The 144179-nt window shown below is 41.2% G+C and overlaps 1 protein-coding gene across 1 annotated transcript; it reads right to left on the bottom strand.

Annotated features, from left to right (window-relative positions):
- Positions 1-48684: 48684 nt before the first annotated feature.
- On the bottom strand, positions 48685-120169 carry LOC127526358 (trace amine-associated receptor 13c-like). The gene is made up of 2 exons (XM_051921742.1): positions 119448-120169; positions 48685-49219 (listed from the first exon to the last, which is right to left on the bottom strand). Exons 1-2 carry the CDS (start codon positions 120051-120053, stop codon positions 48746-48748), a joined length of 1080 nt encoding a protein of 359 aa, XP_051777702.1. The 5' UTR covers positions 120054-120169; the 3' UTR covers positions 48685-48745.
- Positions 120170-144179: the final 24010 nt, after the last annotated feature.

Raw genomic sequence — 144179 nt, 5'->3', positions numbered from 1 at the left:
GGGTGTGAGGTGCCTGGAGTTGTATTGGGTAAATAATATCTCTTTATTTGGAACACATGCATTTCACGAGTGTTCTGTGTCTACAACGATCTGTGTAAATATAGGATGACAGGAAATGATAGGCAAGAAATGTTGAACACATAACTAAAACAGAAAGCTTTTTCATGTTCTACTAATAACTGGCCAAATGCTGATGCGAAGTGTATAAAGTGTAAAGAGTGAAGTCCAAATATCAAATAAACACTTTCACAAAAGACACAAATATAACAAAACAAGTGTGTTTTTTTTCTAGAATTTAACCAAAGTAAAAGAATTTGGGATAGGGTACGACAACGCAGCAAAATATATACGCAGACCTTCCTGTGTTTGATCGACATGGGTCTGCTGACAAAGTACATGTGCAATGTCACTCCTTATTTAGGTAAAGATCCCAGTCGTCCCACTGGAGAAAGACTTTCCAAGTCTGTGTTCATAAAGCTTCTGGAGCTGTTTCTGGACAAAGGCAGAACCTTAACAACAGTTGTGTAAAGTATGACAGGAGGTTTCACCTGCAGCTAACGTCACTTCAATACACGTGTACGTTATATATATTCGTAAAGTAGGCCTGCTAATTTTTGTGATTAATGTGGCCTGTTTAACGCATTAAAAAAACATTGTTGCATCCTAGGCCAGCAATGAGGCAATTACATCAGGCAATGCTTTAGTCAGGACAGCAATTTCATGAAATTATTTTTATTATTAATATATATTTTTTTCACATTAAGAAACAATATTACAAAAAGTTAAGTGTGAACCTAAAGAATTGCACACGCATCCAGTACCGTATTTATATACTAAATATAAACTAATATATACTATTTTTATATTAAATAAAATTTATTTAAAAGTGTGCAATTACACATTTCACATGCCAGTATGTGCTACTGGTGTTCATTTCTTGATTTAAACCTACCGACATACTGGAGGTGCAGGAGAGTGGGATGAAGTGGAGTTTATGGCAGTCCTGGAGCAATACTAAAAACGATGCTCTTTTATTCATGTATTGTTTCTGCAAGAAGGCTCCTGTCAATCTTGGAGAATCCACTGCATTCACTGAACAGGATCATCTCCAGACAGAGGGGCAGCTTCAGAGGCAGACTGCTGTCACCATCCTGCTCCACTGACAGACAGAGGAGAACCCACACGATGTGACTCTTCAATTCCACCCCAGGGGGGTAAACCATAACATTATACAAAGTTATAGACCGTTACACCTGCATCTTTAATTTAATATTGTTTCTTTATCAGTATGTTGCTGCTGGAGTATGTGAATTTCCCCTTGGGATTAATAAAGTATCTATCTATCTATCTATCTATCTATCTATCTATCTATCTATCTATCTATCTATCTATCTATCTATCTATCTATCTATCTATCTATCTATCTATCTATCTATCTAATTTATATTATATCACATATGTGCAAAATGCATTTTCTTTGAGTGGCTCTAAATAAGTCAAAGTCATTAGTGCTTCTGTATTTAACTCACCAATCAGCCTTACAGTGCTGACTGCCCTAATATGACAAAATTCTACGAAACAGAAGTGTAACGATTATTCCTACTCATCATATTAAAAGGCTACTGATATTGTCTAAGACTGCTTTTACTACATATTAAAGGGGCTTGAGGACCTTAGAACAATTGAAGGGATTGTCTATGGATCATTCATGGAGGCTGCACGAGCAAGGGGCCTTGTCAACAATGATTGGTTTTAGAAGAGGTCCTTGGAATAACAACAACATTTATTTCTAGAGCACATTTTCATACAAATAAGGTAGCTCAAAGTGCTTTACATAACGAAGAAAGAGAAAAAGACAAAAATAATAAGAACAAATAATTAGGAAACATGAATTAACATAGAGTCAAAATAAGGTCCGATGGCCAGGGAGGACAGAAATACAAAAAAACACTCCAGACGGCTGGAGCAAAAAACAAAATCTGCAGGGGTTCCAGGCCACGAGACCACCCAGTCCCCTATAGGTAGTTTCCTGACATACATGATCTCAATCAGTCTTTGGAAGATTCTTTAGTCTGTGGGATGAGCCACAGCTGCTTAAAACTTGTTCAGATTAATAAAAAAAATAAACATCCATCCATCCATTTTCCAACCCGCTGAATCCGAATACAGGGTCACGGGGGTTTGCTGGAGCCAAATAAAAATAAAATTATAAAAAATGCTAATCTTTACAAGAACCATTAATTTACACCAGCTGTTACAGACTCAAATCAAATGTACGTTTTTCTCTATAATCGTAATAATAATAGCTGCTCACTAATCAAAAATGTAAATACTGTAAGGACCCAGAATCGAAGCCACAGCCTGTTGATTATGACACCGCGTTGTGCCCTAACCCAATTTCTTTTTCTTCATTTATATTCTTGGATAAAAGTGCAATTGTTTTGTTAAACGTGTACATTTTCTGAAAGTGTTTATTTGATATTTGGACTTCAGTCTTTATACACTTCAAGTCAACATTTTGTCATTAGTACTATACAGTAGAGTCTCGCTTATCCAACATAAATGGGCCAGCAGAACGTCAGATAAGCAAAAATGTCGGATAATGGGAGGTGTTAAGAAAAAGCCTATTAAATGTCAAACTATGTTATAATTTTACACATTACAAACCTAATACAGTGGAACTTCGGTTCACGAACGTCTCTGAACACGTACAAATCGGGTTATGACCAAAAAGTTCGCCAAATGTTTGCATCTGTTCATGACCACACACTAGGTATACGAACAAGCCAGTATCCCTTTCGGATTGTGTGCGCCAATGATTTCACCACATGTTCAGTCTCTCCCTGTGCAGCAAGAGAGAGAGAGCGCGAGAGAGAGACACAGACAGACACACACACACACGCGAGAGAGACACAGGCACACACACATGTGCGCAAGAGAGAGAGAGACACACACATGCTGCGAGACAGATACACACGCACACACGCCAGAGAGGGCTGGTCACATAATCCACTGTAATCATGTTTTACAACAAAACAACAGAAATATTTAACTGAAAGAATGAATTTAGCAACAAAAAATAGACTACGCTCACGCTCGTAACTTGCAGTTCTTGTTGCCAATTGATGCATCTTTTTTGTTTTGCGGTGGGACATCGGATAATACAGAATGTTGGATAAGTGAAGGTCGGATAAGCGAGACTCTACTGTAACATGAAAAAAGTTTCTGTTTTAGTTATGTGTTCAATGTTTCTTGCCTCGCATTTCCTGTCATCCTACATTTACAAAGATCATTGTTGACACGGACCACATGTGAAATGTAAGTATTCCAAATAACGAAATATTATTTACTCTCTACAATAACAGACGCGTCACACTCAGAAAAACAGACTTGAGCTGCATTAGGTGTGGTGATGGGATAGCAGGCTGCTTGTGCTGATCGACACATTTACAAAAGAGAAGACGCTGATGAGGAGGTGAGAGGGAATTTAAGGTGACCAGGGATTACAAGTTTTTTTGTAGGCTACAGGGATTCTAGAGTTAAACTGTTTGCCTTCATTTGTGTCTTTGATACACCAATTAAGTCAGAAGAATTGTTTGTGAAATACAGGAGAATGTTGTGTGAGATGGTTGCACGGCACTATATACTTGTGTGTAAACTGACACAAAGAGAACTCTAATGCACCATGGAAAATGATGCAGAGATTGCAACCTCCATGCTACATGGGCTGTCACGGGATATAGAAATCCTGAGGACTATTATGATGCAGTTCATGAACTCGACTGAGCGATGGTATTGGTGATGACTGTGAATACTCTTCAGTGGGATGCACATCACCTTTCTTTTTCTCTCCGATGTCAAGTTCTGCTCTGGGGTTTCTGCAGCTGTCGTTGATCTTCCTCACTTTTCAGCCCTGTAGTTTCTCTCAGCCTTTTATTCTAATTATTTATGCTTAGAATAATACTACATAAGTACACATTTATTCCTTTTGATAGTCACATCACAAATTGTTCAGGCTTTCTTTGTCTTTCATTTGTCAAATGGCTGCTGGGTTGTTGTAGAGCACAATGGCTCTTGCTGCTTCATACGCAGAAAGCGTTCAGTTGCCTTGGTAAGACATTTAAAAACAAGACAGCATAATTCAGAGGTGTGTGTTTTTTCATGTGTATTGATATTTATATCTTTGAAATGAATGTTTTAGTGAGGATTTGAACACAAGTGTCTTTCAGTGATCATTAATAAAGACCTGATGCTTGATAGCCGTGTGTTTAGATAAACCTCAGGGTGTTGATTTCAAACACATGAAAGTTCTTTATGTCAAGTCATGTCACTAATCCCAAACAATGCTGTGACTTTCACTTAGATCCTAAATTTGATTCAGCACATCGTATTTCCTGATTGTGATGTCTGTTCAGGTGAAATGCCATTATATAAATACACACAGCTGGACTCATGTTGTGTTAAATTCCTTGACTTTGCTCTCTGGTGTCAGTTCTCCTCTCAGGTTTCTCCAGTTTGCACTGAGCTTTATTTTATTGAATCCCTTGACGTCTCTTCCTTTCCCCTAACCACAGGCTGACAAGCTGCAGTTTACACAATCCATTCCACTGATGAACTTGTTGAAAGTGTTCCCAGAATTCCCTTTATTGGCCGAGTGCACTGAAGTGGATGAGGAATTTGTCTTTATAGTGATGTTGCAACAATCAAGGAGAGAACAACACATAAAAAGATCAAATATGACAGAGTATATTCCACTGGTACTGTTGGTTACTATTATATCTGTTTGAATCTCGTTCTGGCCAACTACTCCAATAGTTATTATTGAAGTTAGAATTCTACTGTCTATTGTCGTGTCTGGAGTGATCGTGTTCATAAGTACAGTTCTCCTTCCCATCCTTTGATTCATAACAGAATTTATTCCATTTCGAGTCTCCCTCCACTCCTCTATTATTCTCCTCTTCCTGATATTCCTCTATGTTCTCCTTTGTTGTGTGTTGATTATAATATTGTTTCATACCGATATTGTAATTGTGGGTGTAATAACCCTCACCTTTAGTGTTTCTTTGTCCCCTTTCACTTGATTGTTGTTCTTGACCCTCCATAATGTCTCTGTCCATCATATTTCTTGTCATAGTCCCTCTTGGACTGGGTCCCAACATATTGATTTTAAATGGAACAGATAGACTCAATTAATACCTTATTTCATGCCCTTTGATTCACAAAATTCCCAATTCACCAAAAAAACAACATTAACAAATTTTCGTTTCTTTGTAAAAATATTTTTTATATATAAATTTATATATACAAGAAAAAAGTCTTATAATATTTACAGTAGTTTTTACAAGTATATGTGTATACAGTAGTTTTATTTACAGTAAATTTTGTTCATCTATAATACAGAAAAAATAATGTATTCTTTTTATTACTTTTTTTAAAAGGACAGGTCACCACTTGTTTAGCCCTTTGTGGTAATTCAGTTAAATCAGTCAGTTCGTGTTAAGTCTCTTCTAGGTTCCTGAATTGTTTCCTGTTGGATTCTGTCCTCTCTTTTTTCTCGTTTGTCAATAACTACTGAATCCATATCTGATTTCTCTATAAGATTCTCTTTGTCTAATTTCCATGGTAACTTACTTTGTTTTAACCCCTTACCTATTTGTCTCTTTCCCTGTATTACTGTTTCCTTTCCTGTCTCTTTCTCTTCGTGAAGTTTAGTCTGAAATATTATTTGTTGTGTCTTTTCCAAAGCTATTTTCCCTAGGTCTTTGGTTTGTACTCTTCTTAGGTTTTGCATAAGGGTCTCCTGTTCCTTACGACTAAGTTTGTTTTCTAAACCCTCAAATATAGTCTCAGTCTCAAATCACATTTGTTCATTTTGTTTGTCTTTTCTAATTTTTTCTTCAATGTCGTGTAAGTCCTTGTTTAAGTTAAGCATCCAGTTTTCATACTCTGAATCATAAAATCTCATTTTATACCATATAGTGCCAGTATGCCAACATTCCTGCCTATCTGTGTCCTTTCATAATTCCCACCATTTCCTGTTGGGTCTCCACCAGCTTCTCTGTATAGTGTTCGCCAAGATCTGGATGGTCGTAGCTTGCCAGTTACGCCCATTTGCTGTCAAAAGCTCTGTCACCTTATCATCCGCAAATGCCGGATGTATAAAATCTATCAATTGCATAGTCTGATCTCTTATTGCTCTCGGGACCTCCTTTTGAACCGCATCCACCGCAATATTAAGGTGGCGTTTCATTTGCGCCCACCTGAAAAACATCTTTGCCTTCTGTGAAAAGGTCAAACCTGGATCTGCTCTCTCTATTCTATTAGAAATACTTTGGCCATATACAAATCCTCTAGGTTTTTCGTATTTTTTACGATAGTAACTGTCTTCCGCAGACCTCAATTCCACTGTTCTATATCTGGCACTTATTCCCCTCTTCCCTTCCCTTCTAATCCTGTCTCTTCTTTCTCTCATCCTCCATCTATCTTGGTCTGAATAATTATAGTAGGTTCCCTCATAACCTGGTCAAACTTGTTCAAATGTTTGATTAGCACTCACTCTATTCCCATAGTTCCTTCCTCTAAATCTATAGTGCTCTCTCCTATTCCACCGATAACGTTGATCGCTATTATATCTATGCAGATCTCCTTCTGGCCAATTACTCCAATAGTTATTCAAATCTGAGTTGTATTGTCTATTGTCATGCCTAGAATGGTCTTGACCATAAGTACAATTGTCTCTACCATCTCTTAATTCATAATAGAATCTATTCCATTCTGCGTCTCTCTCCATTCCCCTAATGTCCTCCTCCTCCCGACATTCTTCTAAGTTCTCCGCTGTTGTGTGTTGGTCACAGTATTGTTCCATGTCTATGTTGTAATTGTGGGTGTAATGACCCTTACCTTTTGTGTTCATTTGTCCCCTTTCCCACGATTGTTGGTCCTGACCCTCCATACTGTCTCTGTCCATTATGTTTCTTGTCCTGGTCCCTTTTCGAACAGGTCATGCCATAGTAATTTCAAACAGAATATATAAATACAATTAATATCTTACTTTAACCTCTTTAATAGAAAAGTTCCCAATTCCAATAAAACACCAAACAACTTGTATAGTTTTCTATAAAGAATTATATATACAAAAGGATTTTGAATTTACAGTAGTTTCTATGAAGACTAATATACACTAGTCTTATTTACAATAACCACATTGATATTCAGTATGTTTACACAAAAAAAATTCTTTCTAAATTTTCTTTTCTTATTAATTTTAATAGATAGATAGATAGATAGATAGATAGATAGATAGATAGATAGATAGATAGATAGATAGATAGATAGATAGATAGATAGATACTTTATTAATCCCAAGGGGAAATTCACATACTCCAGCAGCAGCATACTGATAAAGAACAACATTAAAGAGTGATAACAATGCAGGTATAACTTTGTATAATGTTAACGTTTACCCCCCCTAGTGGAATTGAAAAGTCGCATAGTGTGGTGGAGGAATGATCTCCTCAGTCTGTCAGTGGAGCAGGATGGTGACAGCAGTCTGTCGCTGAAGCTGCTGCTCTGTCTGGAGATGATCCTGTTCAGTGGATGCAGTGGATTCTCCATGATTGACAGGAGTCTGCTCAGCGCCCGTCGCTCTGCCACGGATGTTCAACTGTCCAGCTCCATGCCTACAATAGAGCCTGCCTTCCTCAGCAGTTTGTCCAGGTGTGAGGCGTCTTTCTTCTTTATGCTGCCTCCCCAGCACTGCGTAGAAGAGGGCGCTCGTCTGATAGAACATCTGCAGCATCTTATTACAGATGTTGAAGGATGTCAGTCTTCTAAGGAAGTATAGTCGGCTCTGTCCTTTCTTACACAGAGCATCAGTATTGGCAGTCCAGTCTAATTTATCATTCAGCTGCACTCCCAGGTATTTATAGGTCTGTACCATCTGCACACAGTCACCTCTGATGATCACGGGGTCCATGAGGGGTCAGGGCCTCCTAAAATCCACCACCAGCTCCTTGATTTTGATGGTGTTCAGGTGTAGGTGGTTTGAGTCGCACCATTTAACAAATTCATTGATTAGGTCCCTATACTCCTCCTCCTGCCCACTCCTGATGCAGCCCACGATAGCAGTGTCGTCAGCGAACTTTTGCACGTGGCAGGACTCCAAGATTGTATTGGAAGTCCGATGGCTGAACAGGACTGGAGAAAGTACAGTCCCCTGCGCTGCTCCTGTGTTGCTTACCACAATGTCAGACGTGCAGTTCCCAAGACACACATACTGAGGTCTGTCTGTAAAATAGTCCACGATCCATGCCACCAGGTATGAATCTACTCCCATCTCTGTCAGCTTGTCCCTAAGGAGCAGAGGTTGGATGGTGTTGAAGGTGCTAGAGAAGTCCAGAAACATTATTCTTACAGCACCACTGCCTCTGTCCAAGTGGGAGAGGGATCGGTGTAGCATATAGATGATGGCATCCTCCACTCCCACCTTCTCCTGGTATGCGAACTGCAGAGGGTCGAGGGCGTGTTGGACCTGTGGCCTAAGGTGGTGTAGCAGCAGCCTCTCCATGGTCTTCATCACATGTGACGTCAGAGCGACAGGCCAGAAGTCATTCAGCTCACTAGGACGTGATACCTTTGGGACTGGGGTGATACAAGATGTTTTCCAAAGCCTCTAGTCTCTCCCCTGTTCCAGGCTCAGGTTGAAGATGCGCTGTAGAGGACTCCCCAGCTCCACTGCACAGGCCTTCAGCGATCGTGGTGATACTCTTTCTGGACCCACTGCTTTGCTGGCACGAAGTCTCCTCAGCTCTCTGCTCACCTGCACTGCTATAATTGTGGGTGGGGATGTCTCTCCTATGCTGGTATCACCAGAAGGATGGGTGGAGGGTGTAGTACTCTAAGGTGAGAGTGGGTTAGGATGGTCAAACCTGTTAAAGAAGTTGTTCATTTGGTTTGCTCCCTTCACGTCTCTCTCGATGGTGCTACCCCGCTTCGAGCTGCAGCCAGTGATGATCTTCATCCCATCCCACACTTACTTCATGCAGTTATTCTGCAACTTCTGCTCCAGCTTTCTCCTGTACTGCTCCTTCGCCGCCCTGAGCTGGACTCTGAGTTCCTTCTGCACGCGCTTGAGCTCATGCTGATCACCGCCTTTAAAAGCCCTTTTCTTCTGGTTCAAAAGGCCCTTGATGTCACTTGTAATCCATGGTTTGTTGTTGGCATAGCAGCGTACAGTTCTTACTGGAACTACAATGTCCATACAGAAGTTGATGTAGTCAGTAGTGCAGTCAACAACCTCCTCAATGTTCTCACTATGTGACCCCTGCAGGATATTCCAGTCCGTAGTTCCAGTCTCTTAGAGCCTGCTCTGCCTCAGTGGACCACTTCCTGAATGAGCGTGTGGTTGTAGGTAGGACCCTCACTCTTGGTGTGTAGTGAGGCTGAAGCAGAACCAGGTTATGATCTGCTTTCCCAAGCGCAGGCAGTGGGGTGGCGATGTATGCGTCTTTAACGTTTGTATACAGTAAGTCAATAGTCTTATTTCCCCGGGTGTTACAGTCAACATACTGGGAGAAGGCAGGTAATGTTTTGTCCAGTGTCACATGGTTAAAGTCTCCAGCGATTAGCACAAGCGCCTCAGGGTGCTATGTTTGTAACTTAGCAACAGCAGAATGGATGATGTCACTCGCTATCTCCACGTCTCCCAAAGATAAATTTGGAAATAAATTTTAATGTTTTCCACACAATCAGACAAGAAGATTAGTACAGATAATCAATAAAAGTACACTTCTCTGACTTTTTCAAAATAAATGTTTTACATAGTCTAAATTCACATTTAAATTAATTCTCGTGTCTATGGTCAATATGGTCTTTATAATGTAATACAAATCCAATCTTATAAGCACCGTTAATGGACTCCCAAATAAGCAAATAAATTCTATTAATTTTATCTTTTCAAAAGAAATATTAAACGGGGTAAACTATCCCAAGGATTTCTATGTTCAAATCTAGTGTCTGTTCCCTCAAAGTCACAAATAAAAGAAATGAAAAGCGTCCGGTCTTCCTGTTTATATTGTTGCATACCAGGGCTGCCTCTTAAATAAAATTAGAAAAGGAAAGAGTAAGAAAAACAAAATAAAACAAAAAAATACTAAGACACACCAGACATTTCGGTATTTTAGCCTTCTTCAGTGGTGCTTTTTGAAAACCAGAACGTTATGAAAGAGACAAGAGACTACCGCAGTACACCGGCAACAGAAACTAAAAGAATAAAGAAGAAGTCTCAATTATTGTCCTGGTCCTAAACAAGAAAACAAATGGCGTCGGAGGACCTGGCCAGGTTAGGCTTTACGACTTTGAGAGTGGACGTCTCGGCACCCCTCACAAGCCTGTAAGGAGTAATGACACTCTCCACCCTCCGTGAATTGTGAACGCCTTATCAAGGTTTATATGTTGCTCAAATAGAACTTTTAATGTTCATATAAAAAAGGTCTTATCTGTTTATAAGTTTTTTGGCTCCTTCGCTCGATGCGACCGCTCCCCACTGTGTCTAAAGTGAAAGACGAAGTCTCTTTCGTTGTATTTTGTGTTCACCAATCCCTGTTTCTCTTTTCTCCTCCAATTAGGTTCCACTACGTCATCTCGGCTTCGACTTCTCCTTCAGCCAGACTTCACCGTGCTCTCGGCTGGATCCTCCATCTTGGATAGCTAAGTGCATCTTTTTCATGTCTCCTTCCTTCTTTCACCTTTTTACTTTCAATTCTTTTTCCAGGTTTCACAGGTAAAATTATTTTGCTCAATACCATTTTATTTTTCCAAAATCATTATCAAGTTATCACACATCCAATAATTCTATATTAATACATGCCATCAGCTGTTTTAGTACAAAATTGTTTACACTCAGTAAAATATATTCTAATAATTTTCTTTTTATAGGTTCCTGCAGGAGACATAGGAAACAAGTTAGAATCAAGAATCCCATAATAAAAACAAACAAAAAGTCATTTTAGCGTTAATAATCAATTTTGTCAAGGACTGTAGCTTGACCCTCCTAAAAAAAAATTTTTCAAGTCCCCAGAAACTTTCTATATTTGAAAACAATTCATATTCCTCTTAAGATCTTTTATATTCCCATATTTCAAAAATGGCGTACTGTCTCTTTAAATGGAGACCTCGAACTTTGATCAATCCCTGCACAAAAACCACAAAGTATTTTAACAATCATTTTTCGCTAATTAATCCCTTTACAGATATATATTATTGTAATCCCCAGGGCCCCTTCATCCAACCCCAGGAACATAGAAAGCACTAGGGGGTCCCTTTCCCCATATAAGTCAATGGACTTTTTGTCTTTTTCTGTTATTTAGTGTTTATCAGACTTTCTACTTTTATTTTTGCATATTAAAATGTCTTTTATTATTGATTTTGACTTTACTCTTACTTTTGTCCCCTCTGTTTTCTCCCTTAGGGTCCTTTATCCAGTCCAGTTCAATTTTAAGTCTATTTGAATATCCTCAGGTCAAACCCCCTAAAGTGTTAATAACCGCTTACCCTTTCCATTATTTACGTAAGTAATCTCTTCAGACTATTTAATTACCTCCAAAGGACCTTCCCTTAGTGTTATGGTATCTTAGGGTTATTTCCTTTCATATCAGATTCCTTCTTCCCAAGATTCCCCTCCACTTTGGGTTCAGATCCCCCTTAGTGTTACTATTCGATTTCTCGATATGTAGTCTTAGAGGGTTCTCTTTAGAGTCAGAGTTCTTCCATATCTGCCATTTTAGTCTCAGGGTTCCCCTTGTAGGTTATCTTTCTAAACTATGATCTCTTAATATTAGGCCGATCTTCTGCACCTCCCATTTGATTAGATTGCCTTTAAGTTCAGGGATGAAGCAGGATTAGTTCCTATGTGGAATAGAGTTCTCACTAAGATTTGGGTTATTACAATCATCACCCTTTTAACATCAGGGACTTATGTTATTGACCTTAAGTTCAGGGGTGTAGTCAGGCTTAGGGTAGGGGATGCCAGCGGAACTGGCATGCACGGGTTCACTGGCTCCAGTATCTTTCACATTTATACATAATTAACTAATTGCCCCAATGTACACATATATACAAACATTTTTAATTAGATTAGGCCTGGACCCTTAAATCATTTCTCATTCAAACCATCCGGATAAAAAGTGCCGAAGGCCTGGATCCATTCCAATTCCTTCCTCAGTCTACGGTTTTTGTGCCAATAACTCTCAGTCTCCAAAATAATAATAATAATTCATTACATTTATATAGCGCTTTTCTCAGTACTCAAAACGCTATCCACACAGGGAGAAACCGGGAAGCGAACCCACAATCTTCCAAAGGGAAACACAGGGGATTATGGGAGATTGACTAAAGTGTAAGTACAGTTTTGTTGGTTTCTGTTGATTCTCAGTTAGCCTTAAGTGCTGTACGTAACTTGGCCTTAGCCGTATTTTTTGCCTCACCTATAAATATCAGGCCACAGGACTCACATTGAATCGCATAAATGCAATTCGTAGTGGTTAAGGATAATGTCTGGAATATAGGTAGTTCCCTCAAGGTTTTCGGATTTTTCATTATTTTTTTATCCCTATAGGGAATGTACCAGGCCACCTTATTTATTTTAAAGCTTTGCACAGGAAGCTCTAACAATAAGATCCTTTAAAGTCTTGTTTCTACGATAGGCAGCCACAATTCTAAATTTTTCCAGATCCTCATCCAATGCCTGTGCCACCTGAAAGTTATTTTTCACCACAGGAATGACCTCCTGCGCTTGTCTAGAACACGTAAACACCATGGGAATCATATTTGGGACCTGTTCCATTTCCTGCATTTCCTCTTCCATCTGTACCTCCCTCACGTCTCTCTTAACTTCCTCCATCCATCCTTCATATCTATCCTCCAACTCATGTCAACATGTTTCCTGTCTCTCCATAAATTCCTCCAACCTCTCACACGTCCCTCTCCTAGTTAAATCTTCTATCAATTTCTGCCTCCATTGCTCTTCCATCCACACCCTATCCACTTCCCAGAATGTCATTTTAATATTCCATTTGTTATCCCTAGTTGATTTTAAGTAATGGCCCCAATTGCATTGCACAAATCTATATGGATCATTCCACTCATCCTCAATGATACACCACCTAAGGGAAGAACCAACGTTGGATGGGGTGGGGATACAATCAACCTTCAAAATATGAGAGATGGGACCTACCAGGGGTACCAATATTTGTCCTCAGACATTAGCACCCGATTTGTGATCTTAAGATCAGGGCCCCTCCCATAGACTTTAAGGGTAGGGTTGGTTGTGGGGCAAGTTGGTCTAAACCTCCAGTCTTGTGCATCACACAGAGTTCGACAAACCTCATAGGGGTTGGGATTAACATCAGGGATTTGGGAAGTTAACTTAACATCAGGGCCCCAATATATGAGCTTACTACTTAATAGCTGATCCACTACCTTAACTTCAGGGCCCCTTTTCTGGGGAGCAGTACATTCCCTTATTAACACTCAAACTAAGATTTAAGGAAGACATCTGTGATTTGATGAAGTCATTAGAGAATTAGGAACTGAAATGAACAAATAAAGGTAATACTTCAAAGAACAGCATTGTGCACAATTCTATAGAAACAGCGGAACTTAAACCTTTAATAAAGGAATTACATTTGGATGAGAACTCTCTTCCTGTCACTACTGTTTAAAATCCATCCATCCATCCATCCATTTTCCAACCCGCTGAATCTGAACACAGGGTCATGGGGGTCTGCTGGAGCCAATCCCAGCCAACACAGGGCACAAGGCAGGGACTGTTTAAAATATTTTTTATAATTGTTAAAAAGTTTGTCTTATTGTTAAAAGCACCCTTGACTGATTTTGAATCATCTTTATAATCCTCGCGCTATTCCGTCTAATAGGGTTGCTGCAGTGAAATATTTTGTACAATCTGAGCACACAATACACATGTAGACATTTTTTCTGTATTTCATTAACACAGTACAAGTTGTCTCTTTAGCAGTTTTTAAAGAATTAAAGTGAATTCCTTGTAAAAATACTCCACACTTTCAGATGTCCCCTCAAATGACAAGTGCCTGTGTTTACATATCATCAGTCAGGGCAGGAAGAAGTGGGTTCAGGTTGCTGGGAACTTGACGTGACATTATTCAGGATACAATGGTCAATGACTGCTTCTGCAGATGGAGGACGAGAAAAAGCATTAGGCAATAGCTCCAACCCCTGGTTGGGAGTGTAATTACATTTATATGAGCCTTGAAGTTGTCTTCTAAGCACATGTGTGTGACATGGCCCACCCAGCCCAGACCAATTGGGTCAGGAAGCCCAAACCGTGAGGCCATATCTCTGAGAAAGCACATCAGCATTGACATGGAGGGAACTGTGGCGATCTAGGACTTTGAATTTAAATGACTGAAGGTCCAAGAAACATCGAGTGACATGTTGGTTTGAATATTTGTCCAGTGCCATCCACTATAAAGTTGCATGGTCGATGACTAGAGTGAATTCATGGCCGTGCAGGTAGTACCTCATCTGAAGAATAGCTCACTTAATCACCAATACTTCCCTTTCCATAGCCGCATACCTGGTTTCAAGGTCCAATAGTTTCTGGCTCAGCAACACAATGGGATGTTCTACACAAACGACACTCTTGCTCAACACGACACTGACCTGTGTCCAAAATGTCAGCTTGGACAATAAAAGGTAGATAAAAATCCAATAATACAGGTGCAGGTGTAAGGGTCTGTTTCCATTTTTTCACCCCAAACCACTATATTAGGAGCCCTCTTCTTTGTCAGGTCAATCAAGAGCATAGCCCTCTCAGACAATGAGGTACAAACCCACCTTGAGAAGCATTTACTTGTGCATCTTATTAAGCCGTTCGACTTGACCATCAGGCTGAGAATGGTACACTGAAGTCTTAAGGTGCCTGATTTGGAGCAATTTGGCAACCTCCCTGAACATCTCTGAGGAAAGCAGTGTCCCTTGGTCCGTTTGGACCTCCTTTGGGATATGCGTGATGACCCCTACTAGTGCCCATGTGATACTTCTGGACTTGTCTTATTTTAAGGGGATAGCCTCTGGATAACATATAGCATAATCCAATTTATGTTCTCAGGCCAAGAGAATCTACTATGTCCACCCTGATACTTTCAGAAGTTCATTTATCTATCGGAGGAATGGAACAAGAGGAGCATGGTCTTTTCTAGGAATCTGTCACAGCTGATATGCCAGACACAAAACACAAACAAGTCGGATCTCCTCATTAATTCCCTGACAGTAAAATCAAAATTTTATCCTTTTGAGTGTTTTGTCAGTTCCATGATGGCCACCCAAGATGTTTGTGTGTGCTAATTCACAAACCTGCCGCCAGTAAGATTTTGGTACCAGCAACAACGACCTCAACTCACCCTCATGTTCTGACAAATGACATAATAAATCATTTTAAAATACAAAGTAGGGTTCTGGTGGCATGGAGTGGGTCGTACACTGTCAGTTAACTTAAGTAAATCGTCATTCCACTGTTCTCTTTGAAAACACGCTGATGTTTGTGGAAATTGACATTGAAGTTCTCAGAACAAATCAGGCATGACCTCCCTGGGTGGAGTTATTGCCGACGTCGGTTCGCTCGTGACCTCGATAGCAAGTACATGATATAAAACATAATAAAATCACATTACAATGTGTCATGTTTGTCTTTTTTATTTTGTGCTCTCCTTGTGTGTTGCATCAATACATCAAAAAAAATGACTCGTCCACATTAGTGCATCTGGACAATAAATAGAATTCTGGGAAGGCAGACACTTTAACAACTTCATCAGTGTAATGGATTGTGTAACCTGCAACTCGTCAGTCTGTGGTTAGGGGAAAGGAAGAGACGTCAAGGGAATAAATAAAATAAAACTCAGTGCAAAAAGGAGAAACCTGAGACGAGAACTGACACCAGAGAGCAAAGTCAAGGAATTTAACACAAAATGACTTCAGCTGTGTGTTTATATAATGGCATTTCACCTGAACAGACATCACAATCAGGAAATACGATGAGCTGAATCAAATTTAGGATCTGAGTGGACAGTCACAGCATTGTCTGGGATTAGTGACACGACTTGACACAAAGAACTTTCACGTGTTTGAAATCAACAAGCTGAGGTTTATCTAAACACACGGATATCGAGTGTCAGGTCTTTGTTAATAATCACTTAAGGACACTTGTGTTCAAATCCTCACTAAAGCATTCATTACAAAGAAATAAAATATCAAAACACATGAATGAGCGCACACCTCTGTATTGTGTCGTTAGATTTGTAAAAGTCTTACCAAGATAACTGAACACTTTCTGAGCCATTGTGCTCTACAACAACCAGCAGCCATTTGACAAATGAAAGAGAAAGAAAGAAAGCCTGAACAATTTGTGATGTGACTATCAAAAGGAATAAATGTGGTGACAGGCAGACAATTACTGACATACAAATGTGATTTCTTTATTAAAGGTTTAAGTTTCTCTGTTTTTCTAGAATTGAGCACAATGCTGTTCTCTGAAGTATTAATTGTGTTCTGTATGAGGTGAGCAGCTGCGGCTAATGAGACTTCACAAATATTAACAAACGTCAGTCTAAAGCAGCAAATCCTACGTTTAATTGTGGACATCAAACCTCATTTGACCTTCTCAGTCGTCCATTTCAGTTCCTCACAGTCACCTCAGTGTCATTTAGTGAGCCAGCAGTGTGAGGAGTGAAGGCCGACTGCTCCGTCTGCACTCGTCTGTCATCTGCTGCCTTAGTGAGGAGGAGTGCGGATTAAAGTGCAGGAATAGGAAACATTAACTTCACAATAAAATGAAGTGTTTAGTTTGACACAAAAGTAAAACAATAAAGGAACATTTCATAGAATTTGACTCTTAAATAAATCTCCACCATCTGACCAAAGCTGAACAGAATGTCAGCCGTCGTCTGAGCTCAGCTGTGGAGTTTTTAGTTGTGAAATCTGAACGTCGGTGTAAATTATAACTCCAGATGTTAAAAGATTTTTATATTTCTAGATATTAGATAAAATTCAGCACATTACTTAATTTATGATAAGATAAATAATTCTCTCCCAAAATAATGGAAATATCAATAATCATTTTACAATGAAGAAATTAAAAATTATTTATAGGAATTGCCAGGAGTCTCCTACATCTACAGTGCTGTTTATTACATATTCAGATAAGAAGAATAAGATTTATGACAATAGTTGTGGTGAAATAAACAATAATCATAAACAGTGTACACTTTACACCAATAGAGTACAATTGTAACAAAAACAATACAGCGAATATGAAATGATTGTATTGTTAAGAAATATGTCCAAGTATTGCACTGCTAATAAGAAAAATTAGCAAAGGAATAATGTACAAATACTATTAAACATCTAAGCTCAGAAAATTAATTTTTTATTTTCTTTAACATTTACAGTAAATTGAGCACTGAAGAAGCTGGACTAAATATTTTACAACTCAGAATAATTTTCAGTGCTTTTCTGAACCAGGAATACATAAAAGCATAAAGAATTGGATTAACTGCATAATTCACTTCACTGACCAACACAAACACATTCCTGATGATAAGTGTGATCATGTTACTACTATCAGTAAAAAAATTGTACACTAAAATAGGCAGCCAACAGATAATAAAAGCCCCCACGACTATTCCTAATGTTTTTGCGGCTTTTCTTTCAGACGGTTTTGATATTTTTCTGTCACTCACCTCCTCAGTTTGCCTCTTTTCTATCATACAGTTGATGGCTCTTGAATGGCTTCTTGCAACTACAAATATTCTGATATAAAAACCAATCATCAGTGAATAAGGAATAAAAAAAGTTATGAGTAAAATAAAAATGACCATTTCATAAGAAGTGAATACTGCACAAGCACCTTCACATAACTTTACATCAATATAACTCAAACTTAAACCTATGACTGTAATGAAAAGTGCAAACAGCCACACTACAGCAATGCTGATCTTTACAACAGTTAAAGTTATTTTTGAGCTGTAAAAGAAAGGATGGCAGACAGCAATGTAGCGATCAATGGATATTAAAGCAACATTATATACAAGTACAGTATTCAGAATATTTACAATTGCCTGATAGAAATAACAATAAATAACTCCAAAGTACCAGCAAGTTTCAATCAGGAGAACCAGAGTAAAGGGCATCACAAAGACACCTGATAAGAAATCGGCCGCTGCGAGTGAAAGGATCAGAAGATTAGTCGACGTGTGCAGCTGAACAAAATGAGAAATAGAAATGATGACAAGAAGATTTCCAAAGACTGTCGATAAAAGCAAAAGACATGAGAAAGTGTAATAAAGTCCATAAACTTCAGTTTCAAAAATCAGTTTATAACAAGATGCATTACTGTGAGGATAACAACGGCCAAGTTTCATTCCATTCCACTCCATGTGTGTCCCCTGACTGAGCCGTCCTGCCTGCACACTGAGATGTTTATACACTGAGGCCCTGCGACTGCCATATTCTCTCTGCTGACGTAATTCACATGAGGCGTCTCTCTGCTGTGTGTGCTTCACAAATTCTCTCAGGATGTTTGTTTGTTCATTTCAGTTCTTACTCATTAATGAGTTCATCAAATCTCAGATGTCTTCATTATATTTGTTTGTCAGGAGCCGCTCAGGGCTGCGGTGGTCTCTCCTCACAGCTCCACAGTGGTCCAGCTGCTGGCTCTCTGCAGTTTCCTTCTTCTCCCTCTGTCTGCTGTTTTTGTTTTTTTGTTCTCAGTCACTTTGACTTTCTTTCCTCATCACAGCGAGCAGCACATTAAATCAGCAGGTTTAGATGAGCTGAGGTTGTGCCCAGTGGTGGTCTGACACTCCATGCTGTCCTGTGCTGCTCAGAGCCCCTCTGAAGCCTGTGAGCTGAACATGCATGGAGTGTGCTGGATCACCCTGTGCTCATGAACATTAGAACATTAGAATATTAGATCACTCTAGACAAGAACAGGCCATTCAGCCCAACAAAGCTCGCCAGTACTGTCCACTTATTTCTTCCAAGAAAACATCAAGTCAAGTTTTGAAAGACCCTAACGTCTTACTGTCTACCACACTACTTGGTCGCTTATTCCAAGTTTCTATCGTTCTTTGTGTAAAGAAAAACTTCCTAATGTTTGTGCGAAATTTACCCTTAACAAGTTTCCAACTGTGTCCCCGTGTTCTTGATGAATTCATTTTAAAATAACAGTCTCGATCCACTGCACTATTTCCCTTCATAATTTTAAACACTTCAAACATGTCACCTCTTAATCTTCTTTTGCTTAAACTGTAAAGGTTCAGCTCTTTTAATCTTTCCTCATAACTCAACCCCTGTAGCCCTGGAATCAGCCTAGTTGCTCTTCTCTGGACCTTTTCTAGTTCTGCTATGTCCTTTTTGCAGCCTGGAGACCAAAACTGCACACAGTACTCAAGATGAGGCCTCACCAGTGTGTTTTAAAGCTTGAGGAGAACCTCCTGTGACTTGTACTCCACACATCAAGGCGCTGTATAACCTGACATTCTGTTAGCCTTCTTAATGGCTTCTGAACACTGTCGGGAAGTCAATAGCTTAGAGTCCACTACGACTCGTAAATCCTTCTCATAAGGTGTACTCTCGATTTTCTGATCGCCCATTGTGTATTGAAACCTCACATTTGTGGACGAAGGTTCGAGGTAAACAGCAGGCAGACAGCAGATGTAGAGTAAAAAGCAATTTCTTTATTCTTGGTGGCAGAGAGACCACTCCAGCCCTGTCAGCTAGTGTCACTGACAGTCACCAGCAACAGCCCAATCTTGGGGGGGTGAGTTTCCTTTTTATAACAGAATCTTACAGAGATAGCTTATGATGAGACAAGGTTACACAATTCTTTGGGGGGATTCAGTAATATGCCCAAAAATTACAACACATTTGTTCAAGGAGAAGTGAAAAAGCCTGTTGCTGTTGATTTTACAATCCTAGATGTTTGTTAAGATGAACAGTTTCCTGAGTACAGACTAAAAGGTCAGCAGTTTGACAGAAATGTTGCAAGTCTGCCCTTTTAGTTTTGCGTACACACTTTATTAATTAGATTTACATATAAAAATTAACAATTAATCCATAACTTATTAATACAAACTAGTAATATACTGTTAAATGATTATACAGTTAATGGTTTCCCTTTTTTAAAAATCTTAATGCATTCATATGGTTAACACAAAGAATTCTTATACTTGCAAATATATATATATATATATATATATATATATATATATATATATATATATATATATATATATATATATATATATATATATATACATTTTCATAGCATAAGCTGGGTTGCATAATAATATATTTTCCATCCACCCAAATGCACACAGATAATAATCATCAAGGCATTTTGAACTTGTTTATCTATGTACAAAAATTTCATTACACTAAGGCATAATCACGAAATCTTCTTCTCCTCCCTTGGACTAGGTCAAAAAGTTCTCAGCCCAAGATTCTTTGTTCAACTATTATTTAATATATTGATTAAAATTTTTATTATTTCCCATTCCCCCCTTTTTGAACAAAGAATAGTTCAAACAAAACAATCTTGATCGAGAGTGGACTGAGAAGAGGATTGGGGCTGGGAGAGAAGATGCATGCGTTCTGTGTGGAGGAAATAAGCTTTAGTTACTGAGGCAGTGAAAAACTTTTGGATAAAATAACGGATTAACAGAATAAGACATCAGCAAATCAAAAGAATAACAGTTAAAGCAACTAAAAGGGAAACAAAACTGGATTTAAACCATTGGCCCCAAGAGCCAAAAGTGGATATAAACCAGTCATCAAGAGGGGTATCGATGCCTGAGTTTTCAGCCAATTTTAGGGAGAGAGCGGTCAGACCAGCCAGGGCACGGGTGATGGAGCCATCAGGGGCAGTGTTATTTGGAATGTACATACAGCAAGCATCATCGAACATGGCACAAACACCACCTTTTTCGGCTAGAAGCATATCTAGCGCTAGGCGATTTTGCCAGGTCATAAGGGAGGTTTTATCTACTTGCTCATGTATTCCTTCAACAGCTTCTTTAGTAAAATTCAGAAAACGCTGTTGATTGTAATATAAATAATTTATCCAATCCATATTTTTATTGACAGTGATTAAGGGAAAAAGAGATTCAATACCATCAGCTACTTGATCTCTTGCTTTAAATTTGTTAGGGACACCTCTAGGTACGCCTATTGAGTCAATATACACGCCTGGACCATGTAATGAGAAATTTGCAACGGATGCTAAGGGTCTACGAACACGATGTGGATGGGGAAAGGATGGAGGTTGTTGGCCTTGAAGGGGAAGGAGACGGAAGGGCATGACCAATTGTACAAGGGCACAGGTACCAGTCCATGCAGGTAGGAGTATGTCCAGTAATTTAGATCTTTGGCACATCCACCAGACATCCGCACGGGTGGTGGCGTGGGAGGTGAACCATCTAAGGGAAATGTTATTGGGGAGAGAGGTGGAGGCATCGATAGAGACGTTGTAAGTGAAGGAGCACCAGGGGGAGGGAAGGGAGCCAAGGGAAACGGCACTCTTCTTAAAGGAGGCTCAAGTAAAACAGGTGTAATTGCCAATATAGGGACGGAACATAGGGGGAGTCATAGGTTGAATTGGGGGAAAAAGGGTATTCAAGGTATTACATTTGGGATCCGTTGGAGGGAAAGCGGTAGTAAATAGGTAAAGCAAGCAAGGAAAGCCAGTGGGGTCTGAGGGATCAGTTAAGGGAAATTGGGTAGTGGCAAGGTGAGGGCGTGCAGTGGCACATGCATAACAGTTGGATTGGTTTACCTGTCGTGCAGAATAGAGGAGCGCTGCAGCCATCGATTCTGGTCACCGTATCCAGTTTCTATGGAGAATGTAGAGGAAAGGATGGTGATATTTAGAGAAGTAATCAGTTGTGAGGGTAAGTCGTCAGGAGGAGGTGTAGCAGGGATATTTGAGCTAGGAGTGACAAGAGCGGGTTGTGTCCCTGTTACCTGTATAATAAATTTTCCAAGGGGGTCTGTGCCAGAAACATAGGCCCCTAATATATAGGTTCCTTTATCATGATATGAGGGGTCTTTTATAGGGATAATCACAGGGTTACAAGTTACTACCTTACATTCATGAATTGGAGTAAACCCTGATTTAATTATAGAAAACCTTGTTTTTAAATCATGCTCCTGGGCTTCCCACGGATTATACCCCCAGTCCTGGTTTCCAGTGTTTGCAAACACATCGCTCCAGCTTGAACATTCAGACAGGCTGGAGGAGGAATTTAAATCAGATTTATACCTGGGTCGAGTCACACAAACGTATTTTTCAGACCATCTCCATTTGTCTTGTCTGCTGGATCCACAGGGAGCAATGGCACAAAAGTCAATCTGGAATGAGGCAGTCTTCCCTACTTGGAAAGTTAACGTGGGAAAGTCCCCATGTATTTGCTTCAATTGGTGAGTCAGATGGTCACCACCTGTTTGTCATTGTCCCAAAGTCAGATGGATAGAAAAGATTAGGACTAGCAAAGCTATGAGTGCCATTTTTTGCAATGCGACACGTGAATCCAGGCAGGAAGTCCTTCGACTTTAACGGCGTGAGGTGTGGATAGCAGCACTTGGAACGGTCCCATCCAGTGAGGTTGATGCCAGTGCTTCCTTCGGGTGTCTCTGGCCAGTATCCAGGTTCCCAGGGGAATCTGTGACTCCATTGGTGGAGGACTGGTTCGCCAAGCCTGGTTAACCTGCTCGTGGACCTCCTTCAGGGATGCTCGGAGACCTGTAAGACTAGAGAGAAGATCATTGTCCACAGTATGCAGGGTAACATTTCCAATAACCATGCCAACAGGCATGGGACGTCCAGTTAGTATTTCAAACGGCGAAAGTCCCAACTGCCGGTGTGTCCTCCCTCTCAATCCCATTAAGGCCAGGGGTAAAGCGTCAGGCCAGGTTAAATTTGTCTGCTCACAGATTTTTGCCAATTTAGATTTTAGGGCGCCATTGCACCTCTCTACAATACCTCTACTTTAAGGATGGTACTTGCAGTAATGATGTACATTTATCTGGAGCCAAGTGGTCAATTCATTTATTACAGAGTTCACAAAATGAGTACCGTTATCAGTCTGCAATTTCTGTGGTATTCCCCATCTTGGAATGATTTCTTTTACCAAGGCTTTTGCCACAGTTTTGGCGTCTGCGTGTTTGGAAGGGAAAGCTTCCACCCATCGGGAGAACACATCGACAATTACCAAACAGTAACGGTAGCCCTTAGACGGTGTTAATTCAATGAAGTCCATTTGGAGATGTTCGAAAGGACCCATTGAGTTAGGTGTAATGACGGGACTTACCTGGGTACCTTTACCTACATTAAATTTTTGACAGTGCACAGCGTCTGCAGAATTGCTCTGCATACGTGGAGAAACCACGTCTTGAGTCATTGCATCCTTTCCAGCATGATCCAGGCCATGTACAATTTTTGCCATACCTGGGAAAGAAGCCTTTGGGAGAAAAGGTTTGTTATTTTGCTTTTGGGTCCAGACCCCATCAGAGAGGGATCCTTCTTTGGACCATTTTCTCTTTTCTCTGTCCGTGGCTGCACTCTGTAAAGAGATAATTTGATTATCAGGGTCTTTGTCATCTTTCTGTTGGAATAAAGAGACTGCTTATTATAGCCTGTTTAGCAAAGTGATCAGCCAGGTCATTTCCTTTGCTAACCGGATCCTGCTGCCCAGTGTGTGCTTGACATTTCACTATTGCTAGTTTTGATGGTTTGGTTATGGCTTCTAAGAGGGATTCTATTAACTTTTGATGTTGGATGGGCTTGCCAGTACTGGTCTTGAATCCCCTCCATAATGCTCCATGATAATGGCAGACTCCAAAAGCATACCTGGAATCAGTATAGATTGTTATGATTTCTCCTTCTGACAACTGACAAGCTCGGGTGAGAGCTATTAATTCTGCTGCTTGCACGCTTAAACTTGACGAAATTCAGTTTGCTTCCAGCAGGTGGTCACCTTTGACCACTGCATAGCTGGTTGAGGGTGTTCCATTTTCCAATTGTAAGGAACATCCGTCCACATAAATTATCTCCCCTGTTTCTAGTGGAGTTTCCTGCAGGTCTGGTCTGGGTTTTATGACCTTAGTTATTTCGTCATGACAATTGTCTGGCTCCCCTTCTTCTTCAGTTGGAAGAAGAGTGGCTGGATTTAAGGTGGAGCACCTTTCAATGGTGACGTTTGACAGAGTACAGAGTACGTTTTGATAGTGTATTGCCCTAGCAGTAGTGAGATGCGATGTTTTGGCCTGTACTAAAATGGAGTGTACAGCGTGAGGCACCTTTATTGTTAGGGGGTTCATGAGCACTATATCTGTATTGGCTAACACGGCTTCTGTTGTGGCTGCTACTGCTCTGAGACAGGTTAGAAGTCCCGTAGCCACTGGATCCAATTTTTTCGAAAAATAGGCTATTGGCCTGTTTTTCTCCATGGAGCTGAGTTAGTACTGCATTCATATATTCCCCCTTTTCGTCCACAGAGTGAATGGACGAGAATAGTCAGGGAGTCCTAAAGCTGGCGCAGAAACTGGTGCACTTTTTAAATCACATAGAGCCTTCTCAGCCTGCTCATTCCACTGTATGCGACCAAAATGAGGAAGGTCAGCAGTATTAGCTAGAGTTTGTAAAGGCTATGCTCTTTCAGAGAAATTTAAAATCCATTGTCGACAATAACCTAAAATGCCCAGTACAGACATGACCTGTTGTTTTGTGACCGGTCTGGGAAGGTTTTGGATGGTGGTTATGCGTCTTTTGACAGAGCTCTGGTACCACACGTGATGTCATGACCCAAGTACTTCACAGTGGTCTGAACTAACTGCAGTTTTGCTTTAGAGACCTTGTGCCCATTTTCAGCAAGATACTTGAGCAGTGATTCTGTATGTTGTGTGCATGCTTTCTCTGTTTCGCTACAGAGTAATAAATCGTCGACGTACTGTAACAAACCAAGTGTAATCAAGAGTCCCGGTTCGATCCCCACTCACTCCTATATTTGCCATTTTCAGTAGTAAGCTGCTCTTTTTGTTAATATTATACAGTACACACATGCACTTGGTTTGCGTCTGTACTTGTGCTGTTACTTAGAGAGTCAGATCGGGGGAGGGGTGATGTTAGAGCGCCTGAGCTTATTCATTGCTGCAGGAACAACGCACATGTTGATCTTTTTTTCTTTCATTACATGTGCCTTCCCTGTTTATTTATATATCTCTGCCTGTCTGTCTCTCTATTACGCAGTGCTCCGTTTGTCTGTGTGTTATGGATCTTAAAAATAACAGTTATAAGGACAGTTGTTCCTGTTAATTGCAGTCTCAGTTGTTAAAAAATATTTTAAAAGGAGCATCCCACATGAAAATATAACAATCTCATTAACTGACAGTGCATACCAATTTATAAATTTTATGTCCGTTTGAGGTTAAAAAGAAAAAAAAAAGCAACACTTTATCCCCAGTGGGGAATCGAACTCTTGGCTATGAGGCACGGCAAAGCTGCTGTATTCTAAGAAGTAAATCTCAGCGCGCTACGCCACGGAAGCTATCATGTCATTTTTGACGCTTTTGTGAAAGTGTTTATTTGATCTTTGGAACTCGGGCTTTACACATTCTATAGTTTATGCCTACTACATTTTGTAACATTTATTACTAAAATATGAAAAAGTTTCTGTTTTAACAATGTGTTTACACAAATTACTTTAGAAACGGAACACGCATGAAATGCGTGTGTTCCAAATAACAATCTATTATTTCCACTGTAAAACTCCACTTCACTCCCACATAATCAATCAAGTCGTGAGCTGGGAAAAGTTCGCTCACGTTCTGTGTCGGTGGGGGGATGGAATAGCCGGCTGCTGGCAGCTTGTCTTTTATCAGCACATTTAGAGGACAAAGGATGCTGGCGGAGAGGTGTGAACGGATTTTAGAAGCGATTTAAGGTGGGCCGGATCTACGAGTTTTTTCGTAGGCTCTGGTAATTCTAGTGTTAAGGAGAAGGGTGTGTGGGGAGATGTTTAGGGTCCAGGCTGCAAAAGAGGGTTTGAGGTGTGGGGAGATTTGGCACAGGAGCTTAGGAATGGAGCAATAAAATGCTTGTTCTGTCAGTGAGATTGAGACTGACAGTTTAGTCATGAGGTCTCTTCCTAGTAGATTGACAGGACACAGATGATTTAACAGGAAGCAATGAGTTAATGGAGAGCTGTCGGTGCTGAGTTGCACTTGCAGAGGCTTTGAAACTAGTAAAGTGTGTGGTTGTCCTGAAGCAGTGAGAACCTTCACAGTGTCTTTTGAGGCAGGGACCTCCAACAGCGATAAAGTGGAGCGTGTGGCTCCACAAGGAAGACAGTTTCCTTGCCGTTTACTATCAAAGTAAGTAAAGGATCTGTGTCAGCATGACGGGTAAGCAGAGGAAACTGGAAGAAATGGCTGGCGGTCCCTCCTAATTCCTAGGACCAAGGAATGTCATTAGGCTCTGGGCGTGGAGATGTTCGTGTTGGGCACTTGTTTGGGCAGTCGCGTCTGAAATGTCCAAGCTCACCGCAGCAGTGGCAGGCATATGATGCTGGTGTTTGCGCCGAAGGGTTGGGCATCTGAGTGAAGGGATTGTCAGGGTTGGAAGACGGGACCCCCGTCCCCTCCCACACCCACTTCCTCCAAAAGAACTGCCACGTCCACGGCCTTGAAATCCTCTGCCCCTGCTCGTTCCCCCTGTGTAATATTGAAGTTGTGCTGCTAATAGCTTAGTTTGTGTATCAGATTCTTTTTGCTTAGTCTGTTTCTCAGCATGCTCTGCATGGCGTTTCACTTCCTCGAATGCAGCGCTTTCCCAGCCTATGCAGGACGTGCGAACTTTGCTTTGAATGTCACTTCTCAGTCCCGAGACAAAAGGGGGAACGGCAGCGCGAGTTCGATCATCGGCATTGTCTAGGCCTGAATGATTTGCCATTAGGTCTTGTATTCGGTGTGCCCACTCATCAACTGTCTCGTCTTTCTTCTGCTTGGCAACTGATATAAGGGACCAGTCTGTGCCTTTCTTATATTTCTCTGCGATAATATGTCTCAGCGCTTCCCATTGTTGTACACATTGGGCTTCTTGGACCCCACCACGGTTAAGGCTTTGATCCCAAGCCCAAGGTTGTCCATTTCTCATTCCCCGACTCACAGTTGCCCATGTGGTACCTAGTTTTCGTCGCAGCACCTGTGTCCATTCTGCGGCATTGGGTTTATACATATCATCTAGCTGTTGGAGCTGCTCCATGAATTTTAGCCCACCAACTCCCTTAGGGTCGGGCAGTTCAGACACCACATCTTTTAATTCTCGAATATCCCAATTACGGTGAATCATTACAGTAGTGGGGTTATTGGGTCCTGCAGCCTGGGTGGGGTCGTGCTGGGGTTTAGGGACCTTGATTAGGGGGCATGAGAATGTCGAGTCGGGAGGTTTTTGGGGTTTTGGGGAGATAAAGCTGAATCCAGATGTCGGGGCCGGATGAGAAGTCTGACTTCTAGTTCGGTGAGAGATTGGGGATTGATCTGACCACTGATGTCCGGACCTGGAGTCTGGATCATTGTCATCAGGATTTGAGTGAGAGGATGAGTTATTATGATATTTTTCATCAAAGAACCCTGCTCCAGATGGTTCATCAGCTACCTGGGGTGCCTGGGGCGCAGTGGGAACAGGAGGTGGAGGGATAGGTAGGGGTGGAGGCTGGTATGGAGGGGGTGGACAAATAACGGGGTATAGGGGGTCCTTCTTTTCTGTTTTCTTTCTTTTATTCTCGGGCTCGGGCTCTGATTCTATCTCAGTTTTTTGCAAAGGTAACAACATTTCTTCCTTTTCTTTCCGGGTTTTAACTTCGGCAGCGAGCAATTCATTACGCTTTTGTGCTGCCTCCAGGGTTCTATCCTTTATCACTAGTTCCCACCTATCAAACATATCCATTCGGTAAGGACCCTTATTACAGCATCCTTGGGTGTTTCTGCACAAAATTTTTCTTATTTCTTGTATTTCTGAAATATCCCCAGTTCCATCAATTGGCCATCTACCACCGCTTTGTTTATTCCATTTTTTACATGCTTTTTAAAAATCTAACCCGGTTTTCTTTTCTATTAGTTTCCTAGGTGAACCTCCTTTCGGACCCGAGTGGGAACTGGAGTCCGATATGCTTTCCAAAAATAGTCCTTCCAAAAGAGACTTTTGATTTCCCGAGGAAACCTTCTTGACCGTTTTACTATTTTGCTTTCCCATAACTAAATAGCTCTGGACCACAGAAGAATAGATCAGCCCTCGCGACGTTCCGTCTCCAGTCCCTTCCGCTCCCGGATCAGTACTCTTGTGGTTTCGTGGCTTTAGCGGACTGACAATCTGTTCAGCATGGAGTCCGGGACTTTCGACAGGTCAATGCCGATGCCTTCGTCAAGTGCCTCCTAGTTGGTAACCGCTCTTGGTGTCCACCACAGATTAACCCGTAGGAACAGGAATATGACCAGACGTTAGAGACAGAAACTCGCCCTCCCACACAGTGTTTTTCCCAGATACTCAATATATATTCTACTCGTTTTACTCCCTTTCCTCAATTTCTAGGAGTGTGCCACTCACCCCTTTCTATTCCACTTCACGGGGAGTAAGTTACTTAACGTTCTCAGCACCTTACACTGTCCCTGAGGGACCCACGTATTATTCCCTGCTTTCCAGTTTACTATCTGTTAGGTGATACAGTATTTTATTTCTCAATTTTCTTTCCCGTAAAACCGGTCAAATCCCTGAGCTATGTCATTCACTCAATCGGATTCCCTCGGTCTACTCACCAAGAATTTTCTTATCCTGCTAGGGAACTTACAGTTCACTCGACCTTCGTATTCAATTGGAGTAGGCCAGAGACTTCTCACGCAGGATTCGCCCGAGGCAGGCCAGTCCTAACTTTTGCCGGAGCTGGTCCTCCCGATCCAGCCAGAATCGGTCCTCTTACCGGTCTTCTGGACGATCCCGCTCGAGGAGTCACCTGTCCGTCTCCGCCCCACGTTTGGGCGCCAGAAAACTGTGGACGAAGGTTCGAGGTAAACAGCAGGCAGACAGCAGATGTAGGGTAAAAAGCAATTTCTTTATTCTTGGTGGCAGAGAGACCACTCCAGCCCTGTCAGCTAGTGTCACTGACAGTCACCAGCAATAGCCTAATCTTGGGGCGGGTGAGTTTCCTTTTTATAACAGAAATTTTTACATCTTACAGAGATAGCTTATGTTGAGACAAGGTTACACAATTCTTTGGGGGGATTCAGTAATATGCCCAAAAAGTACAACACATTTGTTCAACCACTAAAGGAGAAGTGAAAAAGCCTGTTGCTGTTGATTTTACAATCCTAGATGTTTGTTAAGATGAATAGTTTCCTGAGTACATACTAAAAGGCCAGCAGTTTGATAGAAATGTTGCAAGTTTGTTCTTTCAGCTTTTTTTATGCACACACTTAATACTTTGATATGTAAGTCTTATTAATAATCAATTAATCTTTAGTTCATTAGTTTAAGTAAGTCATATTACTAATCAATGAATCCATAGCCTATTAATACAAACTAGTAATATACTTATATTGTTAAAATGATTATACAGTTAATGGTTTCCCTCTTTTAACAATCTTAATGCATTCATATGGTTAACACAAAGAATTCTTATACTTGCAAATATATATACATATACATTTTCTTAGCATCAGCTGGTTTGCATAATAAAATATTTTCCATCTACAACAAATGCATGCAGATAGTAATCATCAAGGCATTTTAGACTCGTTTATCTAAGTACAAAAATTTCATTGCAGTAAGGCATAGTCACAAAATCTTCTTCCCCTCCCTTGGACTAGGTCAAAAGGTCCTCAGCCCAAGATTCTTTGTTCAACTATTATTTAATATATTGATTAAAATTTTTATTATTCCACAATGGTCCTAGTACCTACCTCCCACTCTAAGTTGCTTGCCCATTGGCAAGGTCCCTACGAAGTTAAGGAGAGGAAAGGACTCGTCGACTATTTGGTGAGTCAACCCAATCGTCAGCCGAGGGAGCGGGTTTATCATGTAAATCTGCTGAAACCGTGGAAGGACAGTAAAAATAATAACTAATTTAATTTAGGGTTAGGTGTTAGGTTAGGTTTAGGTTTATATATTTTTTTATTTGTTTAGAGTGTGGCAAGCTGACACTATATATTTCACCTCCGGATCAATATTTTGAGCCGGGGGTGGTGGCACTCTCCACCCTGTGTACAAACTTGGCACTTAATAATTCTGAGGTAGTATATTTTGTTTACTTTCTACTCACAATAAAGTTTCCGTTCGTTAGATATGACAATCGTTATGCTATACACCCTTCAGCCAGCTTTTACACACACAACAGCTGTAATGGTGTTTCTTCTCCGTTTCAAACTTTATATACACCCTCGCTGTGATATCTCCTCCCCTGTGATTGGCTGAATCATCCAGAACATTGCCTCCGCAGAGAGGATCCTCGTCATGTCGACTTTGTAAAGGAGGCAATCTTGGATAGGTAAGTGTTTATACCTTTGAATATTGCATTTGATGTATACAATTTATTACATTTATTAAATTTTATTAACCAGTTTTATAATATCACCATATTTAAATTGTATCGAATGTTCCTATATCAAAAGAGTTCCCTAAGAAACAAAAAAGAGAGGTTAGTTTTGCAATATGTACACACTATATGCTAATTACAGAAAAAAGTTTTGTTTTATTTTTCGGTTAATTTTTCTTTCAAACTCCAATAATAACCTCCCAATCCATCATTTATATAATATTATCTTGATTTGACTTGAAAATATAGTCTTAAACTTGAGTTGTACTGATTTGATTGGAATTGCGTACTGTCCCTTTAAGAAAAATACTTTTTAACTGTGCACAAAAACCTTAATAGGCAAATGCCAAATTCGTTTTGTAAAAATTCAAGAAGCTTCCCCTACAGCTGGAAATCACAAGGGCCTTTGTTGCCCGTACTTGTAAAATACCCATAATCCTCTGTCTTTCCTGCATTCATTCCTATGGGTTAGTGGAACCAATCATGTGGTCTTGCACCCCAACAAAATTGTGTCCAAGGAAAATTCCTTCAAAATTACCTCGAGTGTTCTTTTGTATCAAAAAATCATAAGGGCCTTCTATGTCCATGTCTGTAACAAAGCTAGAATCCTCCATCTGTGCCTTCACTTAAGTCAAAAGCTTAGGCCCCAAATCCACTCATTAGGTTTAGGTGTGTGGTCTATCCGTTAAGATTAGGCTCCCAAAGTGTTCATTTAAGTTTAGGTAATAAAAATATTGATTAAGATTAGGCTACCAGTATATTGGTTTAGGATTAGGCTTGAAGTGTACTGATTAAGTTTAGTCATCTGGCTCACTGATTAGGTTTTAGGCGTGTGGTGTATAGATTTAAGATTCGGCTCACAGTATACTAACTTAAGTTTAGGCAAAAGAAATATTGATTAAGATTAGGCACCAATTTATAGGCTAAAGATTAGGCTGGAAGTCTCTAGGCCTTAGGTTCAGGGTCTGTCTTTAGGGGATGGATGTAATGCTACATCCCATCAACTCTTATAACAAAGATAGATTAGATGGATGTGTGTTACTTCCACCAGGGCTCGTGTAACCCGTACAAGGACTCCCTTTAAAAAAATTAGGGTCCAAGACAGGCACTCACGAACCCAGTGGATACCATCTATAACAAAATTTTCACCATCTTTGATTAAGAATGCTTTTAGTTTTTATAATCCATTTTGCTTCCCAGTATTTTCTCTGTCCAACTGACCAATCTTTCTTGTGATCTAAGATTCGTATTTTCAGGTTGTTAATCCCAATTTTATGGAAGTGGTTTGTTAAGGCTGTATTTAGCTTATTAGACCTGATATTGGTTAGGTGTTGTAGTAATCTTGCCCTTAGAGAATTTGATGTTTCTCCAATGTAAATCTTAAAACAATGCAAACATATACAGTAATCCCTCCTCCATCACAGGGGTTGCGTTCCAGAACCCCCCCGCGAAAGGTGAAAATCCGCAAAGTAGAAACCATATGTTCATATGGTTTTTTTTATATATTTTAAGCCCTTATAAACTCTCCCACACTATTATAAACATTTCCCGCACAATTATACAGCATAAACTCTTTGTATTCTCTTAGATATTAGGTAAGATTTGTTGAAATTATGTATGTTTACATACAGTAAAACCTAAATATTATTTTAAAGATATTGAGCGTCTCCGATATCACATATGTAACAGCCATTACGACAGACAGGCCACCAGCAATAAATACGTACAATGCAAGAAAAATTGTATACAGTAAAATGTGTGTACAGTGACACTAAACTATGTACATGTAATAAGTACTGTATGTAGATAATTAATTATGGTTCCTCACCAACAATGACATGACGACTTGTCCGATAACGATGAGTTTAATTTTACTGCACAACAAAGGATAGCGTTACAGCTCTTCTAAAGGAGCCTCTTCAGGCGACTGTTTAGCACCGCCGTTGTTCTTCTTCTTCCATCACTGTTCAATCCAAATCCCTAAAGCAGATTCCATCCAGACTACTGCCTTATCACGTCCACTTGCAACTCGTTTTGCGCCCTGGTTAAAGGACACTGTGGCCGTAGATCTTATATGCTTTTCCTCCTTTTTAAATAAAAAGAATCGTGGACTCATTGATGCCGTAATGGTGTCCTGCAGCGGTGTAGCTGTTCCCTTTCTTCAACATATCCAAAACTTTTACCTTTTCTGCAATCATTTGCATGTTCTGTTGGCGCTTGGACACGGCCCCTGAAGCAGTAGCAGGAGCACGTTAATGCTGAATGAGTGAGATGAGACTTCCTGGTTAATGCAGCACTCCGTCGCTGAGCCAATCAGCAGCACACAGGAACTTAACTGCGTGCTCTGATTGGGTAGCTTCTCAGCCATCCGCCAATAGCATCTCTTGTATGAAATCAACAGGGCAAACCAACTGAGGAAGCATGTACCAGAAGTAAAAAGACCCATTGTCTGCAGAAACCCGCGAAGCAGCGAAAAATCCGCGTTATATATTTAGATATGCTTACATATAAAATCCGCGATAGAGTGAAGCCGTGAAAGTCGAAGCATGATATAGCGAGGGATTACTGTAATTATGTAGACACAGATGGTGGTATCTAAAAAGTTATGTGTGATATTGGGTATTAAGAATCTATCATGATGACTTCTAAACCAATTCCTTCTATACCAATATAATAATTTTATTTTGTTCTGTTCTCGTGGTCTGCGATTAATCATTCTGCTATTGATCAGTGTATCTTTTAGATTTTTATTTCTTTTGTATGCCAAGATAATATTGTATTTTAAGAAAGTCTCATTAATTTCCCTTAGTTTTACAAATTCTGCTTTTACTACCCGATTGGCCTGTGTGGTAAGTGTAAAAATGTAAATACTGTAAGGACCCGGAATTGCACCCACAGCCTCTTGATTATGACACAGTGTTGTACCCTAACCCAATTTCTTTTTCTTCTTTTATATACTTGTTTTGTTATACTTGTACCGTTTGTTAAAGTGTTTATTTGATATTTGGACTACGAGTCAGCAGTTCTTACTGCTGCACCACCAAAGTGGTCGTATCAAAGGGGTGTCAATGTCACACCCTAACGCGAGTTCTTTTTCCGCATATTCTTCCATAAAAGTGCCCCTGTTTGTTATACTTGTTATACTTGTTGTACCTTTTGTGAAAGTCTTTATTTGATATTGGGACTTCAGGCTTCACACATTATAAACTTCATGTCTACATTTTGCCAATTATTACTAAAACATGACAAACATTTCTGTTTTAACGATATGTTTCAATAGATTGTTGTAGGGCCAGAAAAACAGACTTGAGCTGCAACAGGTGGGAGGGATGGGATAGCAGGCTGCTTGTGCTGATCGACACATTTACAAAAGAGAAGACGCTGGTGAAGAGGTGAAAGGGAATTTAAGGCGGCCCAGTATTATAACTTTTTTGTAGGCTTTATAGATAGATAGATAGAAGGTTGTGTGAGATGAATACATGACACCATCAAGGATATGCAGATGACTGTGCTTTGTGTGTAAATTGAGTGTTGCTTGACACAGAGAGAACTCTAATGCACCATGGAAAACAATGCAGGGATTGCAACCTCCCTGTAACTCGGACGATCACGGGATATAGAAATCCTGAGGACTATTATGATGCAGTTCATGAACTCAACCGAGCGATGGTATTAGTGATGACTGTGAATACTCGTCAGTGGGATGCACATCACCTTTCCTTTTCTCTCTGATGTCAAGTGCTGCTCTTGGGTTTCTGCAGCTGTCATTAAACTTCCTCACTTTTCAGCCCTGTAGTTTCTCTCAGCCTTTTATTCTTATTATTTATGCTCAGATAAATATTGCATAAGTACATATTTATTCCTTTTGATAGGCAAAACACAAATTGTTCAGGCTTTGTTTCTCTTTCATTTGTCAAATGGCTACTGGCTTGTTGTAGAGCACAATAGCTCCTGCTACTTCATACACAGAAAGTGTTCGGTTATCTTGGTAAGACATTTAAAAATCTAACGACACAACACAGAGGTGTGCACTCATTTGTGTGTTTTGATATTTTATTTCTTTGTCATGAATGTTTTAGTGAGGATTTGAACACAAGTGAATTTAAGTGATCATTAATAAAGACCTAACACTTGATATCCGTGTGTTTAGATAAACCTCAGCTTGTTGATTTCAAACACGTGAAAGTTCTTCATGTCAAGTCGTTTCACTAATCCCAGACAATGCTGTGACTGTCCACTCAGATCCTAAATTTGATTCAGCTCATCGTATTTCCTGGTTGTGATGTCTGTTCAGGTGAAATGCCATTATATAAACACACACAGCTGAAGTCATTTTGTGTTAAATTCCTTGACTTTGCTCTCTGGTGTCAGTTCTCGTCTCAGGTTTCTCCAGTTTGCACTGAGTTTTATTTCATTTATTCCCTTGACATCTCTTCTTTTCCCCTAACCACAGGCTGATGAGTTGCAGGTTACATAATCCGCTCCACTAATGAAGATGTTGGAAGTGTCTCCCTTCCCAGAGTTCTACTTTTCTGCCCTGGTGCACTAATATTGATTATCAATGTGTCTTTGTAGTGTTGATGCAACATGCAAGGAGAGCACAAAAAATAAAAAAGAATCAAATTAGAGATACTCTAACATGATTTTCTTTTGTTTTTTATCATATTCTTTAAATTGTTAAAAGGGTTATAGAATAATTTATTTTTTACCTTATTAATGCTGTATGCTTTAACTGTAAGCGCACTTTCCATGGCGCAGCTCGTCTGCACACAGAAGGAGTACGTGCGGCTGCTACAGGCAGAGCGCCGTTTCACACTGTATGAATATTCATATACATTTACATATGTCATATGCATGTTTTTAGGATTTGATTTGAAATAAGATTAAACAGACATTTCCTTTAATGCAGAGTAACACACGTATGTGTAAATACATTGTATATAAGACTACTGTGTGTTTGCTTTGTGTTTCTGAAATATCACGTGTGGCTTTTGTTAATGAAACACAGGCTTCTCAATGAGTCCAGTTTATTGGTGTCAGCGCATGCTGGGTGTGATGTACTCCACACTAAAACATGTCATGCATCGTCTAACTTGTTACATTTTGTTTTGCCCTTTTACACTGCGTGTTTTATCGTTGAAGGGTTTTTGGGGTGACCTTTCCCAACAACATGAGATATTTTTATTTGCACGCCCAGATTCTTTGTTATGTAGACCCTCACACATGTCCCCCATTTAACTTCATAATGACTTTAGCTGTGTGTATTTATGTAATGGCATTTCACTTGGACAGACCCCACAATCAGGATATACGATGCACTGAATCAAATTTAGAATCTGATTGGAGAGTCACAGCATTGTTTGGGATTTGTGACACGACTTGAGAAAGAACTTAAATGTCAGCATGTTGATTTCAATCACATTATCTAAACACACTGATATAACGTATCCGGTATTTGTGAATGATCACTTAAAAAGATACTTGTGTTTAAATCCTCACTAAAGCATTCCTTATAGATTTGGTCTCGTCCGTTACAGGAGATGGACGTCTGAAGTGGAACTCCGTTCGCAGCGGTGTTAATTTTTCTCTTATTTTTACCACCCCAAGGTATCCTGTCTTTACCCAACTCGAGGAGGTTCTATTACAGTATATGCAAGTGTATATAAATATGAGCGGTAAGAAAGAAATGGAAAAGAAATCCAAAGCTACACCCAAGCTTAGACAGGCATCAAGTCCAAGTCCAACCTCAAGGTGTGGCCTTACAGAGACTGACCTGTGATAGACAGGCGAAAGCACAGATTTCCTAGGACCCCGGGCCACTGCACCATCTCCAGTCGAGAGCGAAAGTGGGAGCAAATGTGCAAGTGATGCAGGTCACGATAGCTTGTCGATTCCAGAAGATCCATTGAAACTGGAAATGGCCTTGCCTTCTGCGTTTTCATCTACTCCTCGTGAGTCGGGAGCATCGGCTGTAACAGGGCTTGTCACTTCACCTGCGGAGCACAAAGGCTGAAATGATCTGTCTGAACTGAAGGTAATGATCACTGCAATGGCCACAGCTCAAGACATAAAGGAGCTCAAGAAAGATATAAAGAAAGAAATAAAGGATATGCTCAAGACAAACGAGAAGACAAGAATCTGTGGCAGGATATTAAAGACCAGGAGAAGCGTGTAAATAATCGCTTTGAGGCAATAGTACAGACTCTTCAAAGGACCTATTCCATAACCGATCATCATTGACAAGGCTCCTCACTCTTACAGCCTCCATGAATGATCCACAGACCACCGCTTTGATTGTTCAAGAGCAATAATACAAAAATGATGTAATAGTTCTTTTCAAAATAATGAAACGGACATTACAAAATGAAACAGAATATTACATATCCATAAATGATGGCAGTACTGTAAATAAATATTCTGTGAAAACATATACTGTATACAGGGACGATATTAACTTTATTAAAATTTTATGTGCAAAGCCATTAACTCAGAAACTCAGTACAGTGGGCAATGAAGTATTTTCTGATATTATAAAGTATAAGTTATTATATTTTACATTTCTAACAACATGTACTGAACTTTTTAAAATGTCACTATGAAAGTTTTTATACTTTTCAAACATTTGGTAATGTACAGTGGTAAGAACTATGAGGCCTTGACCGACAAGGTGAAGACAATTAATGGAGAACCGTTAAGTTATACCCGTGTGAAAATGTCCGCTACGTCAGACTTGCTTTCTCATGTGAACGTGAAACTACGTGAAATGAGGCGGCAGAGCTAATCACAGCCCCAAGATGTGCAGGTGATTCACAAATGAGTGTGTGTGCCAGACGATGGACTGCTTCTCTGCCCAGGGTTGGGTCTGATCAGCCATTTGAAGTGGCTGGGAAAGACTTGTCCTGTCACTCCAATGCAATTGTTATAAGTGACTTGTAAAATGTGACAAATGTCCTGGATTGTTCTGATTGGGACTTGTGCTTTATAACTGGTGCTGAATGCTGTATGGCTGAGGAGAGAAGAAGAGCATTCTGACAGCATTATGGAACCACCTCAGGATGGAGAGACATCACAGGGCACAAATGTCCAAATAACTTCAGCTCTAATTGGGACCAGTACCATTAAATAATAAATACAAATCTTCAACGGACAGAGTACCATTTATTCAAAGGAAAATTGGGTGAAAAACTGAATATTTATTCTTTATAAGTAGAACATTGCAACATTTGACACATTTTGATGAGAACAGGCCATTCAGCCCAAAAACATTGACAGTTCTTTCAACATTATTCCTCCAGAGTAACATCAGGTTGAGTCTTGAAGGTCCCTAAGTCCTATCCTCTAGCACACTGCTTGGAAAATTATACGTAGTGTGACAATAATTTAGAGGTGGCAAGAGTTTAATATTCTGGTTTGCAGTGCATATTGAAAACTGTAAGCATTTGTTTAAGAAATGTCATGAAGAGAGCTACTGAAATGGTTAAGTAAATTAAAGATAAGAATGTGCTAGGAGAAGGTTGATGTAATACACAAAATGTACCAGGAGCTGATTAAGAGATAGATAGATAGATAGATAGATAGATAGATAGATAGATAGATAGATAGATAGATAGATAGATAGATAGATAGATAGATAGATAGATAGATAGATAGATAGATAGATAGATAGATAGATACTTTATTAATCCCAATGGAGATCAGCAGATGTCCTGCAAACAACAAGGGTGGACTGTTGTCACATACACAGGGATTTCAAGGGCAATAGAAAAAGACAGGAGAAGAACAAAAGTGTAGAAGAATAAATGTTTATTTGGGTGTAAGTGAACGAACTGATCAGAGCAAATATATGCGTTAATCAGCACTGTTCTGTAAATTCAGTTCTTTATAAAATAGACCTCTGCCCTGATTTTAGTGACCATTCTGTAACAGACTGCTGTGATTTTTGCTCCCTCTTCAGCATTTACTGTAAAGAAATAAAAGACACAATGAACAAGATTCATCCTGTCTGGTGCCTGGTTCCGGTCTCAAAGAGGTCTAATCAAACTTGTACTAGTAGAGGATAAGTTTCTTTCTTTAATTAATCTTTATTTTTTCCACAGTTTTGGTGTCCAAACTTGAGGTGGTTTGATTCTTGCTGGAGAAAGACACCCGGCAGACTGGTGATCTCAAGTGAAGCGAGGCCGACGAGATAGCTTCATTCAGTAGGACAGCACCCAGCAAACGTTAGGAGGAGCCCGTTGGTATCTGCATGGGACTGAAGACTCTGGAGGATGCGACCGTAGAACCTACTCAGGTAGGAGAAGGCTTGTTCATTTGTTCATTTACACTCTTCCTGTGTTTTAGACGAATCAGCAGACATCTACACACCACATCGTGAACTCCCACTTCCTGTAGTTTGATACCCGATGTCTCATGTGGTACCTTATCAAATGCTTTATGAAGAATGAATAAGTAACATCATTTCAACGGGTCTGATCATATCTTTTTGTTTCTTCCTCAAAGAATTCCAGCATATTAGTAAGACATGACCACCGTCGACTGAACCAATACTGATTTTTCAGTAAAAGTCCTGTTCTTGCAATGTGCTGCTCAAGCTTCTCCTTTGTAATTCCTAGCATGAACTTTCCTACGATGCATGATAAGTTTACTGGCCCATAGTTACTTGGCCAGTTTTTTATACCCTTTCTATATAATAAGATAGTATTTGCAAAGTATCTGCACTGATAGACCGGAAAGAAAAAAGAGTTGCCAGCTGCCTGGAGCACAACTTCAAACAATAGAACATGCCAGTCGCATGCCACCGCTGCTTGGCACAGCCAATCAAAGAACAGGAACTCTATGAGAGCATAGGGATCAGGGCTATAGACTTGGTGGCTGTCTTGTTTTGCACTGGTTCTTTCAAATGGTACATCGCTGGTTGAGCTTCTCAGTACAGGAAGTTAATGTTTGCATCCCCACAGAATCTGTGATGACTTGGGCGGCCGTCTCTGTCACTACCCGATCTGTGGTGCATAGCGAGGAGCACAGCAAGCTTAATCCAGCACAAGGTACAATGAATACATGCAGAACAAGCAAGTCCTTCCATAACATTCTCATTATGGTCACTAATGTACCCCTTGTGGGGTGTAAATCCAGGTGGAGTACCAATCAGGTAGTGACATGTGTGTTTACACCATAAATTATTCATCATGCGTGAAGCAGATCAGTCAGCAGTGTAAAGTGTGAGGTGGAGTCCTCTTAGAGTACTGGCCATGCCATTGGGGGTGACATCTCCATTGGTGAGTTACTGACTGAGGTATTCTGAATGGCAGTGATACACTCCTGGCTCTCATGTTTCCACACAGGACATGACCCAGGTGTCCCACTTTTGTTTGTCACAATGTAACTTTATATGATGACAGCTTGTGTGTTGAGAGCACATCACTGTAGCTCATCAGTATACTGTCGTGTATTAAGACTGGGTGTGTAAACTCAGCTGCGTCAAGTTCACGTTAAAGACTTTGTGAAAACACCACTGGCCTTTCACCGTATCCTTGAGGAAACACAGTCCAATGTGTGGGGTCAGAATAAGTCACAGCTGTCATGGTGGGCTAAACCTAAAAAGAATGAACTGCAGGCATTCACAGCTGTATAAATGACTGTGCCCGCTGGCAGAGATGCTATCCTGAGTGGTGGGCTTTTTGTTATATTGGCCATGTTGTTTGTCATGTGACTGTTCACTGGACCACCCCGATGACTGTGGTCCTCCAAAACTGCATGACATGTTATTACTCCATCAAGGGGTTTGTTCTCAGTGTTGTACCTGATATCCCCTCACAATATTTACAGACATGGCCACCTGTACATCAAACGTAGTACAAGGGGCTGCAGGCTTTCAAAAAGAACGAGCAGAATGGCTGACATCTTCATTTAGGACACACTGTGAAGTATTTTTAAGAGCATTCTTGCCTATTTTAGTAATTATTGTGTTGATTGGACCCTTTATATGTTTAATATTCTTATTTCAAAGCCATTAGAAGAACAGCACTTGAGCATCAGGCTTCAACAGAGACAGAAGTTCTACAACTACATCATCGACTTCAATGAACCTCATTACTTAATACTAGAATTACCGGAGCCTACGTAAAAACTCGTAGATCCGTCCCACCTTAAATCGCTTCGCACCTCTCCATCAGCGTCTTTTGTCCTTTAAATGTGTTGATAAGCAGCAAGCAGTCTTCATGCATTTCATGTGTGTTCCGTGTCTACAACGATCAATGTAAACACATCGTTAAAACAGATATGTTTTTCATGTTTTAGTGATAATTGACAAAATGTAGACATGAAGTTTATAATGTGTGAAGCCTGAAGTCCAAATATCAAAGAAACACTTTTACAAAAGGTACAAATATAACAGAACAAGTGCGCTTTTATTCAAAAATATAACTGCAGAAAAAGAACCCGCATTAGGGTGCGACATTGACACGCATTTACTACGACTGCTTTGGTGGTGCAACAGTATCAACTGTTGACTGGTAATCAAAACTTCACGGGTTCGATCCTGGACGAGTCTGTTTTGAGAAGTGAGCTGCTTTTATTTTTACTATTTTAGAATAAAAATATACATTTGATTTCAGTCTGTAACAGCCGGTGTGAATGTATGATACTTGTAAAGGTTAGCTTTGTTTTTTGTTTTTTTTTTATTCAGTTTTATTCTCTCAGTCGTGTTCACGATCCTACCCTACCCCCCACCTCCCCATCTGACACTGCTGTTTTCACATAAAGACGCGCTATAGCTCTGCACGCAACTTGTGACTTTATGCTGTAGGAAGTAAATAAATCAAGGTAAATAAGTAAATAACACTCGATCTGCCTCTTATATACAAAGTACAGCGACGGCAGATTCCACCTGCAGCTACAGATTCTTCAGTTCACAAGCGACTCTCCACGCTGGTGTTTACATCTGGACGGTGTATGTGCCCTAAAACGACGTCCGACTGTATTCTCATACCAATGCTTGCGAACTGAAGCGTCTGCGTGCACTTTTCATGACATTACACATGTATTTAAAAACTGGAAAGCGGGATATGTGTTTTACAAGAGTTGTGTAAGCACAGGTGTGTTTACAAGGCCACGTGTAACTGGGATAAGGTGAGGAACCTGCGTTATTAAAAATCACGTGTAAGTAATCTGGAGTTCTCAAAGCTCTCCAACGTCAAACTGAGCTAAAAAGAGTTCAACGCCATCATCAGCCACCAGAAACAGAAGCCTGTGATCATTTCTTGTGTTTCTTAAATATATTTAAACAAAGGAACACTTTATGAATGTGTTCTCCTTGGCTGTGTGATTGAGCCCTGCATATCTTAGTACAGACTCCCCTACAGATTCACCTCCCAGCACACTCACTGACTGCATCACTGATCTTAAGCTATGGATGGAAAATAACTTTCTCACACTTAATGTCAATAAAACGGAAGTTTTGCTGGTCGGCCCAAACTCCCAGCTTTCTAAGGCATCCAGCTTCTCTGCTCCTGTTGTCAGATATCTTGGTGTTTTGTTTGATTCCTCTCTTAACTTTGAGCTACACATTAGGTCTCTTTACTAAATTTCATCCTATCATCTCTGTCACATTGCTTGCTTCCGTCCATTCCTGTCCTTTAATGAGGCTCAAACTCTGGTTTATTGTTTCATAAAGTCTCGTATCGATTACTGCAATTCCCTCTTCATCGTCCTCCCTAAATCTACACAGAGGCTACAGTGCACGCAGAACTCAGCAGTCATACAAAGCGTTTTGCTCTCATCCCCCCTGTTCTCTCCCAGCTTCACTGGTTACCAGTGCCATCAAGGATTAAATTCAAGATTCGTCTTCTCACCTTCAAAGCCCTACATAACCTTGCCCTCCTCTACCTCACTCAGCTCCTTACACTCCTTGTCGCTCTCTCAGGTCCTCGAGCAGCAATCTCCTTACTGTCCCACACACCAGACTCTCCACCCTGGGAGGGCAGGCAGCTCCTTCAGTGTTATGGCCCCTCAACTCTGGAACTCTCTTCCTCAGTCTCTCTGAGTTTGCTCCTCTTTCTCTAACTTTAAATCTCAACTGAAAACTTTCCTCTTGTTTTGTCTGTTGTGTAATTTTTTTTTACTGTATGTAAAGTGACCTTGGGTTTGTGAAAGGCACTCTATAAATGCAAATTATTATTTTTATTATAAAGGGCCGTCATACTGGCATGTGTGCTTCTTGTCTTACACTCCCTGCTGCTGGGTAATAATAATAATAATAACTGGGAGGGATGCGTGTGTGCGAAGTAAAGACACTCACAGGCTGACAGAGTGCAGTGGACTTGTGCAGACTACAAAATCCTTAAGTGTTACCCGTTTAACGATTTACAGGGTTACTTAACCAGGTTATTCACTGATAAATCTACCTCTGATAACGAGACATTTACATGGCATTTTAGAGACCAGGGATCTGTGAATAACCGCATTATTGAGGTGCATGGCAACACACTCACGGGCTATAGAAGAAACTTGTATACTGAACATGTGTGAACAGTTTGATAAAGGCCTCCATTTGTTAATTAATTTCGTGGCCTGTGGTTCATTCAGAATAAGAAAGGGTAACACTTGAGTGTAGGTGCAATATTTAGGTAAAAATGAATTTATTACTCATACTAGCTGTGTGTGGTCTTCAGGACAAAAAGCAACTGAATGACTCCCCAGCAGTTTTATTATATTAGTGAAGTTACAGAGGCGTCAGCTAACTGGGCCGGGCAGGTCGTGTCTTATCTGAGATGGATGTGTAGTCGAGTACAGCTGTGGCACAAATTGAGCGGGACAGGCTGGAACCGGTCTCAGGCAAACGTATGGTAGCTCATTGTGTGAATGTACAACATGCATGTAGCACAAAGCTGAGTTTGTCTGCTTGGGTTGAGTGAGAAGTGAGGGGCATGCAAGTGCTGAAAAACATTAAAATTGCAGGCATGCGCCATCTTACAAAGGGCAACTCACACTTGTATAAGCTTCTACATCTTCACACCAATTCCCATGACTGTGGTTGATGCGAGCGGAGTGGACTGCTCCACACACACACACACACACACACGCAGTCTAATACTGTTATGTACCAAGACCTTCATGATGGCTTCTTTTGGTCTAAATAACACTTGTAAAGTGCCAGTAAATTGGCTCTGAGCAGCACTGAGTGCAGGACAGGATGGAGTGTCAGACCACCACTGGGCACATCCTCAGCTCATTTTAAACCACTGATTTAATGTGCTGCCCGCTGTTATGTTCAAAGAATGTTAAACTGTACATAAAAAACAAAGAAACAAACATCGGTTACAGGGAGAAGAAGCAAACTGCAGAGAGCCAGCAGCTGGACCACCGTGGAGCTGTGAGGAGAGACCACTGAAGGGCCTGAGCGGCTCTGGACAAACAAATATAATGAAGACATCTGTGATTTGATGAACTCATTAGAGAATTAGGAACTGAAATGAACAAATAAATGTAATACTTCAAAGAACAGCATTGTGCACAATGCTATAGAAACAGCGGAACTTAAACCTTTAACAAAGGAATTACATTTGGATGAGAACACTCTTCCTGTCATTACTGTTTAAAATATTTTTGATAATTGATAAAAAGTTTTACTTATTGTTTAAAGCACCCTTGACTGATTTTGAATCATCTTTATAATCCTCGTGCTATTCCATCTAATATGGTTGCTGCAGTGAAATATTTTGTACAACCTGAGCACACAATACACATGCAGACATTTTTTCTGTATTTCATTAACACAGTACAAGTTGTCTCTTTAGCAGTTTTTAAAGAATTAAAGTGAATTCCTTGTAAATATAGTCCATACTTTCAGAGGATGTCCCCTCAAATGACAAGTGCCTGTGTTTACATATCATCAGCCAGGGCAGGAAAAAGTGGGTTCAGGTTGCTGGGAACTTGACGTGACATTATTCAGGATACAATGGTCAATCACTGCTTCTGCAGACGAAGGATGAGAAAAAGCATTAGGCAACAGCACCAACCCCTGGTTGGGAGTGTAATTACATTTATATGAGCCTTGAAGGTGTCTCCTAAGCACATGTCTTGTTTGTCAGGTCAGTCAAGGGCATATCCCTCTAGGAAAAATGTGGCACACACCTGCAGTAGTACCCCACAAATGCCAGGAATGCTTGTACTTGCCATTTCGTTTGTGAACAGGGCCAGTTGAGTACAGCATTAACTATGGTACATTGTCGTTGAATTCTACTAACTCCCACCCTATAGTGCAATTATCTGGCCTGAATTGATTCAAAATAATCTTAATGCCACTGTTATATAGTGTGAGGAGCACCCCTCGAACCTGCTGCATGTTATCCACGTCATTTTGGTAGGCAGCACTATAAGAGTTGTGAGCCATAGCTCTCTGTTCACAAGGCACTAGAAGGTGGCCGGTGCCCTCTGCAACTCAAATGGGAGGACTCGATACTGCCATTGACCACTAAGGGTGCTAAATATGTTTGTTTTCCTTGACGAATTCCTTTAAAGAAATTTGTCAATACCTTTCTGTCATGTCAAGGGTGGTCAAATATCATGCTTTTTTTTGAGTTGCTTGAGGAGTTTATGCACTCACAACATCAGATATGCAGGAAACCTGCTGACGTAAGTCATTGCAAAAGTGCTAACTGCAATCGGCCTTTGAGGAAAGTTTTAGTCCCTTGTCCAGTCCTATTGTATTGGTCCCAATCACTCCTAGATTCAGCATTTGTTTTAACCTTAAGTTCCACTTCTGCTCATCTTGCTTCCAGGAGTGTTTACGGCGTTCTCAGACAACTACTCCTTGGTCAGTTATGATGTCATGTTCAAGCAGAGCGGTCCGAGAAGGACTTTCATTAATCGCTTCTCAGATGGACAGGATATCTGCTTTGAACTCTCGTCAATGTTTGGATTGTTTAACCAAATAGCCAACCAGCCCCTTCCTTTCCTTAATTTCACAGCACCCTTGCCAATAATCCAATAATTTGGAATAGGAAGTGGAAGAAGCTTGACCTGATCTCCGAGAGCAAACACTAGGAGCATCTTACCATGGGTATAGATCTGGACTGATTGTGCATGTTCCATATAAGCTCTTAGTATTGGTCTGATTTTACCAAATATATTGCATAATTGTGTGACATATTTGAAGATATTTGTGGAAGGGGTCACCTCACTTTCCATCCATCTTTTAATAGATCCAGTAATCCCTGGGGTTGTTACCCATATAAAAATGCATAAAGTGAAAAAACAATAGAAGCTTGCGGGACTTCCTGGTTTGGAGATAGCAAGAGGGGTAGTAACTGATCCTAGTTAGCAGCCCCCTTCTTTGTCAGGTCAGTCAAGGGCACAGCACTCTCAGACAAATGAGGTGCAAACCCACCTTGAGAAGCATTTGCTTGTGCAGCTTATTAAGCTGTTCGACTAGACCATCAGGCTGAGAATGGTACACTGAAGTCTTAAGGTGCTTGATATGGACCAATTTGGCAACCTCCCTGAATATCTCTGAGGTAAACGGCATCCCTTGGTCTGTTAGGACCTGCTTTGGGATATGCGTGATGACCCCTACCTGTGCCCATGTGATGCTTCTGGACTTGTATTGTTTTAAGGGGATAGCCTCTGGATACCATGTAGCACAATCCAATTGATGTCCTAGGGCGGAGAGAATCTACTATGTCCACCCTGATATGTTCAGAAGTTCATATATCTATCAGAGGAATGGAACAAGAGGAGCATGGTCTTTCCTAAGAATCTGTTGCAGTTGACATGCCAGACACGAAACACAAAAGTGATGGATCTCCTCATTAATTCCCTGACAGTATAATCAAAGTTTTATCCTTTTGAGTGTTTTGTTAGTTCCAAGATTGCCACCCGAGAGGTCTGTGTGTGCTAACTCACAAACCTGCTGCCAGTAAGATTTTGGTACCAGCAATAATGACCTCAACTCACCCTCATGTTCTGACAAATGACAGAATAAATCATTTTAAAATACAAAGTAGGGTTCAGGTGGCATGGAGTGTGTGGTACACTGTCAGTTAACTTAAGTAAATCGTCATTCCACTGTTCTCTTTGAAAAGACGCTGATGTTTGTAGAAATTGACATTGAAGAGCAAATCAGGCCTGACCTCCCTGGGTGGAGTTATTGCCAACGTCGGTTCGCTCGTGGCCTCGATAGCAAGTACATGATATAAAACATAATAAAATCACATTACAATGTGTCATGTTTGTCTTTTTTATTTTGTGATCTCCTTGTGTGTTGCATCAATACATCCAAAAAAAATTACTCGTCCACATCAGTGCATCTGGACAATAAATAGAATTCTGGGAAGGGAGACACTTCAACAACTTCATCAGTGTAATGGATTGTGTAACCTGCAACTCGTCAGCCTGTGGTTAGGGGAAAGGAAGAGAAGTCAAGGGAATAAATAAAATAAAACTCAGTGCAAAAAGGAGAAACCTGAGACGAGAACTGACACCAGAGAGCAAAGTCAAGGAATTTAACACAAAATGACTTCAGCTGTGTGTGTTTATATAATGGCATTTCACCTGAACAGACATCACAATCAGGAAATACGATGAGCTGAATCAAATTTAGGATCTGAGTGGACAGTCACAGCATTGTCTGGGATTAGTGACACGACTTGACACAAAGAACTTTCACGTGTTTGAAATCAACAAGCTGAGGTTTATCTAAACACACAGATATCAAGTGTCAGGTCTTTGTTAATGATCACTTAAGGACACTTGTGTTCAAATCCTCACTAAAACATTCATTACTAAGAAATAAAATATCAAAACACATGAATGAGCGCACACCTCTGTATTGTGCCGTTAGATTTGTAAAAGTCTTACCAAGATAACTGAACACTTTCTGAGCCATTGTGCTCTACAACAACCAGCAGGCATTTGACAAATGAAAGAGAGAGAAAGAAAGCCTGAACAATTAGTGATGTGACTATCAAAAGGAATAAATTTGGTGACAGGCAGACAATTACTGACATACAAATGTAATTTCTTTATTAAAGGTTTAAATTTCTCTGTTTTTCTAGAATTGAGCACAATGCTGTTCTCTGAAGTATTAATTGTGTTCTGTATGAGGTGAGCAGCTGCGGCTAATGAGACTTCACAAATATTAACAAACGTCAGTCTAAAGCAGCAAATCCTACGTTTAACTGTGGACATCAAACCTCATTTGACCTTCTCAGTCGTCCATTTCAGTTCCTCACAGTCACCTCAGTGTCATTTAGTGAGCCAGCAGTGTGAGGAGTGAAGGCCGACTGCTCCGTCTGCACTCGTCTGTCATCTGCTGCCTTAGTGAGGAGGAGTGCGGATTAAAGTGCAGGAATAGGAAACATTAACTTCACAATAAAATGAAGAGTTTAGTTTGACACAAAAGTAAAACAATACAGGAACATTTCATAGAATTTGACTCTTAAATAAATCTCCACCGTCTGACCAAAGCTGAACAGAATGTCAGCCGTCGTCTGAGCTCAGCTGTGGAGTTTTTTAGTTGTGAAATCTGAAAGTCTGTGCAAATTATAACTCCAGATGTTAAAAGATCTTTATAGATAGATAGATAGATAGATAGATAGATAGATAGATAGATAGATAGATAGATAGATAGATAGATAGATAGATAGATAGATAGATAGATAGATAGATAGATAGATAGATAGATAGATAGATAGATAGATAGATAGATGGAAATAGTAATAATCCTTTTAGAATGTAAAAATAAAAAAGTCACCAAGAAACGCTGAAGTATTTATAGGAATTGCCAGGAGACTCCAACATTTTCAGTTCTGTTTATTACATATTCAAATAAGAAGAATACAATTTATGACAATAGTTGTGGTAAAATAAACAATAATCATAAACAGTGTACACTCTACACCAATAGAGTTCAACTGTACAACTGTAACAAAACAATACAGAAAATATGAAATGATTGTGTTGTTAAGAAATATGTCCAAGTATTGCACTGCTAATATGTAAAATGAACAAAGGGATAATGTACAAATAATAATAAACATCTAAGCTCAGAAAATTAAATTTTTTATTTTCTTTAACATTTACAGTAAATTGAGCACTGAAGAAGCTGGACTAAATATTTTACAAGTCAGGATGATTTTCAGTGCTTTTCTGAACCAGGAATACATAAAAGCGTAAAGAATTGGATTAACTGCATAATTCACTTCACTGACCAACACAAAGGCATTCCTGATGATTTGTGTGTTTGAGTTACTACCATCATTAAAAAAATTGTACACATAAAGAGGCAGCCAGCAGATAATAAAAACCCCCACGACTACTCCTAATGTTTTTGCGGCTTTTCTTTCAGACAGTTTTGATATTTTTCTGTCACTCACCTCCATAGTTTGCCTCTTTTCTATCATACAGTTGATGGCTCTTGAGTGGCTTCTTGCAACTACAAATATTCTGATATAAAAAACAATCATCAGTGAATAAGGGATAAAGAAAGTTAAGAGTAAAATGAAAATGATCATTTCATAATAAGTGTATACTCCACAAGCTCCTTCACATGTCTCTACATCAAAATGACTCAAACATAAAGCTATGACTATAATTAAAACTACAAGCAGCCACACTACAGTAATGCTGACCTTTGCGACAGTCAAAGTTATTTTTGAGCTGTAAAAGAAAGGATGGCAGACAGCAATGTAGCGATCAATGGATATTAAAGCAACATTATATACAACTACAGTATTCAGAATATTTACAATTGCCTGATAGAAATAACAATAAATAACTCCAAAGTACCAGCAAGTTTCAATCAAGAGAACCAAAGAAAAGGGCATCACAAAGAAACCTGATAAGAAATCGGCCGCTGCGAGTGAAAGGATCAGAAGATTAGTCGGCGTGTGCAGCTGAACAAAATGAGAAATAGAAATGATGACAAGAAGATTTCCAAAGACTGTCGAGAAAAGCAAAAGACACGGGAAAGTGTAATAAAGTCCATAAACTTCAGTTTCATGAATCAGTGTATAACAAGATGTATTACTGTGAGGATAACAACGTCCAAGTTTCACTTCTTTAAACTCCATGTGTGTCCTTGACTGAGCCGTCCTGCCTGCACACTGAGATGTTTATACACTGAGGCCCTGCGACTGCCATATTCTCTCTGCTGACGTAATTCACATGAGGCGTCTCTCTGCTGTGTTTGCTTCACAAATTCTCTCAGGATGTTTGTTTGTTCATTTCAGTTCTTACTCACTAATGAGTTCATCAAATCTCAGATGTCTTCATTATATTTGTTTGTCAGGAGCCGCTCAGGGCTGCGGTGGTCTCTCCTCACAGCTCCACAGTGGTCCAGCTGCTGGCTCTCCGCAGTTTCCTTCTTCTCCTCTGTCTGCTGTTTTTGTTTTTTTGTTCTCAGTCACTTTGACTTTCTTTCATCATCACAGCGAGCAGCACATTAAATCAGCAGGTTCAGATGAGCTGAGGTTGTGCCCAGTGGTGGTCTGACACTCCATCCTGTCCTGTGCTGCTCAGAGCCCCTCTGACTCCTCCATGGAGTGTGCTGGACCACCCTGTGCTTATGAGAGGTCCTCACACACACACACACACAGTGTACAGTAACAGCTGTGTGTTTTTGTCTTTTCCGGACCCTCACATTAAATCCCAAACAGTATTCCCCCCGTTGCTCTCTGTCAGTCTGACGTTGTGCTGATTGTCTTTGTCTGATTTACTGGACGTCTTTCTTTTCTTAAATCGTCAGACACACAACATGCATTTCTCTGTGGCAATGGCAGGTAAACTCTCAGAATTCCAATGCAGCAGCGCTCACTGATGTGCTGTTTAATTTTGAGGACATTTGCTGTGTAACTGATTTGTAACTTTGTATCAAACAAAACTAAACGACTGCGTTTTGTTGGTTTTGAAGCACGATGAGCACCGCACTGCATGAGTCTGTTAGCCGTTATCACTATAAGGACAATTAAAGTTCTTAATAACGATAGAAATTATGTCAAGATCTGCCCAGAACAATCTTCTATTGTATTTTAATGCTTAGGTTCACTATATTATATTAATATTACAGTTGTATTAAATTCATACTGTATTAGAGTAACAGCAAGTGATGTTTTTACAGAAACTCTGATCGCTGCAGAAATACAACGCTTTTCAAGGTGAGGGCTGTGCTCTCAGGATGAACCATTCCAGGGCGGCCTTGATCTTCAACGAGAAAAGAGAACTCTCCCCGGGGCTCCCGCCAGCTTCTCTGGGATTGTTTGCGTCACCACACTGCATGCCCTACCTCCAGGGGGCGTCCCTCTCCACCATTCCAGATTCGGGGATCTGAACCCAACTCCCTTTTGGTGACGGAGGTCATCGCACCACGTTTTGGAAAGGCGCTTGCCCATCCCTTAGGAACAACTAACCACATGTTCAACAGTTGTTCATATGGAACCCTTCTCCACTAAGGCCTTCAAAGCACTCATTTGAATATTTGCCACTACCACCAAGATCTTTAGCTATGGCGGCTCCACCCGGGCCCTCACCCTAGGCTTTAATGCACACCACGGGAGCCCTCCTACTTGTCGTGGCTTGGCCCTCGCGGCAACCAGTGCTGGCGATGGACTGGTATGGGCCTGACACTCCAGCGCCATCCTTTTTCAGGGTTGGTTGAATCGGCAGGTGAGTTATAACACACTCCTTAGCAGGTTCCGACTTCCATGGCCTGGTGCCCATCTCAAGCAACACATTTTTTGGGAACTGATGAGCATCGGCATCAGGTGTCTTAACCCAGCATTCAATTCATCTGACGGGGCAAGTTCTGCTTACCAAAAGTGGCTCACTAGACACTTGGCATTCCATGCCACAGCTACACTCCAGTGAGCCAGGCTTCTTACCAATTTAAAGTTTAAGAATAGTTTGAGATTGTTTCTGGCCCAAATCCTCTTATCTTTCACTTTACCAGATTAAACTGCATTTGGCGACTGCCAGCTATCCAGAAGGAAACTTCGGAAGAAACCAGGTACTAGATGGTTTGATTAGACTTTCGCCCCTATACCCAGGTTGGACAACCGATTTGCACGTCAGGACAGCATGGATCCCACCCGTTTACCTCTAGGTGGGTTCATGCCCTTTTGAACTCTCTCTTCAAAGTTCTTTTAAACTTTCCCTTACGGTACTTGTTGGTTATGGGTCTCATGCTCGTATTTAGCCTTGTATGGAGTTTTCTACCCACTTCAGACTGCTTTCCCAAACAACCCGACTCTGAGGAGACCTGATCCCGCCAGAAAAGGGCCACCATTGGCCTCACACCACCCATGGGTTTACCCTTGATCAGAAAGGACTTTGGCCCACGCTCGACACCGTGAAGAGTGGTCTCCTGTATGCCATATTTCCCTCGCCTGGGTAGGAGCAGGTGGGGATTCTGCACTGGGCTTTTCCCTCTTCACTCACCATTACTGAGGGGATCCTGGTTAGTTTCTTTTCCTAGTGATATGCTTAAATTCAGTTGCTTATCATGTATGAACTGAGGTCTGAGTCAGACAGTTGGAGGCTGGATCCCCCACTCTGGACATGGTTGGGAAACCACATCGGGACCCATCTCTGTGGCCAGGTGCTGGCCTGCCACAATGGCACTCTCTGGGAGTGTGCAGAGATCATGGGGATGACCAGTCCAATGCCCTTCTCACAGACCAGTTCCCTTCTCTGCCCGGGGAAGAAAGGATAACGTTACAGCACCACAGGTCTGCTTTTATGGGACAGAGGGGCCTGGGTCCTTGTGAATTGCCCAGCCGCACCAACTGCAGGGAGCAGTGTGGCAATTGATCAGAAAGGCAACACTCAGACCCGGGGCCGCAAGGTGTGTTAGAAGTGTTGATGATCAATGTGTCCTGCAATTCACATTAGTTCTCGCAGGTAGCTGCGTTCTTCTCAACGGACGAGCCGAATGCTCTCTGTGTATATCAAAGGCCCAATGAGCAGGAACAAGAAGAATTGAGGTGGGGTGGCACAGGGGCACAGGTGCCCGGAGTTGGCATCCCCCCACATCTGGCAAAGAGGGGAGACACACCGGGTCATTTTTACGGTGTCGCCAAAGCAGACAGGTAGGTGCCTGGTTTAACCCCGCTGGCCAACAAGGGTGTTTAAGGCAACTTTGTGACTGTTCTAGGGAGGACCCCACCCTCCTTCCTCTCACTTGAGAGTCGAAGGGTCAGGTCGGGTGCGGACAGTTGACGAGGAAGGGCACCTGTCAAAGCTGGCATCTGTAATGATCCTTACACAGATTTACCTATGGAAACCTTGTTACAACTTTTACTTCCTCAAGATAGTCTAGTTAGATTGTCTTCTCAGCGCTCAATCTGAAGAATCACTGCAGCTGCTGGCACCAGACTACCCCTCCAATGGATCCTCATGCAAGGATTTAAAATACGTTCATTCCTATTACGGGGCTCAGTGAGGCCTGCATTGTTATTTTTCATCACTACCTCCCCAAGCTGAGAGTAGGTAATTTGCGTGCCTGCTACTTTCCTTGAATGTGGTAGCCATTTCTCAGGCTCCCTCTCCGGAATTGAACCCTTATTTTCCGTTACCCGTGGTCGCCATGGTGGACACAGAAAGTACCATCGACAATTAATAGGGCAGACATTAGAATGAGTTGTCGCCACCACGGTGGGCATGCAATCAGCCCAAGGTTATCTAGAATCACCAAAGCTAGCCAGGCGCAGGGACCCGGTGGGTTTTTGGTGTAATAAATGCACGCATCCTCCCCAGGGTGGGAATCGCCGCTTGTTTGCACGTATTAACTCTAGAATTACAACTGTTATCCAAGTAATGCGGAGCAATCAAAGGACCATAACTGATGTAATGAACCATTCGCAGATTCACTGTCACTTTGCATTTAGACATGCATGGCTTAATCTCTAAGACAAGCAGAATCTGGCAGAATCAACCAGATAGACCTGTAGGCAGTCGGAATGCACCTCCAACGGACAGCGGCTGGGCCGTCACATGTCAGGCTGGGTTCCCTCAAGGCTACTATCATCTGTTGCCAGGAAAGGCAGCGCCCAGGTGCCCCCTAGGGATGGGATGGCATCTGTGTTCTCATCTCCGGGTGCCAGAGAAATTGTGTCTCCGGGGTCCTGGGCTAGAACAAGCAAAAGGGTTTCAGCCAAAACCCTCCCCATGGCACAAGGCCACCGTGGCATAGGATTGCTCGGCTTGTGAGGAGTATCTGCCAGTTGGGGTCTTGCCCTCATGGAGAGGTACGGACAAGGAACAGGTCCCCATCTTAGGCTGGAACCTAAGGGGGGGACCATGGGGCCTAAAGCTTCGGCCTAAGCTGGCTCACCCAAGGTGCTCCCTCGTTGGACACTTTGTGCCCATCAATTTGTCTGTGGGTCGGTCATAGTCTCCCTGACCACCGGCCGTGGGGGATAGTGACCACCACCGTCCCCTGTGAAAATACCATTCTGGCCTGCACACAGAAGAGTGGGGCAGTAGGTGGAGAGGTCCACGAAGTTAGAGAAACAAAAAAAAATGCTAAGTTTCTCCGTGTCAAAACTTAGGGCTAAGTTGAGACCTTCCTCTGCCTCGCTTTCACAAAGGGCCAGGGGGTCATTGTGCTCCACGTCCAGAGATGCTTAACACTAGAATTACCAAAGCCTACGAAAAATCTCGTAACTCTGTCCCACCTTAAATCCATTTGCACCTCTCCGTCAGCATCATTTGTCTTTTAAATGTGTTGATAAGCAGCAAGCAGGCTGCTATCACATCCCCCATCTGCCACACAAAGTTTTCTCAAGCCTGTTTACCTGCGTGTCAGTTACTTACAGACTTGAGCTGAGAAAATTTTGTGCGGCAGTGGAGGGATTTGCTAGCAGGCTGCTTGCTGCTTATCGACACATTTAAAAGACAAAAAGACACTGATGGAGAGTTGCGAAGGGATTTAAGGAGGGACGGAGTTACAAGTTTTGCTTACCGTGGTGGAGGGGTTTGCGTGTCCCAGTGATCCTAGGAGCTCTGTTGTCCGGGGCTTTATGCCCCTGGTAGGGCCACCCAAGGCAAACTGTTCCTAGGTGAGGGATGAGAGAAAGAGCGGTTATACAAACCTCCTATGATGAATAAAAAATTTGGACGGCGTTTTCCCTCGCCCGGACGCGGGTCACCGGGGCCCCCCTCTGGAGCCAGGCCTGGAGGTGGGGCTCGATGGCGAGCGCCTGGTGGCCGGGCTTGCACCCATGGGGCTCGGCCGGGCACAGCCCTAAGAGGCAACGTGGGTCCCCCTTCCCATGGGCTCACCACCTATGGGAGGGGCCAAGGAGGTCGGGTGCAGTGTGAGTTGGGTGGTGGCCGAAGGCAGGGACCTTGGCGGTCCGATCCTCGGCTACAGAAGCTGGCTATTGGGACGTGGAATGTCACCTCTCTGAAGGGGAAGGAGCCTGAGCTTGTGCGTGAGGTTGACAGGTTCCGGCTAGATATAGTCGGGCTCACCTTGACGCACAGCTTGGACTCTGGAACCAATCTCCTTTAGAGGGGCTGGACTCTCTACCACTCTGGAGTTGCCCCGGGGAGAGGTGCAGAGCGGGTGTGGGTATACTTATTGCCCCCCGACTTGGAGCCTGTACATTGGGGTTTACCATGGTGGACGAGAGGGTAGCCTCCCTTCGCCTTCGGGTGGGGGGACGGGTCCTAACTGTAGTTTGTGCGTATGCACCGAACAGCAGTTCGGAGTACTCACCCTTTTTGGAGTCCCTGGAGGGGGTGCTGGAGGGCATACCTTCTGGGGACTCCCTCGTTCTGCTGGGAGACTTCAATGCTCACGTGGGCAATGACAGTGAGACCTGGAAGGGCGTGATTGGGAGGAATGGCCCCCCCCGTTCTGAACCCGAGTGGTGTTTTGTTATTGGACTTCTGTGCTCGTCACGGATTGTCCATAACGAACACCATGTTCATGCATAGGGGTGTTCATATGTGCACTTGGCACCAGGACACCCTAGGCCTCAGTTCGATGATCGACTTTGTGTCGTCGGACTTGCGGCCACATGTTTTGGACACTCGGGTGAAGAGAGGGGCGGAGCTATCAACTGATCACCACCTGGTGGTGAGTTGGCTTCGATGGTGGGGGAGGATGCTGGTCAGGCCTGGTAGGCCTAAACGTGTTGTGAGGGTCTGCTGGGAACGTCTGGCAGAGCCCCCTGTCAGAAGTAGCTTCAACTCCCACCTCCGGCAGAACTTTGACCATGTCCCGAGGGAGGTGGGGGACATTGAGTCCGAATGGGCCATGTTCCGTGTCTCTATTGTTGAGGCGGCTGACCGGAGCTGTGGCCATAAGGTGGTCGGTGCCTGTCATGGCGGAAATCCCCGAACCCGTTGGTGGACACCGGCGGTGAGGGATGCCGTCAAGCTGAAGAAGGAGTCCTACCGGTCCCTTTTGTCCTGTGGGACTCTGGAGGCAGCTAATAGGTACCGGCAGGCCAAGCGGAATGCAGCTTCAGTGGTTGCTGAGGCAAAAACTCGGGCATGGGAGGAGTTTGGGGAGGCCATGGAGAACGACTTTCGGACGGCTTCGAGAGAGATTCTGGTCCACCGTCCGGCGTCTCAGGAGGGGGAAGCAGTGCAGTGTCAACACTGTATATGGTGGGGATGGTGCGCTGCTGACCTCGACTCGGGACGTTGAGGGTCGGTGGTGGGAGTACTTCGAAGACCTCCTCAATCCCAATAACATGCCTTCCAATGAGGAAGCAGAGCCTGGGGACTCGGAGGTGGGCTCCCCCATCTCTGGGACTGAGGTCACCGAGGTGGTCAAAAAAACTCCTTGGTGGCAGGGCCCCGGGGGTGGATGAGATACGCCTGGAGTTCCTAAAGGCTCTGGATGTTGTAGGGCTGTCTTGGTTGACACGTCTCTACAAAATCGCATGGACATCAGGGACAGTGCCTCTGGATTGGCAGACCGGGGTGGTGGTCCCCCTCTTTAAGAAGGGGGACCGGAGGGTGTGTTCCAACTACAGAGGGATCACACTCCTCAGCCTCCCTGGAAAAGTCTATTCGGGGGTTCTGGAGAGGAGGGTCCGTCGGATAGTCGAACCTCGGATTCAGGAGGAACAGTGTGGTTTTCGTCCTGGTCGCGGAACAGTGGACCAGCTCTACACCCTTAGCAGGGTCCTGGAGGGTGCATGGGAGTTCGCCCAACCAGTCTACATGTGTTTTTTGGACTTGGAAAAGGTGTTCGACCGTGTCCCTCGGGGAATCCTGTGGGGGGTGCTCCAGGAGTATGGAGTACTGGACCCCCTGATAAGGGCGGTTCGGTCCCTGTACAACCGGTGTCAGAGCTTGGTCCGCATTGCCGGCAGTAAGTTGAACCCGTTTCCAGTGAGAGTTGGACTCCGCCAGGGCTGCCCATTGTCACCGATTCTGTTCATAACTTTTATGGACAGAATTTATAGGCGCAGCCAGGGTGTTGAGGGGGTCCGGTTTGGTGGGCTCAGGATTGGGTCACTGCTTTTTGCAGATGATGTTGTCCTGTTTGCTTCATCAGGCCGTGATCTTCAGCTCTCTCTGGATCGGTTCACAGCTGAGTGTGAAGCGGCTGGGATGGGAATCAGCACCTCCAAATCCGAGACCATGGTCTTCAGCCGGAAAAGGGTGGAGTGCCCTCTCAGGGTTGGGAGCGAGATCCTGCCTCAAGTGGAGGAGTTCAAGTATCTTGGGGTCTTGTTCACGAGTGAGGGAAGAATGGAGCGTGAGATCGACAGGCGGATTGGTGCGGCGTCCGCAGTGATGTGGGCTCTGCATCAGTCTGTCATGGTGAAAAAGGAGCTGAGCCATAAGGCAAAGCTCTCAATTTACTGGTCGATATTCACCTATGGTCATGAGCTATGGGTAGTGACCGAAAGAACGAGATCACGAATACAAGCGGCTGAAATGAATTTCCTCCGCAGGGTGTCTGGGCTCTCCCTTAAAGATAGGGTGAGAAGCTCAGTCATCCGGGAAGGGCTCAGAGTAGAGCCGCTGCTCCTCCGCATCGAGAGGAGTCAGATGAGGTGGCTCGGGCATCTGATCAGGATGCCTCCTGGACGCCTCCCTGGTGAAGTGTTCTGGGCACGTCCAACCGGGAGGAGGCCCCAGGGAAGACCCAGGACATGCTGGAGCGACTATGTCTCCCAACTGGCCTGGGAACGCCTCGGGATTCTCCCGGAAGAGCTAGAAGAAGTGGCCTGGGAGAGGGAAGTCTGGGCATCTCTGCTCAAGCTGCTGCCCCCGCGACCCGACCTCAGATAAGCGGAAGAGGATGGATGGATGGATGGATGGATAATTATAGTGTTAATGGCAGCCAAACTAGTAATATGCAGGAACATATCAGCTGAGATTGTACCTCTGAGAAGGTTGATGTAGACATGGGGTCATGTAGATATTTTGGTTTTACATGACCCCATTCTTGGTTTTTACATGACCGCATGTCTGTTTTGGTTTTACATGACCCCATGCTCGTTTCTTTTACATGACCAATCACTGAAGCTTCATGTTGTGGGAGCAATGTGCCTGGACTGCGATATGAAAAATTAATGGTTTAACCAATCATTGACTCCTTACGCTGTGTAAGCAAGGAGCCTTGCATGTAAATCAGTTATGAAAGTTATTCTGCATAAATAAGGGCTGCACCTTTTCTGCAGTGAGCATGGCTTCTGCTAATCCAGTAACTGTGGGGATCTCCATTTTTGCAAAGAGATGACAAGCTTCCTCATGCCTGGTTCTTTGAGATGAGTATTTGTTGTTGTTGTTGATCTTATTAGTATTATTTCGTATCCTTTAAACCTTTAAACCCTTGACACCCATGAAACATGCAGAATGACCCTGAATATCACCCATAGCAACAGCATAGCAACTGTGACAACAAAAATGACAACATAGAGGGTCAAACAAAATGTCATTGAAGGAAAATGACAAAAATATGTTCTACTTTTTGAAATTTCACAATAATAAAAATTAATGTTATTTTTGTATTTGTCAATGTCAAAATAAAAGCACATATAGTGAAAAAAGAAATTAGAAAATTCTACAAAGGCGGCACGGTGCCACAGTGGGTAGCACTGCTGCCTCGCAGTTGGGAGACCTGGGGACCTGGGTTCGCTTCCCGGGTCCTCCCTGAGTGGAGTTTGCATGTTCTCCCCATGTCTGTGTGGGTTTCCTCCGGGTGCTCCGGTTTCCTCCCACAGTCCAAAGACATGCTGGTTAGGTGGATTGGCGATTCTCAATTGGCCCTAGTGTGTGCTTGGTGTGTGGGTGTGTTTGTGGGTGTCCTGCGGTGGGTTGGCACCCTGCCTGGGATTGATTCCTGCCTTGCGCCCTGTGTTGGCTGGGATTGGCTCCAGCAGACCCCCGTGACCCTGTGTTCGGATTCAGCGGGTTGGAAAATGGATGGATGGATGGATGGATAAACGATTATTCAGTAACTTAAATGATGTAAAATCTGATTAAATGCCACAAGCCACTGTACTGTGTGTCATAGCGCTTAAGGAGTTGTTACATAAAATAGTGATAAAGAGAATGGAATAGCACTGCATATGTTCATACCAAGTATTTACAGACAGTATGGTTAACAGCTGTGGTGATGTACTTTATGGATTAGGTTAGAAATGTGTCTGTGAGAGTGTGGAAGAGATAAATTAAAAATATTTTATCAATATCAGTCTTTTTACATTTTTTGAGTGCACTTGCTGAAAAATGGCTGCTGTTGCATCATCCAGGTGGATGCTACACATAAGTGGTATTTGAAGTGGCTCTGCACTCACTAAAGCACTTTGATTATTATTATTATTGTTATTCATTTTACCTTCCAAAATGTAAAAAACAAACTTTGTGTTTACAAGCTGCAGTATAAAAACTGGTTTTAAAGATTATCGGTGATCCTTGATGGAGATTTGAACTCGACGTTGTCAGGGTAGAACCTCAAACGCTCCTAACACCATTTCAGATGTGCATTGCTGGTTTGAGGAGATCAGGCCATCTGCTGCAGAAAATGATGCCGCATTCTGTGTACATTTTTAGTGACTGGGCCTGCAAAATCCCAAACTTCTAAAGGGTGCAGATTTGAATTGTCCATTAAATGCTCATCTTCAACCGCAGTTGTATTCTCTAAAACGGTATCAACCACTTGTACCTTTATAAAAAGTAATAAACCATCACGTGCACTGTGGTTTGTACAACACTTTCAGGAAAATACATTCCCTGGCCAAAAAAAAAGTCGCCACCAAAAAAAAAGGTCACACACTCTAATATTTAGTTGGACCGCCTTTAGCTTTGATTATGGCATGCATTCGCTGTGGCATTGTTTCGATAAGCTTCTGCAATGTCACAAGATTTAGTTCCATCCAGTGTTGCATTAACTTTTCACCAAGATCTTGCATGATGGGTAAATCACTTCATCTGCCTCTCTTCTTACCCTGATGCGCCCATCACTCTGGAATAGGGTAAATCTGGACTCATCAGACCATATGACCTTCTTCCATTGCTCCACAGTCCAATCTTTATGCTCCCTAGCAAACTGAAGCCTATTTTTTCAGTTAGCCTCACTGATTAGTGGTTTTCTTACGGCTAAACAGCTGTTCAGTCCCAATCGCTTGAGTTCCCTTCGCATTGTGCGTGTGGAAATGCTCTTACTTTCACTATTAAACATAGACCTGAGTTCTACTGATGTTTTTCTTCGATTTGATTTCACCAAACGTTTGAGTGATCGCCGATCACGATCATTCAGGATTTTTTTCCGGCCACATTTCTTCCTCGAAGACGATGGTTCCCCACTATCCTTCCAGTTTTAAATAATGCGTTGGACAGTTCTTAACCCAATTTTAGTAGTTTCTGCAATCTCCTTAGATGTTTTCTCTGCTTGATGCATGCCAATGATTTGACCCTTCTCAAACAGACTAACATCTTTTCCACGACCACGAGATGTGTCTTTCGACATGGTTGTTTAAGAAATGAGAAGCAACTTATTGCACCAGTTGGGGTTAAATAACTTGTTGCCAGCTGAAAGATAATCGCCCATGCAGTAATTATCCAATAGGAGGCTCGTACCTATTTGCTTAGTTAAATCCAGGTGGCAACTTTTTTTTTGGCCAGGCAGTGTATATATATATATATATTTTTTTTTTTTCATCTTTTGTCACTCAGAAACGGATTACCTCTTTATTAGGGTTAATTTGTTACACACTGTCAAAATGCTAAATACATGCAGCCATTTGTAATCTCAGTGGGTTTGGACACAAGGTCAGAAACTACACTGGAGGGGTGTGGAGCCGATTCTGGCAGCACTGGGCACAAGGAATGAAACCAGTTTGGATGGACCGTGTAGTGGAAAAAACTTTTCTCTATTTTCAAAGAAGTCATTTATGAGTCTGGATGAAAAGGCAGAGCAGTTCTTTTTTTTCCACATAGATATGCACTAATGTCTCAGTCCATGGAGTGAGCAATCAAAAAAAAAATGGTTCCCTTTTATACTTTCCTGTTACCTTATCTAATAATCACGTCATATGACTCTTAATTTGCAGAATTCTATCATTTTAACAGTCGACTTGAGCCACCAGTATCTTAATATGCATGTCGATTCTTCCATTATTCTAAACATCGCTTCGTTAACAGGGTGTCCTACGGGTTTTTCCATTGATCTTACCAGCATTTCCTGTGTTTTCTCGGTAGTTTGTCCTCATTTTTAAAGGGGTGTTCATTACTCATTTACTTTAATTTTAACCTTGGAAATTACATTGATGATTCCTCTTATGATGAGGCAACTCTCAAATGCTTGAGCTTTCAGCCACATTTAATTAACACTAGAATCCCTGAAGCCTACGAAAAAACTTTTAATCCTGGAAAACCTTATATTCCTTTGCTCCTCTCCATTAGCGCCTTTGCATTGCAAATATGTCGATCAGCACAAGCAGCAAGCAGCCTTGCTATCCCATCCTTCCCCTTGACGGAGATGAAGCTCTTCCAGCACAAGTCTGTTTATCTGGGTGTGAGGTGCCTGGAGTTGTGTAGTGTAAATAATATATTGTTATGTGGAATACGTACAAATTTCATTTGTGTTCCATGTTTATAACGATCTGGGTAAATGTAGGATGACAGGAAATGTGAGGCAAGAATTGTTTAACACATAACTAAAACAGAAACTTTTTTCATGTTATACTAATAATTGACAAAATGTAGACATGAAGTGTATAATGTGTGAAGTCTGAGGTCCAAATATCAAATAAGTACTTTAGCAAAAGATACACATATAACAAAACAAGTGCACTTTTATTCAAGAATAAAACCAAAGGAAAAAAAAATCAGGTTAGGGTATGACACTTGGTCAAAAAATATAGTGGTATGACACTACTGCTTGGGTGGTGCAGTAGTAAGAACTGCTGACTCATAATCAAGAGGTTGCTGATTCGATTCGTGGTGCTTCACAGAATTATCCTTTAGAGTAGTGAGCTGCTCTTATTCTTACTACTATAGAATAAAAACATATATTTGATTTGAGTCTGTAACAGCCGCTGTAAATTTATGGTACTTGTACAAGTTGGCGTTTTGTTTCATTATTCACTTTTATTCTCTCAGTCGCATTCACACGCGCCCTGATCTGACAATGCTGTTTTCAAATAAAGACGTGCTATAACAGAGGTGAACTCGGATGAGGACGAGGGTTCTACATCAGAGAAAGAGAACAGAACCCCTCCCCACAAGAAACGTCCACTCACATATAAGAACAACGCAGCTGCACCAGGCGTAAAAGCGAAAGATGGCACGGTTTGGATGCAGCAACAGGTCAGGGGTCATCGTGCCAGTCAGTCTGCCCCACACGTGTCCTTCAACAAAACAGCGCGGACATGGAGGTCACGTCTTAGATGTTCACTTGGTCCACCTCTCTCAAAAAGTACTGCAAATATTATATAATAAACCTCTAAGAAGGAATAAAAGCACATGTTCTATCTAAAGAGACTGAAGTATTTTAAAAAAGTAAAAAATATAATGGCACTTTTTATACAGTAAGTTTTTTATTAAAACAGCTGTCATTTTCTTCATAGATTGTCTCACCAGGTGGCACAGTGGTGTAGTGGTAACGCTGCTGCCTTGTTACATAAAGGCCAAGGTTCACATCCCAGGCCCTCTCCGTGTGGAGTTTGCAGCTTCTCCCCGTGTCTTCATAGGTGTCTTCAGGGTGCTCTGGTTTTGTCCCAAAGATGCGGAGGTTAGATGGACTAGTGATGCTAAACTGGCCATAGTGTGTGTGTGTGTGTGTGTGTGTGTGTGTGTGTGGGTGTGTATGAGTGTTCACCCTGTCCAAGGATTATTCCTGCCTTGTGCCCAATGCTTGCTGGGAATTGAAATCAGCTACCCCGTGACCAGTGACAAAGCCAGAAATGGCAAACTTCCTGGAAACAACTGGGTTGGCAAGTCATAAGACTTTTTAAATTGTAAAATTTTTCGTGGAGTTTCAAGTGCTGTCCCCCTTGATGTTTAGCGAGGCTCGATTCACTGCTGATCGATATAAGCTCCTGGGGGACATGATCAACTTGAAGGTGTGTGGTTCCACTGAGTCACAACTGATTGATGAAGAGAAATCAATTTGAAGTGTTCAGGGGACGTTTGACTTCTGAATGGGGACACCCTCGGTTGGCCACTGCCTGTGACCCTGCTGTGTGTTACCAGGATAAGAGGAAGGATGGATGAATGTTGTTTAGTGAATCTTAGTATAAAGAACAAAAACTGAGCAGTGAACATGGGGGTCTGCTGACCGCCATCACAAACAAGTGGTAAAGAAGGCCAATTCGTTTCTGTCACACAGCAGCCACCCTCTGTCTCCAAAGTGGCCATTAAGCTGCGTACGTTTTGGTCTTTTATCTGAGAGCTCTCAGCCTTCTGAATTTTAGGAGCTGCAGGAGTCTTGCGGAGTTCTGAATTATTATTGTCGTTATTATTGTTCAAGAATTATCTTATGGTGTGTGTGCTGATTAAAACAACAGCTGTCATGTGTGGTCTCTTTTATTATTTTCTTGTCCCTATTTAACAATGTCCTACGTGTCACACATTTCTGCTGCTCACAAATTTCCCTCTGGGATAATAAAAGTCTTCTGCCGTCCTGCTGAGTAAAAGCCACACAAGCAAAGAGAGAACATGGAGATTCAACATCAGCAGTGACTGGAACAAGAACACTAAATCAAAAGGGCAGAAGTGCGGACCACAGCATCATAATACCTCCTGTATAAACACACAAGGGGGTTTGAAATGAGGGGGCAACTCTTAAAGTGGAACAAGTGAAGCATCTGCTGAGCAGAGCAGAAATAAAGGAGCTGAGAGTCCATCAGGAATCATCTTATACTGTTTTTAAAAACACCTAAACAGTCACAGACTCCTGAGTTAACAGAATGGTCAATCAGCCGAGTGGACCGCGTGACCATCTAAGGTCTCTGTGTATAAGGTAATAACAGAGACTCTCATATCCACCCTTACACAATTACTAACAACTGCCAAAGAGACAACTTGAACCACGTTAATGAAATAAAGAAAAATATGTCTGCATGAATAACACAGGTCTACAAAAAAATATTTTTTGTTTGCTACTTGGAACTTCCGACCAGTTCTTTATTAATTTTTTTACACTGATTTCATATGTGAGATCGGAATGAAGCTAGCACGTCAGGTTTTTGAGATACACATCATTGACGTTTTGACACATTTGAATATCAATATTTCAAAGACAATATCTGGAGTTTGGACCAAAATTGTTTTGATGTGTTTATTCTGAAAACAAACCAGAAGACGATACCAGCAGGTTCTCCACAAGCTCAGCATAACTCTCTGCTCTGTGACTGCCAAGAAAATTCTGGACAACCTGCACGAATGCCCATGGTGATGATTCAGTTGGCTTCAGTCTCCTTTTGAATTCATCATCAAGCATCAGTTCACGGATTTCAGGACCAAATAAAACACGTTCCTTAGTTTTGGCTTCACTTTTCTCAAGACCAAACTTATTTCTTAAATGCTGAAACGCATTGATGTTTCTGTCCATTGCCTTGACAACATTTTCAAAGTAATGGTGAATCTAATGAACAAAAAGTCCTGAAATGCAATGTTATGTTAAGGAAACAGTAAAACTGAGTATCTACTGCAGCGTCAAATCTGAGTTGTGTCATTATGCTTAAGAGTCATATAAGGCTTGGTAATCAGTAACAAATATTTTTTCTGCTAATTAAAAATGAATAATTTTTAAATAAAATGAATAATGACAAGGTAAACAACTCACAGCTGTTAGTAGCATGTGGCATCCCTAGTAGAATTACCGGTATTTATCAAAATGGTTGTCCAGTCACACTTGTTGTCCAAGACCTGGAACATCATAACTAAAAAATGGGACGTGCTGCTGATTTGCAGTCAGCAAGTGAAATTTGTTAAAGAACAGGTAGAAGAATCTATCCAGCCATCCATCCATCCATTATCCAACCTGCTGAATCCGAACACAGGGTCGCGGGGGTCTGCTGGAGCAGGTGGAAGAATCCCAGTAGCAAAATGCTTGTTGACCAGTGATATTTGTGCTAAAGTTATACAGAAATACTTTACTGCAGCAACCCTACTAGATGGAATAGCAGTGAGGATTATAAAGGTGATTTTTAACAGAAGTAAGAACTTTTTAACAGTTATTTAAAATATTATTAAACAGTGATGACAAACAGAATGTTCTTCAGAGGCAAATGTAATTCCTTTATTAGAAGTTTAAGTTTTGCTGGTTTTACAGAATTGAGCACAATGCTGCTCTCTGAAGTATTAATTGTGTTCTGTATGAGGTGAGCAGCTGCGGCTAATGAGACTTCACAAATATTAACAAATGTCAGTCTAAAGCAGCAAATCCTACGTTTAATTGTGGACATCAAACCTCATTTGACCTTCTCAGTCGTCCATTTCAGTTCCTCACAGTCACCTCAGTGTCATTTAGTGAGCCAGCAGTGTGAGGAGTGAAGGCCGACTGCTCCGTCTGCACTCGTCTGTCATCTGCTGCCTTAGTGAGGAGGAGTGCGGATTAAAGTGCAGATCATAGCTTAACAATTAAAATTAAAACTAAAATAATAAAGGGACAAGTATTTTGTAAGATTTAATTATTAAACAAATCACTGCTGTGTTGCTGAACAGAATATTTGCCCCCATCTGAGCTCTGTTGTGGAGTTTTTAGTTGTGAAGTCTGAAAGTCTCTAAAAATTGTAATACCAGATTTTAAATAGATGTTTACATTTCCAGATTTTAGGTAAAATTCAGCACATTGCTTAACAATGTATGATGAAATAAATAATTCTGTTCGAAAATAATGGAAAATACAATAATTATTTTACAGTGTAAAAAAAAATCATCAAGTTACCAAGAAACCTTGAAGCGTTTATATGAATATTCAGGAGTCTCCTAAATTTTCAGTTCTGTTTATTACACATTCAAATAAGAAGTCTTATAATAATAATTGTGGTGAAATAAGCAAAATTCATAAACAGTGTACACTCTACACCAATAGAGTACAATTTTAAAAACAGCCTTGAAAACAATACCACAAATATGAAATGATTGTATTGTTAAGAAATATATCCAAGTATTTCACTGCTAATATGAAAAACGAGCAAAGGCATATTGTACAAATAGTTTAAAATATCTAAGCACAGAAAATTGCTTTTACATTTTTTATTTTGTTTAACATTTACAGTAAATTGAGCACTGAAGAAGCAGGACTAAATATTTTAAACGTCAGGATGATTTTCAGTGCTTTTCGGAACCAGCAATAAAGAAAAGCGTAAAGAATTGGATTAACTCCAAAGTTCACTTCACTGACCAACACAAAGGCATTCCTGATGTAATATGTGATTGGGTTACTGCTATCAGTAAAAAAATTGTATATATTGATAGGCAGCCAGCAGATGATAAAAACCCCCACGACTACTCCTAATGTTTTTGCGGCTTTTCTTTCAGACGGTTTTGATATTTTTCTGTCACTCACCTCCATATTTTGCCTCTTTTCTAGCATACAGTTGATGGCTCTTGAATGGCTTCTCGCAACTACAAATATTCTTATATAAAAACCAATCATCAGTGAATAAGGAATAAAAAAACTTATGACTAAAAAGAAAATGATCATTTCATCATAAGTGTATACTGCACAACCTCCGTCACATATCTGTGCTTCAATATCACTAAGACATAAAAGTATGAGTGTAATGAAAAGTGCAAACAGCCACACTCCAGCAATGCTGATCTTTGCAACACTCAAAGTTATTTTTGAGCTGTAAAAGAAAGGATGGCAGACAGCAACGTAGCGATCAATGGATATTAAAACCACATTATATACAACTACTATACTAAGAATATTTGCAAGTGCCTGATACAAATAACAATACAGAACTCCAAAGTACCAGCAAAATTCAATCTGTGTAATCAAAAAAAAGGGCATCACAAACAAACCCATTAAGAAATCGGCCGCTGCGAGTGAAAGGATCAAAAGATTAGTCGGCGTGTGCAGCTGAACAAAATGAGAAATAGAAATGATGACAAGAAGATTTCCAAAGACTGTTGAGAAAATCAAAAGACACGAGAAAGTGTAATAAACTCCATAAACCTTAGTTCCATCAAATATTTTAAGACAAGATGTATTACTGTGAGGAAAGCACAGACTAACTTTCATTCCATTCCACTCCATGTCTGTCCCCTGACTGAGCCGTCCTGCCTGCACACTGAGATGTTTATACACTGAGGCCCTGCGACTGCCATATTCTCTCAGCTGACGTAATTCATATGAGGCGTCTCTCTGCTGTGTGTGCTTCACAAATTCTCTCAGGATGTTTGTTTGTTCATTTCAGTTCTTACTCATTAATGAGTTCATCAAATCTCAGATGTCTTCATTATATTTGTTTGTCAGGAGCCGCTCAGGGCTGTGGTGGTCTCTCCTCACAGCTCCACAGTGGTCCAGCTGCTGGCTCTCTGCAGTTTCCTTCTTCTCCCTCTGTCTGCTGTTTTTGTTTTTTTGTTCTCAGTCACTTTGACTTTCTTTCCTCATTACAGCGAGCAGCACATTAAATCAGCAGGTTCAGATGAGCTGAGGTTGTGCCCAGTGGTGGTCTGACACTCCATCCTGCACCCAGTGCTGCTCAGAGCCCCTCAGACACCTGTGAGCTGACCCTGCATGGAGTGTGCTGGACCACCCTGTGCTCATGAGAGGCCCTCACACACACACACACACACACACACACATACAGTGTACAGTAACAGCTGTGTGTTTTTGTCTTTTCCGGACCCTCACATTAAATTCCAAACAGTATTCCCCACGTTGCTCTCTGTCAGTCTGACGTTGTGCTGATTACTGGATGTCTTTCTCTTCATAAATCATTAGACACACAACATGCATTTCTTGGTGTCAGTGGCTTGTAAAACTGTACAAATTCAAATGCATCAGCGCTGCCCGATATGTTTTGTTATTTAGAAGACATGTGCAGCTTTGTATCAAACAAAACTAAACGACTGCTTCTGCCGGTTTTGAAGCCTGCAGGAGGACCACACTGCCAGAGTCTGTTAGCCATCATCACTATAAGGACAATTAAAGTTTTTAATAAGGGAAGAAATGATGTTTCTCCAAAACAATCTTCTATTATATTGTAATGCTTAGATTCACTATACTACATTTATATTTCAGTTGCGTTAAATCTACAATTTTTTACAGTAACAGCAAGGATGTGTTTTACAGAAAAGCCAAACTGCACAATAAAAAATACAAGAGGACCGCCATCTCCAACATACAAGTTCAGTTTTGATTAAATTAGCAGCAGCTTCTCAATGATAGCAGACGTACGACTTTGAAGGAGTTTGTGTGTGTCATGTTGTTGTCATTCCCCTCCTCATCGACACAGACGGTCCTCACCACACGAGTTAATGCAAACTTCACGTAAGACCCCCCATCTCTCCTTCTGTCAATGAAACACCTTTTCAGTGTCACTAGTCACATTTTTTGTCATTTATCCTCTTAGTGCAATGCATTTTAGAGGACAACAGGTCAGCAGACTCAGTTCTGCACAGAAAGCCCACCCATCGTCGGACACTCGCACGTCTTTACAAGAAATAAAAATGTTAGGTTTGAGTACACAATGGCAGGTCTGAAACTTGAAAGTATTCCTTATGAGAAAGACTTTGGTGTTATAATGAACTCATCGCTGTCAATTTCTGTTAATGGCTCAGAAGTCATTAAGAAGGCTAAGAGAATGTGAGGTTATATAGTGCCATGATGTGTAGAGAAGATTTCCCAACTGTCAGTCCATACGAAATTTTTCCTGTCCACAGTTTCTGTGTGTTCTGTTTATCCACTTGCCATGTTTCTGTCATTCCAACTTATGATGCTTCACAAGCATTTGTAGTAATACAATGCATCACATTTGTCATTCCAACAGATGGTTGAACCAAATGGCATATAACAGAGACATATGAAGTGTCTGTCTGTGTTTCTGTGTATCTGTGTTTCTGTCAGGTTGCTATATCTCTGTTATAAGACATTTAGTATGGCATTCGTAAACGTAGACACACTCCAATTGATGGCACAGCAAATGTTAACACCAAATATGTCAAACGGAGATCTACTGTCAGACGGACAGAAACAGGCATCTGTATCTGAAGAGGAATAAGCATCCATGAGGGAAAGACATCAAATGCATTAACATATGATGAGACAGCGCAAAGCACCCAAAGCTAAAGAAGTCTGGCATAACATAAATCAAGATGTGATGCACCAGGCTAAGGATGATGAATGGCCTGAGGATATGGATGTGCATATTATGTAGGATATCCATTTACACAAAACACTCGAGCAGTAGAAACCCCAGAGGAACATGGGAAGTGAAATCATGAGAATGCCACAGCCATTGCAGCAGTGCGAACCCAGGAAACACCAAAAACAAACCAGAGCCAGACTACAGAGTGATGTTCAGTATTCAAGGGTGCGGAGGCACAGGGTCAAGACAGCCCCAAATCTTACTACAACTCATGAGACTGCCTTAAATTATGATGTAGGGATTGTAGGGGAGCATTATAGCAATAGTTTGGGCACTTAGTGCAAATATTGCGGTTAAAAATGTATTGAGTGTGAGAAGACTAGCAAAGGGATATACAGTAGGTGTTGCAATGAAGGGAGACTTGTCTTATCTCTGGTTCCAGTACAAGAAAGGACAAGGTGCAGATTCTGTGAATTTCATGGAAAACATCTGGTATCAGGTATTGTTCCTTCTTTGAATATTATCCTTCCTCCTGGTAGAGGACCCTATTGTTTCCAGATAAATGATGAGTGTCACCATTAGGCAGGTGTGTTACACCCAGAAAATGATCAGCAGAGGCAACAGGCTCAACTGTATTCACTCAGTCTGGACAAGTGTTGGGTGAAAAATTCAAGGTACCGTACTACATTGATGAATCGGTTAAGTTGATGGATGAGTGAAATTAATCCTTTCACATGAGTGTGTAGAATGATGTTTGAAATCCAACAGGAATGCTCAGAGGAGCAGGTGCTCAACCAAGCATTGTCACAATGGCAATCACACTGGAATAGTGTCCCACGGAGATATAATGCTGCAAGGACAAATGAGGTAGACATCGTGTTTGAGCACCCAGAAGGAGAATCACCTCTGAAGTGTGACCTCCTGATCAGTTCTAGGGTAGATGCAGGGAATACAAATATAGACATCCGGAGGATTAGTTTCCTTGATCCAAACTTGTATGCAAAGGTACATTCACTACTATTTCCATACAGGTATCAGAGTGGGAGAGAAAATCTTAATTTGCATTGTACAAGGGCTCTACTTTGAGTACAATGAAGAACAACTGTGACAAATCCAAGGGTCAGGTTACAGTATTACTGTTAATGGCTGGGAATAAGGGACGATACCATCAACCAGTTTTTGAGTGCGGGGAGGCTGAGCCAACCATAATGTGTTGATTTTTATGTTAGGACTGAAGGAAATTGAGTGAACTATATTGCCAAACCCAAACACAACTGAGGATCGAAATGTACAATGGGTTGATGGATCACATAAATACAACTTTAGGCATATTTACTCACATTTGCTCCAGGGAGGATTTATTTATTTCCTTCAACATTCCACAGAGGCCCAAGGTATATGATGCAAGAATATCAGGACACGATTTAATTGTGTGTAGATAAAGGCCACCTGACATTTTACCTGCAATGATGTGTAATCTACAGTGGCAGGAGATTACAAAAACTGTAGGGCCAGGTCACAGGCCAGAGACAAGGCCCGATATCATTGTAGGAGTGGTTCATCTTAAGCTAAACAAGTGTATCAATGATATCATGCAGAAGCAAATATTAGGATTGTGACAAGAGTACACATCATTGTGTTTCAGAAGAGAGGTCTGCCTCAGACACACATCCTTCTGTTTCTCAGGAGCAAAGATAAGCCACAAGATATGGATGTTATCAACAGGCTGCTATGGTTGGAGCTGCCAGACCTACTCAAGACCCTCATGTCCATGAGATCATAGTTAAAAATAGGATACACAGTCAATGTGGTCATTTGAATATTCATCAGCTCCTTGTATGGTAGAGGGTCAATGCTCAAAGAATTTCCCAAAGGAATAATAGGAAAAGACATCAGCCAATGAGGATGGATAACTGAAAAATAGTCAGTATCAAAGATTTGAGATTGGTTGAAGGAGAGTGAAGAACGAGTGGTTAGTAAATTACAACTTGTATCTGAGTCACAAGTTCAACTGCCATATCAATTTTGAGGTCTGTGCTACAGTAAAGCTATCTATTCAAATATGTATATAAGGAACACAATTGTGTGAATGTTGTCAATAGAGAGGGTACTACTCTTGGACATGATGAAATTAGATGATATATGAACTCTCGGTCTATCAGTGCCACTGAGGAAGTGGGTCAGTTGTTTTGATTTGATGTCCGTGAACATTCGCGTAGCATCGTATTTAGAGAGGGAAACATAGTTTGCACATTGTATAGGGGTAGGGATAGAGATACCACCATAACAGCCTGGTTTAAGATGAACAAGGATATAACTGGAGTGAGGGATTATTTTCACTGGGAATTGCCTGAACGTTACTGGTTGAAGATACGAATCAGAGATGGATAATGATTTCAGATAAAAAAAAATACTGATATTGTCTAAGACTGCTTTAACTACACATTAAAGGGGCTTGAGCACCTTAGAACAATCAAAGTGGTGGTCTATGGATCATTCATGGAGGATGCAAAAGCGAGGGGACTTGTCAACAGTGATTGGTTATTGAACTAATCTGTACTATTTGGGATTCTTCCACAGCTGCTTAAACTCTTTGCCTTCATTTGTGTCTTTACTACACCAATTAACTCAGAAGAATTGTTTGTAAAATATAAAAGAAGTTTGTGTGAGATGGTTGGACATCCATATCAAGGGCAAGCAGATGGCTGTGCTTTGTGTGTAAACTGAGTGCTGCTTGACACAGAGAGAACTCGAATGTACCATGGAAAACGATGCAGGGATTTCTACCTCCCTGTAACATGAGCTGTCATGGGATATACAAATCTTGAGGAGTATTCCCCTCCCCCAATGGTCTCTTCAGGCCAGGTACACAAAACACTAAGGAAGATCAACCCCCATAACGCAGCTGGACCAGACAACATCCCTGAGCAGGCTCTCAAAGCATGTACCAACGAGCTGGCTGATGTTCTCTGCTCCATCTTCAACCTAACCTTAGTCAGTGCATCGTTCCATCCTGCTTTAAGACTACAATCATCGTCCCCCTTGCTAAAAAAAGCCCACCCACCTGCCTTGAATGACTATAGCACTCACTCCAATCATCATGAAGTGTTTTGAGGAGTGGTGCTGGCCCACATTCAGAGCAGAATACCGGACACTCTAGACCCTCTGCAGTATGCCTACCGGCCCAACAGGTCCACCTCTCCCATCTGGAGAACAAAGACTCCTACATCAGGATGCTCTTTGTTGACTACAGCTCCGCCTTTAACATGGTTTTCCCCATAAACTCACCCATAAACTGTCTGCACTTGGGCTGCACCCCACCCTCTGCGACTGGCTCCTAGACTTTCTGACTGGCAGGCCCCAGTCTGTCAGGATTGGTAAAAGGATTTCAGCCACCATTATCACAAACACAGGCACCCCACAGGGATGCGTCCTCAGCCCCATCCTCTACACCCTGCTCACCCACGACTGTGTCACCTCCGACAAAGATAACATCATCCTAAATTTCACAGATGACACCGCAGTGATAGGACGCATCAGTGGTGGTAATGAGGAAGCCTACAGGGGGGAGGTGGACAGTCTGGCTTCATGGTGTGAGGACAACAACCTCACCCTCAACACAGACAAGACAAAGGAGATGATAGTGGACATGAGGAAGGAGAGGAGACCTCACCGGCCACTGTTCATCTGAGGGCTTGAAGTGGAGAGGGTGAGCGGTATTAAATACTTGGGTGTCTACATCAGTGAGGACCTCACTTGGACACGTAACACCACACAGCTGGTCAAGTGGGCTCAACAGCGGCTGTACTTTCTGAGGAAGTTTGGTATCTCAACTAAGATCCTCTGCATCTTTTACATCTACATTGTTGAGAGCATCTTGACCAGCTGCATCACAGTGTTATACGGCAACACAACTGCTATGGACCGCAAACACCTGCAGAGAATGGTAAAGACTGCTGAGAAGATCACCAGGACCCAACTGCCCTCTCTGCAGAGCATCTACAACTGAAGAGTCCGCAGGAGAACTGCCTCAATCCTCAGGGACACCACACACCCCCAACACGAACTGTTCACACTTCTACCCTCAGGCAGGAGGTATAGAGTATGAAATGCAGGACTTCCAGGCTAAAGAACTCTTTCTTTCCCAAGGCCATTAGAATCCTAAACAACTGACTGGAGTTTATAACCATGGTTCACCTCATTCTATCGACCTCACACAACTGTATTTGACTTGTCCATCACACACCTACCTGCACATTACACTTTATACTTCTATTCTGTTTTTATACTTTATGCTGCCTCTGTTACTTATTATCTATCTGCTACTTATTGTTTATGTTTATCTTTATACGTTGGTTTTGTCATTTGGTGTGGACAGCAAAGAAAGAATTTCATTGAATAACGTTCACTAAGACTGCATTGCAGCAGATACATGAGCACAGGATATGTTCAAGTCAGTTAAAGAACTATACTATAGACACATAAATAAATAATAGGCAAGTGAATAGATAGCAAAAAAAAATAGATATAGATAGTAATAAATAGATAACAACTAATTTTAATAAAAGAACAACAGTAGTAACAAGTGCAACTATACTGTATATCAATAAGCTACTACTGTAGGAGGGCAGCACAGAGTTTAAAGTCCGGAGAGCCAAACTGTTGCAGAACCTGGTAGAACTTGTCTGACCAGTGACGTCTTCGTCCATTCCTCTTCTTCTTTTTCTCCTCACGTTCCTTTCAAAATGAGGCATATTTTTCTAAAGTTTCATGCTGTGGTTTCACAACACATGATAGTGGCATGCACCTGATTGGCTGGCTGTCAATATGATGGATGAATTTTGCTCAAACACTTTAATCTATCTTTTCATAGATAATAAAAGTTTTTTGATATTGCCTCATGTCCTTCTTTCCCAGGCTGTAAACCAAATTGTTGTCCCACATGTCCATCCATAAATGAATCAATAGCCTGAGGCATGGCTCAGTCTTCCTTTCCAAGGCTGTAACACAAATTTAGCACTATGGTGTGAACAACTGTTATATATACATCCACCCAAACGCACACCGATAGTACTCATTAAGGCAATTTAGACTTGTTTATCTAAGGACAAAAATATTTGTTGCACTAAGGTGTAGTCACGAAATCTTCTTCCCCTCCCTTTGACTAGGTCAAAAGGCCCTCAGCCCAAGTCTTTTTGTTCAATTACTATTTAAGATATTGATTCAAATTTTTTATCATTCCACAAGAGTATGAAGAAAGATGACCAATTGTTCAAGAGCGCCACTTTTACACACGTGGAAAGTGCAGTAAATGACGATTCCAACTTGACCCTTCCAAAAAAATATAATTGTGCTCTTTAAAGTTTTCACCTTCTAAATTCTACTTGTCTGCAAAAGGTGTCTGTCTGCTCATGTGACTGAAGAAAAAATCCCCTCTGTGTCAAACAGCCAAATGTCTGTAGCATCACGTCCTCCTTCTATGTGTAGATGAGCTGCTCCGTGGAAAGTGTAAGCCATTTTCTAGATACATAAGAAATATAATTGTTTTACTAAGTGATAGTGCATAATCTATGGGAGCTTCCCATAACCCCCATAAGTTGAGTTGAATTGGGATATTCTAGCTATTTCTAAATGCTCTGACTATCATTATTCTCAGTTTTGTGATCAGCCTTGCCATGTGTGAGGTGTAGAGGGCACGTGGTTATAAAGCGTGCCTTTCGTGCCTTTTGTACCTTGTGTGCGTGTTTTGTGTGCCAAGTAACATGTAAGACAAAACACTTAATTGAAAGTGTTGCGTCGTATGTTTAAAGCGTACAGAAGAAGAAGTTAATAACTCTTAAGTACAGAAATAACTAAAGTTTTACAAGAAAAATCTATGTTTAGAGAAGATACATTTTTCCTTTTTTTGCCTTTTATTCTATGTATGTAACTACTTTTTTCTTTACTCTTGTGGGGATTATTTGCTTTGAATTTTCACTAAATATTTTTAAAACGAACTTTTGGACTGAGAGATTTCTTTTGGCACACGTTACACTCTGGTGGCTACAGAAAGAATGCTTTAAATTAAAGTATACAGCAATGATAACATAAAAAAATGAAATTGTTTATTATCCTTAAGGGAGTGTAAAGAACTTCATATACACCGTAATAAAATCATCCCTTTACACTCTGTCATATTTGTTCTTTTTATATTTTGTGCTCTCCTTGTGTGCTGCATGAATTCCACCAAGACAAATTCCTCATCCACATTAGTGCACTCAGCAAATAAAGAGAATTCTCTGAAGGGAGACACTTCAACAACTTCATCCGTGGAGCGGATTGTGTAACCTGCAACTCGTCAGCCTGTGGTTAGGGGAAAAGAAAAGACGTCAAGGCAATAAATTAAATAAACCTCAGTGCAAACTGGAGAAACCTGAGATGAGAACTGACACCAGAGAGCAAAGTCAAGGAATTTAACCGCAAAATGACTTCAGCTGTGTGTGTTTATATAATGGCATTTCACCTGAACAGACATCACAATCAGGAAATACGATGAGCTGAATCAAATTTAGGATCTGAGTGGACATTCACAGCATTGTTTGGGATCAGTGACACGACTTGACACAAAGAACTTTCACGTGTTTGAAATCAACATGCTGAGGTTTATCTAAACACACGGATATCAAGCATCAGGTCTTTGTTAATGATCACTTAAAGACACTTGTGTTCAAATCCTCACTAAAGCTTTCATTTAAAAATAAATAAAATATCAAAACACATGAAGGAGCACATACCTCTGTATTCAGTCATTATATTTTTTAAATATCTTACCAAGATAACTAATCACTTTCTGTTTATGAAGTAGTAGGAGCCATTGTGCTCTACAAGAACTCTGCAGTCATTTGAAAAATGAAAAATAAAGTCTGAACAATCTGTGATTTGACTATAAAAAGGAATAAATGTGAACTTACATAATATTTATCTGAGCATAAATAACAAGAATAAAAGGCTGAGAGAAACTGCAGGGCTAGAAAGTGATGAAGTTCAACACAAGCTACAGAAACCCGAGAGGAGAACTTGACATCAGAGAGAAAATGAAAGTTAAGTGTGACAGTAGTGGTGATGTCTGTAATGGCATTTCAATACAAAACATGTCAGTACATCATAATCAGGAAATAAGATGGACTCAATAAGATTTATTTAAGTCCAAAATTAGAATGTTCAGTCTCTCAATGGAATGCCTCCGAAAAACTTTCAATGAAACTTTTTAAAAAATTTTTTTAATCACAAAATTAATGATATTAGAAATAATATAGTACATCTCCCCAAAACTGATCCTCTTAGACCCCGGTATTCCATTTTAAGCAAATTAAATTCTTTTACCAGGATAGATTTACCTGATTTATATAAAATAATTTCTCAACTTAGACCTTCCACCTGCATCCCTGAACCAATACCAATACGTTTTATCAAAGAAGTATCTGATGTTCTAACTGAGAGTGTTCTTGACATAGTAAACTCATCATTAGATATGGGGGCCTTCCCAGACTGTTTTAAGACCTCTGTTGTTAAACCCCTGCTCAAGAAAAATAATCTCGACTCCTCTGTTTGTAACAATTTTAGACCTACTTCTAACCTGCCTTTATTAAGCAAAATCCTAGAAAAGGCCGTCATTACACTGCTAAATTATCACTTGAATAAATCTGCTATTCTTGATAAGTTTCACTCGGGTTTCAGAACAAATCACAGTACAGAAACTGCACTGCCATTTATCTTTTCTCATCCTCTTAGGTGTGAGTGCCGCATTTCATACCATTGATCACAATATTTTTATAAATCGCCTTAGTCAGTGGGTGGGCATCTATGGCAGTGTCTTAAATTGGTTTGAGTCTTATTTGACAGGTAGAAAATTCTTTGTTAGTTATGGTAATTACACTTCTAAGACACTTTATACTCTTTATATAAAAGGTCCGCTGCTCTTTTTGATCTCCATGCTTCCGTTAGGTCAGATTATCTCGGGGCATAACGTGAGCTACCACAGCTATGCTGATGACACACAGCTGTATTTATCAATAGCGCCTGATGACCCCGACTCTCTTGATTCACTGACACAATGTCTTACTGGTGTTCATGAGTGGATGAGTAGTAATTTTCTCAAACTAAATAAAGAGAAATCAGAAATCTTAGTGATTGACAAAAATGGATATAATGAGGTTATTAGAAATAAACTTGATCCATTAGGCTTAAAAGTCAAGACAGAGGTAAAGAATTTAGGGGTAATTATTGACTCTGACCTAAATTTTAAATCACATGTTAATCAGATTACTAGGACGACATTTTTCCACTTAAGAAATATAACAAAGTTACATCCCTTATAACTTTGCAAGGTGCTGAAAAATTAGTTCACACTTTTGTTTTTAATTGACTCGATTACTGTAAGGCACTCCTCTCAGAACCACCCAAAAAAAAACCATCAATTGATTGCAACAAGTGCAGAATGCAGTGTGTGTGTTTTTTGAATAAACACTTTCGTAAAGATTTCAAAACAGGTAGCTATATAATTGGCCCTTGGCCAAGATTAGATGATTTATATTTATGCATTAAATAAAGCTTAGGTTGTTATTTTAAAAAATCTACACAGTTATTTGTGGCAAGTCATGTCGCAGAAAGCAGCCAGAATGACAAAGTGACAGGGCAAGTTGAAGTTCTCACCTGCTGTTGATGTTCCTTAATGAGCAGAGCTTTACCCATCTATTTTCTGAACCAACTTCTGTATGTCAGTTTTCGGTTTGCTGGTCATGTGGCATCAGAATTAAGGCAGGAGCGCATCGAAGATGGAATGTCTCTGTTGCCTAGTCCAAGAAACACTTGTATGCTCACCTGCTGTCACCCACACTGTCAACTAAACCAACTTGCATGTAACTGACGTCTGTGTTATAACCTAAGGATGTCAAAACAGAGAAAACTTCAAACCCTCCAAGATGCAGCGACAGCACCCAGAGTGCAGGTCCTTAGAGCTGTGAGGTGTCACACAAACTGCTGGGCCATATAACAGTCAGAATGTTTCAGATGAGCCCCAAATAATCTTAACAGTTGATGGAAAACATTTTCCATTTCTAGTGGACACAGGTGCTACAAAATGTGCTTTTAGAGAAGCTAATATAGAAGATGTTCCAGTGTCAGATAAGGCACTCGACTACAGATGCTTCAGACTGTCATGTTGAATGGAGGCCATTGAAAAACAGACATGCCTTCTTACTCTCCACAGGAACACAAATGAATCTGTTAGGAAGAGCCCTGCTTTGTAAATGGGGATGTATTTTAAAATTTACCTTGGATTCATTAGATGTAGGATGATGGTGGCACAGTAGTAGCCTCTGTAGCAGTGACCTCTCTGGACGTGAAATGGTGCTATCTCGTATTATTCTGTCTCTCGGCTCAATCTTCTGCATTAAATGGACATCAGAACAACTGGTGTTCATGTCTTCCATTGCCAGACACTCTTCCTGTACAGAAAGCATCCAAAATTCAGACCAATGGATGATCTGCTGGAGAAGCCACATGACCTCAGACTTTGGTGTCAACTGATAATGATGGCTGAAGAAGGGGCAAGCAGAAGCGGTGTGCAAGGATGCGAAAGCATGGAAAGTAGCTGGGAATCCATGATGGACGAGCCATGTTTTGTGCCAACAGAAATGCTGCTCAGTGGGGTAAGGCTCTTGCCGGCACCATGTGTAACCACAGAATGGTGCAAGAACTCTGTGTTAGTGTCTAGCTACTGCTCAACACTGGTGGAGTTTGTGACTGTTAGATGCAGACCTTTTTATTTACCATGGGAATTTACTAGTGTTTTAGTAGTTGGAGTTTACATTCCCCCCACCACAAACGCTAAGGAAGCACCCTGTGAGCTATACAGCGCTATCGGAGAATTGCAGATTGCTCTCCCAGATGGACTGTTTATTGTTACTGGAGATGTAAACCATGCAACTCTGAAGTCAGTGATCCCAAAATTCTATCAGTATGTGGACTTTGCAACAAGAGGAACGAACGCGCTGGATCTCGTTTACACAAACATTTCTGACACATATCGGGCGGGGGCTATTCCAACCAACACTTTGTTATGCAAATCCCAGTATACAGACCACTTGTCAAGCGATTCTGAGGCAGATGATAACTTGGCCAGCAGAAGACATCGCAGCTCTTCAAGACTGTTTTGAGCACACTGACTAGGACATGTGCAGGGAGGCTGCAACCAGCGGTGACTGCACTAACTTGGAGGAGTACATGGCTTCAGTATCTATCTAAATCAACAAGTGCTTTGATGATGTTACTGTCTCCAAGTTCATCACCACACACCCGTGGATTACTGGAGAGGTGCATGCACTACTTAGGTCCCAGGACTCCGCTTTTAAATGAAGTGATAAGGCGGCCCTGAAAACACCAAACTATCCCAGGCCATCAGAGTAGCAAAGTGCATCCGCACCCAGAGAATCCGCAGAGAATCCTCTGTAATTGGATCCTAGACTTCCTGACTTAGAGACATCAGTCAGTCAGGACTGGAAACAGCATCTCCAGCAAACACCAAACTGAGTACTGGTGCTCCACAGGGCTGTGTGCTTAGTCCACTGCTGTACACTTTACTAACTCAAGACTGTGCAGCAAAGCACAGTTCAAACCACATCATGAAGTTCGCTGACTACATGACTGTGGTGGGCCTCATCAGTAAGAATGACGAGTCAGCATAACTAGAGGAGGTACAGAGGTTAAGGGACTGGTGCAAAGCCAAAAACCTGTCTCTGAACATAGGCAAAACAAAGGAGATTGTTGTTGACTTCATAAGATCTGGAAACAACCAATCTGTACTGTATATGGATGGCTCAGGCGTAGAGATCGTCAAGAGCTTCAAATTCCTTGGTGTTCAACAGGAGGAGAACCTCACTTGGTCCCTCAACACCAGCTCCATAGCCAAGAAAGCCCAGCAGCATCTGTACTTCCTGTGACGGATGAGGAAAGTCCATCTCCCACCACCCATGCTTCCCACCTTCTACAGAGGGACTGTTGAAAGCATCTTATGCAACTGCAGCACTGTCTGGTTTGGGAATTGTGGTACAAATTAATATCTTAATTAAAGAAAAAAACCTGTCCTCTAACAGGACAAATCAGTATTCAGGCAGAAGAAAAGCTTATCCATATGTGTCATGTATTACTCTTCAGCTCATGCTTGAACAGGGAGCATTCTTCTACAGCATAATCAAAATGGTCAAATAATAAAGGTTATATAAGCAAGTGAATTTACATAACAGTGTCAATTAATGCATACATTTACTCGATGGTTCGATGGTTTACATCCATATTGTTCTATTTAAAATAAAAGTCTATTTTGATGTATTCTGGTTCTTCTTATACTCTTTGGGTTGAGTCACCACAATTGAAATGTCTGTATATGTAACAACTGTCCACACTTATTGAATACGGGTCATCTGATCTCTTAGTCATCCTTCAGTACATTTTCTTCATTATATTTTTGCCTTGTTCTTCTCTTGACCTTTATCTAGCTTCTTGATATGCCTGAACAGGTTTCTGATATGTATTAACCTTTTTATACTTCTAAGAGGGATGCTATATTTTAAATATGGAAAGCATATCAAAACACTTTATACTTAATGACTAGGTGACCACTAAGTCTAATTTTTCTTCCACATATTTTCACTGTCATAGACCGCAAGACTCTACAGAGGACAGCTGAGAAGAACATTGGAATTGCGCTTCCCTCCATCATTTACATGAACACTACATGCTGCATCCGCAAAGACACCAACATTTTGGAGGACCCGACGCACCCATGTCAATCCTCCCTTCAGAAGATGTCAGCACTACTCTCATTAATGCAAGCCACTGGCTCACGTCAAGATCACATTAAAAGTGCAAGGGTTGTACCCAAGCTTCTTCTTGATGTTAAAGTCTTCTGCCACCAGCTGGGATCCTTGGTTTGTATCTCGGCTTTCCAATTTCACAAACTGCACACTCACCACTCCATCTCTGTTGTGCTGAATTATTACTTTGTTTTGCTAACTTCTATATTACTTAGGCCCAAAAAGCCATAATAATTATTTGTCCTGTATTGCCACCAATCATTTCTGTCCATATGGCCCTAATTACCCCAGTTCCTAAAAACACTGTTAGCACTATCCAACAAACTTCTTTTCCCTTATACCATGTTCTCCAAATCTTAAAGGTTTGTACTCTACCATGCATCTAATTTAGCACATTTAAAACTTAAAACCCAGTATCATAAAATTGTTGTCCTAATGTTGCTATCTAATCCTAATAAAAAGTTCCTAATACATTAACATTCACATCTGTTCCATCCTTCTGTATCAATAAGAGTTACACAATAAAATTCACATTCTTCATGAAAAACAATAGTCAAATGGTGCATTTTACTTGTGTCCAGAGATTTCTAGTTTAAACTTTCTCTTATATCAATAGATTTAGACATTTTCTCCTTGAGTTTCTCTGTTCCCTAATCACTTGACTAACCCTGACCATTCTTCATAGTTAACGAATTTCCCTTTATGTTAAACTGTATTATTCATTTTGTTATTAAAATCAGTAACCAAGAAAGCTTAAAATTGGACTGACATGTAACTGGTAATGCTGCAAGTGCTAATAATCAAATGTTAAATTTTGATTAGCAGTCTAGATTACATACCAACATTAATCTTTAATTTTTTTTCCCACCCAGTATCAATAGATTCAGATGTACTAGAAACATCTATCTAAAAATATTTACTCTTTACTTTAAGTGCTGACCATGTTATGCTAATCACATTTTCTAAACTTGTTCAATTATACTACTCCAATTGCTACACAGGTTATTAAACAATTTAGATAATAATTGTGCAGTATTTCCATTAATAAAATATTTACAAATATTCAATAAATACATATTCCTTATGAAAAGGAGTTCATTTGCCTTGCAGTGCTTGCAGATAGTTAGTCTTTCCTCCTATACCATCCATAACTCCATGGTTCAAATCTTCCTTTAAAGACATTGCTGCAGGAAAACAGATTAGGTTGTGGTTCCAACTCCTAGGCCAAGATGAATTCAAGTACAGTAATCCCTCGCTATATCGCGCTTCGACTTTCGCGGCTTCACTCTATCGCGGATTTTATATGTAAACATATTTAAATATATATCGCAGATTTTTTGCTGGTTCGCGGATTTCTGCAGACAATGGGTCTTTTAATTTCTGGTACATGCTTCCTCAGTTGGTTTGCCCAGTTGATTTCATACAAGGGACGCTATTGGCAGATGGCTGAGAAGCTACCCAACCAGAGCGTGTATTACGTATTAAATAAAACTCTTCAAATATATTATGAGCAGGGGGGCTGTTCGCACCCCTAGACGATACGGACGCTCCTCTAAAAAATGCTGAAAGACTACCTTTATATTGCTCCCTTCCTTGCAGCTGCTTTGTCCGGCGGTGCTTTGCATACTTAAAATCCAAACAGCCCTATTGATTTTTGTTTGCTCGATCAAGGAGGGATTACTGTACTTGGTCAACAACTGTCATAAAATTGCAAACGAGTGGACAAATTGTAAGACGTATCAAGCACAGTTAAAGTGAGCTCTGGCAAAGAACATAGAACCCTGCACAGTAAAAGTGTGAATCAGGTCTTGGGGTCCAATACCCCAAAAGAAAGGATATCAATATCTGGAAATCTTCATCTAATGAATGAGGCTCTGGTCTGGATGCCATGCAGACTGCCCTCTATGATTCTGGACCCACAGTGATCTTTTGGCATCAATGGTCACCTGCACAGTTGAGTTGTTGGTAGCAGGAACCCATGATCCCTGGGTCTAAACTTTGAGTACGTTGAGTATTGAGTATTGATCGATGGCCTGGTCCATGGCTTGATCCCCTCTGTGGTATGGCTTGTTTCTCCTTAGGAGTCAGATGATTTGTTTGTCTGCAGTATGCAGTGAAACAGAGATTTTGAATATTTCCTGAAAGGCTTTGTAGGCTACTTGGATTTTTTTTATTGGTCATTTTTATTTAAAGTAAATATTTTTGCTGTTTGGAATAATAAGAGCGAAGTAAATTCTTTGCTTAAAACTTGTATTTGTAGTGCTTTAATTTTTTATAAAACAAAAAAAAAATCAAAATACTACTACTACTACTACTACTACTAATAATAATAATCCAACTGAGTTAGCACAGAAGACACAAACACAGCAAAACTGAACTAAATAATTAACGCAATAACATGACCATAACACCAACCTTTGATTGCACTGCTAAAGAGTAATTTTATTTAAATTCAAAATATAAAGTCTTTGAAATAACCTTACATTAATTTTCTTTAAAACTTGGTAAATGTAATTCTCCATTGTTCTATTTATGATTTGACCGATGACACAGCTCACATTCACTCCTGACTCCCTAAAAAGTTCCTCATATTTGTTTAAAGACCCTCAGATTCCTCATATTAACTGGATGGTGAGACTGCAGTCTTGGCATTAGCTGGAAAGAGGAATCACAGTCCATGTATATCAGTGATTATTATGTTTCTGTTGCATGAATTTTTGTGATGATATTAGACTAGTCAGTGTACCTGAGGAACTTAAATTTAAATATTTATGGTTTATGGGGCTGATTTGGCAAGATTACAGTTTTGCTTTCATTGTTAGGAAAGGCTAGCAGTTAGGCTGAGAGATCGAGTGCAGAACCTCTTTGATGAGTAGCGTATAGCAATGTACAACCTGAAATAAATGAGATATGGACTTACCAGCTCAAATCTATGAATGTGATATTTCTCTATTATTGCACCTCGATTGGTGTCACCGCCCCATTCCAACTTTAAGGTGGGGGAAATTGAAACAATGCACTTGTGGAAAAGGTCGTCTTGCAGTATTCCAGTATTTTCTGGGACCACCTCTTTCAACCCACTACTGTTTTGCAGCTACGGTGTACCAATAAGCCTCAGAATATGAAGTTCTCAGATATTTTCTCCTTCCTGCACAAGGGTCCCAGCAAAAGACCATTGGAAGGCTCTGCAATTTGTAGTGTGGGCCATCCCAAATGAGCTCTTCTGCATTAACACGTGACAAGAAGGCAGTTGAGGGCATCACCTCGCATCCCAGAATTCCTCAAGAAAGTTGTGAACATAGTAGCTGTGTTCAGCCTGATATTGTCCTGCTGTAGGGTCTGATGTCATGGAGGTGTGAGCAGAGGGCCTGATAAATGTTGCCTTGCTCTACGGGGAGTAGCATGTAGGCTGTCCCTTAATATCCTGTTACTGACACAGCTATTGTATCTGCTGGCACTTACAGCAGAATTATGGTAGCAGATCTGATGCTCAATGTGTCAGTGCTACTATGGACTGGTCACTCAAGGATAACCAGTTCTTGGATGGTCATCTGTCTTGATGGTCTGCTTTAACCTTCCCTAAAGTGAGGACACAGTGTTTCACCTTAATCCATGGCGTCATTGATCCATAGTGTTATTCCAGCTGCATGCCACTGGCCCCCTCTCTGACTTCTGGTTACATTCAAGACATTCTGTCAAAGTGACTAAGTGAGGCCTTTGTCTGGCTGTGACCTAAAATTTGAATTCAGACCTTTGTAAAGGAGATCTGCTCCAGCAGTGTGCTGTGTGAACCGATGTGAAGTACACCGGCTATACTTTCTCAATGCAGGAAATACTGGATTGTCTTCTCTCCATCGATATACTATAGGAGCAGACGGCATTCACTTGTCAGCATGAGGGGCTGATGGGTAACCTGATGACTTGTGGATGAAAACTCTTTGTGAATTGACGGGTGTGACTACTTCTTGTCAAGTGAACACCCAGATTTGATTTTTAACAACAACAACATTTATTTCTATAGCACATTTATTCAAACAAATTTTGTAGCTCAAAGTGCTTTACCAGATGAAAAAAGAAAAGTTTATATGAAACAAAAATAAGATTAGCAATACTTAGTAACAAAGAGTAAAGTGAGGTCAGACAGCCTGGGGAACAAATAAAACAAACAAACAAACAAACAAACAAAAAAAAAAAAACTCCAGATGTGCCAGAGGAAAAAAAAAATCAAAATCTTCAGGGGTTCTAAGGCCACAAGACCACCCAGCCCCCAGTGGTCATTCTACCTAACATAAATGTGTAATGACCGCCTTTTCTAGAGTTGTACCTGAAAAAACGCAGGTTAGAAACTGGTGTAAAGTTATCAAAAGCAGAGGAGTCGAGATTATTGTTCTTGAGTAGGGGTTAAACAACAGCAGTCTTAAGACAGTCTGGGAAGACCCCCGTGTCTAATGATGAGTTTACTATGTCAAGAATACTACAATTAGCCCATCGGATACTTCTTTGAAAAAACTTGTTGGTATTGGGTCAAGGATACAGATGGAGGGTTCAAGTTGAGGAATTATTCTATATACTGTAGATCAGGTAAACCTATCCTGGTGAAAGAATTTAATTCATTTAAAATGGAATACTGGGATTTAATAGGATCAGTAATGGGGAGATGTACTATGTTGTTTTTAATATCATTAATTTTGTGTTTAAAAAATATAGCAAAAACCTCACAAGTTTCACTGGTAGTGTGTTGGAGGCATTCAATTGAGTAACCCAGGTTTAGCAAACAATCAATAGTAGAGAATAAAACTGTTGGATTACCAGCATTGTTATTAATAATTTTAGAGAAGTAGCACCACCTCTCCAGACGGACAATGTTGTTATATTGCATTATTTTAGCCTTCAGTATTTCATTGTGAACTATCAATTTAGTTTTTCTCCATTAATGCTCATCTCTCCAGCATGTTTTATTTAAATCAGACACTCTTTAAGTCTTCCATGGTGTAACAGTGCTGGAGGATTTTTTACTGTCTTTTCAGGAGTGACTATGCCAGTGGCAGCTCTCACTTTAGCATTAAAATTTTCACCCTTACTATATAAATTATTATCATTACTTTAGTTACCATTACAAATATACTGGTTGTTTAGATTGTTAGCAAACTTTGAAGCTGCAGATGTAACAAAATAGCATTTTTTAACAATACGCTTCTCAGTATTTCCACATTAAATAATATGAATGAATGGTTAGATAAACCGATATCCATGATCTGCCTCAAATCAACTTTTAATCCTTAAGTAATCACTAAATCCAACTTATGACCCCCTTGTGTGTTGGCTGCCTAACATGCTGTCTCTGGTAAAAAGATTGTAGGAGGTTCATGAATTCTTTTGCTTTCGGGTCACACTGTTTATCAATATGAAAATTAAAGTCATCAATAATTTGTAACCCGTCATAGTTAGTTATTATAATTGATACTAAATCTGACAATTCCTCAATGAAAGACGCAATTTTATTTATTATATTATATTTATAAATGGATAAAACTATATTCAGAGAAATTCCTTGAATAACAACGAAAGATACTTAAAAGATGCAAATATACCAAAGACATCTTTACACTTTAAAATTAGGGTTAGGGCGAACCAAATAAGTAAAGTTGTAATTCAGAGGTTCTGATTTAATTAAAACAGCCACACCGTTCACCTACTGTAAGAAAGTCAATTTTCCTATGACTAATAAGATCGTTGATGTGAAAAGTCTTGTTGGTTAATGCTCTAACATTTAATAAGTGCATATTTAACGTCTTGGAAGAATGGTAATTAAATTATTCGTGTTAATGCCTCTTTACATACGTTTTTTTTATTTAATCTATAATCCATAGTTACAGTTTTAATACAGTTCACATCTAGAGGTTATCATATTCTAGCAAGCAATTGTGGAAAGATTTTGGATTAGAATTACATAGTCAGGAGAGACAAATTACCTTCGAGATGTTTTTGGAGAGAATCCGGGTGCTGAATCTATTAGGATGCTGACCATCTCTCCTGAAGAAACATGGCCTCTCCCAGAAGAGATTCCAGTTGTCCACAAACCTGATGTTTTGTCCATCATAGAAGCCTTTCAACCAGGTGTTTAATATCAGCAGATCACTGTAGTATTCATCCGATCTTCTAGCCAGAGGTAATGGACCTGAAATGAAGATTCTCTCACCAAGGGTCCTCTCGTTCGTGGCATTAATAAGTGCTGTGAAACCCTCTTTAAGAACCTCCAACTGTTGGTATCGCACATCGTTTACTCCCACATGTATTACGATGGATCCCTCTGCCCTTTCCTTGTACCTCTCAACGACTGTCGGCTCTCTTCTTGTAATATCTCATACATAAATACCAGGAAAGCAAGAAGCAAAAGATCTTTGTTTAGGGCAAGAACAACTAAGGTTTCGTACAGTTGAATCTCCAATAATAAATACATCAAGCGGGGCTGCCGACAACCTGGGGGAGTGGAGAGGGTTGAAACAGCTCTGGATGGAGATGCTTGCCTGAGCCAATGGAGGTGATCTAGCCTTCTGGCTAGAATAGGCTGATTCCCTCATTGTCATCATCATCGCTTCGAAAGGGCGTGGGAGTTAGCCCTGAAGTGGCAGGATGTGGAGTTGAACTTACTGAATTGGGATGAGCTCTGATGATTTCAGCTGCAGAAGAGGATTCTTTCAGCAGGCGAGCCTTCAGTTCAATCACATGTGTCCGTCTATTAAGGAGTTGCTGAATCTGGTTCTGAAGGGCCTGGAGTTCTTCAGCAATGTGCAGCATCTCACCGTTTGCCATTGTCCACTTCATCTGGCCATTAAACTGCTGATTTAGGGTCTCAAGGGTGAAGACCCCCAGACTGAAGTCCTCTTTTATCTCAGAGCTCTCAGCCTTCTAAATTCTAGTAGCTGCAGGAGTCCTGCGGAGTTTTGAATTATTATTGTGTGCTCCTCGTTATTATTGTTCAAGAATTGTTATTCTGATTTGTAGAAGTCTTATGGTGTGTTTGCTGATTACCACAATGGCTGTCACGTGTGGTCTCTTTTATTATTTTCTTCTCTCTATTTAACAATGTCCTACGTGTCACACATTCCTGCTGCTCACAAATTTCACTCTGGGATAATAAAAGTCTTCTGCCGTCCTGAAGAGTAAAAGCCACACATGCAAAAAGAGAACATGGAAATTCAACACCGGCAGTGACCGGGCGAAGGACCGGAACAAGAACACTAAATCAAAAGGGCAGAAGTGCAGACCACCACATCATAATACCTCCTGAATAAACACACAAGGGGGTCTGAAATGAGGGGGCAACTCTTAAAGTGGAACAAGTAAAGCATCAGCTGAGCAGAGCAGAAATAAAGGAGCTGAGAGTCCGTCAGGAATCATCTTATACAGTGCATACCATAATACCTTAAAACACAATTTATGGGTCATGTTTACTGGTGTACTCATAACTCACATGAACAAATAAATAAAAGCATATTTTCATGAAATGAATCTTTTAGTTAGCATAAAGTATTGTGTTTTTCTCAATTTTTTTAGTAGTTCACATCACCACAGAGGACCATTTTGTCTTCTCAGGTTCACATAAAGGGATGAAGCAGACATGGAGTGGACAATCCACAGCCCAAACCTCCACCAAAGCACTGGGTGCTCGTCCATCACAGGCCACGGGGAGAACACGAGAACTGCAGACATTTATCAGGCTGCTTTGGAACGGAGAGGCCACCGTGAAGGCTCTGCATGGACACATTGAATGGGCAGTCGCTCAGCGCTGGCTTTACGTCTTCATGGATTATTGATGTGTTTTATTGTGTGCCGTGGATTGTTATCTTGTAGGAGTTGAACTTGAACCCTGGTTCAAGGGGCTTATAGCATGTGATGCAGTTGAACTGTTTAAAGGAACTCAGCTTCATGATTTGCTGGGTCTGTGCTGAGTTTCATATTCTGCTGAGCTTATGCTTAAAGGCTGAAGGTGTTATTTTGATATTCGCTATGATAAAGAAAAAATCAAGCTGGTATAAGAAGTAAAAGTCATCTTTAAAGTGTGCTGCTTGCTCTCCTGTTCTGCTCAGGCTAAGTTTGCTGTTGACAGACCCGCCTGAACAGAAGGAAACATAAAGTCACCCAAAGGACTGAGAACGACATGGACGTGCCTGTCATGTGCGGAGTGAACTTTTAAAAACACCTAAACAGTCACAGACTCCTGAGTTAACAGGACGGTCAATCAGCCGAGTGGGCCGCATGACCATCTAAGGTCTCGATGTTTTGTGACGTCCTGTTAGCAACTGGATAAACCAATCAGGGTAAAGGATTTCTGATTATCTAATGAACTCCTTGGCATTGTGATCTAATCAATGAAGAGTATAAACAGAGTGAGACAGGCGCCTCTCCTTTGTAACACTCGCTAATAAGGTGCTTGTGCTCCTACTGAGAGACGGAGATAATAAAGAAGACTGACTGACGCTTTTCTCCTGCCTGCGTTTTATTGACTAAATGGGACAGCCAGTCTGGGGTGCTGATAAATTTCTTAAACAATAAATCACAATAGTTCTTATTATTTACTGATAATGAGAATGTAATAGGGTGGCACGGTGGCAACTGCTGCTTTGCAGTTAGGAGACCTGGGTTCGCCCCCCTCCGTGGAGTTTGCATGTTCTCCCCATGTCTGTGTGGGTTATCTCCAGGTGCTCCAGGTTTCCTCCCACAGTCCAAAGGTGATTCTAAATTGTCCCTAGTGTGTGCTTGGTGTGTGGGTCTGTGTGCCCTGCGGTGGGCTGGCGCCCTGCCCGGGGTTTGTTTCCTGCCTTGTGCCCTGTGTTGGCTGGGATTGGCTCTAGCAGACCCCTGTGACCCTGTAGTGAGGATACAGCAGGTTGGATGATGGATGGATGGATGGATGGATGGATGGATGGATGGATGGATGGATGGATGGATGGAGAATGTAATAAAAGAGAATCTCACATCCACCCTTGTGGAATCACTAAAAACTGCCAAAGAGACAATGTCAACCACATTAATGAAATAAAGAAGAAAATGTCTGCAATAGTGACATGGTGGCGCAGTGGTAGCGCTGCTGCCTCGCAGTTAGGAGACACGGGTTCACTTCCCGGGTCCTCCCTGCATGGAGTTTGCATGTTCTCCCTGTGTCTGCATTGGTTTCCTCCCACAGTCCAAAGACATGCAGGTTAGGTGTATTGGCAATTCTAAATTGGCTCTAGTGTGTGCTTGGTGTTTGTGTGTGTCCTGCGGTGGGTTGGCATCCTGCCCGGGATTGGCTAGGATTGGTTCCAGCAGACCCCTGTGTTTGGATTCAGCGGGTTGGAAAATGGATGGATGGATGTCTGCATGAATAATTTGTGCTAAATTTGTACACAAATACTTTACTGTAGCAACCCTACTAGACAAAGAGCAGTGAGGGTTATAAAGATGGTTTTAAAAAGAAGTAAGAACTTCCATCCATCCATTATCCAACCCGCTATATTCTAACTATAGGGTCACAGGGGTCTGATTGAGCCAATCCCAGGCAATACAGGGCACAAGGCAGGAAACAAACTCCGGGCAGGGCGCCAGCCCACCACAGGGCACACACCAAGCACAATTTACAATAGCCAGTGCACCTAACCTGCATGTCTTTGGACTGTGGGAGGAAACCCATGCAGACACGGGGAGAACATGCAAAGGGTGAACCCGGGTCTCCTAACTGCGAGGCAGCAGCACTACCCGCTACGCCACCATGCAGCCCCAAAATAAGAACTTTTTAACAGTTATTTAAAATATTATTAAACAATGATGGCAGACAGAGAGTTATTCAGATCCAACTGTAATTCCTTTATTAAAGGTTTAAATTTCTCTGTTTTGACAGAATTGAGCACAATGCTGTTCTCTGAAGTATTAATTGTGTTCTGTATGAGGTGAGCAGCTGCGACTAATGAGACTTTACAAATATTAACAAACGTCAGTCTAAAGCAGCAAATCACACGTTTAATTGTGGACATCAAACCTCATTTGACCTTCTCAGTCGTCCATTTCAGTTCCTCACAGTCACCTCAGTGTCATTTAGTGAGCCAGCAGTGTGAGGAGTGAAGGCCGACTGCTCCGTCTGCACTCGTCTGTCATCTGCTGCCTTAGTGAGGAGGAGTGCGGATTAAAGTGCGGATAATAGCTTAACAATTAAAATGAAAACTAAAATAATAAAGGAACAAGTATCTTATAGGATTTGATTCTTAAACAAATCGCCCCCTGCCTGACCAAAGCTGAACAGAATGTCGGCCATCGCCTGAGCTCTGTTGTGGACAAACTGTAACTGCAGATATTAAAAGATATTTACATTTCTACATTTTTGGTAAAATTCAAGACATGACTTAACAGTTTATAAACAGATAATGAGTTCCGGCCCAAAGTAATGCAAAGTACAATAATCATTTTTCTACATAAAATAAATAACATCAGCAAAAACTCTGAACAAATTAAATCAACTGACAGGAGTCTCCTATGTTTAAAATGCTTTTTATTTAAGATTGTAATAATGAGAAGTTTTATGTTTACACTTTACCCAAATACAATACAATGATGGCAAAACCAAACATTAACAGTAATATGGTGAGTATAAACAGATGTTATTGTTAATAAACATGATCAGGAATATTGTACTGCTAATTTGAAAAATGAGGAAAGGCATCATGCACAAAAACATCAAAATAACTAAACACAGAAAATTATTTTTACAATGTTTATTTGAGGTTTTAACATTTACTGTAAATTGACCAGTGAAGAAGCTGGGCTAAATATTTTAAACGTCAGGATAATTTTAAGTGCCTTTTGGAACCAGGAGTAAAAAAAAGCATAAAGAATCGGATTAACTCCAAAGCTGACTTCACTTAGCAACACAAAGACATTGTGCAGGAAACGTATGATATCTTTACTAAAATCAGTTGTCACAGTGAAAATATTAATAGGCAACCAGAAGATAATAAAAGCCCCCACGACTACTCCTAATGTTTTTGCGGCTTTTCTTTCAGACGGTTTTGATATTTTTCTGTCACTCGACTCCACAGTTTGCCTCTTTTCTATCATACAGTTGATGGCTCTTGAATGGCTTCTTGCAACTACAAATATTCTGATATAAAAACCAATCATCAGTGAATAAGGGATAATAGCAGTAATGAATAAACAAAACGTGATTATTTCATAATAAGTGTATACTATACAAGATCCTTCACAGTCCTCTGTTACAATATCACTAAAACCTAAAAGTATGACTGCAATTAAAAGTGCAAACAGCCACATTACAGCAATGCTGATGGTTGCAACAGTCAAAGTTATTTTTGAGCTGTAAAAGAAAGGATGGCAGACAGCAATGTAGCGATCAATGGATATTAAAACAACATTATATACAACAACTACACTAAGGAAATGTGCAAGTCCACAATACAAATAACAATAAAGATGTCCAAAGTACCAGCAAGTCTCAATCAGGGTAACCAGACTAAAGGGCATCACAAAGAAACCTGTTAAGAAATCGGCCGCTGCGAGTGAAAGGATCAGAAGATTAGTCGGCGTGTGCAGCTGAACAAAATGAGAAATAGAAATCATGACAAGAAGATTTCCAAAGACTGTCGAGAAAAACAAAAGACACGAGAAAATATACAAAGGTCCATAAACTTCTGTTTCAAAAATCAGTCTATAACAAGATGCATTACTGTAAGGAAAGCAAAGACCAATTTTGAGTCCATTCAAGTCCATGTCTGTCACTGGAGTGCTGCCATCGTGAGAAGAGCCGTCCTGCCTGCACACTGAGATGTTTATACACTGAGGCCCTGCGACTGCCATATTCTCTCGGCTGACGTAATTCACATGAGGCGTCTCTCTGCTGTGTTTGCTACACAAATTCTCTCAGGATGTTTTTTTGTTCATTTCAGTTGCTACTCACTAATGAGTTCATCAAATCACAGATGACTTCATTATTTTTGTTTGTCAGGAGCCCCTCAGGGCTGCAGTGGTCAGTCCTCACAGCTCCAGACACTTGGATTTGAGCTCTGGTCCAGCTGCTTTATGTCTGCAGTTTGCTTCTTCTCCCTGTATCTGCTGAATTTTTGTCCATGTGCACATAACAGCGAGCAGCATATTAAATCAGTGGGTTAAAATGAGCTGAGGTTGTGCCCAGTGGTGGTCTGACACTCCATCCTGCACCCAGTGCTGCTCAGAACCCCTCTGACACTTGTGAGCTGAACCTGCATGGAGTGTGCTGGAGCACCCTGTGCTTATGAGAGGCCCACACGTTCCAGCAGAATAAACACACACACACACACACATATATAGTGGTCAGGTGAATGATAGACGACAAAGGTCCTGAGATATCTTGGGGTGCCAGCTGGGTTGGCCTGTTAATTTCTGACATGTAAATAAATAAAACAACCAAATGATGACGCAGCTTCCAAACAAAAACAAAAAGAATAGTGTCCTCAGCTCTGCTATTAAAGGGTCTGTGCACTAGCACTCTGTACTCTTTCCTAACCCAGTTCCAAATGAGATGACAGCCTGTTGGACCACCTGGCTTTTGTGGTCTTGGACTGGAAGGTGCAGAGTCAGCCGCACTCTCTGGGCACCTACTCAATGCTGAGTGGGAGAAAAAGAGACAACACCATTAGCCACAGCACCAGCTCTCAGCCCGGTGGGGTGTTGCTTACCTTTGATGAACCAGGAAAGAGGCCTTTGGGCACACATGCATGAGTATACAATATATATATATATATAAATATATATATATATATATATATATATATATATATATATATATAGAAAGAGAGAGAGAGAGATAAATAGTTGTGTGTTTAAGTGGAGTATGAAGCTGTTTGAGCCTAACATGAAATTTCAAACTGTATTCTATACTTTGCTCTCTGTGAGTCAGACATTTGGTTGATTGTTTTTGTCTGGTTTTACTGGGCATTTTTTTTTTTCCATTGTGGCGGGCGGCCATGGCCCTTATCTAGCCAGGGTACCTCTATACTGGAAGGACCGGGGACAGAACATATTCGGAGTATTACCTCCCCTGGAGCAATAGATGGCAGCACATGGGGTTGCAGCAGTGCCTCGGACTCCCACAGGGTTCCTTGACAGATGGAGTTTGGTGTAGCACTGTTGGGTTTTGTAGGTGCTGCCAGGGGGTGCTGCAGATACTGTGGAGCCCTGTGTGGCAGCACTTCCACCACACCCGGGTGCCCTATAAAAGGAATCCTGACAACACTACTCAAGGAGCCAGAGTCAGGAGGATGTGGACGAAGCTTGCCAGAAGGAGTTGAGGCAGAGAGAGGGAAAGGGAGAGAAGAGCAGTGTGCTCAGTGTACTGTGCTTGCTACTATGGGGAGTGAGACAAAACATGTCCCATAACCAAATAAACAAGTGTTGTGCTGGACTTGTGCCTCTGTGTCTGTTCTTGTCTGGTGTTTGGGGAGCTGTACATCCCCAGGTTTCCACAAGTGGCATCCCAGATGGGACTTCCTGGCCATCTGTTGGCAGGAGAACTGCTTTAACTCTTTTAGGGCTAATTTTTTTTTTTTCTTTTCTCCCAGGGCTGAATATTTTTCCAGAAAATAACTTTTTTAAAAAAAGAACACAAAACAATTGTTTAACAAATCAAATCAACAAAAAATATTTATTTCTGACAAATATAACTGTTTTGCAATCTGTATGAGCCTGCATGCTATATAATGTAACATATTATTATTGCACATACTGTACATGCTACAAGGCAAAGTCCTGCAAAGTATGGTATCGCTCAAAGCAGCCAATTGCATGCATTGCCACGTTGCACTGCTTACAATACGTGTTGCACTGGTGCCTCTTTTTGAATTGTCTATTGCTGCACACAACACAGTCAGGCTTATACTTTTTATCCTCATATGTGGCAGGAAAGTGGCGCTCAGTCAGCCTGTCTGGCACTGCTCTTTGTGCTGGCCTTTCTCGCTTTGCAAAAGGCACTCCGACATATTCTTCCAGCAAGCTGTCAACCACCTTCTTGCGGAAATCTGCCGCAGTCATAGTGCTGTCACTGTTTGCCTGCTTGAATAATAGAAATCCGTTTGTGAGTGCAATCTCACACAGGCGATGGTACACAGTGTGGTACCACTTGGTGGACTTATGGCCGTAAGCATATGTCCCCAGCATCTGATCCAGTCGATCTACTCCAGCCATTTTACAATTATACTCTTCAAGCGCAACAGGCTTGTCCAGCTTCCTACCTGCTGGGTTTCCCTTTGAACGAATTTGTTTTTCACATAAATTGTTAGTGTGAACTGTACTAAGGCAAGTGACCCGTTTGACATCATGCCATGCCAATGCCACCAAGTTATCCGCCCGCATGAAAACAGGATTGTCCCCTCTTTTCAACTTCAGCCTGTCTGGCTTCAGCTGTAAAGGCATGTGTCTCCTATTCACCCTGACTGTGCCACAAGCTCCTATTCCCCTGCTCTGTAGCTCCATGAACAACTCTGGAGATGTATAGAAATTGTCCATGTAAACAACATGTCCCAAATGTTCATAGCCCTGAAGCAGCTCCAGCACAACCTGAGTTGTCAAAGGACAGTTCTCTCTCTGAAAAGAATGCTTTCCTGTGTAAGTAATTACTTTCAGGCAGAAGCCAGTGTTTGCTTCTGCCAGTACAAAGTCCTTTATGCCATACTTGGTGGGCTTGTCTGGCATATATTGTCTGAAAAAAAGCCGTCCCTTATATTTTACCATGGATTCATCCACAGACAAATCACGGCCAGGCTGATAAAATTGTTTATATGTCGGCTCCACAATGTCAAGCAGGGGCTGAACTTTGTACATCGGATTATAGCCTGGCTCACCCCTTGGAATTTGCTCCTTGTTATCACAAAAGTGAATGAAGCTTTGCAGCATCACGTACCGATCACGCGGCATAACCTGTCCAAAGCCACCCGGTGACAAAGCACGTTTGGACCAATGCTCCCTGAAATTATATCGCCAGTCCAGTCCCATCTCAATCTGCAATGCCACAAAGCCCTTCACCTCGTCTTTTGTTGTGGGTTTCCACTTTGAAAAACGAGACCGCGGAGCGAGCGCATCCCGCGATTCAAAAAATTGTTCAGCATACCTGTTTGTCTCTTCAGATATCAGCTGAAAAACTGCCTCAGGAAAAAACAGTTTGAAATAGTCCAGCGGCTTGTAATCCGTTGTGTCCAGCAGCAAGCCGTGCCTTCTTGTAAAGTCAGTTAGCCAAATCGGCTCTCATGGATCAATTTCTGGGTATTCCTCCCATGCGAACCTTGCCGTAGGTGTACTGGCAGCGCGAATGCGCTCAGCTGCCAGCTGAGCAGCTGGGGTGGCATCGGCTGGTCTCCGTTCGGCTGATGCCGGCTCCTCAATCTCTTCCTCAATCTCTTGATCGCTGTCTATGAAATCCGACTCTGAGAAATCAGAGTCGGGCTCCGCGATTATGCGCAAAATGTCTTCTGCCGAGTATTTTCTTTTCTCGACTCGCTTCGCTCCCTCGTGAGATGTTGATGCCATCTTGTCTTTGTTAGTGTTTGTTTACATTTCGCAACTCACGCACACTTAAGGATCATTTGCTGAGTCAACAAGTCTAGCATTCCTCCAAGCACAGAGGGAATGCCTGTGACGCGACAGTGTGTTTTGTCGCCATTAACAGCTGATTGTCGCCCTCTATCCCTGGATGTCGACTTTTGTCGACATGCGCCCTCAACCCCTCCTGTCGACAAAAGTCGACATCCGCCCTAAAAGAGTTAAAAAATTTTTTGTGAGCCAACACAACAACACACAACACTTGCAGAAGAGGCACTGTGACACATGGCCCTGCTCATGATGGGATGAAGAAGTGCCAGGCCAGAAGCAAGGGTAGCGTCGAAACAGGCGAACACCACCTGCGGCAAAGCCAGGGGTGACAAAGTTTGCCAAAGAGGAAGCGGGCCGAGCTACATGTCCAGGTAGGAGGTAAGTGCCAGCTGTAAGGTCACAAAGTCCTGTGAGTGTTTTACATCCTTTGCCAGCACTTACCTCCTAGAAAATGGGAAGCTGGACGTCCTTTGGCCACCTCTGTGCAATCCCAAGAAAATGGCAGTGTGAGCTCAGAGCATCCAAGCACTGAAGACCACACTATTTGCAAGGGAGGAGAATATGACTTAACCTCTGGACCTGGGAAGGACCCAGAGCAGTAACTGCCCCTATGGACCGCTGCCCGAATTAGTGCTAACTAATATGCTTTTCAATTTAGAAGACATTTTCTGTATAACAACAAAAACAACATTTTTATTTCAATGCCACATTTTCATTCTAGGAATGTAGCTGAGAGTGCTTCACACAAAAAAGAGTTACAAGAAAAAAACAAAATAGCAAGTCAAAAATGGACAGTTATATTTAACTAAACAAATATATAAAAAATAATTAATAAAGAATCAATATGTACTTACACAACACAGACATACAAGTAGTAGAATCCTAATTTGAAGATAAGTTTTCTATGTCCATTAAGATAAATCTGACCCTGATGGCCAGGGAAGACGGAAAAAACAAAAAAATTCCTTTGGACTATTTACTTTCAGTCCATCATTAAAAGCGGCAGCACAGGACTTGGATCAGGTGGTGGTGGTAGAGAAACAGAGAAACCGGAAAATTAAACAGAGAAAAGTGGGGATTGATAATGATAGCGCCATGCCGGGGGTTTATTCCTGCCTTGCACCCTGTGTTGGCTGGGATTGTCTCCAGCAGACCCCCGTGACCCTGTGTTAGGATATAGCAGGTTGGATAATGGATGGATGGATAATAATCTATCACAAATAGAACAGAAGAAAAGGCCAAATTGAAAAAGTGAGTTTTTAATATATATTTTTTTAAATTCATCAATGGTCTGTCTGTCTGTACCCATTTTACACACATGGCCAAACTACCTCAGCCTTCACTGCTGGATTTATTCATCGATAGTTGGTTGCTATTGACATCTTGCCCGAATTGTTTTGCTGGTGATGCGATCGCAAAGTGAGACTCCCAGGATCTGTCACAGACAGATTTGTTTATATCCAGTTTGAGCAAGGTCCATGTTTCTGATCCATAAAGGAGGATTGGCAAGACCAGTGTCCTGAAGAGGCAAATTTTGGTCTTCATGGAGATGTTAGTTCTTTTCCATTGGCACCATTTCAGGGAGGCGAATGCCGCAGCCGACTGTCTGATTCTGCTGTGAATCTTTCCTGTGGATGCCCTAGCTCTGTACCTGCTTGATCTCGACACTCTTGAGGTGGACAATGGCCTGTGATCCATCTGTTGTCAGCACCTTAGTCTTGTCCATATTGATTTTCAAGCCATATGACTGGGCAATGCGGGCAACTTCGTAGAGGATGTCCGTGGCCTCAGCATTATTGCCTGCAAGGCCATTAGGTTAGTCATGAAGTGGTCCTCATCATACTGCACTTCACATATCTCCTGGAATGCTTTTATTCATGATGTCATTGATTACGATGTTGAAAAGCAGTGGAGAGGTTACATCCCCTTGGCAGACTACAGTCTGAATGGAAAACTCCTCAGATACTTCATTTTGGATACACACCTGGCTGGTTGAACCATTGTACGCTGTTTGGAGGATTGTGATGACTTTCAAGAGCATGCATTCAATCTCCAATGATCTCCACAGAGCAGGCCAATGAACGCTATCAAAAGCTGTTGTGAAGTTTGTGAATACAATTACAGTTCGTTGTCTTCAATGGATTCTTTCCTGCATTAGTTGATGAATGGCAAAGATTTAATCACAGCATTCTCATCCTGGTCTGAATCCTGCCTGTTCTTCTCAGCTAGTCTGTTCTCAAAGTTTTTTGCAACCTTGACTGGACAATCTTCATGAAAGGAGGGTGGGAGCAGGGGTTTGGTATATTCAGGGATGATTTATGAAATCCGCTTTTCTTCTTCATCTCCATCCTCCAATAAGGACAGTGATGCAAAAAGATTGTATAAGGGGATTTGAAACTCCTGTTTATGGGTAGTATCCGTCAGCTGCTTCCAAATGAACTTGGCTGGTACGATTTTTGTCCATAGCATCCGTTTCATTTGTCGTAATCTGAGTTTCACCTTGGATGGACGAGGTAGTGATCGGTTCCATAGTTGGGTCTCCTGATGGCATGGAAATCCATGAATGATGAATGAAGTGGGAGTTGATCAGAACATAGTCCAATATTGCAGGCCAGAAATGCAGGCCATTGTCATTGATCTTCCCATGTCCAAATTAGCCTGTTGATGCCTCCCAAACAGAACTATCTGTGCTAATGTGGTCACTGAAATCTCCAGCCAGGGTGGTCACCTCAGTCTGTGCAATCGAGCCCAGTGTATGTTGAAGCTGGTTTTAGAAGGCGTCCTTGGTCGGGTCTGAGCTGGTCTTAGCTGGTGCATAGGTTGACATGATGTTGGTCTTGATGGTGCTGCTGATTGTGAGGACTGCCAGGCAATTCAATATTGGTATGAAGGCGATTGCGCTACTACTGGTCTGAGTGTCCAACACCTGTTTCTTGTTTCTTGTCACCAAAGTATCATCAATTGTGGGTGTTTGGAAGGTCACCATTCCGGATCTGGTAAGTCTCTGGTCAGATAATGTCATGATTAATAGTTTACACTTGTGTGCTTTGAATGTTCCAGATGGCCATTTTAATTTCCATTTTTGTGTGACAAATTTCTTTCGGCCAATACTTTTCTCACCAGCACCCTAGGTCGCCAATACTGCCCTGGATGAGGTAGCATGAGCAAATGAGTTTGATCCAGTTTCTTACAGTCTCTTGCCTGTTTTCCCCAGTTTCCTGGTTCTGGTCACTTTGATGGGGTGACCACTCTCCTCCTTTTGCAGCCAGGCTTGAGACCATCCTTGACAGAGTTGATCAATGGTATTAGCCTGGCATATCTCTATTGGTAAAATATCGCAAAGGCCTCCTCATCACTTCTGTTATGCTTAGCTCTCAGAAAAATAAGTAAACCAGTGTTAGAGGATGTGACGTTACGAATGGGAATATAAGAGGACAGGAACTCCAAAATATATGATGGAGCAGATTATTCAAAGCTTTATATACATTCAGCTATATTTTAAAATCTATTCTAAATGACACAAATAACCAATGTAACCATGTAGTCCTAGTAATCTAGTTAATGTGTGATTTAAATTTTAGATCAGAGTCCACAATCACACCTAAATTCTTTCCTTCCACCTTGACTTTATAATGCCAAGTGGTCAAGTCTATTTTTAAGATACTCACTATTTCCATTTCTTCCAACAACTAAAATTGTCTTATTTAGCTTTAGAAAATAAATGACTATTCATCCACTCAGTAATACAAGACAGACAGTGAATCAGAGGGCACAGAGAGTCAGGGTCATCAGGTGCTATAGATAAGTAAGTCTGTTTAGCGTTTGCCTAACTGTGGGAGCTCACCTTGTGTTTTGAGATAATCTGGCCTGACATGTAAATTGAAAATAATAAAAGTTGGCTTAGTATAGAACCTTGTAGCACCCCATATAAAATATCAAGAATCCTTCAGCTACAATCACCATAATTAACAAAATATTTCCTATGTGTTAAATAAGACTGACACCAATTTAGGACATTACCAGAGAGACCCCCCATTGGCTAAGACGAATAATAAGAATGCATTGGTCTATAATCTCGAAGGCTGTGCTCAAGTCTAACAGAAGAAGAACAGATATATTGCGTGCCTTAGCATTAACCTGCAGGTCCTTAACTACTTTAAACAATGCAGTTTCTGTGCTGTGATTTAGTCTAAAACCTGAGTGAAACTTATCAAGCATTTTTTCAAGTAATTATTTAACTGATTAAAAACTGTTTTTTTCTAGAATTTTACTTAACAATGCAGGTTAGGAATGGGTCTGAAATGGTTAATAAACAGAGGCATCTCGATTATTTTTCTTGAGCAGGTTTATAACTACTGCTGTCTTTAGAGAATCAAATGAATGGACAGGAGCCATAAAAAGGTTTGGGGCAGCTTCCCGTATACTTGAAGCCCCGCTGCAAATTTGAGAATTGAAAGAACAACAGTGCAGGTTTGAGTCTACAATAGAACTGCCATGAATAAGACAAAGATGTCGGCTTTAAGGGATGACAGAGGAAGTGACGTCATCGAGGTCGGAACTGGAAGCTGTGTCATCTGGACCGGAAATGACATCATCGTTCTCTTCACCGGAAGTGATGTCATCAAGGCCAAGTGGAATTTCCTGTAACTGGTCTGCAGTGGAAAGAGACAAAGGATTAGTGCACCTCTCGTCTCCCTGGTCTGGCGTGGAATTACCATCATTCGAGCCCTTTAGCTGCCTCCCATGCGCACGCATGTGACAACCGCCGTATCAAACGAGGAATTAACTATATCAACTGGCAATATCAATGAGCACATCAGAAACTTCTTTAAAAAAGAGTGTTGGGTCTGATCCAGGGTATAAGTGGAAGGTGTTAACTGAGTAAGTAGTCTGTGGAGTTCAGGGAAACTTATTTTAGTGAAGGAATTAAGTTCACTACAGTGTCCCTAGTATAGGCCTTTGAGGTATCTATATATATATAATTCACTAAGCCGCCACCAGAGCAAGCAAGACACCCATGAAAGCACGCAGAGCAAAGCAAGACACCCATGAAAGCACACAGGAAGGGATGTGGATTCACTAAGCCGCCGACAAGTAAGACACCCATGGCGCATGCAGGAAGGAGCCACACCTACCAACTCTTAAGACCATTGGATACGACGACAACTCACAGAGCCACGTCCACCAACTCGGACGCAACACCTCGGAAAAAACGCCGCCATTTATGTTCGTCTGTGCTACAGTACACATGGACCTCTGAGCCACGTTGACTTTTCGGTTACGACGCACGACCACGTGCACCATCGCAAACTGTTTTACTCGCAACATACAGCAATTCACATCTGCGACAAACATGCGTCTTCTTAGATGGTCCTGCAGGAACACGGAAGACATTTCCCCGCCCATGACCAGGCGGTGTGTATGCTTCGAGAACGAGGGTGGACGCGGCAGGACCATCTAAGAAGAGGCTGTGTATCGATATATATAATTCACTAAGCCGCCGCCAGAGCAAGCAAGACACCCATGAAAGCATGCAGCGCTTTGAAAGCAGTCAACTCACAAAGCCCAGCCCACCAACTTGAGCACGCGTCTACCCACGCTCTCAAGGCATTCACGGTGCCTGCTCATGTGCCCGGACAGAACAACTCACTTTCGTCTCTGCTACGGTACACATGCACCACTGAGCCACGTTGCCTTTTCATTATTCTTTTCGGTTTCAGCTGCATTTCCATATATAATCTACCAAGTTGTCCGACCGTGGGGTACAAACGACAGAGCACCGCCCAAGAACACGAACCGCTAGAGAGACACGCCCACCAACTCTAAGAGCACCAACTCTAATACGCCTGCTCGCCTGACTGCTACCAGCGTTCACCGCAATGTACTGGAGTGTAAAACCATCACAACTATCAGACGCTGTCTATATCTAAGAAGATATATAGATACTCATTATTCCACGGCACGCGTCCACCCACGCTCTCAAGGCATTCACAGTGCTTGCTCATGTGCTCGAACACAACAACTCACCACACACAAATCTTGCTTAATTTGACTCAACACGGGAAACCTCACCCTGCCCGGACACGGAGAGGATTCACAGATTGATAGCTCTTTCTCGATTCTGTGCGTGGTGTTGCATGGCCGTACTTAGTTGGTGGAGTGATTTGTCCGGTTAATTCCAAAAACGAATGACACTTCCTCCTGCTTAATAGCTACGCGATCGCCAAGCGGTAGGCGTCCAACTTCTTAGAGGGACAAGTGGCTTTCAGCCACATGAGATTGAGCATTAACAGGAATGTGATGTCCGGTACTGCACACGCGCTACACTGAATGGATCAACGTGTGTCTACCCAGCGCCGACAGGCGTGGGTAAGCCGTTGAACCCCATTCGTAATGGGCACTGGGGCTTGCAATTGTTCCCCATGAACGAGGAATACCCACTGAGTGCGGGTCATACGCTCCCTCTGAATACGTCCCTGCCCTGTGTACGCACCCCACCCACCTCCTACTACCATGGTCGGGTGACTTGGTGGATTATATATAGAAAAGCAGCCGGAACCGCAAAGAACAATGAAAGGACAATGTGGCTCAGAGGTGCACAGACGACAGCGACTCAGGTGAGGATTTGGGGGCAGCAAGTCTTTGATAGGCTGCAACAAAATGATGAAAGAACGGGCACATTTTTTTCACACAAGCTGGGTGAGTGGGTGTTAGTTAATTAGTTACTCGAAGGATTTCAAGATTTAATATGCACAAGGGGTAACACTGCAAAAGCAGCCCAAACCTGAAAAGACGGCTGGCAAAAAGTGGCCGACAAATTAAACGCGTGTGCATTGTACGTACTGAACGCAGCGTTACAGATTTTACAAATGTTCATTTTTTCCCTCTGCTTAAAAAACATTAAAAAAGCGGCGTGATTATGTGACTTCTTCCGGGTTGGTATGACGCGTGTAAAACAGTTTGTTTGTCACGGATAATTTGCCTTTTACTTTAACACGAAGACAATTTCCTGTTAGATTTGCCTTTGCGATGACAATTAATAAGGCACAGGGCCAAACTTTCAAACAATATTCATGTATCTGCCAAAAGCAGTGTTCAGTCACGGACAGTTGTATGTTGCTCTCTCCAGAGTTCCATCTTTTCATTCACTTACTGGTATGCCTGCAGGAACACGTGCAGCGAGCGAGCGAGCGACACACACACACACACATACAGGCGCGCGCGAGAGAGAGAGTATATTAATACTTCATTACACTGATATACCGGTGTTTTCAGCATTCAAAGCGCTATCCACACAGGGAGGAACCGGGAAGCGAACCCAAAATCTTCCACAGTCTCCTTACTGTAAAGCAGCAACACTACCACTGCGCTACAAGGCAGAGAATGCAGTTAAAGAATTCACCGGGCTCGATTTTATTTTCACTTCTGTTTGGACAACTGTGTCGTTCAGGAAGTGTTCACCCATCAATACATAATTATGCGGCGTATGCTACGCCGCGGGTTGGCTAGTGTATTATATTACATCTAATATCATATATTTTGTGATTAAAGAATGCTGCAAAAGCTTTTCATGTTTCGCTTGAAATCTGCTGATTGAGTTGGGTTTAGAAGATGATTGATAGTAGAAAGTAGAACTCTTGGATTTCCTGCATTTTCATGTATAATTTTAGAAAAGTAGGACTATCTGTCTAGTTGGACTGCTTTTTTTTTCAGTGATATGCACCTTCTATATTTCATAGTGAGCCGCTAATTTAGTTTTCCTCCATTTATGCTTTCCCTTGTGGCATGTCAGATTTGTAGCTCTGTAAGAAACAAAATAAGTGAATGCTTCTGTGCTGCATAAGTCTGTTAGCCATTATCACTATAAGGACAATAAATATGCTTAATAAAGTAAAAATACATTTTTCACTATCTCTCCTAATTAATATTACTATCAGCTTTAAGTTGTTTTAACTCAGTACTTTTTTTTTACAATAATTGCAAATGGTGTTCTTTACAGAAACTCTAAACTACATGATAAAGAAACCAATGGGAGAATCGGCCACCTCCTATGTACAAGTTAAATTTAAATTTTAAAACTGCCAGCAGCTACTTGATTATGTCATATATACGACTTTGGAAGAGTTTGTGTGCTTCATGTCATTGTCTTTTCCATCCTAATCAACACAAATTGTGAAGTGTTCCATTCCACACAAGAGTTCATACTTATTACACAGGTGGCCTTTTAATGCAAACTTCATGTGAAGGATATTAGGGGCAGTTAGAGATGAATATAGCAGATAAGGCAAAAGACAAACCAAATAGATTCTTTCAGTAAAAGAACAGTCAAGGAGGAGGTGAAGTGTATCAAGAATGGTAAAGGAGAATTAAAAAATTCAGACAGTGAAATAGCGGATGCTCTAAACTTACATTTTTCTGAGGTCTTCATAAGTGACGAAGTAGATAACCTCACAGCAGTAACAGGGACTACTAAGGAGGTACTGAGGGTTTTAGAAATTGTAGAGGGAAAAGTGCTGCTCAGATTAAATAGGCTGAAATCAAACAAATCACCAGGACCAGATCATATTTATCCTGAACTTCTTAAGGAGGCTAACAAGTACAGATGTAAACCATTGATGCATATTTTTAGGAAGTCACTGTGCACTAGAGAAAATCCGAAAGACTGGAAAATGGCAAATATTATTCCATTATATAAAAAGGAAAACCAGGCAGATCCAAACAACTACAGGGCAGTACGCTTAACATGAATCACAGGAAAATTAATTGAAGGAATAAAAAAGGATAAGATTGAGGAACACATGGCAAGTACAGGAGTTATTCTGAACAGTCAACAGGGTCAGAAGAGGGAGGTCGTGTTTGACTAACATGCTGGAATTGTATGAGGAGGTAACAAAAGGATAAGATCAAAGTGGAGCAGATGATATTATTTATATGGACATTTGATAAGGCGCCACATGAGAGGCTGGGCATCAAATTAAATGAAGTTGCAGTTCAAGGTGATGTTTGTAGAGAGGTGCAGAATTGGCTGAGACACAGGAAGCAGAGGGTGATGTTGTGAGGAACCTGATCAGAATTGGCCGATGTTAAGAGTGGTGACCAGCAGGGGTCAGTGCTAGGGCCGCTGCTATTTTTAATATATATAGATGATTTAGATAGGAATATAAGTAACAAGCTGGTTAAGTTTTCAGATGATACCAAGATAGGTGGATTAGCAGATAATTTGGAATCTGTTATATCATTACAGAAGGACTTGGATAGTATACAGGCTTGGGCAGATTTGTGGCAGATGAAATTTAATGTCCGTAAATGTAAAGAATTACATGTAGGAAATAAAATGTGAGGTTTGAATACACCATGAACGGTCGGAAAATCGAGGGAACACCTTATGAGAAGGATTTAAGAGTCATAGTGGACTCTATTGCTAGCATCTTTCAGACAGTGTTCAGAAGCCATTAAGAAGGCTAACAGAATGTCAGGTTATATAGCACCTTGATATGTGGAGTACAAGTTCAAAGGGGTTATGCTGAAGGTTTATAACACACTGGTGAGGCCTCATCTGGAGTCCTGTGTACAGTTTTGGTCTCCAGGCTACAAAAAGGACATAGCAGCACTAGAAAAGGTCCAGCGAAAAGCGACTAGGCTGATTCCAGGGCTACAGGGGTTGGATTATGAAGAAAGACTTAAAAGAGCTGAGCCAATACAGTTTAAGCAAAAGAAGATTAAGAGAAGACATGATTGAAGACTTTAAAATTATGAAGGGAATAAGTCCAGTGGATTCAGATGGTGACTTTAAAATGAGTTCATCAGGAACACGGGGACACAGTTGGAAAGTTGTTAAGGAAAACTTTCACACAAACATTTAGGAAGGGTATTTTCATGCAGACACTTTAGAATATATGACCAAGTAGTATGGTAGAGAATAGTACTTTTGGGACCTCCGAAACTTATTTTAGAAGAATTAAGTGGACAGGACTGATGAGCTTTGTTGGACTAAATGACCTGGGGCATCATGTATAAACGGTGCGTACGCCCAAAAATGTTGCATACAACCATTTACACGCTTACATCCTGATGTATAAAAACTAAACTTAGCATAGAGCCATGTACATTCTCACGCCAGCTCATTCTCTGGCGTACGCAAGTTCTCTGCTCGGTTTTGCAAACTAGTGGCACACAGCGTCAAAGCAGTGCTACTGTTCCTGCACCACTCAGAGTATTTTAACCCACTGTATCTGAGTGTAGAATCACAGCTCTGCAGCAGCTGATCAAAAAGTTCTACGGCAGATTGTGTCAAGAGTGGAGCAACCACCCGGTATCTCATAAACGGAGCTGCGTGAAAACCCTATTCAAACGAGTCCACACTCATTGTAATACCAAGGAAACAAAAATTAATGAGAGGCGCTATCTCTTCCACCTTTTCACCTCAAACGGATACTCAAAAACATTCATTAATCGGAGTCTACACAGCAGACGCCAAATGAATCAGCAAACAATTGACTTAAATCAGAACCCCCACCCCACCTGGCACTCACTCCCTTATCACCATAATGTGTCAGAAGGCACAGCACGCACCCTGACCAAGTGGGGCATCAGAATAGCACACAAACCCACGAACAATCTGCGCACGGTCCTGTTTAATGCTAAAAACAAGAAATCGACAGCCGAAACACAAAACGCAGTTTATAGTATTCCATGCAATTCTTGCTCAGCGGTATACATAGGACAAACGTCAAAAAGAATCTCAACATGTGTACAGGAACATCGCAGTGCCGTCAGAAGAAAGGACGCACTATGTTTGATCTATGCACATACTAAATCGACAGGACACACATTCAACTGGGACAATGTAAAAGTAAAATTTTAGGCCAGTACTAAAAGTGCCAGTGAGTTGGCCGAGTCTTGGCTATCAGATGAAAACGCCATCAACAGACACTTGGACATAAATCCAGCATATGCCAACTTAAGAAGAACATGTACACAATAAATAAAGGTTGAAAGCTCAGGAATAAAAAAACTATTTTATGATACGTGATTCTTTTTTCTCCCTTTGTGGATCTCCAGCTGCAAATATATATTATATATATATATATATATATATATATATATATATATATATATATATATATATATATATATATATATCCAAATCCCCGCGTTTCGCAGCGGCGAAGTTCTGCTTTTAAATTTTTATTAAGAAGAAAAGAAAACCTTTTTAAATTGAGGGAAAATATACCAATAACAATTTGTTAACGATCTGCCTTTACACAGCCTCTCCGCTGTTTTATAAACGAATGCCATATAAGGCCGTCCTTTCTCCTAGCTTAGCGGTTCTGTATTCTTTTATTTTTCATTAATTACGATTGTTATAGTTATTGTGTAGCTATTTGAGACTCACTGTTCTGTTCAGGTACCCATTTCCTTTATGTAGTCCGCGGATTCTCCGCTATTTTTTGTTCGTTTATTACGATTATAGTTATTTATTGATTCCCTTCTTTAGCTGACTGCCTGGTCATATAAGGCGCTCTGCTGTTTTTTTGTGAAGCAGCCTTAACACAGCCTCTCCGCTGTTTTATAAATGAACGCCATATAAGGTCTTCCTTTCTCCTTGCTTCGCCAAGGAAGCAGCCTTTTTATTTAATCCACGGGTTCTCCGCTGTTTTTTTTTTTTCTTTTTTTACGATTGTTATAGTTCTGTTTGTATACCACGTTGTCAGTTTAGCATTCCGGTTGTAATATGACCAAGCCATGCAAGCCTATTGTTAAGAATGCAACGTATAGTTGTACAGGAGAAAAGCAATCTTGCCTCAAATCAATGGCAACCTTTTGTAGATCTATGAACTTAATTTAAACTTCAGGTTTACACGGTGCTTTGTTTCCGAAGTACCTGCACTCATGAATATGTCTGTATGCGTCAGTCGCTCAAATCCCCGCACTTCGCACCGGCGAAGTACTGCTTTTAAATTTTTATTAAGAAGAAAAGAAAACCTTTTTAAATTGAGGGAAAATATACCAATAACAATTTGTTAAGGATCTGTTTTTTTGTGAAGATGCCTTTACACAGCCTCTCCGCTGTTTTATAAACGAATGCCATATAAGGCCGTCCTTTCTCATATCTTAGAGGTTCTGTATTCTTTTATTGTTCGTTTATTACGATTGTAATAGTTATTGTGTAACTATTTGAGACTCACTCTTCTGTTCAGGTACCCATTTCCTTTATGTAGTCCTCGGATTCTCCGCTATTTTTTGTTCGTTTATTACCATTATAGTTATTTATTGATTCCCTTCTTTACCTGACTGCCTGCTCATATAAGGCGCTCTGCTGTTTTTTTGTGAAGCAGCCTTTACACAGCTTTTCCGCTGTTTTATAAATGAACGCCATATAAGGTCTTCCTTTTTCGTTGCTTCGCCAACGGAAGCAGCCTTTTTATTTAATCCACAGGTTCTCCGCTGTTTTTTTTGTTCGTTTATTACAATTGTTATAGTTCTGTTTGTATACCACTTTGTCAGTTCAGCACTCCGGTTGTAATATGACCAAGCTGTGCAAGCTTACTCTTGAGAATGCAACGTATAGTTGTACAGGAGAAAAGCAATCTTGCCTCAAAGTTCAGTCAGTTAACGTGAGCCGCTCTCTTGTGTGATGTTGCGATGTCCACGGCTTAATTTAATGTTAGCTAAGACCCGGCACTTAAAAGTTTCTCGCTACAGCAATTTTAACTCCGTTACAAAGTGATCCAAAGTCTCGTTTATACCTCGTGTCTTCTCATTAAACTTGTATGTCGCGAATATGGTATTGCAAACGGTAGCGGGAGCGTTTCTATAAACTTAATTTAAACTTACGGTTTACACCGTGCTTTGTTTCCTCAGTAGCTGCACTTATGAATATGCTTGTATGCGTCACTTGCTCGCTTCTTATTGTTTCGCTGCCTTCTCAATTGTGTAATGAATGTTTTCTTCAGCGCTCTTTGGGGCTCTTCCTTGTTTTCTACATACTGCGTTCACAGTCAGTTCATGTGATTATGTGGGTGGCGTGATGATGCGATACGCAAGTCCGCCTCCCACGGCCATCGAGCTGCAGTCCATTACAGTATATGGACAAAAAAGAGGTTCCAGTTATGACCATTACGCTTTGAATTTCGAAATGAAACCTGCCTAACTTTTGTAAGCAAGCTGTAAGGAATGAGCCTGCCAAATTTCAGCCTTCCACCTACACGTGAAGTTGGAGGATTAGTGATGAGTCAGTCAGTCAGTCAGTGAGGGCTTTGCCTTTTATTAGTATAGATAAGTTTATGGAGGATTTACATATTGAATCTCATTGTACCATACCATAACAATAAAAGAATTCAATTCAATAGAAGAGAGCACGTATTTACATATGATGACAACTGTCTTCTAAGTCGATTTAGATTTCCAAGCGCTATCTTCTTGAACCTCTTGATATCATTTTTAAGATGAAATGCAATAAAGTATATATATTACATTATAAAGATAAATGTTTAGCTCCATTTAAATAATGTATTTTCTTAATGACTGCGGTGGGCTGGCAACCTGCCCAGGGTTTGTCTCCTGCCTTGCGCCCTGTGTTGGCTGAGATTGGCTCCAGCAGAACCCCATGACCCTGTAGTTAGGAGATAGCGGGTTGGATAATGGATGGATGGATGGATTTTGTTAATGATTAAATATGCAAGGACTCTGTGGGCAGCAGTAGCAATGAGCTGGCGCCCAGTTCAGGGATTGTTCTTGCTGGGGCTGGCGCAACTCTGGATGTATAGATGGATAGAATAATTAAACATGTGCTATGAAGACAGCAAAATGTTCCTTAAAAGTTTTGAAGAATCAGTGTTCTATGCTTACAGATGGCTTGACATTTATTAAAGATATGATTGTGTGGCGATTGGTTATTTGGAGAAAGAAAAGGAAGGACAGGAACAATACTACTGTTAGGGGTTATTACTTTTGAAAGAGACAGTACTGCTGCAATAAATTACTTTATTGATGGTCGTGCACTGTGCAGCAAGCATCTTGTGGCTGGCAGAAACAATCTCTGGACAGGGCACCAGCTCATCAGTATTACTCCATCACCGTGCCTCAAAGTTTTATACATACTTTAATTTTTATCATCATGAAAATGATATCGAGTATACATCTTAGTATTTAATTTGTTCAGAGAGCTGTAACATCATGAATGTAATGGATTCTGTTTCCTGCCAGCATAAGAGAAAGCCCATTTAAGAAGTACATAGTGATTGACACGCAGAGAGCACATAGAAGAACACAATAAATACAAAGCATTTAACGTGCTACTTTAGTTATGATGGGATTTGAAAAACTATTGAATTAAACCAATTTAAAATGAACTTTATGACATTCTGTTTTAATGACAAAATAAACTACATGATTAAAGTGGAAATTTCAACCTTTTTTCCCACTATGTCCCAGGTTATTTTCTTTTCTTTGTACCCTAATACACTTCCATATGACACTCAGACGGTGGGCTACGACTCACCTTTTCATGGTGACTTTGGTGTCTGACCACTTCTTTTTATTTTAGGTACTGTGCGACTTTCTGAACTTGAACTTTTGAGTTTCTCCGCCACTCTGTCACGTGATCAACTTCCTTTTGTTGTTTATACCACTGTTTAAACCAGAGTTTCTCAACCTTTAAGTGTTTGCAACCTGAGTTTTCATAACAGTTTTAATCACACCCCCCAAACTTTTTTTTGAAAGGAGCCCACTAATACCAATTTGTTCTGTTTTAATTAATGATATATCATAGATGCATATTTTATTATACCTACTTAACTTTTATCGACATTTATCTAACTCTATGTTTATTTTTCTAGTATCAGAATGTACTTTAAGTTAATTTGTTTTGGTTTTAATAGATGTATTTTTCATATTTTTGCTTCTTGTTTTCTTTTTTTTCACATCTTCGCGCCCCCCTAGGGGGGCCCACCCCACAGATTGAGAACCACTGGTTTAAACCAACAAAGTGTATGTTTTTCCTTACCTCTACTTGGTATTTGCTGAAATATTTCTTTATCCCCCATGCTTTTGCCATTGTCTTTTGACAGAATGCAAAACATAAGTGGCTGATTATATTGATTTGCATATTCAAAGAGGCATAATTCTACGGAGGAGTTGCGGTGAGGTGGCAGGTGCGTACACGAACATTAATATTCACAGTGACTGGGATTTTTGAAGTGGAAGAACGTGGATTTATGCATCTGGGTTTTTTTGTGTGTACGCACATTTCTGTTTTTGTCCGTACGCCATGTTTTAGTGTGAATTCTACGCACGACATTATGCATGAGGCTCCTGTTCTTTTCTAAATGTTCCTAATGTTTTAATATTCTAATTTTACACCAAGGGATTTATACTTTATCTGTGTTGAAAGTGTTCACTGGAATGGTGAATGTCATAGGAATATAAATAACAATCCATTTGTGAGGGAAATTAGAAATGGTGGTCCAAATACACATAATACTGTGTCATGGACTATGCAGAATCCATTAGGGAAAACACTGGAATATTCAGTTCCAACTTCTGCTGAGGAATTTAATGGCATTTATTAGTCAAAATGCTTCAGATGAAATAAATGTTAACAGTTGATGGAAAACATTTACCATTTGTAGTGGACACAGGGGCTACAAAATCCGCTATTAAGTCAGCTGATTTAAAAGGTGTTCCACTGTCAGATAAGCATTTCACAATAATAAGGGCTGAAGGCACTCCAACCTCAATTCCAGTTGCTTCGCACCAACAAGTCCAGTGAGGGCAATTGATAGATAGTCATGTCTCCTTCTTTTAGGAAGGAGATCTGTTAGGAACTTTTGTAAATGGAAATGTAGATTAAAATGTTCCCTGGATGACGTCTATTTAGCTTCTCCTGAGGGTTACCTTAAAATGCTTCAAGAAATCCTTAATCAAGAATCAGTTCATTTTTCTGGGTTTACTATTTCTGGCACGCAAGAGGCAAATTACACAGAAGACATTAGACACACTGCTCTTCTGTCCCCCTTTTCACTTCACCACCATCTGGTTCAAGCGCCTGCACATATTTGGGCACAAGATAAAAATGAGATTATGACAACATCGGAAATGTGACAAACATGAAGAGACCACTCTGTCCATTAGCAAATGGCTAAGCTGTCCCAATATCTCCTTTAGATCCTTCTTAAAAGTTGTTCAGGTTTTCTAATCAACTCCGTGTCTTGGTAGTTTGTTCCAGAGTCCCACAACTCTTTGGACTTGAAGGTTTACAAAAAATGTATGTGCAATTAACACATGTAATTATTCTACAGTTCCCAGAAGCCCACTATTTTAGCAGTGGTACCACCAGTGACCATGTTGTAGATTTATGTAGTGAGTTCAATTTTTGATGACCTTTATTTTGTTCCCTACTTTTAAAGCGTGTGAGGAGGACAGTTTAAAATTACTTCAAATGTCAGCTGAAAAGGGTTACAAAGTGTTTTCTGAATTGCAGTTTTGCCAAGTGAGATACCTGCGTCATGACCTGTGTGGTACCACGAGAGCCATTTTACAGGAGCGTATTGCTGCTATTTGAAACTCAACTCAAATGATAAGACACAAACAAATGCTAAGTTTCCAGGGATTTGTGCTCAACACAGACAGAGGATTACAGAACATGCATTAATAGTATGGCCGCTATAAGACATTTCTAAACCTTCTGCTCCTGACCCCATACCGTGGACTGATAAAACATAGGAGAGTTTTTATTAAATAAAATGGCTTATGTCTCAAACTCCAGCCTCAGGTCTTCCTAATTTTTAAAAACAATTCTTAGATAGATAGATAGATAGATAGATAGATAGATAGATAGATAGATAGATAGATAGAGAGATAGATAGATAGATAGATAGATAGATAGATAGATAGATAGATAGATAGATAGATAGATAGATAGATAGATAGATAGATAGATAGATAGATAGATAGATAGATAAAACCTTATTAATCCCCAAGGGGAAATTCCCATACTCCAACAGCAGCATACTGATAAAAACAATATTAATTAAATAGTGATAAAAATGCAGTGCAAGTTAAAAAGTGCAAGGTGGAGAGTGCCAGGCAGGTATAACAGACAATAACTTTGAATAATGTTAACGTTTACCCCCCCCCCCCCCCCCCCGGGTATAATTGAAGAGTCGTATAGTTTGGGGGAGGAACGATCTCCTCAGTCTGTCAGTGGAGCAGGACGGTGACAGCAGTCTGTCGCTGAAGCTGCTCCTCTGTCTGGAGATGATCCTGTTCAGTGGATGCAGTGGATTCTCCATGATTGACAGGATTCTGCTCAGCTCCCGTCACTCTGCCACGGATGTCAAACTATCCAGCTCCATGCCTACAATAGAGCCTGCCTTCCTCACCAGTTTGTGTAGGCGTGATTCGTCCCTCTTCTTTATGCTGCCTCCCCAGCACACCACCGCGTAGAAGAGGGCGCTCGCCACAACTGTCTAATAAAAAAAAACATCTGCAGCATCTTATTGCAGATGTTGAAGGACACCAGCCTTCTAAGGAAGTATAATCGGCTCTGTCCTCTTTTGCACAGATCATCAGTATTGGCAGTTCAGTCCAGTTTATCATCCCGCTGCACTCCCAGGTATTCATAGGTCTGCACCCTCTTGTTATTTGTTGATGAGTCACAGGGGTTTTCATAAGCTGCGCTTATTCAGGGATACAACTCCAGGTATTGTCCAATTGCTTATTATTTAAACATGTTAGATGAGAGGTAGCTGCACTCCCAGCATGCCTTAGGGCAGTAGCTGCAGCTCACCTGGCCTGAGAGGCTGCACAGCATTTCCTGCTAGGACACCACGTCACACTCTTAGTTGTGTATGCAATGGCTACTCTACTGACTATAGCAGCAACTCAGCACTTGACAGCTTCTAGACTGAGCAAACATGACTTGTCTGTTTGAGGAGCTCCTAATGTTAAGGCTCAGTGTTCTTCTCAGTTCAGTCCTGCTACACGTTTACCTTCATTGCTTGATGAAGAAGTGGACGAGAAATCTCATGAATCTCATTGCTGCTCCTCGTGCAGATCTCCAAGACACGGCATTGCTGAATGCTGACTTAGATCTGTTTGTGGACGGCTCCTCCAGCTGTTTTATGGACGGTGATATTCAGACAGATTATGCCACATGTACACAAACAGAGTGCACAATAAAGGCTTACTTTCCTGATGCTTGCTCATCCCAGTGTGTGTAATTATTTGTCTTGCCTAGGGCTTGCATTGTAGCTGAAGATCAAAAGTCGGTTTCTGGAGAGTGACCCTCCAAAGGACCATTAAAGTGTCAAAGCTGCTTCTGCTGTGCCGTTCAGATGATGTGCACTGGCACACACTCCCAGCTGCTTTGCACCTTTGTCTGCTCGCACCCACCACCTGGATCCACCTAATTTCACTAACTGGGGGTCAGATCCACCCGTATACAATAATATTCCCTGTTCTGTGAACCAAAACTCCAGACCTGGGAATCAGGGGACCAGGCCACACACCATGACTGATGGACATTAGCAGCCGAGAAGTGCATCTGAGGTGTTCATTAAAGGCCTGTCTGTACTCGGATGCAGACACTTGCAGACGCACACAGAGGATGTACACCCTGGTGTGACTGAAGTGAAACTGTTCAGTGCACAACCCTGCATTGGTCCAGAATCTTCCCAAAGTTTTGTGTTTGCCTTTACGTGTCAAATTGTGCCTGCTGCAAATGTCAACCCCCCGACTCACTCATGCAGCTGATTTTAATGCTGGCTTCTCCAGGTATTTGCAGCCCCTCGGGCACTCTGTGGCCTCTTGAGGAGTGTGCCCCTCTCAGACCCCTTAATACTATTTCTGGTGCGATTGCTAATAAATTATTCAGTCACTGGACGTGGATCTAACCAGAAGTCCAAATGTTTATAATAATTTACGGTTCTCTGTTTCATTTTGGTTCATTTTGCTGAATATTTAGCAATAGAATTTAAATTTTTATTTTAATTTCAATGTTTACCCCTGCGGTTGGCTTGGTGCCCTGCCCGGGGTTTGTTTCCTGCCTTGCACCCTGTATTGGCTGGGATTGGCTCCAGCAGACCCCCGTGACCCTGTAGTTAGGATATAGCGGGTTGGATAATGGATGGATGTTTACCCTTCACTGAAACATATGGCCCAGGTTCACTTCCCGGGTCCTCCCTGCATGGAGTTTTGCATGTTCTCCTCGTGTCTGCGTGGGTTTCCTCCCACAGTCCAAAGACATGCAGGTTAGGTGTATTGGTACTTCTAAATTGTCACCAGTGTGTGCTTGATGTGTGTGTGTGTGTGTGTGTCCTACAGTGGGTCAGCGCCCTGCCCGGGATTGGTTCCTGCCTTGCACCCTGTGCTGACTGGGATTTGCTCCAGCAGACCCCCGTGACCCTGTATTAGGATAAAGCAGGTTGGATAATGGATGGATGGATGGATGGATGAAATATATGGAAAAGTACAGCGGAGGATTGGAAATGCTAAATTGGCCTGTGTGTGTGTGTATGTGTGTGTGTGTTTACCCAGCGATGGAGTGGCGTCCTGCCCAGGGATTGCTCCAGTGCTTGCTGGGATTTGCTTGACCTACCCCGTGATGTGCTCTCGATAAGTAGATTAATAAAATGGATGAATGTTGTTTTGTGAATCTTACAACGAAGAACAAAAACTGAGGGACTAACAACATGAAAATGAGCAGTGAAAGTGGGGGTCCGCAGCAGCCTTCTGTCACTGACTGCCAACACAAACAAGTGGTTGAGAAGGACAATTTAGTTCTGTCACACAGCAGCCATCCTCTGTCTCCAAAGTGTCACTTGTGGCCATCAAGCTGCTGATTTAGGGTCTCAAGGGTGAAGAACCCCAGATTGAAGTCCTCTTTTATCTCAGAGATATCAGCCTTCTGAATTCTAGTAGCTGCAGGAATCCTGCAGAATTCTGAATTATTATTGTGTGCTCTTTGTTATTATTGTTCACAAATCGTTATTCTGATTTGTAGAAGTCTTATGCTGTGAGTGCTGATTACAACAATGGCTGTCACATGTGTTCTCTTTTATTATTTTCTTGTCCCTATTTACCAATAAATCTTACATCCAGCCGTTGTACAGTCCTGAAAAGCAACTTGAACTCCATTGAAACTGACGTCTCCCTGTACATTATGTGTTAAATTTGCACAAAAACACTTTACTGCAGCAGCCCTGCAGTAAGATGATTTAGAATTCCTCTGGGGTGGTTTTAATAATAAGGAAAAATGTTTTAACAAATAAAAAAATATATATTTTAAAGAGCCACGAGAGGCTGACATTTATTGATATACAAATGTAATTTCTTTATTAAAGGTTTAAGATTCTCTGTTTTTATAGAATTGAGCACAATGCTGTTCTCTGACGTATTAATTGTGTTCTGTATGAGGTGAGCAGCTGCGGCTAATGAGACTTCACAAATATTAACAAATGTCAGTCTAAAGCAGCAAATCCTACATTTAATTCTAGACATTGTGAAAGTAGAAAATTACCTGCTTGCAAGCTACTTAGGGTTAATAGCTGCTATAACAGCAGGGTTATTCACACAGGCGTCTGTCATAAGACAGGGTGCAGTAAGCTAACCAAAGACAATTTCCAGTTTCTTTAGAAACACATCTATTTGACACAAGAGACCTGACCTTTCCTTCTTTATGGTCTATCTGACAAGTAACAGAAAATAAGAACAGATGGCCCATTAGTGTACTAAAATAAAATGCTTAAGTAAACGATATTATGTTTATTTTTAAGAAATAAGGGGAAAGAAGAAGAAATTATAAAAATCCAATTGAAAAAATGTAACTTTGCTCTTCTCCCTTGCAACGTAGAATCCAGGTACTCATCTGTGACTGAATAAAAATCTAACTGATTGAACTTGTCCTGTCTTCCTCGGAGGGATTTTTCTTCCACAACATCAAACCTCATTTGACCTTCTCAGTCGTCCAAAATGTTTTGAAAGAGGTATGACAGACAGAAAGTTCTTCACATCCAAGTTTTATTAAAGGTTTAAGTTTCTCTGTTTTTCTAGAATTAAGTACAATGCTGTTCTCTGAAGTATTAATTGTGTTCTGTATGAGGTGAGCAGCTGTGGCTAATGAGACTTCACAAATATTAACAAACGTCAGTCTAAAGAGCAAATCACACGTTTAATTGTGGACATCAAACCTCATTTGACCTTCTCAGTCGTCCATTTCAGTTCCTCACAGTCACCTCAGTGTCATTTAGTGAGCCAGCAGTGTGAGGAGTGAAGGCCGACTGCTCCGTCTGCACTCGCATGTCAGCTGCTGCCTTAGTGAGGAGGAGTGCGGATTAAAGTGCAGAAATAGAAACATTAGATTCAAAATTGAAATGAAAAGTTGAACAGGACACAAAACCAAAATGATAAAGGAACAAGTATCTTATAGGATTTGATTCTTAAACAAATCGTCACCTGCCTGACCAAAGCTGAACAGAATTTCAGCCGTCGTCTGAGCGCTGCTGTACACAAACTATAACTGCAGATATTAAATGATATTTACATTTCAAGATTTTGGGTAAAATTCAAGACATTACTCAACAGTTTATAAACAGATAATGAGTTCTGGCCCAAAGTAATGCAAAATACAATAATCATTTTTCTACATAAAATAAAAAACAGCAAAAACTCTGAAGAATTCAAATCAACTGACAGGAGTCTCCTATGTTTAAAATGCTTTTTATTTAATATTGCAATAATGAGAAGTTTTATGAAAATAATTGTGGTGAAGTAAGCAGTATTTACACTTTACCCAAATACAATACAATGATGACAAAACCAAACATCAACAGTAATATGGTGAGTATAAGAAGATGTTATTGTTAATAAACCTGAACAGGAATTGTACTGCTAATCTGAAAAATGGGCAAATGCATAACAATAATTCTTTACATTTATATAGCGCTTTTCTCACTACTCAAAGTGCTCTCCACACAGGGAGGACCCGGGAAGCGAACACAAAATCTCCTTACTGCAAAGCAGCAGCACTACCACTGCGCCACAAAAACATCAAAATAACTAAACAAAGAAAATTATTTTACAATGTTTACTTGAGGTTTTAACATTTACAGTAAATTGACCAGTGAAGAAGATGGGCTAAATATTTTAAACGTCAGGATAATTTTAAGTGCCTTTTGGAACCAGGAATAAAAAAAAGCATAAAGAATCGGATTAATTCCAAAGCTGACTTCACTTAGCAACACTAAGACATTGTGCAGGATACGTATGATATTTTTACTAAAATCAGTTGTCAGACTGAAAATATTAATAGGCAGCCAGCAGATAATAAAAGCCCCCACGACTATTCCTAATGTTTTTGCGGCTTTTCTTTCAGACGGTTTTGATATTTTTCTGTCACTCGACTCCTCAGTTTGACTCTTTTCTATCATACAGTTGATGGCTCTTGAATGGCTTCTTGCAACTACAAATATTCTGATATAAAAACCAATCATTAGGAAATAAGGAATAATAACAGTAATGAATAAACAAAACGTGACCATTTCATAATAAGTATATACAGCACAATATTGTTCACATACCTCTACTTCAATATAACTAAAATATAAAAGTATGACTGTAATTAAAAGTGCAAACAGCCACAGCACAGCAATGCTAATGGTTGCAACAGTCAAAGTTATTTTTGAGCTGTAAAAGAAAGGATGGCAGACAGCAATGTAGCGATCAATAGATATTAAAACCACATTATATACAACAACTACACTAAAGTAACTGGTAAGTGCAGAATACAAATAACAATAAAAATCTCTAAAGTACCAGCAAGTTTCAATCAGGACAATCAAAGTGATGGGCATCACAAAGAAACCCACTAAGCAATCGGCCGCTGCGAGTGAAAGGATCAGAATATTAGTTGGCGTGTGCAGCTGAACAAAATGAGAAATAGAAATGATGACAAGAAGATTTCCAAACACTGTCGATAAAAACAAAAGACACGAGAAAATATACAAAGGTCCGTATACTTCTGTTTCAAAAATCAGTTTGGGACATGATGCATTACTATGAGGAAAGCAACGGCCAAGTTTCACTCCATCCAAGTCCATGTCTGTCATTTGAGTGATGCCATCATGAGAAGAGCCGTCCTGCCTGCACACTGAGATGTTTATACACTGAGGCCCTGCGACTGCCATATTCTCTCTGCTGACGTAATTCACATGAGGCGTCTCTCTGCTGTGTGTGCTTCACAAATTCTCTCAGGATGTTTGTTTGTTCATTTCAGTTCTTACTCACTAATGAGTTCATCAAATCTCAGATGACTTCATATTATTGTATACCTAAGGAGCAGCACAGGGCTGCAGTGGTCATTCCTCACACCTCCTGACACTTGGATTTGAACTCTGGTCTAGCTGCTGGATGTCTACAGTTTGCTTCTTCTCCCTGTATCTGCTGAATTTTTGTCCATATATACATAACAGCAAGCAGCATATTAAATCAGTGGGTTAAAATGAGCTGAGGTTGTGCCCAGTGGTGGTCTGACACTCCATCCTGCGCACAGTGCTGCTCAGAGCCCCTGTGACTCCTGTGAACTGACCCAGCATGGAGTGTGCTGGACCACCCTGTACTCATGAGAGGCCCATACATTCCAGCAGAATAAACACATACACACACACACACACACCCACACACACAAACACACACACACACACACATATATATATATATAGGGCGGCACAGTGGCACAGTGGTAGCGCTGATGCCTTGCAATTACAAGACCTGGGTTCACTTCCCAGGTCCTCCCTGCGTGGAGTTTGCATGTTCTCCCCATGTCTGCGTGGGTTTCCACCGGGTGCTCCGATTTCCTCCACAGTCCAAAGACATGCAGGTTAGGTTCATCGGTGATCCTAAATTGTCCCCTAGTGTGTGCTTGGTGTGTGGTGTGTGTGCCCTGCGGTGGGCTGGCGCCCTGCCTTGCACCATGTGTTGGCTGGGATTGGCTCCAGCAGACCCCCCTGACCCTGTAGTTAGGATATAGCGGGTCAGATAATGGATGGATGGATATATATATATATATATATATATATATATATATATATATATATATAGTGACAGGAGGCTGGGGGGCAGACCCAGCCGGGATGCCTGGAAGGACCGGGAGGCAGTTTATTCGTTCCCTGGGCCATGAGGGGGCAACCATCCTGGATTGAGAAGGGACCAGGGGGTGCCCAGAGAATCGAAGAGCCCAGGAAACCTGCACACAGGGCGCAAGGCAGGAACAAATCCCCGGGCAGGGCGCCAGCCCACCGCAGGGCACACACACTAAGCACACACTAGGGACAATTTTAGCACCGCCAATGCACCTAACCTGCATGTCTGTGGACTTTGGTAGGAAACCGGAGCACCTGGAAGAAACCCATGCAGACACGGGGAGAACATGCAAACTCCATGCAGGGAAGATCCAGGAAGCAAACCCAGGTCTCCTTATTGCGAGGCAGCAGCGCTACCACTGCGCCACCCCCATACTTGATGTTCCAGGTCTAAATATTGTACAGTAATCCCTCCTCCATCGCGGGGGTTGCGTTCCAGAGCCACCCGCGAAATAAGAAAATCCGCGAAGTTAGAAACCATATGTTTACATGGTTATTTTATATTGTCATGCTTGGGTCACAGATTTGCGCAGAAACACAGGAGGTTGTAGAGAGACAGGAACGTTATTCAAACACTGCAACAAACATTTGTCTCTTTTTCAAAAGTTTAAACTGTGCTCCATGACAAGACAGAGATGACAGTTCAGTCTCACAATTAAAAGAATGCAAACATATCTTCCTCTTCAAAGGAGTGCGCGTCAGGAAAAGATAATGTCACATAGATAGAGAAAAGCAAACAAATCAATAGGGCTGTTTGGCTTTTAAGTATGCGAAGCACCGCGGCACAAAGCTGTTGAAGGCAGCAGCTCACACCCCCTCCGTCAGGAGCAGAGAGGGAGAGAGAGAGAGAGAGAGAGAGACAGATAAAAAAATCAATACGTGCCCTTCGAGGTTTTAAGTATGCGAAGCACTGTGCAGCATGTCGCTTCAGGAAGCAGCTGCACAAAAGATAGCAACGTGAAGATAATCTTTCAGCATTTTTAGAGACGAGCGTCCGTATCGTCTAGGTGTGCGAACAGCCCCCCTGCTCAATCCCCCTACGTCAGGATCAGAGAAAGTCAGCGCAAGAGAGAGAGAAAAGTAAGTTGGGTAGCTTCTCAGCCATCTGCCAATAGCGTCCCTTGTATGAAATCAACTGGGCAAACCAACTGAGGAAGCATGTACCAGAAATTAAAAGACCCATTGTCCGCAGAAATCCGCGAACCAGCAAAAAAATCCGCGATATATATTTAAATATGCTTACATATAAAATCCGCGATGGCGTGAAGCCGCGAAAGGCGAAGCGCGATATAGCGAGGGATCACTGTACAACCTAAAACAAAACATAAACATGGGGATTGAAACCAGAACTGATCAGACTTACCAGTCCAACGTGTACATTTTGTAAAAGCAGATTTGTGTAAGGTGAGTATTCAAGGACCACCGTCATCAGTAAGTAGGGGGACCAGCATAATATGAATATGCCACCACAATTCCTAACATCTTCCCAGCCTTCTTTTCAGACTTGAACATTTTGCTCTTTCTGCTCTGGGCTGAGTTTTCTTTGTCTCTTGCTAAACTGATAGCTCTAACATGTCTGCTTGCTATTAAATAATTATTCTGCCGTACGGACATGTCATGATGGAGAAAGGCACTATAAATATAAAGTAAATAAAAAGTCTGCCAAGCCCCCGGCTGCAGTGTAGACATACAGACATTTGCCGGTACAGTCTCTCCTGATGTGGTTTCCTTCTTTGATCACATTTGTTAGAATGTACAGAACACATGAGAGCCAGATTAACGACACAAAAAATAACACTTTATATACAGTTACTCCACTGTTCTGAAATAAAGGTAGCACACTGTAAGATAGGCTGCTAATAGAAACTGAAGTTAAGAACAGATAACATCCATTAAAACAAGAGGACATTGTGTCCCCAAAATATCAGCAGGATTCATTGGAGTTGAAGAAGTCAAGATACATCACGATCAACCTGATCATAAAGGTGACATCTGCCAGGGACACCACAAAGATGTTTGTTGGAGTGTGAAGCTGTTGGAAGTGGGATATGGAGATGATCACAAAGAGATTTCCTGATAGCAAAGTAACAAGTGCTGAATAAATATAAAGGCCAGTGTCGAGTTTCATCTCCAGAATAACTTTAAGGCAAGAAGCGTTGTTGTTTGGAGAACAAAGGCCACCAAAATTGACATTTTCCATGTTGTGTTTAAGTCAAGTGAACAGTGCATCTGTTTTAACACTAGAATCCCTGAAACCTACAAAAACACTTGTAATCCAAGGCCACCTTAAATTCCTTTGCACCTCTCCTCATCAGCGTCTTTTGTTTTGCAAATGTGTCGATCAGCACAAGCAGCAGTAGCCTGCTATCTAATCCCCCTGCCACTACATCTCAACTCGGGCAAAAAGTTCTCCCAGCTCAAGTCTCTTTAGCTGGGTGTTAGGTGCCTGGAGTTGTATTGGGCAAATAATATATCGTCATTAGCAACACATGCATTTCATGTGTGTTCCGTGTCTACAACAATCTGGGTAAATGTAGGATGACAGGAAATGTTGAACACATACCTAAGACAGAATCTTTTTTCATATTATAGTACTAATGACAAAATTTTTACATGAAGTGAATAATGCTGTCTGGTGCCGCTAAGATTCACACCATCAAGATGACGGTGATTTATTTATTTTTACGGAGGAGATCCCAGGGACGCTCCCAGCCTTGGCCCGACCCGCACACAATCCGTAAACAGAGACAAAATAATGCACACTGGAATCAAACAACAATTAAAGAATATAATGAAATTAAATGAAATGAATGAAAACAATACCACCCCTGTACCCCTACGGCGAAATTACATTAAACACATAAACACAACAACAACAACATTTATTTCTGTCGCACATTTTCTTACAAATAATGTAGCTCAAAGTGCTTTACACGATGAAGAAAGAGAAAAAAGACAAAATAAATAAGAATTAAAATTAGGGAACACTAATTAACATAGAATAAAAGTAAGGTCCGATGGCCAAGGAGGACAGAAAAAACAAAAAAACTCCAGATGGCTGGAGAAAAAAAAAAAAATCTGCAGGGGTTCCAGGCCATTAGACCACCCAGCCCCCTGTAGGCATTCTACCTAACATAAATGATCAGTCCTCATTGTATTCAGGGTTCTCATGGACCCGCCACAGCAAAGTCCATGGAAAATAGCAACGGTTGTAATGAAATGATGAGGACAGTAAGTCCAGAGATCTGTACATTGAAAGGGAATGAGAAAACAGTTCTACCGATAGACACTGTAAAGGTGAAGACGGGTGGATGGTTCAGGAGCGCTCCTTTTCTTGTGGGAAAGCCATGAATCCACTATAAGTCCTCAGCACACAGGTAGACAGAAGACAATCCAGACCCCAACAACGAAACAATCCAGGACTCAAAGACTAAGTACGGTTGATCAACAGAAGGCATCCAGACAGGTACACGGAACACTGAATACAAAAACAAAACACCTTTTTTCTTCTTTGGACGCCTGTCCTCCTTTTAAGCCACTCTGACCACCTTTGACCCCAACAGCCCCTGCAGGGACTGCTGGGAGATGGGGTTTTAACTAATAGTAGCACTGCTACAATGTGTGAAGACTGAAGTCCAAATATCAGATAAACACTTTCACAAAAGGTACACGTATAACAAAACAAGTGTGCTTTTATTGAAGAATATAACCGAACAAAAAGAAATCGGATTAGGGTACAACACTGACACGACCGCTTGGGTGGTGCAGAGGTAAGAACTGCTGAATCATACCCAAGAGGATGACTGCTCGATTCCGGACACATCCCAGAGTTACCGTTTTGAGTAGTGAGCTGCTCTTATTTTTTCTATTATTGAATAAAAACAAACATTTGATTTAAGTCTGTAATAGCCTGTGTAAATTTCTGGTACTTTTAAAGGATTTTTTTCTCTAAGTCACGTTCACAGTCGCCCTTATCTGACACTGCTATTTTCAAATGAAGACGTGCTATAACAAAGGTGAACTCAGATGAGGATGAGGGTTCTACATCAGAGAAAGAGAACATAAGCCGTCCACGCAAGAAATGTCCACCCACACATAAGAACAATGTAGCTGCACCAGGTGGAAAGACGAAAGATGGCACCGTTTGGATGCAGCAACAGGTCGAGCGTAGGTCCTGCTAGGTAATCTGTGACACGCATGTCCTTCAACAAAACAGCAGGGCTTACAGAGCTTGCCAAGGTATCGTGCAAAGTTCTAGTTGTGATTATGTTTTGTGATGGTCTTTATATAAAAACATTTATATGTTACTTATATAAAAGCCAGAAAACTGCTTAAGTGTACGGTCATTTACTCAACACTGTTCAGAATAACAGTTTGTCTCAACAACAATTCTTTTGATCACGCCATCATCAAGGAATAACTTCAAGTAACTGGATCTTGGCTGTCAATGTTCACTTTTATTCCTGGCTGCCCAACAACAACAAAACAAGATGATGTTGTTTTTTTTTTTAAACTGGGTCAACAGAAACCCAAAGTCGAGCGTCACTTTCGAATTAATTTGAATAATTTTCGGTTTCACTGTCCTTTTCAATTTCACTGCCTAAAGACAGATTCACTTTGTCTTCACTGCTGATGAGAGGCTCTTCAACCTTACTGCTAATATCGTTGTCAAGATCGTGTAACACCTGGGGCCTCATGTATAAATGGTGCATACGCACAAAAATGTTCCGTGCGAATGTTTCCACGCTCAAATCGCGATGTATAAAACCTTGACTTGGCGTAAAGCCACGCGCATTTCCGCGGTACCTCATACCCTGGCGTACGCAAGTTCTCTGCTCGGTTTTGCAGACTGGCGGCACCCAGCGTCAAAGCAGTGCTACTGTTACTGTGTGGTTACCCTTTCTTTCTTAGATCCACATACCTGACGCGGCTTTATAAATACACTGAAACTAACTGCATATTGTTTATTAGTGTAATGCATCTGATTGTAATTAACCTGTAACAATATAATGGTCCAGGAAATAGCCATAGTATTCCAAAAACCATAACTGCTTTAGCGTTGTTACTCTCACTGCACCTTCTTTTTCTTCTTTCAGCTGCTCCCGTTAAGGGTTGCCACAGCGGATCATCTTTTTCCATATTACTCTCACTGCACCACTCGGAGTATTTATATCACTGTATCTGAGTGGGGAATCACAGCAGCAGCTGATCGGAAAGAGAATTATCGGTATACAGTATCAAGCACACGCTGCCTGAGCCACGGCAAAACGCTTCAGAGACTTCCCAGTACGGACTTCGTGGTTCACAAACAGTTTCATCCCAAGAACTCTAAACGCACTCAATCAGACCATCAAGTGCTCCTTGTAGAACTGTTTGTACTTACAGTATAAGAACAATCACCTCACTGTAAACTTGCACAACAGTTATAATATTGCACAACATGCGCCACTTTATAAAGCGCATATTTACAAATGATGACGATATCATTTTTAAGATGAAATGCAGCAAAATATGTTGATTATATTATACAGATAAAACTTTAACTTCATTTAAATAATATATATTGTTAATAATCAAACATGTGAGGACACGGTGCCGCAGCGCTGGCTAGTTCACGGATTATTCTATACCTCGTGCTTTATTCTTGCTGGGCTGGCGTGACACTGGTAGGATAGATAGGTAGAATAATTAAACACGTACTATGAAGATATTTCAATGTTCCTTAAACGTTTTGAAGAATCGTCGTTCTAAGCTTACAGATGGTTTAACGTCAGTTACAGAGCTGATTGTGTGGTGATTGGGTATTTGGAGAAAGAAAAGTAAGGACAGGAATTGGAGGTTAGTACATTTCAAAGAGACAGTACTGCTGCAATAAATTATTTTACTGAAGGTCGCGTATGGCACAGCAAGCATCTTGCGTGAGGCAGGAACAAGCACTGCCCACCGTGTTCCCATGTTTAATATCATGCTTTCATTTCTATCATCATGAAAAAGATATCTCGTATACATCTCATTATTTGAATTATTCAGAGAGCTGTAATATCACGAATGTAATGGATTCTGTGTCCTGTCGGAGAAAGAGAAAGAACAGAAGCATGTAGTGATTCACACACAGAGCACATAGAAGATCAAATACAGAACAAAGCATTTAACGTGCTACTTTAGTTACAATGGGATTTGAGAAACTAGTAAATTAAATGATTTTAAGATAAAGTTTATGATGTTCTACTTTAATGGCAAAATAAACTACATGATTAAAGTGGAAATTTCAAGATTAAAGTTGACATTTCGTACTTTTTCCCCACTGTGTGACAATTTTTTTTCTCTGTACCCTAAAAAACTTTCATATGACACTTAGACGGTGGGCTACGACTCGCCTTTTCAAGGCGACTTTGATATGTGACAACTTCTTTTTTATTTCGGGCACTGTGCGACTTTGTGAACTTGAGCTTTCGAGTTTCTCCGACATGCTATGTCACTCGATCAACTTCCTTTTGTTGTTTATATCACCGTTTAAACCAACAAATAGTACGTTTTTCTTTCCCCTGTGCTTTTTCCCATTGTCTTTTCACAGAAGGCTGAGCTTAAGGGCTGTTTACAATGATTTGCATATTCAAAGAGGTGTAATTCTGGGAGGAGTTGGGGCGGGACAGCAGGCACGTGCACATGCGTTACTTTTCACGCTGATCGGGATTTATGGAGCGGAAGAATGTGGAAGTTGGCGAACGCACAGATTCCTGCATCTGTATTTTTTTGTGCGTAAGTACATTTCCGCTTTTGTGCTTACGTCATGTTATAGTGCGAATTCTATGCACGGCGTTATGCATGGGGCCCCTGGACTGCTGAAAAACGTTTCTTACCATTATGTTATTATGAAGCCATGCCTACAATGTTGCCAAGGTATTGCTCAGGCCTAATACTTACGTAAGACACGCCTATACCATTTCCCATGTAACACTGGGGACTAATGCTTTCCACCCAGTTTTCGCAGCCCAAGTGATGCTCGTGTCTCACACTAGAGAGGTCAAATCAAACAATCTGGCAAATGACAGCATGGCTACTTTCTGTATGTAGGCCTTACTGCTCACATAACTGAGCAGATATTTATTTCTTATTGATCTGCAATACTTTATTCAACATCATGAAGAATTTCTTATTTTGTAATACAAACACAGAGTTTTAAGTGGGATGACAGGTCTTATTAAATAATTTGAGAATCTGAATAACAGACACAAATGAGAACCATCAACAGGGTCCAGCAGAACCCTTCTGTAATTTAAATTGATAAACCCTTATCACCTTGGCTCAGACAGAGTTATATGAGATACTCAGTCGCCACCATAGACAACATGGCTGTCACTTCAACTAGGCAAGTCTCAGAAGGGTAATGGTGAACTTTTAACAGCACATTGCTTGTACTAAGAGAGGAGACACTGCTATGTGTCACATAAATTGGCTGTAAAGACTGGACACTTCCTCCATTGGGCAAATCTGACCACGCCACTATGTAAAACAGGAATCTTCAGTCAAACATAACAGATGAATCAAAGGCTTTTCCACAGAAAGCGATGAGTGACACTGAATGTGACAGCTCTGATGACGACATCAATATGTTTACAGAATAAGTGACAGGCTTCATTAGAAAACTCAAGGACAATATGGTTTACAAAGTCATCATCACGACTTCACAATATCAGAAGCCATGGGTGGATAACACCACTACTGATGCACTAAACACAAAAACCGCTGCTGCCAACTCAGGGTTTGTATCTGGGAGTATGGATGGTTGCAAAGCCACCTCGTACAATCTATGGAGAGCCGTGAAATATTCTAAGCAGTGAGATGGAGGAAAAGTGAAAGGATAATTTGAGCAGTCTGATCTTAGACACATGTGGCGAGGATTACAGATACAGAAATAACAGACTATGAAGCAACTGCTCCCACCCTGGTCAGGGCTAACACCTCTCTGGCCGACTAGCTGAATAGTTAGAAAGAATCTAAATTGTCCCCAGGGGGACATTTGGCTTTTTATAGAAGCTCTTTAAATAAATAAATGCATAAATAGGTAGATAAATAAGTAAATAAATAAAAATACACACACCCTTTGGTCTGAACATACTGTACACTGGAGTTACTATAAAGCAGAGGTGGTGAAGTGCATGGCAGAGGGTGTGGTGCATTTGGGAGGAGACAGGCTGGCTGGAAGAATGAGGGTTAGGGTTGGGATAAGAAGTCCATCAGGAGGTCATGATGCCCAGCAGAGTAAGCAAAAGCTGATGTTGGCAGTAGGGCGAGAAGGTCTATGCTGGGAAAGTGCTAGTGAGTGAGTCTGATTACAGAGAGTCCTATAGGCCAGGAGGCTTAGGGCATCAAGTAGTTTGCCAGCCAGACTGGCCAGAGACTCCCTCTCTCATCGGAGACAGAAAGTCATGAAGTCCGGGTGGGCAGAGGGTGATGTTCCCATACAAACAGCTGTAAACCTACTTTTGCCCATATTTGTATGTAAATGTGCCATGATAACGGTGTTTTTATTTGTGAATGAGTGGGTTATTAATTATTTTCACTTCAAGGGCAATATGTGATTCTTTACTTTGTTGTAAGATGCTAATTTTGTCATGTTTCGAGTGTTAAAATTGTATTAAAATGTAAAGCATTTGAATGTCATCTTGGGCCTCACACAGCCCTTATGTTTGGAAATTGGGGTAATAGTGCCATCTGTTGGTTAGCTTGATGAATAGCATTTCAAGTTTAAAGAACTGAAAATGTGCTTGTTGTAATTACTCCTCCTGGGTAATCTATAATATATCAGTCTGCCATTTTGATTGCTTATGTGTGACATGCCTCCATTGGTACTTGTGTCCTTACCATATTTCTTTATTTCTGTTTATATTCCACACACACATATATTTACTAAAGTGTTTGCTGTGGAGCCTGAAAGGGCATTCAGGCTGCTCTCTGTTGTGCCTGCAGTTCTTTCTAACCAAAGAATTAGGCCAGATGGCGTACAATCAGCCCAGTAACGTACATCTGGGCTGGTGTGTGCATACTGTATATACACAACTGGCTATGATGTGGTTTACTCTTTTCCAGAGGATCGCATAAAAATTACAGTTTTGAACTTGTCACATAAAGCACGTTGAGACATGAAAAGGTTTGTGGCAGCCACCTGTATATTATATCCTGGCTGCAAAGAAGTACATTTTTCAAGGGTTCTTTATTCATGCGAGTCCAAAACAGAACTGAATAGCTGCCTTAAGATGGCGGCTTTTAAAGGCAAGTGGAGGAAGTGATGTCATCATGGCCAGAACCGGAAGTGACGTCATCGGTGGCACCGGAACCAGGTGGGATTTCCCGAGAATGGTCTGTCCTCCTGGCATTGCAAGCAATCTTTGCTTCCATTTGGGAGACTGGCATCATCCCAACTGACTGGACAACGGGACCTGTCGTCCCTATCTGGAAAGGGAAGGGTGATCGCCTGGATTGCAACAACTACAGGGGGATAACACTGCTCTCGGTGCCGGGTAAGGTCCTTGCTAGGGTCGTCCTCAATAGGATCCGTGATCACTTGCTCACCTAGCAGCAACCGGAACAGTCTGGTTTTACGCCTAAGAAGTCGACCGCATCCTGGCACTGAGGGTTCTCATGGAGTGCAAGCGAGAATGACGGCAGAGTTTCTTTGAAGCCTTTGTCGATTTTCACAAAGCATTCAACTCAGTTGATCAAGCTGTCCTGTGGGACATCCTGAGGTTTCGCGGGATCCCCTCGAGGTTGCTGGATATCATGGCCAGCCTGCACACTGGTACTGTGAGTGCTGTGCAGAGTGGAGGCAGAACCTCTGCATTTTTCCCAGTTGATTCTGGGGTTCGTCAGCGGTGTGTTCTGCTCCTACTCTGTTCAATGCTTGTATGGACTGGGTGTTGGGCAAGGTCATGGGGCCCTGCGGCTGTGGGGCATCTGTTGGTGAAGACAACGCTGTGATCTTCGCGGAGTCAATGGAGGCTCTGATCAGGGCGCTTGAGAGACTGAGTGTCTGGGCTTGCGAGTGTCCTGATAAAAACCAATAGCCAGGCCTTTAATGACCTCTTGGGCACGGCCATCAGCAGTGTGTCTGTCTGCGGAGAGAGTGTCGACCTTGTCATTGAGAGGTTTACTTACCTTGGCAGTGACATTCATGTGACTCTGGTGACTCTTCCTATGAAGTCAGTAGATGGATTGAGAAAGCATCGGGGGACATGAGGTCATTGGAAAGGGGTGTGTGGCGCTCTCGATATCTATGCAAAAAGGATGAAGGTCCAAGTCTTTAGAGTCCTGGTGCTTCCTGTCTTGCTATATGGTTGTGAGACACTGACGCTATCCAGTGACCTGAGATGAAGACTGGACTCCTTTGGTACTGTGTCTCTCCGGAAAATCTTTGGGTACCGTTGGTTTGACTTTGTGTTGCTCACCGAGTCCCGAATGAGGCACATGACCTGCATTGTGAGGGAGCATCAGTTACGGCACTACGTTTCCCCGAGGGTGTTCCAGCTCGTAAGATCCTCATTGTTGGGGACCCGAGTGGCTGGACCAGGCCAAGGGGGCGCCCACGTAACACCTGGCTGCGACAGATAGAGGGTCATTTCTGGAGGGTGGGACTGGACCATGTGTCTGCCTGGGGGGTTGCCAACCGGGATCCCGAGTTGTTTTGTTGTGTAGTGGGTGCGGCAACGAGCTGTACCAGTGCATGCTCCCCAACTTGACTTGGTCTGTAAGGAATTGAGAGAGACAATTAACACACCTCGCCTCCCCCTGGTCAGGCATGGAATTACTATTATTCAGGCCTTTCAGTTGTCTCCTAATTGCACACGTGTGACAACCTATTTGTTTTATGTGAGTCTGATATTGTATTAGTTGTCTTTGTGTGGATTACCTGAACTGCTTTGATTTCATAAATCATCAAACACACAGCATGCACTTCTTTGTGGAAGTGGGAGGTAAAGTCTCAGAATTCAAATACAATGGCACTAACTGTTATGAATTTATTTTATCCACAAAGAGAACTTTGAGTTTTAACAGAAGCTCTTTAAATAAATAAATAGATACACACGTAAATAGATAAAAATATATTGTGATGGAAACTGGGGTATCAGCAAACCCCAAACCCGACACGAACACACACAGAGCCCCGGGTTCAAATAACAGATGGTTTATTCATCCAGAAGTGTACAATACCTCCACGAGTTAACTAAAGCACAGGTTTTTTCCCTCCACAATTCCTCTCACCACTGCGCTGCCCTCCTCCAGTTGAGTGTTACTCCACGTCCTCCCAGCTCCAACTCACCTGGACAAGGGAGTGCGGTCCCTTTTATTAAGGACCCGGCAGTACTTCCAGTGCCAGGGGCACTGTCCAAAGGAAATACTTCTGGGTCATACAGAAGTCCCATTTTAGGGAGTGCATCTACCGACAGCACCCCCTTGTGGCATCCATAGTTCCCAGCAGGGCTGTATTAGTTGACAACATCTCCCAGCATTCCCTACTGGTTTTTCAAATGGGTGCCGATATGGAGGGCTGCTGTTCTGGGGGAATACAAAGTCTCCAGCAATATCTTCCACTTCCAGTGGGCTGTCTGTCCATTCCCTCCGGCCGTCACTTCTGGGTCTGGCTTTTTCTTTCCTCTTGATCAGGATGTCCATCTGTCTGCTTGGAGCCTCCCATCCGGGTATGGAACCATCCCATTCTCTGGTCAGGATGCCCGTCCAGCCTGTGTGGAATTTACAATATATATAGACATGCACACACGCATAGGGGACAGTTAAAGGGCCCTGGTGACTGCAATTCTAGCACTGCTCCAGATGTTGGCACTATATCCTAATGCCTCTCTCTCCTTCTCCCGCAGCAGACCAGTTGATTGATGTCCAGGACACCTCTGATGTCACTTCCAGCGAAACGTCCACGTGGACCTGCCTCTTCCTGTCAGAAGGGCCCAAAACTGGTAACTGCAACTCCTGGAAAAGTTCTGTCTTGAACTCACGCCTGTAGAGCTGACTCCACAATATTTTTTTTATTGATTTTAATTAAAAGCAAATGACAATCCGTATAATAAAATCAAACTTAACAAAACCAAAATTCAACCCCCACCCAAAAGAAAGAGGGGAGAGACAGCCAACAAAGCAAATCTTTGAAGCAGCAAGGAAGGAAGAGTATCCTTTTCCCAAATATAGAAGCTTATTCTAAAATGGTACTGATTAGATCCTGCCATATTTTTAAAAAGTTTTGAACAGATTCTCAGAGTGAAAATGTGATTTTTTTTTTCCAATTTTAAAGCAGTAGGAATGGATTCTTCCAGTTAAGCAGGATACGTGCTGGTAGTGAGGTAAAGGAAATTACAATTTTTTTGTCCAGTGTGGAAGTTCACCTGTAAATGGGTTTGGAGTGATTGTGACACCAAGGCTGTCTGAGAGGCATTCAAAGATATTGGTCCAAAATGATGTTAATTTGGTGCAGGCCCAGAACATGTGGCCCAATGAGGCTGGAGCTCGATTGCAACGTTCACAGGTTGGATCTTGCCCTGGAAACAGTTTTAATTGAAGTAAATGTGCTCGACAGGAGATTTGAAGTTGAATCACTGAGTGCTTTGCACATTTGGAGCTCGAGTGTATTCTGTGCATGGCTTCTTTTCATTCCTTTTGTGAAATATTAAGTGACAGATCCATTTCCCATTCTACCTGGGGATCTTCGAATAGAATGAGCTCCACAATATTTTGCATGTTTTTTGAATCTCATTGCCTTCAAATATATGCAATGGCCATCTTAGCACCCCAACTCTTTATCGTTGTCCCCTCTCTCTTTATATATATATAGTATATATATATATATATAAATCTATACTAATTAATAAAAGGCAAAGCCCTCATTGACTCACTGACTGACTGACTGACTGACCTACTGACTGACTGACTCACTCACTCACTCATCACTAATTGTCCAACTTCCCGTGTAGGTGGAAGGCTAAAATTTGGCAGGCTGATTCCTTACAGCTTACTTACAAAAGTTAGGGCAGGTTTCATTTCGAAATTCAATGCGTAATGGTCATAACTGGAACCTCTTTTTTGACAATATACTGTAATGGACGGCAGCTCGATGGCCGTGGGAGGCGGAGTTCAATGTCATGTCATCACGCCTCCCACGTAATCACGTGAAAAGACTGTGAATGCAGTAGGGAGAAATGAAGGAAGAGCCGCAAACAGCGAAGAACAAAAAATTCATTAAACAATAGTGAAGGGAGCGAAACAATAAGAAGCGAGCGAGTGAAGCATACAAGCATCTTCATAAGGGAAACAAAGCACGGTGTAAAACGTAAGTTTAAATTAAGTTTATAGAAACGCTCCCATTGCGGATTGCAATAACATATTCGCGAGATAAAAGTTTAATGAGAAGACACGAGGTATAAACAAACCACACGCCGTAGCGCAACGTTAGGGCCAACAATTTCAACCATTCTATGATCTGCTTCTCGCAACTGAAAGACGGCACATGGCGGATGTTAGCCGACTTGATGACCGCAACGTTAGGGGCTTCAACTCTGGCGCTGCTGATAGAGATTCGATTCCCGAGAGCGGATGCAGTGAGTGTGTAGCCTGATGAGCCCAGAATTACGGAGAAACACGTGTCGCGTACTCTTTGCATTATTTGAAAGTTAACTATTAAAACCATTCTATAATCAGCTTCTGGGAACAGAAAGAGGGCACGTGGCGGACGTAAGGCGACTTGCTGACAAACCACAAGCGTGACCTGGCAGGTAACCACCCATACAGTCAGATTGTGATTCAGAAAACGAATGCCATGAATGTAATTACCACGATCTACATACTGTCAAATAAACGAAACACACGCCGTAGCGCGACAGCTGTGAAAAGCGAGGTTCACAAAAAAACAGATCCTTAACAAATTGTTATTGGTATATTTTCGATCCGTTTAAAAAGGTTTTCTTTTCTTCTTAATAAAAAATTAAAAGCAGTACTTCGCCGCAACAAAGTGCGACAATTTGGCTATATATATCTGCTTCTCGCAATTAAAAGAGGGCACGTGGCGGATGTTAGACGACTTCATGACCAAACATAAGTGTTACCTGCCAGGTAACCACCCATACAATAAGTATGGGTGTGATTGTGATTCAGACTAGGAATGCAATGAATGTAATTACCCCGATCTACATACAAGGCGAAAGTCTTGCAACATTCAAAGATGATGGTTTGGGATAAGTACACCATAGAACATAAAAGAGCTTATGAAGCCGTGAACCGAAAAAAGCAAGATCTCAGAGATCGTAAAAAAAAAAAAAAAAGGAGGTAATGTTGTTTTACTCGCTGTAGATTTTATGCTTCTACATGTAATTGGCGAAGAGGCGCTAGAGGTGTATAACAATTTTCAGTTTGAAGAAGATGGAGACAATATGAAATTGAACAAAATAGTTGAAAAATTCGAAGCGTATTGCAACCCAAAGCACAATATGACGTTTGAGCGGCACAAGTTTTTTTACATGTTTCCAGAAAAGCGGCAAAACAATAGACCAGTATGTGACGGAATTGCGTAATAGGAGCTGTTCTAAGAAGAAACCATCAAGACATCAAAGGACCAATAACCTCTAATCAGAACACTAACACCAGCGAAACAAATATTAATGAGAAAACAAGTATAAATCAGGAAAGAACATCTCAACTGCAAACACAATTAACCAGAACATCAAAACGTCAAGTAAAACCACCAGAACGACTCATTGAGACATGTTGAGGATTAAAGGAACATTTTCACTTAAGAAATGCTGAATTCCTTTAACAGTTGTGCTTTTTATACATAGTTTGAATGCTGGATGTATGCCTGAAATGTTCTGGATAGTTCAGTTGTTTGAAGTGATAAAGTTTATCAAAGTAGCATTTGAAATGTATAACATTACTAAGCTTATAAGTACTGCCTTACTTCTCTTTAAGAAAGGAAGATGTACTGATACTTGATTTAAACGATTCCATGTCCTGGTGGGTTTGCGTAGCTTATTGTCAATATCTTTACACCTGTTTTTAAGACTTATTGACTGAAACGGGCTTTCACGAAAAAAGTTAGGGCTTTGCTACAGGATACACCATCCACAACTTAAGGAAGTAAAAATAAAGGTATATATTTCTGTTTTATTTTAAACCTTTTAAGTTCGTATGCATAGCCCCATTTGGTTGTTTTAGTTTTTTTTTTTCTTTCTTCAGTAATATTTAATCTCCTTAAAGAAAAACAACATATGCATTTTACTTTTTTTGTATCTCTTTATTAATATTTTAGTGTAAAAAGATAACCAGTATTTAAACCTTTTATGTTACTTTATAAAGTTATTTTACACAATGTTGAAAAATTAATAAGAAAGCTACATACTGTATTTTGGCAGCTACTGCTTTAATTTTCAATGAAATGAAAAAAGCTCTCCAGGAGAAAACCTCAATGAAGAAGAAACAATGAATCTAAAAAGGAGAAACCCTCATTTATAAAGGTTTGCTGCAGATGACTTAACTGAAAATAAATGAATAGTTCCTATGTGTATAATATATATTTATCTATTTGACTTATGCCTTTATTCCAGCAACTTGCAACACCTGAGGTACAATTTGTTACATTACTTTTGTTTATTGCAGCACAGGCAGGTGAAGTGACTTCCTCAGGGTCACACAGTGGTGTCAGTACCACGATTTGAACTGACAAGATCCGGGGTTGCTGAAATATTACTGAAGAAAGAAAAAAAATGAAAACGGGCAAATGGGGCTATGCATACAAATGTCCATCCATCCATTATCCAACCTGCTATATCCTAAATACAGGAGCCAATCCCTGCCAACACAGGGCACAAGGCAGGAAACAAACCCCGGGGCAAGGTGCCAGCCCACCGCAGGGCACACACACCCACACACCAGGGACAATTTAGAATCGCCAATGCACCTAACCTGCATGTCTTTGAACTGTGGGAGGAAACCGGAGTACCTGGCGGAAACCCAGACAGACACGGGAGAACATTCAAACTCCACGCAGGGAAGTGAACCCGGGTCTCCTAACTGGCACCTTTCACTGCGCCACCATGCTGCCCGCATACAAACTTAAAAGGTTTAAATAAAACAGAAATATATACCTTTATTTTTACTTCCTTAACTTGTGGAGGGTGTATCTTGTAGCAAAGCCCTAACTTTTTTCATGAAAGCCACTTTCAGTCAATAAGCCTTAAAAACAGGTGTAAAGCTAAACTTGCAGCACCGCTATTCAATTACACTTGCCTAACGCCTCTCCTAAGGGGACATACTGTGGGATCTGGGCATCAGTCAAAGCACCAATCACAGGCCCGATTAGATAGCGGGAAGCTGTGATTTGTCGTCTCCCTCCCATGTAACAATCACAGCCCGCGTTACAACGCACTATGTATGTCTGTATATATGAAGAGGATGGGTGGATGGATGGATGGATATATATGTGTGTGCGTATGTATGTGTGTATATGTATGTGTATATATATGTTGATATGTGTATATATATATGTATATATATGTGGATGTGTATATGTATATATATATGCATATATGTATATATATGTATATGTAGATATGTCTATATGTAGATATGTATATATATGTATATATGTATATGTATATATATGTTTACATAACCTCTTTAACACACTACTTCTCCGCTGCGAAGCGCGGGTATTTTGCTAGTTTATATATAAAAGCCAAATACCACTGACTCACTCATCACGAAATCTCCCGAACCATGAGGACTTGGGACTTGAAATTTGGAATGTAGGTTTCCCTTGGCCCATAGGTGCTCACTAAAAATAGGTTTTAAAAATTTTGTGGTCCAAGCACGAAAGTTCTTATAGTTTTTTAGACCCGTTTGTATGTCTGTTTGCTTTTCATGAGAGAACTACGTAACGAATTTAGGTTTTTTTTCTGTAATTTGCTTGAACATTCTGTTGATTTTGCAACTTTCTCATCGCGCTAAGTATCATAGTTCACTTGCGGTACTGATTTATTAGCGCGAATCCGAGAGAGACTGATCAGGCTGCGGGAGGTGATGGGGCCCTCCTCAATTATGTGTCTACCTCAGGGTGAAACCTTAACTTGGTTAGTGAATGAGAGAAGTACTTAATGGATTTAAATCTTTTTTTTTCTATAATTTGCTTGAATATTCTGGTTGATTTTGCAACTTCTCTCATTGCACTAAGAATCATAGTTTGCTTGCAGGAGCGATATATTCATGCTACCGAGGGGAGGAGGAAGATTGATGTCAGGAGTAGAGAGCTGGACGGGACCCTCCTAACTGTCCTCTTTCACTCATACGCGGGCGAAGCAGCAGGGGATGGCTAGTATAAATAAACAAATAAATATATATATATATAAAAGCCAAATACAATTCCTATTATTTTCAAATGTCCATAAGTGCCACAAACCCCAATCTTCCCCAAAGTCCAGACCAACCACTCTGCCTCTTCGGAACGCCTCCTTTTCTCTTTCTAGCACCTTGTCCTGCTTCCACCCGACTTCAGCCTCGAATGAAGGGAGACGGCCCCTTTAATCCATACCCGGATGTGTTCCAGGTGTGCACCGGCAATCCCGCAGACACGCCCCAGTGTGGCGGAAGTGCCGGCTGTCCTCCCGGAAGCACTCCGGGTGTTCCCTCTTTTTTCCCCCCAGCACTTTCTAGTGCTGGGGTCCAGGGTCCATCAAACCATAAGTCCTGTACCCGAGGCCCCCAATACAACCAGGGTGGTCGCCCCCTCGTGGTCTGGAGGAGGCATGAGCCCTCCTCCTGTCTCCCCGGGCGTCCCAGCCAGGTGGGAATCCCAGCCGGGTGCCACAGTATATATATATTTATATGAGGGGGTACCTAAAAATAACCAGAATCTGTACTTGGTGTACAATCCCAATTTAGTTGTGAATTTCGCCACTAGGTGTAGCACACTTACAGTATTCTGTGGCTGTCTGCCAAGTGGCGTTGCTCTGTATTGTTCGTATGCCATTCCATGTTGGTTTTTCTTGGTGCTTATTGAAACGTGCTCTGCAATTTTTGTGATGGGTGATCATAAAGATTAAATCTTTTTAAAATGCGTTAAATTTTGTTTTCTTTTACGGAAAACAGTTGCTGAAACTATAGTGATGCTTGAAACTACTTTTAAAGAGGAAGCTTTAAGTAAAACACAGGTCTACAAGTGGTTTTCACATTTCAAATGAGGGAAAATGTCACTTGAAGACCAACCAAAATTTGGCTGACCTTCCACAATTTCAAATGATGGAAATCTTAAAAATGTTGGCAATGCAACTTACGAAGATTATTGTTATGAAGAGATTTCTGAATTGACTTGTGGGTCTTGGAGTTGATGGGGTAGAGATAGTTTGGGGAGACTGGTCATTAGAAGAAGGGGGCACTGGGGTTATTAAATCCACTAAAAAATTGGTTCAGGGCGTTAGCTTTCTCCACAGCTTCTTCTAGAGTCCCGGATTGCTTCAGTTCAGTTGTAATGGCCGACCCCTTACCCAGACCAGTCACTGCACTACCAAGACTATTCCTTGGATCACTCTTGCTGTAATAACAAGCCGTACTCCTTATAATTTGTACCTTTTTTCCTAAACGACGAAATAACCAAACAGTAGACAGGAATGTAAAATCAAACACAGATATATTGTAAATGGAAATGACAAACAAATATTCAATAAAGTAGATATGTGCGCACAAAATACCACTATCCCAATGACAACAGTGACTAATTACTATATAAGACACGAATATACCAATATTTACAAAAAAACCTCCCATGCCCCATAACAATTAATTGAAACACGGAACACAAGTACAAATACAGATTAGTTAAACACAGTGATTTAAATGTGGTGAAAAATGAGTCCAAAATAAAGTTTGGCGGTATTGATTACCGGCTGTAGTGTTATTGTGCTCCTTCCCGAAAACAAAACTACCTCACCGTGAAAAGTCCTGGCAATGGCTGGTATGAATCCGAACCCCGGGTTTTCTCAGCTCTGGCTGTTGTGATGTTGAATCAGATGTTGAAAAAGCAAGCAGTGGACTAAAACAATGATCGACAGTGATGAGTTTGTAAATGAACGGGTAAATTGTCTCCTTTCTCCTCTCGATTTCTCTCCTCTCTCCTTCTCCTTCCCTTCTTATCTTCGCTCCTCTTTTTAAATACAGAATGTCCCGGATGTATCTGTTGAGTTTAAGAGGTGATTTCTGTCTCAGGGCTACGGTCTCTCTCCAGCATCCTTCCCCTTTTCACTTACAGGGTCAACATTTACTGATGTACATATAATGGACAGTAAACGGGACGATGAAAACAAAACGCACTCAGCACAGACAAAAAGCAAACACTTATTATTATGTAGCCCCACTACACAGTACCGTAAATCCCCAACAAAAGGCCGCGGCTTATACATAAATTTTACAAAAATGCATATTGGGTGCAGCTTGCTTAAATGGGGCGGCCTATCTAAAAACATTCGATAAAAGTATAATTCAGTGCACAAAAAGACGACATACTCATTGAATTTAAATGTACTGTTCACTTCAAAAAATCAGATAGTTATTTTAACTGTATCTATGAACATCGTTACTAAGTCCACAGTTTGAAAAGAATATGAATTATGAATTGTTCAATAGACAAAAAAATTGTCAATTAAAAATGACACCACCATTGGTTCAGTGATCACTTGGTGCTGCTGCATCTAGCCTCTTCCTCACATTCGTCTCTTTCAGGTTCATTGCTGCAATGTAAAAATGGAACTTTTTCAGAGCTTTGCTACATTACATCCTAGTATATAATACAAGCTAGGAAAAAAGTAAAATTTAACAGAAATAAAAGGAACAAAAGTTTATTGTTGGCTGGGAAAAGACAAGTTTTTAATTTTCGTTTGAACGACTGGAGAGTGGGGGTACTGCAGTACAGCAATGTCAATCATCTGTCTACACGTAAATTCTTCAGAATAAAATTAGCAACACTGAAATTAGGCTTACCTTTCTTCAAATCCTTCAAAATCAGATCCATAATCGTTGCCTTTAATTTGATGGCTACTGTCGAAACCATCCGATTGTTTTCATGCTGCACGAGAATCCAATCTTTAAGTCACTTCTCCAAGTTTGGCCATTTTGCTTCCCTTGTACGCCTTGCATGCCTACGTGGTGGAAGCGCGCGCAAAGCTTCCTCGTCTTTACGCCAGTTTCTCACTTGTTTTTCATCCACTTCAAAGTGGTTCAAAGTGCACAATTGCTGTTTTCTTTCACAAAAGCAACGACCTGGAGCTTAAATTCTGCAGCATAGGACTTGCGTTGCGGCATGATATCAGTAAGTGCAAAATGTTATCAATTTAATTGTTCATGCTCAACTATAATACAATACAATCCAATACAGTTTATTTTTGTATAGCCCAAAATCACACAGGAAGTGCCGCAATGGGCTTTAACAGGCCCTGCCTCTTGACAGCCCCCCAGCCTTGACTCTCTAAGAAGACAAGGAAAAACTCCCAAAAAAACCTAGTAGGGAAAAATGGAAGAAACCTTGGGAAAGGCAATTCAAAGAGAGACCCCTTTCCAGGTAGGTTGGGCGTGCAGTGGGTGTCAAAAGAAGGGGTCAATACAATACAATGCAGTACACAGAACAGAACAATTCCTCAATATAGTAAGAAATAAAAAATATAAATTTTTTAGAAGTACGGAGCAGAATTTAACAGTAGATGATATCACATAATAAGATTTGGATAATTTTAGACTCCTGGAGACCTCATCCATCAAGCTGCCTCCCCCATTTGGCCATTCCACAACTGAAACAGTGCTGGGCCAGCCAATCCGATGAAAGGACCCCTCCTTCCCATGATTCCTGTGATCCTCCATCTGGGATGACTTTACCTTAGGCAGGCAAAACAACTTGGCAGGTGGGCTGTGGCACCAAGTGCCACATCTGAGTACCGAGAAGAGAAACAGAATAGGTGAGGGTTAGTATCCAATTCTAACTATCATGTTACTTATGTTTTAGTGCTAATGACTAACAACAGAGATGCAGTCTGTACAGTTAACCCTATAACGCAGAGCGCGACGTTTTTGTAACATTTAATTAAAACGTATCTGGTACAGAAATTATAAAACTTTTGGAGCCGATAACGATGTCGACGAAATCGTCGCACTTTACTATTACAAATGCATACCGCTAGTCAGGCATTTTAGCGGCCAAATGCTTGAATAGTGGCACATGTTTTGACCGATTGTGCCTATGAGGTTAGGTGCTCGTTGGCGTTCAGTGCATTTTTACGATAATTTTCAATCTAGTGAAGTTTTAGTGTTGATATTTTTTGTATATGTTCATAAAACTGTAGTTTTTATGTCAAAGGTGTAATACTCATAAAAAAAACATTATATTTATTATATATTTCCGCTTTTTCAAAACGTAACAAATTCGTTATGTTCGTCTTTTGAATCGACGGTGACAAAAATTACCACAGCATGGATTGTGGTTTGTTTTATAGAAAACGGCGAATTTATGACCTACATGGAAGCGGTACAGACTCAGACAAGGAAGCAGATGCTAATATGGATGAATCTGGTAAATAAAATGTGTATTATATTTAAAAATTTTGATTTTACAATATAAAATTTGGGCAGCACGGTGGCGCAGCACTCCCTGCGTGGAGTTTGCATGTTCTCCCCGTCTCTGCATGGATTTCCTCCCACAGTCCAAAGACATGCAGGTTACATGCATTGGCAATTCTAAATTGTCCCTAGTGTGTGCCCTGCGGTGGGCTGGCACCCTGCTCGGGGTTTGTTTCCTGCCTTGTGCCCTGTGTTGGCTGGGATTGGCTCCAGCAGACCCCTGTGACCCTGTGTTCGGATTCAGCAGGTTGGAAAATGGATGGATGGATATAAAATTTTAATTATATTGCTATTCAAACTATTTTGATAACAATATTTATTTTTTCCAATGATAGGAAGTGAATATGCGCCCAATTATTTTGATTTGGATGAATTAGAAGACCTCGTAGTTACTAATGATAAACTAGTGAAGATGAGTTAGAAACTTCAGTTGTTGAAGTTGAAGAATCAATTCCAATAACTACAAGTTCAAAGCCATCTACATCAAGAAATCGAAGAATTCCTCTTTGGCGGCACATTTCTGGAGATGGTACAGCTATACCTATGCCTGAATGGTTAGGACAAATAGATTCTTCTGTGGTAGTAAAACGTCCTGTTGAATATTTTAGACATTTTTTCTCGAAGGATATCATTACTCATATTGTAAATCTTTATGCAATCCAGCAAAATCCCAATAAACCTCTTGCACTGAGTAGCCAGGAACTTGAGCGATTTTTGGGTACACTGCTTGCTACAGTATGTCTATGGAGAAGCTCTCAAATTCACGTTTATATTGGAAGAGCAAACTAAACTGTCCTATTGTATCGGAAGTGATAAGTAGAGATAGATGGGAAGATATAAAGTCCAAGATTCACTTCAATGATAATTCACAAATTCCCTTACCTAATGAGAAAACATAAATTATTCAAGATCCGGCCTTTGATAGACCATTTACAAAAAAAGTTTCGGGAAATACCAATGCCCCAAAATGCTATGCGTGGATGAACAGATAGTTCCATTCAAAGGTAGATCAAGCATAAAACAATATATACCCAGCAAACCACACAAGTGGGGATACAAATTGTTTGTTCTTTGCGATGACAAAGGCATCATGTATTATTTTTTCATATAATCAGAGAAAATTGAACCGGTATTAGGAGAACCCGACTTGGGAGCTAGTTCAAATGTAGAACTGAAATTGGCCCAATCAATTCCTGTTGGATTGAACCGTTTATTATATTTTGATAACTGGTTTACATCACTTCCTTTGATGACAACTTTAGCAAAGAAAAAAATATTTAGCTTGGGAACTGTTAGAATCAATCGTTTGCCTGGCATCAAACTAATCAAGGACAAAGATTTGATGAAAAGAGGCAAAGGGTCCCATCAAGAAGTGACTGCTCTAGTTGAAGATACTGAAGTACGTGTAGGGAAATGGGCAGATAATAGAGTTGTAAACCTTATGTCAACTTTTGCCTTGGCAGAACCAAAGGCCAACTGTAAGCGATATGACAAAAAGACAAAACAAACCATCACAATCGATTG

This window comes from Erpetoichthys calabaricus, assembly GCF_900747795.2.
Source record: "Erpetoichthys calabaricus chromosome 1 unlocalized genomic scaffold, fErpCal1.3 SUPER_1_unloc_22, whole genome shotgun sequence".
Taxonomy (NCBI): domain Eukaryota; kingdom Metazoa; phylum Chordata; class Cladistia; order Polypteriformes; family Polypteridae; genus Erpetoichthys; species Erpetoichthys calabaricus.
The sequence above is the reverse complement of the archived record's forward strand: the minus strand, read 5'-3'. Positions and strand labels throughout refer to the sequence as shown.

Excerpts from the sequence above, each read along its gene's own strand:
- LOC127526358 (XM_051921742.1), bottom strand. The coding sequence starts at position 120,053 with ATGGCAGTCGCAGGGCCTCAGTGTATAAACATCTCAGTGTGCAGGCAG. Across the intron at positions 49,220-119,447 it reads TTAGTTATATTGAAGTAGAG|ACATGTGAAGGAGCTTGTGG; the intron begins GTATGTGAACAA and ends TTTGATGTAGAG.